Below are 144,179 nucleotides of genomic sequence, written 5' to 3' on the forward strand. Positions count from 1 at the left end.
AGCTATCAGGTATTTCAGGGTGGAGCATCACAACTAAACATTTCTTCCCTCTTCCTCACCTCCCACTTCGGTTGATTCTTACTTCATATCCTAAAAAGAAAGAAAATATCCTTTCTTTCTCATGTGTTTATCTAGCTTCCCATTAAATGCATCTATGCTATTCACCTCAGTCACTCCATGTGGTAGCAAGTTCCAGACTCTCACCTTTAAATCATCCGAAGGCACTCCATAGGAGCAGAAACAAAAGTTGAGACCAAAACAGGTGAAGAGATATTAGGACAGGCAACCAAAAGCTTGCTAAAAGAGTTTATTTTTAAGAAGCGTCTTAAAGGAGGAGGCAGAGATAGAGAGGTGGGGAGATTGTGCCAATTGGGGTCAGAAAGAGGATACCTCACCTCACTACCACTGAACTAGGGGCATCTATCCGCCTGCTATATGCTGTAGGAATCTCTAGTGGACTGTCTGTCATCCAGGGCACCCTATCAAGCCCCTGCCACCCATGAGACCTCAATATATCACCCCTTCAATCCCCTGTGAAAGTTGTCTAATAAATTTGGGGTTGAAGCAATGCATGCCTGCCTCTGCGAATCATAATTCTGGATCCTGGTATATTTCATTCCACTGGGTATACTATCAAACTCATTGTGGGAAGCTGGAACTTCTAGCATGGGGGATGGGGATGACATTCATGAATCTACAGCCCCATTTTACGGTGCACCCAATTTTCCTTTCCAGTGGCTTCAATAACCAAATAAACAATGACAGAATGACTTGCATTTATAAAGTGCCTTTCACGATCTCAGGATGTCCCACAGGCAATTAAGTACTTTTTGAAGTGTATTCACTGTTGGAATAAGGAAACAGCAGCAACTAATTTGCACACAGCAAGCTCTCTCAACCCACAATGTGATAATGACCAGATAAGCTGCTATAGGTGTTGATTGAGAGATAAATGTTGGCCATGACATCACAGAGAACTTTCCTGCTCTTCTTTAAATAGAGCCATGGGATCTTTTACAACCACTTGCGAGGGCAGACAGGGCAATGGTTTAGCATCTCATCCAAAAGATAACGCCTTCAACTGAGGGAGTACTGCACTGGAGTCTCAACCTAGATTGTGCGCTTAAATCTCTGAAGTAGGAATTTCAACCCATGACCTCCTGACTCAGAAGCAAAAGTGCTAGCCCACTGAACCATGGCTCACTTATAGGAGAAAAGGAAATCGTGGTGAATAAGGTGGTCACAGTTTTGACACATTGAGAAATAATGAGTTAGCCTAAAAGACAGTGAAATATGTGAAAATTGTGTGATTTTCTGTAGATGAAGTATAGCGCTCTAACTCAATCTGTCTCTTACAGCAACACTATTTGATTCGAGATATGTTGTAAATAAAGGATCTGCTCTAGTAAGGTAAGGAAAGAAACAAAGTGTTAAAGATTTAAGATCTGAAGCGTAGATGAGGGCAGTCATCTCCACAAATTGCCTGGTGCTTTGAGATCCTTGGCCATCTATCCTAATGGGCTACAAGTGGCGCACATACTTAAATAATTATTACAAATTGGCAATTCAGTGCACCTTGATTAATGTTTTACAAGGAATATGAATATTTTGCACTGCTTTGAGCTTTATTAAATCCAAGTCCTTGACACTCAAAGACACCAAGGTCACTCTGGCAGTCTGGTCCATTTACTCACCTTTTTGATCAAGAAGAATTTCACTTGCACATCATGGGGCTGGATAGCTGACCCCAACGATATGCCTCAGCAGCCCACATAGAATGTTCCGACATAGCCACAGGCCATCCACCTATCAAATCTGCACTGGTGTTTTTCTCCTTTCTAATCCCACTCTCCTGGTTGCTTCCTGTATCCTTCAACATTCTTCTTTTTCAAGCAACTACCTAACTCCCTTTTGAAAGAACCATAGAATGGCAGAATTTTACAGCACAGAAGGAGGACATTCAATCTATCATGCCTATGCTGGCTCTTTTATAGAACTATCCAATTAGTCCGACTCTCTTGCTCTTTCCCCATAGCCCTGCAATTGTTTTCTCTTTGGTCAGGTGCCCATAATGAGGGGGCCAGATGCATGTTCAATATGCCACCTGCTGTCTAACTAAGGTTTTGTGCATATTACCTTCTCGTCTTTATATTCTATATCCTCTAGATGCAAAACCAAGTATTCTAATTTGAACCGCCTTATGTACTTGCACTGCTGCCTTTAACAAGCTTCATATCCGCACACCAAGGTCACTTTGCCCCTCTACTGCGTTTAAAGCATACCACACTGAGACCCATCTGGCTCTCCATCTACACAAGGGAGTAATGTCAGCATTTGGCAAATCTTTCTGTTTGTGAGTCACCTTGAAACGTGTCATTGTGTCGTTTAGAAGAACAGAAGGAAAATCAAAAGGCCATTCGGCCCATTGAGTTCAGGGTGTGCGTAAAATGTATTTGGTCTCAAGACGTGCCCGCGTGTGTCAATTGGACTTTGCAGCCTTAAAGGGAGAGACCAGTTCAAATAATACATTACATGGCATCATGCATCATCATGTGCAAAACAATCTGCATTCCCTGATTTACTATGAATAATGTCACAGGATATTCACTAATCTATTTTTACACTATTTTCACTCTCTGAAATTGATATATCCTGCATCTTAATTTTATTAAAATAGTATTCAGACTTTGCTATATTACATTGGTTATATTACTGGACTAGTAAAAACCAGAGGCCTGATCTAACAATACAGACAATGCAAGTTCAAATCTAATTAGAGAATTTGATTTTGTTTTTAAATCAGGAAGGAAAAATCTGGTATCAGTCAAAATGGCCATGAAACTGACAGATTGTTGTAAAAACTCAACTGGATCACTAATTTAGTTTAGTTTAGAGATACAGCACTGAAACAGGCCCTTCGGCCCACCGAATCTGTGCCGACCATCAACCACCCATTTATACTAATCCTACGCTAATTCCATATTCCTACCACATCCCCACCTGTCCCTATATTTCCCTACCACCTACCTATATTAGGGGCAATTGCTAATGGCCAATTTACCTATCAACCTGCAAGTCTTTGGCATGTGGGAGGAACCCGGAGCACCCGGAGGAAACCCACGCAGACACAGGGAGAACTTGCAAACTCCACACAGGCAGTACCCAGAATTGAACCCGGGTCGCTGGAGCTGTGAGGCTGTGGTGCTAACCACTGCGCCACTGTGCCGCCCCTAATGTTCTATGAGGAAAGAGTATCCCCTGCTTTTACTTTATCTCATCTGAAAGACGGTGCAGCACTCCCTCAGTACTGCACCAGGGTGTAAGCCTGGATTATGGGTTCAGGCCCCTGGAGTGAGGATTAAATGCACAACCTTCTTACAGAGAGGTGAGAATGCTACCCACTGAGCCTCAGGCAACACTTAAACAGAGGCTCACACATGGAGAATGGACATTTGAGTCCACGTTCCACACCAAAAACTTCCTCAGGGGGACAGTGGGGCTTTGTCTGCTGTAACCCCAGCGTAAGATCAGCAGAAACCCCGTTTACACGTATACCCGGGGTTCATGTTGAAGTGACGCCAGCTGATCAGGAGAAGTGCCGAAGAAGTTCCCAACATCTATATTCACTGCAGGTAGCTGGTCCAAGTAGTGCAATACAAAAGCAAAATACTGCAGATGCTAGAAATCTGAAACAAAAACAGAAAATGCCGGGAAGCTCAGCAGGCCAGGCAACAATTGTAGAGAGAAAAACAGAGTTAACGTTTCACGTCTGTGATCTTTGCCATATGGCAAAGTGGATGAGCTGTAAATGGCAGGATAGCAGCCATCTTGAGGAACAGCACCTCATCTTTCGACTGGCCACTCTACAGCTTTCTGGACTCAACATTGAATTCAACAATTTTAGATCATAGCCTCTGCCCCCATTTTTGTCTTTTTTCATTTTTTTTTGGCCGGTTCATTTTTTTTCCTTCCCCCCTCTTGTTTCTTTCTTAATACCTTTGCTTTATGCTCAGACGGCTGGTACCTCATCCAGGCACATCTTTTGTTTCTTTACTTGTCCGATTACCTCTTCCCTTGCCTTTGCACCATGAAACCTTCTGTCATTTAATCTCTCTTGCCCTCCACCCTATCACAGACCTTCCCTTTTGTTCTTCTCCTCCCCCCACCGCACCCCTTCACTTGCTCAAAATCTAATATATTTCTAACTTTTGCCAGTTCTGATGAAAGGTCACAGACCTGAAAAGTTAACTCTGTTTTTCTCTCCACAGATGCTGCCTGACCTGCTGAGTTTTTCCATCATTTTCTGTTTTTGTTCAAAGTAGTGTAATGGTTGCATGAGAAGACCCGCAAGCAGTGGAAATGCTGGCATCAAATCCCTTACTTTCATTGCGATGCAGCAGAAGTTTGAATATTATCATTTTAAGAGAACACTGAGCCTTTGTAAAATACTTAATTTGAAAATTAAGCAGCACTCCCCCTCACCACCCCCCCCCCCCCCCCACCAACTCCCCTCCACTCCCTACTTCTCCGACCAGCCTTACTGGTTTACAGTAGTGGAGTTCCAGCAACAGATGTAGAACATTACAGGACCTGCAGGAACCTCAAATTAATGCAGGAGACAGTTTCACTTAGAGAAGAACAGATGGTACAGACACAAGGATCAGTACTGCCCGCATTACTATACAAGCCATGTATTAATATGTCACTAATTATTATGCACCACCCATGGAGACTGACTCTTAATCCTTCCTTGGACTGCTCTGAGACAGCCGATCTTCTGAAAGGTCATGCTGATTCGAAATAACAAGAACAAATAGCTTTGGCCCAAAGGTTTGTTGAATTCCAAAAGTTTGTTTTGTTCTTAAAGTTTGTTGTATTCCAAAAGTTTTTTTCGTTTCAAAAGTTTGTTTCATTTCAAAAGGAGGTCTACATCCGATCCCCAACCATGTAGCTGACCTCAGAGGGACAGTAGTTGGGAGATTTCCGATTAGCATCAAAGCCTTTGGATAAGGTGGGGGAGAGTGTGTATGGAAGATCAGCCAGAGTTCTTTCTCCTGGATGCTTACCAGTGACTGCTGCTAGGAAGTGCATGTTAACTTCATGTTTAGGTTTAAAAAAAACATCAAAATGAGGGCCCCCCATTGGCACAAGCCGCCCCCATTGGAGCACATTCCCCATCCTCCCCCACAATTGACCCTCCCCTGCCTCGCCAGGGCCCAGCCGATTGTCTCCGGTGACGCCCCACATACCTTAATTCTGGGGCCTCCTCCATTGCAGCTCCTCTTGCTGGATGCAGTTTCAGCAATGGTCACCACTCCCGGTGGCGCTGCTGGGATGGAGAGCTGCTGGCTCGCTGTTTGGCTGGCAGCTCTTGGAGGCGGGACTTGCTGCTCAGAGGAGTGGAAGTCCCACCCAAGGCCAATTAAGGGCCTGGGCCATGTAAAATCATGATGTGGCTTCCAGGTCCACCGTGCTCAGCCCCGACTTTTTGGCCGGTGGGTAGGGCCTCCACCCCATCGTAAAATTCCGGCCATTAACTCTGTTTCTCTCTCCACAGATGCTGCCAGACCTGTTGTGTATTTTCAGCGCTTTCTGTTTTTATTATTACAGAGCAGATGCTTCTACTTAAGGGCGAGACTAGAACCAATGGTTATACTCACTAAAAATACAATCGGAAATTCAGGAGAAACTCTACCCAGACAGTGGAACTCATAACATGGAGTGGTTGAGGCGCATAGCATAGATGCATTTAAGGAAAAGCTAAGTACATGAGGGAGAAAGGAATAGAAGATGATGCTGATAGTATGAGATGAAGTAAGGTGAGAGGAGGTTCACTGTGGAATATGAACTCCAGCATAGACCAGTTGGGCTGAACAGCCTGTTACTGTGCTGGAAATTCTATGTAAAAACAAAAAGCCTTGCAAAGCCTTGTTCCGACTCAGCCTTGCTCCAGTTGGTTATTCATAGATTTATATTTATTGTGAAATGACACATTTGAAATAAGAAACACAAATATTTCCATAGACTGGCATAAATCTGTAGCATAACTGTAGGAACGTGACCATTTTATTGATACATGGGATAGGAAGCTTTTCTTGTAATGTTCAGTGTTGAATTAGTTATAAGCATTGCTTTGAAATGTTTTTCTCTCACTGTCCAAATGTAACAGGACTGAGACAAAAATTGATAGCAAAGCAAATGATTATCAATCACATGCAAACACTTTACCTCCCCTCTCTGACAGAGGGATGATAATCCGATCCAGGGAGCTTTGGAATGTAATTCATAATCATACAACACACATATTTCAACATGAATCTCATTTGGTGCAAGGCATAAATCTATGTTTATGAATTATAGATGTCCTACATCATTCCAAACCCTCGTACTTACTTTCTTTCTTTATTAAAACTCTCTTGATATGGATTTTATTTTCCTGTGCTGTTCTGAAAACTAAAATGGTAAACATTGAACAACACTTGCAGATGAGAAAATAGCCTCACCCTGCCAAAATAGGCTCCCTCATTTGCTCCTTTCCCACACCCTCCTTTCTTTCCCTGGGGTGTGTTACCCAGTTGTCACTTATTTACTCCTGCCCTTTTAGTATAAACATGTTACAACTGATGTCAAATATCGCCAGTCAGAAAATAGGAATTGCTGGACAATAAAAGACCAAAGTTCACCTAGTTAGCCTTCTATCATCCTGGCAGTCGCATGACACAAAGATCATGGAATTGTTTACTAATTGTAACAATCAACCTCATATCAATTAATCTGCAACAGATCCAGACATGAGGCAAGGAAAACCCCCAGTGGTGGAAAGTTTCAGAAACCATAGGTCCAATGTCACCTGTTCCTCCAAAGCATGCACCCACCAAAACATACATCCCATTCCATGCCCACCTTGGACTAATGATCAGCTTAAATATTTCTGCCAGCACCACTGCGACAACCTGTTGCTGAAAGGCCACTCCCCCCTACCTACTACCTACCCACCCTCTCCTCCTCCCATCGGGGGAAGCTCCCCCTCTGCCAGGGACAGTCTGCCTGAATTTTAATCCCTCTCCCACCTTCTTGGTCTCACTGACTCCCACAGCCGCATTGCCAAGATAAGGAACTCAGCTTGTGAAGGGGTCGCTTGTGAACAAATTTGACACTGCCACATGTGGCATCACAATAGTTTCTCGTCTAAATCTTCTGCACATTTACCCTTAATGTGAGCAGTATAAAGCCATTGGAGCATTGTGTTCAGGATGGGAACCTCATTATAGAATAGATAATTCTATCCAAACTATCTGAACATAAACAAATCCAGTTCACCCCTGTGCTCGCTAACCTACATTGGCTTCCATTTCAGTAGCACCTCGGTTTTAAAATTCTTATCCTTGTGTTCAAATCCCTCCTCTGTCTTGGCCTCCCTATCTCTGTAACCTCCTCCAGTCCTACAACCCTCCGAGATCTCTGTGCTCCGCCAATTCTGGCCTCTTGCACATCCCCCATTTCCTTTGTTCCATGATTGGCAGCCATACTGTTAACTGTCTCGGCCCTAACCACTGGAATTCCCTTCCTAAACCTCTCTGCCTCTCCACCTCTCTTACCTTCTTTCAGATGCTCCTTAACACCTACCTCTAACCAAGCTTTTGGTCATCAGTGTCAAATTTTATTTGAAAACTCTCCTGTGTTGTGCCTTGGGGCATTTTACTATGTTAAAGGTACTATAGAAATGCAAGTTATTGTTGTTGTAGATGTCAAAACCAACGAGAGGGTACAGTAGAAATTAACTCGGATGATGCCAGGATAAACTACAGTAACGAAGAGAGATTTGAAACACTGGGACTATTTCCACTGGAGTGGTGATTTAAAGGATAGTTTTACTAAGCTACGAAGTCAATAAGGAATGAAACCAGACGGACCACCTGGCATCGATCTAGGCACCGGAAACGACAATGGCAAACCCAGCCCTGTCGACCCTGCAAAGTCCTCCTTACTAACATCAGGGGGCTTATACCAAAGTTGGGAGAGCTGTCCCACAGACTAGTCAAGCAACAGCCTGACATAGTCATACTCACGGAATCGTACCTTACAGAAAATGTTCCAGACACTGCCATCACTATCCCCGGGTATGTCCTGTCCACCAGCAGGACAGACTCAGCAGTGGTGGTGGCACAGTCGTATACAGTCGGGAGGGAGTTACCCTGGGAGGCCTCAACATTGATTCCAGACCACATGAAGTCTCATGGCATCAAGTCAAACATGAGCAAGGAAACCTCCTGCTGATTACCACCTACCATTCCCCCCTCAGCTGATGAATCAGTACTGCTCCATGTTGAACATCACTTGGAGGAAGCACTAAAGGTGGCAAGGATGCAGAATGTACTCCAGGTGGGGTCCATCACCAAGAGTGGCCCGGTAGCACCAAGCTGGCCGAGTCCCAATGGACAAAGCTGCTAGACTGGGCCTGAGGCAGGTGGTAAGGGAACCAACAAGAGGGAAAAATATACTTGATCTTGTCCTCGCCAATCTGCCTGCCGCAGATGCATCTGTCCATGACAGTATTGGTAGGAGTGACCATCGCACAGTCCTTGTGGAGACAAAGTCCCGTCTTCACATTGAGGATACTCTCCATTGTGTTGTGTGGCATGACCACCGTGCTAAATAGGATAGATTTCGAACAGATCTAGCAATGAAAAACTGGGCATCCATGAGGCACTGTGGACCATCAGCAGCAGCAGTATTGTACTCAACCACAATCTGTAACCTCATGGCCCGGCATATCCCCCACTCTAACATTACCATAAAGCTGGGGGACCAACCCTGGTTCAATGAAGAGTGCAGGAGGGCATGCTAGGAGCTGCATCAGGCATACCTCAAAATGAGGTGTCAACCTGGTGAAACTACAACGCAGGACTACTTGCATGCCAAACAGCGTAAGAAGCATGCTATAGACAGAGCTAAGCAATCCCATAACCAATGGATCAGATCTATGCTCTGCAATCCTGCCACATCCAGTCGTGAAAGGTGGTGGACAATTAAAAACTAACTGGAGGAGTGACTCCAGAAATATCCCCATCCTCAATGACGGGAGAGCCAAGCACAACAGTGCAAAAGATAAGGCTGAAGCATTTGCAACAATCCTCAGCCAGAAGTGCCGAGTGGATGATCCATCTCAGCCTCCTCCTGACGTCCCCAGCATCACAGATACCAGTCTTCAGCCAATTCGATTCACTCCACGTGATAGCAAGAAATGACTGAAGGCACTGGATACTGCAAAGGCTATGGATCCTGACAATATTCCAGCAATAGTACAGAAGACCTGTGTTCCAGAACTTGCCGCGCCCCTAGCCAAGCTGTTCCAGTACAGCTACAACACTGGCATTTACTCGGCAATGTGGAAAATTGCCCAGGTATGGCCTGTACACAAAAAGCAGGACAGGTCCAACCCAGCCAATTACCGCCCCATCAATCTACTCTCGATCATCAGTAAAGTGATGGAAGGTGTCATCAACAGTGCCATCAAGCGGCACTTGTATAGCAATAACCTGCTCCGAATACGCTCAGTTTGGGTTCTGCCAGGGCCACTCAGCTCCTGACCTCATTACAGTCTTGGTTCAAACATGGACAAAAGTGCTGAACTCAACAGGTGAGGTGAGAGTAACTGCCCTTGACATCAAGGCAGCATTTGACTGAGTGTGGCATCAGGAGCCATAGCAAAACTGGAGTCAATGGGAATCAGGGGGAAAACCCTCTGCTGGTTGAAGTCATACCTAGCGTAAAGGAAGATGGTTGTGGTTGTTGGAGGTCAATTATCTCAGCTCCAGGACGTCACTGCAGGAGATCCTCAGGGTAGTGTCCTAGGCCCAACCATCTTCATCTGCTTCATCAATGACCTTTCTTCAATCGTAAGGTCGGAAGTGGGGATGTTCGCTGATGATTGCACAATGTTCAGTACCATTCGTAACTCCTCAGATACTGAAGCAGTCCGTGTAGAAATGCAGCAAGAGTTGGACAATATCCAAGCTTGGGCTGATATGTGGCAAGTAACATTCGTGCCACACAAGTGCCAGGCAATGACCATCTCCAACAAGAGAGAATCTAACCATGTCCCCTTGACATTTAGTGGCATTACCATCGCTGACTCCCCCACTATCAACATCCTAGGGGTTACCATTGATCAGAAACTGAACTGGAGTAGCCATATAAATACTGTGGCTACAAGAGCAGGTCAGAGGCTAGGAATCCTGCGGCGAGTAACTCACCTCATGACTCCCCAAAGCCTGTCCACCATCTACAAGGCACAAGTCAGGAGTGTGATGGAATACTCTCCACTTGCCTGGATGGGTGCAGCTCCAACAACACTCAAGAAGCTCGACACCATCCAGGACAAAGCAGCCCACTTGATTGGCACCCCATCTACAAACATTCACTCTCTCCTCCACCAATGCACAATGGCAGCAGTGTGTACCATCTACGAGATGCATTGCAGCAAAGTTCCGAGGCTCCTTAGACAGCACCTTCCAAACCCACGACTTCTTCCAACTTAGAAGGACAAGGGCAGCAGATGCATGGGAACACCACCACCTGCAAGTTCCCCTCCAAGCCACACACCATCCTGACTTGGAACTATATCATTGTTCCTTCATTGTTGCTAGATCAAAATCCTGGAACTCACTTCCTAACAGCACTGTGTGTGTACCTACCCGACATGGACTGCAGCGGTTCAAGAAGGCAGCTCACCATCACCTTCTCAGGGCAATTAGGGATGGACAATAAATGCTGGTCTAGCCAGTGACAACCACATCCGAGGAATGAATAAGAAAAAAATCATGTGGAGCAGGGTTGTCCAACATACAGCCCAAGGACCAGCATCCGGCCCGCTGAAGGTTTCCATCCGGCCTGCCAATCTACCCGTGGCTCAGCTCTGATTGATGACTCCCATGTACAGCAGGCGGAGGGTGTAGGCAGGACCTGTGTCTGACAGGCAGGGGGACCCCTGTCTGTGATTGGTCACTCCCTGCGACTGTCAGATGCTGCCCAGGCGCCGTTAGTGCTGATTGGTGGAATGCGGCACAGGCACTGGGATCGGCTGCCCCCGTTGCTTTCATGCAATTCAGTAAATGTCCTGTATCCTGCATAGTGGGCAGGGTCCTGCCTCCACTCGCCCCAACAGGCATGGTAAGTATTCGGTTGTGGGAATGGCTGCTGCAGGGACCACTGAACGGGGAGTTGGGAAGACTGAGCAGGGAGCAGGGATGACTGAGTGGGGAAGACTGAGTGGGTAGCGGAGAAGACTGAGTGGGAAACACTGAGCAGGGAACACTGAGCGGGGGAGCAGGGAAGACTTAGCGGGAAACACTGAGCGGGGAAGACTGAGCAGGGAACCAGGAAGACAGAGGGGGGAACACTGAGCGGGGAACATTGAGCGGGGAGCGGGTAACACTGAGTGGGGAGTGGGGAACATGAAGTAGGGAACACAGGAGGTACAGGCAGGGGGAGTGGAGAGAGAGAGAAACAGGGAGAGAGAGAGACAGAGAGAGGTGGGACAGAGAGAGACAGAGAGAGAGGGAAGAGAGTGACAAAACTGCATTGCCAACTGACTCCATTTTCTCCATTCACCAATAGCACTGCTCCCTTCAAGTTGTCCTGTGTGGCGGACCTTTCCTGATTTCTTTGACTTTGTCTTATGGACTCACTGGCATGAAGTATGGGCAGAAAACGCTCCCATAAATTAGCATTGCACCTCCAATCCTACAGACCATCAACCAGGATTCAATTAACTACGTCATAGTTGGTCGCTTCTCAACTGCTGTTGAACTGGACATGGGCAATGAGCCTCAAATCTTCACCGACAGGGACAACAAGCCTCAAAATCCTACCCGGCAGGGACAGTGAGCCTTGATTCTTCATCGACAGGGACAATGAGCATCGAATCTTCACAAACAGGGACAGTGAGACTCAAATCTTCACTGACAGGGACAGTGAAGCTTGAATCTTTATCAACAGGGACAGTGAGACTCAAACCTTCACAAACGGGGACAGTGAGACTCAAATCTTCATCGACAGGGACAGTGAACCTCAAATTTTCACAAATGGGGACAATGAGCCTTGTATCTTCATCGAGAGGGACAGTAAGCCTCAAATCTTCATCGATAGGGACAATGAGCCTCAAATCTTCATCGATAGGGACAATGAGCCTCAAATCTTCATCGAGAGGGACAGTAAGCCTCAAATCTTCATCGAGAGGGACAGTAAGCCTCAAATCTTCATCGACAGGGACAGTAAGCCTCAAATCTTCATCGACAGGGACAATGAGCCTCAAACCTTCATCGAGAGGGACAGTAAGCCTCAAATCTTCATCAATAGGGACAATAAGCCTCAAATCTTCATCGAGAGGGACGGTAAGCCTCAAATCTTCATCGACAGGGACAATGAGCCTCAAATCTTCATCGAGAGGGACAGTAAGCCTCAAATCTTCATCAATAGGGACAATAAGCCTCAAATCTTCATCGAGAGAGACATTAAGCCTCAAATCTTCATCGACAGGGACAGTGAGCCTCATATCTTCCCTGACAGTGATACCATTTTAGGAGTTACTGTCCAAGACCAATTTTCCAAATTGAGCAAAAAAGATTTGCAGGACAATGGAAAAAGAGCAGGGGAGTGGATGTAATTGGATAACTCTTTCAAAGAGCTGACACAGCTGTGCTGGGCCAAATGGTCTCCTTTGGTGCTGTATGGTTCTATGATCGTATGAAAAACACAGTGGGGAAAATTTGTAAAAAATACATTAAATCTATAAAACAGTTATAACAAAGAATATATAGGATGGATGAGATTTTAAACTGAGACCCTGTCTGGCCTCTTGTGTGAGCGATAAAGATCTCATGGCACTATTTGAAGAAGAGCTGAGGTGTTCTCTCTGGTGTCCTGTCCAATATTTCTCCCTCAATCAACATCACCAAAACAGATTCTCTGGTCTGTCATTTCATGGCTGTTTGCAAGAACTTGCTGTTCACAGATTGGCTGCCATATTTCCTACATTACAATGGTAACAGAATTTCAAAAATATTTAATTGCTTGTAAAGCGCTTTGGGACATCCAGACATTGTGAAAGGTGCTGTACGAATATAAGATCTTTCTTTTAATAGGACTCCCTATTTGTCATTGTAAAGAGGTGTTACATTCACATACATATTAGTGTAGTATTATATCTCCATAAAAATGCACAAATTCAGAATCAAATTCATCCCCAGAACAGTAGTTTAGACCCAGGAAAGCTGTGAGTGGATCTGGGGTTGCAGACAATCCCTCCAACTGCAATTGGGCAGAGCCACACAGACACAGAATCTGTTTCACTCATTTTCATCTCATTATAAAGTGTGATTAAGCGAGTAATGGAGAGAATTGCTGAAATCTGTTCCTGCTGTAAAGTGACTGCAATTGCCAAGGGTGGAAAACAGAAACAAAACTAACTGTTTGTGAAATTATTCTAATTAGCAATGAATCTTAGCAGGAGTTCCTTCTGCAGGTTTATAGATACAAGGAATTAGGCTGAGCACAGATAGTCTCAAATTCCTCGAGGGGAAGTTATCTTGAAGTGCTTAGTAAACCCTTCCTCTATTTTTGAATTGAGAAACCACAAAGGTTCAGATTAGCAGAACGGAGGATGAGATCAATCAAGGGATACTGATTAAGTGTACCAAACTTGGGTATTAACAGCTTAGAATCATAGAAATAGGTTATTCAGCCCATCATGCCTGTACCAGCTTTTGGAAAGAGTTATCTAATTAATCAGATTGCCCTTGCTTTTCTCCCATAGCCCTGAAATGTTTTCCTTTTCAAGTGTATACCCCATTCCCTTTTGAAAGTTACTGTTGAATCAGCTTCTGCCACCATTTTGTGCATTACTGATCATAACAACCCACTACATAAAAACATTTCCCATCATCTCCCATCTGTTTTTTTGTCCAATTTTCTTAAATCTGTGATCTCTGGTTAATGACCCACCTGCCAGTGGAAACTGTTTCACTCTATTCTATTCTAACAAAACCCTTGATAATTTTGAACATCTCTGTTAAATCTCCCCTTAACCTCCTTTGCTCTAAGGAGAAAAATCCCAACTTCTCTCACCTTTCCACATAACTGAAGTCCCTCATCTGTTGTAGATTGAAGGAGGAAAGGAAGAGTAGGGAAGATGAACAGTCCCATGATTTTGAGCTCCTGAGGAAGAAAAAGTTGGAATGAGCTGTTTACAGATGAGTGACACGATAGAATGCTTGAATGCACATTCTTACGCACTCTGCTCTTAATGCTACCACAGGATAATCATCATAACTCCTCTGGCTATTCTCTCTCCTGTAAAAAAAATGGGGTTTGTCAGACATCAATTCCTCATTAAGGATCTTTAATACCTAGGAGAAATTGGAGGCATTTAACAGTTATGTTAATAGGATTGAGACACAGGTCCTAATGGTAAAAGGCTAGGCTTGTTAACTCGTTCCCTGAAACTCATTTATTAGTAATAAATCCCTTTTCCCACAATGAAAACCACAGAAGATGTAGCAATAAGACATATGTTAGCAATTCCAATCAGTGAAGTGCAACTACAAAAGCTTAATGAACTCAGAATAAATATCCTCTAGCAATATTTCTTTTAAACCCAGTGCTTGTTTTAAATGAGTCGAGGCATATCAAAACAGCACACACAGGAATATTGGTGTCACACTGGAATATAAGGGCCACACACGGGATTATAGGGGTCACATTGGAATATAAATGTCACACGTCAGACTATAGGAGTTACACTGGAATACAGGAATCTTCTTCTTCTTTGGCCTCCTTGTCTTGAGAGACAATGGGTATGCGCCTAGAGGTGGTCAGTGGTTTGTGAAGCAGTGCCTGGAGTGGCTATAAAGGCCAATACTAGAGTGACAGGCTCTTCCACAGGTGCTGCAGATAAAATTGGTTGTCGGGGCTGTTACACAGTTGACTCTCTCCTTGACCTTCTGTCTTTTTTCCTGCCAACTGCTGAGTCTCTTCAACTCGCCACTCTTTAGCCCTGCCTTTATGGCTGTCCGCCAGCTCTGGCGATCATTGGCTATTGACTCCCACGACTTGTGGTCAATGTCACGGGACTTCATGTCGCATTTGCAAACGTCTCTAAAGCGGAGACATGGGCGGCCGGTGGGTCTGATACCAGTGACGAGCTCGCTGTACAATGTGTCCTTGGGGATCCTGCCAACTTCCATGCGGCTTACACGGCCAAGCCATCTCAAGTGCCGCTGGCTTAGTAGGGTGTATATGCTGAGGATGTTGGCTGTCTTGAGGACTACTGCGTTGGAGATACGGTCCTGCCACCTAATGCCAAGGATTCTCCGGAGACAGCAAAGATGAAATGAGTTGAGACGTTGCACTTGGCTGACATACGTTGTCCAGGCCTCGCTGCCATAGAGCAACTGAGGACACAGGCTTGATACACTCGGACTTTTGTGTTCCATGTCAGTGCGCCATTTTCCCACACCCTCTTGGCCAGTCTGGACATAGCAGCGGATGCCATTCCCACGCGCTTGTTGATTTTTGCTTCGAGAGACAGGTTACTGGTGATAGTTGAGCCTAGGTAGGCAAACTTTTGAACCACTTCCAGAGTGTGGTCACCGATATTGATGGACGGAGCATTTCTGGTGTCCTGTCCCATGATGTTCGTTTTCTTGAGGCTGATGGTTAGGCCAAATTCGTTGCAGGGAGCTGCAATCCTGTCGATGAGTCTCTGCAGACACTCTTCTGTGTGGGATGTTAATGCAGCATCGTCAGCAAAGAGGAGTTCCCTGATGAGGATCTTCCGTACTTTGGTCTTCGTTCTTAGACAGGCAAGGTAGAACAACCTGCCATCTGATCTTGTGTGGAGGAAAATTACTTCTTCTGAAGACTTGAACGCATGTGAGAGCAGCAGGGAGAAGAAGATCCCAAACAATGTAGGTACGAGAACACAGCCCAGTTTCACACCACTCAGGATAGGAAAGGGGTCTGATGAGGCACCGCTATGCTGAATTGTGCCTTTCATATTGTCATGGAATGAGGTAATGATACTTAGTAGCTTTGGTGAACATCCGATCTTTGCTAGCAGTCTGAAGAGACCACGACTGCTGACAAGATCAAAGGCTTTGGTGAGATCTATGAAAGCAGCGTCGAGGGGCATCTGTTGTTCACGGCATTTCTCCTGTAGCTGGCGAAGGGAGAACAGCATGCCAATGGTGGATCTCTCTGCTCGAAAGCCACACTGTGCCTCAGGGTAGAAGCGCTCAGCCAGCTTCTGGAGTCTGTTTAAAACAACTCAAGCGAAGACTTTACCCACTATGCTGAGCAGGGAGATTCCACGGTAGTTGTTGCAGTCACCGCGGTCACCTTTGTTCTTATAGAGGGTGATGATATTGGCATCGCGCATGTCCTGTGGTACTGCTCCCTCATCCCAGCACAGGTAACGCAGTTAATGGAGTGCTGAGAGTATAACAGGCTTGGCACTCTTGATTATTTCAGGGGTAATGCCGTCTTTTCCAGGGGCTTTTCCACTGGCTAGAAAATCACTGAGTTCCGATTTTGTTGACTGTACGTCCAGCTCATCCATGACTGGCAGAGACTGAGCTGCATTGAGGGCGGTATTGGTGACAACATTTTCCCTGGAGTAGTTCTAGGTAGTGCTCCACCCAACGGTCCATTTGCTTGCGTTGGTCAGTGATCATGTCCCCTGATTTAGACTTGAGGGCGGGCGGTCTTCTTGATGGTTAGCCGAAAAGTTCTCTTAATTCCATCATACATTCCTCTGATGTTTCCGGTGTCGGAAGCCAGCTGAATATGACTGCATAGGTATTGCCAGTAGTCATTTGCACGGCGCCTGGCTGATGTTTGTGCAGCGCTTCTGGCTACTTTAAGTGTTACGGATGTTAACTCGCTGGGGGCTTTCTTGTAGTTCAGCAGTGCAATGCGCTTAGCGGCTATGACAGGTTCCAGCTCTTCAAAGTGAGATTGAAACCAGTCTGCATTCTGCTTCTCATGTTTGCCAAAGGTGGTCATTGCTGAGTCATAGATGGCGTCTCTGATGTGGGCCCACTTGGTCTCTGCATCCCCTGTAGTACACACTGTAATATAGAGGGTCACACACAGAAGTATAGAGGTCATTCTGATATATAGGGGTCACATATGAGAGTATAGGAGTTACACTGGAATACTGGAATCACGCACTGTAATATAACGAGCGGGTCACACACAGGAGTATAGGGGTCATACTGAAATATCAGCATCCTCCTGCGATCTTTACTATCACAGAAGCCAGTCTTCAACCAATTTGGTTCACCCCACATGATATCAATAAACGCTGAGTGCAATGGATACAGCAAAGGATATGTGCCCCAACAACATCCTGGCTGTAGTGCTGAAGATTTGTGCTCCAGAACTAGTCACTAGCCAAGCTGTTCCAGTACAGCTACAGCACTGACATCTACCCGACAAAGTGAAAAATTGTCCAGGTATGTCCTACCCACAAAAAGTAGTACACATCCAATCAGCCCACCCCATCAGTCTACTCTCAATCATCATCAAAGTAATGAAAGGTGTCATCAACAGTGCTACCAAGCAGCACTTACTCACCAATAGGCTGGTCACCCATGCTCAGTTTGGGTTCCATCAGGACCACCCAACTCATTACACCTTGGTTCAAACATGGACAATAGAGCTAAATTCCAGAGGTGAGGTGAGAGTGACTGTCCTTGATATCAAGACAGCATTTGACTGTGTGTGGCATCAAGAAGCTCCAGTAAAATTGAAGTCAATGGGAATCAGGGGGAAAACTCTCCACTGGCTGGAGTCATACCTAACACAAAGGAAGATGGTTGTGCTTGTTAAAGGCCAATCTTCCCAGCTCTAGAACATCGTTGCAGGAGTTCTTCAGGGTCGTGACCTAGGGCCAACTATCTTCAGCTGCTTCATCAATGATCGTTCCTCTGTCGTAAGGTCAGAAGAGGGGATGTTCACTCACAATTGCGCAGTATTTGTAACTCCTCAGGCAATGAAGCAGTCCATAACCACCTGCAGCAAGACTGGACAACATTCAGACTTGTCTGATAAGTGGTAAGCAACATTCATGCCACACAAGTGCCAGACAATGATCATCCCCAACAAGGGAGTCTAACCACCTCCCCTTGACATTCAACGGAATTACCATTACTGAATCCCCCACCATCAACAGCCTGGTAGTCAGCATTGACTAGAAACTTAACTGGACCAGCCACATAAATACTGTAGCTACATGAGGCTGAGAATTCTGCAGTGAGTAACTCACCTTCTTCATCTCCAAAGCCTGTCCACCATCTACATGGCACAAGTCAGGAGTGATGGAATGTTTTTCACTTGTCTGGATGAGTACATCTCTAAAATACTCAAGAAGGTCAACACCATCCAGGACAAAGCAGCCTCTTGACTGGCACCCCATCCACCACTTGGCTGCAGTGTATACCATCTGCAGCAATTCACCAAGGCTTCCTCAACAGTAATCCCCAAATCCATGACCTCTACTGCCTAGAAGGACAAGGGTAGCAGGCACATAGGAACTCCACCACTTGCAAGTTCCCCTCCAATTCACACACTATCCTGACTTGGAAATATATCTCCATTCCTTCATTGTTGTTGGGTCAAAATCCTGGAACGTCTTACCTAACAGCACTATGGGAGTACCTTCATCACACAGGCTTCAGCAAGAGAATAGCTCATCACCACCTTCTCAAGGGCGTGGGATGGACAATAAATGCTGACTTTGCCAGTGATGCCCACATCACATGAATGAATAAAAAAAAGGAGTCTCATATTAGAATATAGGGGTCACACTAGAATATAGGGGTCACACTGGAATACAGGGGTCATACACTGGAATATGGGGAGTCACACACTGGAATATAGGGGATCACACTGGAATATAGAAGAAGATTTTAAAATCAATAGACAGAAAAATCATGTGTCTTTCAAAACCAAATTCCTGATTTCCACTCCTGGAGTTGGATTTTCCTGCCCCACCATCGCTCACGGCGGCAGGTGCAGAAAATGGCAGCCACCCCGCGCGGGAGCTGTGCCGTCGCACAGCTGCGATTTTGTGGTGGGCAGCCTCTTAACATAATGACAGCGGCTGCCCCATCCCCCCCAATCATGTGGCAGGGGCAGCATTGACGAAGCCATTCACGGTTCATCTGATGCAGGAGCAGGTGCTGGCGCCATTTTTAAAAGAGTGCCAGCCCTGCAAACAGTTCAACACAATGCAGAATTGACCTCTTCCTGCTCTTCCCCATACAAATCATGCAGAGCTGACCCCTTCCCCACCTCAGTGGCGCCAGCCTCTCATAGATGGGAAAGTGAAGGCGCGTGAATGCCGCATGACGAGCTCAAGATTGGGAACTGAAGAATGCAGTGAATTACATTTAAATTTATGCAGAGAGGTATTTTAAATATTTAAAGCAGGGTCCTTTTGCAGAGCGGCGAAGGAGCTGCCACAGAGCCTTGCCGCCGCCGGGAAGACCAAGCCCGGCAATTCCGGCGTTGGGATCCATAGCAGTCGCTGCTGCTCTGATTCTCCGGCCCTACCCCGCCACAAAACCTGACATGGGGCTGAGAACAAAATTCAGGGCCTAGTCTGTAAAGCTCTGCACCAGGAGTACTTCTTAAAATCTACTCTGTATAACCAGTGTGTTAAAGATTCTTAGCCAACTAGAATGTCTACCACTGTCGTCTACCTTGTGAATAATTTCTGTAGCTTTGTGCGTTCCTTTCATTTAAAGAGCCTGAAACCCATGCTGCACTTTCAGCTTCTATTACAATTAGTAATACTTGTGCTAAGGACGAGCTGTTTGTCTTGTCAACGCCATGTTGTGAGGAGGAGCTTGCCTGTATGGCAACAGATGGCATTTTCTACAACCTGCCAATTAACTGCCCCTGGGAAGGAATGAATCAGCTGAGCTCAGCCCTGTGAAACTCTCTTAAAGTCATATTCTGTCCCCTTTTGTATGCTGCTCCGAACATCTTTGAAACACCATCAGCACTGTGAAAGAAAGGAAGGAGCTTGCATTATATAGCACCTTTCACAGCCTTAGAACTTTACAAAGCAATTAAGCCAAACAAACCAAAAGAGCCAATTAAGTATTTTAGGAGTGTAGTTACTGTTATAATGTAGAAAATACATTAGCCAATTTGCACACAGCAAGGAAATTAGGGCATCATCTCTTATGCTTCTAATGTGAAATATGCCTTCCAACACAGCTAAGATTCTTCTGTATATTTTATTATGCAATAGAGATTTGGAATGTAACATCTGCAGCACAATGCATTAGCTTTACTACATCCCACTTTTTTTGAAAAATGTGTCAAACCTATCTCCTTTCCGAGACAGTGCAGCTCATGGTTGCGTATAGAATGAAATGTTTAAACAGATCAAATCAACTTTCATTCATTGCCATCATTTCTGATGCAAGTATGTTCTTAAGTACACAGTGCTCATCCAAGCATTAAACTAATTCCCATTCATCATGTTTCCATTGCTGAGCACACTGCATTTTGGCATTTTCGTGATCTTCACCTAAAGGCAACCCGATGTTAGAAAATAAATCCTTTGTGCAATAAAAGAAGACTTACATTTATGTAACAACTTTCACAAATTCTAGATGTCCCAAAGCACTTTACAGCCAATGGAGTACCTTTTGAAGTGCAGTCACTTTTCTAAGGTAGGGAAACACAGCAGCCTATATGCACACAGCTGAGAATTCGAATTCAGCTTAAGAAAAATCTGGAAATATAGAACTCATATCAGTAAAAGTGACCTTGAAGCTGTAGGATTGTTGTAAGTATCCAACTGGTTCACTAATGCCCTTTTGTGAGGTAAACCTCCTGTCTTTACCTGTTGTGGACCTATACGTGACTCCAGTCCCCACACCAACGTCATTGACTCCCTACTGCCTTCTGAAGTAGCCAATCACATCACCCAATTGCATCAAACTGCTACAAATGTACACTGCAGGGATTCAAGAAGGTGGCCGACCACCCAACTTCACAGGAAAATTAGGGATAGGCAATAAATTCCAGCCTTGCCAGTGATGCCCATGTCCCGAGAATGACTTTGTTTTAAGAATGTGATATAACATACTTGCCCTTATAAATAAAGTATTAAAGGACTCACCATAAACAAAGCTGTTCCCTTTAAAAGAATTTCAGAATAAAGTCATGCAAAACCCTATCCAGGCTGTTCTCTTCACCTCTTTCTGTTAGCATTAGATGCATTTGTACATCTTTATGTGCGAGAAAATTTTCCCCTCTATCAGTCTATCTTGGGTATAAACCTGAATATTATTGCAGAAACAAAATACTGCAGATGATGGAAATCTGAAATAAAAACAGAAAATGCTGGAAATACTCTGCCGGTCTGGCAGCATCTGTGGAGAGAGAAGCAGAGTTAACATTTCAGGTTCTAAAGAAAGGTCAACGACCTGAATGTTATCTCTGTTTCTCTCTCCACAGATGCTGTCAGAGCTGCTGAGTATTTCCAGCATTTTCTGTTTTTATTAACCTGAATATTATGTTTGCCTCGTGGAAATAACTCACTGTTTTAGCTGGAGTTTGAAACATAGCAGGACTTGGTTTCAAGTCTTGTCAACAGCATTTCCATGTCATTACCTTCAGCCTTTCCTGAACAGATGGTGGTATGGACCTGGCTTTTCACGATACCAAATTTATCTAAATGTTCTGAGGAAGGAGTTCAGTTTGGCCAAAGCACAGCTACTTTTGTGGTGAAAGCAAAGCCAATTTGGCAAACACACCTTAGTTTTTGCACATCGATTCCAACGTAGTTGAAACTGGCCAAGAAGCATTGAGAGGGAGGAGGCAAAATGTTTCTTTTGGCTTCTAACTTTGCACTGTTATCCCTATTCACTTCAGCAGAAAAGACATTAGCTGCAAGCATGCATGCAACAACCTAAACAACTCAAGTAATGAGCTCATTCTTTATCACATTGAAGACCCTAACTGAACAGATGGTTAAGACTGTTCTGGGAGTCTTGATGATTTTAGAACCAAGCTTTATGTTAGAAATCAGGGCTGCAGAGCCTCACAGTAACACACAGATGGACAAGTCCAATGCTATAGCTTATGTTATAACTCAACAACAACTTACAATTATATAGCACCTTTAATGGAGTAAAACATCCCAAGGCACTTCACAGGAGGGTTATCAAACAAAAATTGAAGCTGGGCCATCTAAGAGTTGGAAAGTGGTATTAGGCTGTATAGCTCTTTCCCGACTAGTACATACATGATGGGCTGAATGGCCTCCTTCCATAGAGTTGTAGAGTTATACAGCACAGAAGCAGGCCCTTCAGCCCATCGTGTCTATGCTGGCCATCAAGCACCTATCTATTCTAATCCCATTTTCCAGCACTTGGCCCGTAGCCTTGTATGCCATGCCTCAAATTTTCTATGTTTCTATAAGGAGATATTCGGACAGGTGACCAATGCCATTTTGTCCACGGCATGCACTGTGGCGGATGGGAGGCCAATTAAGGGCTGCCCCTGCCTCTGCTGCCATTTAAACAGAGTCGGAGGGACCCGCCGCCGCATAGTGACACCATCAGGTGAAATCGGGTGGTCTGCTAGCGAGTTCGTCTGGGTCCCTCTTCTAGGTGCAATCCGTGGCCCATGGGGGCCATCCACCGGCAGCAATTGCTACTACACAGCAAAATCGCAACCCCTCCCACCCCTGCCCTCACCAACCCCCCTCCAGGTGACCCTGACCCCACTTACGTCAGTCTCAGGGCCTGCTGCATCTTCACTGCTCCGGGATTCCTGCAATACCAGCAGCAGCCACCACTCCTGGTGGTGCTGCTGGGACTGCCAAGCTGCTGGCCCTCTGATTGGATGGCAGCTCTTAGGGCGGGATATCGTCTCTTAAGGGGGGCGACATCCCCGATGGCGGGCAGTTAATTGCCTGCCTGCTGTTGAGCTCGGCCTGGGGTCCAATAAAGGGTGAGGCAGGTTTGCCCCTCCCCCGCCTTCCGGCCCGTTGCCGAAACTATGGTCGTCGAAATAAAATCCTGCCTTATGTCTACGCTATCGAATTGCTTCCTAATTTGAAAGATCACCTATCAGCCTTCATTTTTCCAGAGAAAAGAGAGTTAGTGGGCTGAATTTTATAGGGGCCTGGACGTCGGGATCTGTGGCGGGGGGGGAGGGGGGCATGAAGATTGCCCCAGATAAGGTCCACCATCGACGTTGATGCCGGCAGGGACCGTCCCGATCTTGACGGCGGCAGCGAGGCCTTGTGGTGGCACCCCCACCACTCGGCGACGGGACCTCAATTTAAATATTAAAATAAATTAACTTACCTGCATTCATGAAGTTCCCATCACCACCTTTTGAGCCACTGCAATCTTCATCCTGACAGCCGGCACTGCTGTGCCTTCGAATCCGGGGAAACAAGGCGCGACACCTTTGGGGAGGGGGGAGGAGGTAATTTTCTCAGTGCGGGAGGAGGGAAGCAGGGTCAAACTCTTTGGATTGGTTGTGGGGATGGTGGGAAGGGGTTGAGGGTTCAAGTTATGAACTTTGGGGGGAGGAAGGTCACATACTCAAGATAAGTATTTTGGGGAGTGAGTGAGAAAGGAATTAAATGTAAGGCTATGGGGGGGGTGGGGTGTGGGAGAGGGAGTGGAAAGATTTATTTAATGATTTGTTACACTTTTAAATGCAATTTGCTTTTAAGATTTCAAACTGTCATTTAGGGCTCTAAGCCCTTTAAGAATAGGGCGGCACAGTGGCGCAGTGGTTAGCACTGCAGCCTCACAGCTCCAGCGACCCGGGTTCAATTCTGGGTACTGCCTGTGTGGAGTTTGCAAGTTCTCCCTGTGTCTGCGTGGGTTTCCTCCGGGTGCTCTGGTTTCCTCCCACAAGCCAAAAGACTTGCAGGTTGATAGGTAAATTGGCCATTATAAATTGCCCCTAGTATAGGTAGGTGGTAGGGAAATGTAGGGACAGGTGGGGATGTGGTAGGAATATGGGATTAGTGTAGGATTAGTATAAGTGGGTGGTTGATGGTCGGCACAGACTCGGTGGGCCGAAGGGCCTGTTTCAGTGCTGTATCTCTAAACTAAATAGCACCTGCACAATAGCGCCTCATGCTGTTGCCGGGACAGCTCGCCCGCCCCCTCCACATCAGCGGTGGGGGGGGGTACGCCTGAGGCATATTAATTCACTTGCGGAGTGAAAGTTGCGTGTGCGGGCCGCCATCTTTTATGGTCGCTGCTGCACTCACCAACAGCCATATAAAATCCAGCCCAGTGTGTTCAGTCTTTCCTGATAGCTAGAATTTCTCAGTTCTGGTATCATCCTTATAAATCTTTTTTGAACTTTCTCCAGTGCCTTGAAATCCATTTTGTAATATGGATACCAGAAATGAGCATGATATGCCAAGTATGGTGTAACCAAGGCCATATATAAGTTTAACATGACTTGTCTGATTTTGAATTCTATTCCTCTCGAAATGGACCACATCTTCCCTTGCCATTCATACACAATGGCACACACGTGTGTGCATGCACAAAAACATTGGCACATCAAGCCTATGAATTTCTATTGATTAATGAGTAAAGAATTATGGGCTACTCATGCACCATGTGTGCAACCAGCAGACAAGGTTCCAGGACAGGTTTACACAATGGAGAAAAATTTATCCTTAAATCTCTAGAATTGTAACAGAACACAAAAGGCAAAGTAGAAGCGTATTATATCCATTTACTTCAGTATTTCCTTCTGAACAGATGTTAGTTATTAAAGCTTTCAGTGAATTTTCACTATCAGCAAGAATATATCTCCACAATTTGCTACAGGATGCACAATTAAATATGTGACACAGAAGTGCTGAATGTTGCTTTTGCCTGCATTATCATCACAGAGAGACAGCCACAATCCTGCAAGTTTATTGTTATTTTCTTCCTACTTCATGACTCATTGCTTACTTGCATCTGGTGCTGACCATTTAATGCTGACTGCTGAATGCTAACTAAAGATTCAAACTATTGCTTTCATTTTTGTTGGTGTTTCTCTTTAATAAAGAGCCCTGCAGCACTAATTTGAAGAAGAGCAGTGGAGTCCAGACATCTCACACAAGGAGCGAGTGTCAGTGAAGCACCAAGGAAAGATAGAAAGAAGGAAATTTGTGCACAGCAAGCTCCCACAAACAGCAATGGGCAGATAATTTTTTTTTTTAGAAATGTTGGTTGAGGGATAAATATTGGCCAGAACTTTCCTGCTGTTCTTCAAAATAGTGCCACAGGATCCTTTACTTCCACCTCAGACGCCAGATAGGGACTCACTGCTCGACTGAATCCTGCAAGACAAAGTGCTGAACTCGGGAATTTGCTAAGTGTGGGAATTTTGTGCAGTGAGGGAGGAGGTGCTGTTCTGGTCTTTTACAGAACAAGCAGTGATCCAAGAGAGGGAGCCGGAGACAGTGAGACCTGAGAGCTGAAGCCCAGAGGCATTAATTAGAGAGCAGGTAGGTGATTGGTTGGTGAGTTTTAAGTTTTTTTGGTCCCTTTCTAAACTGGTCAGTAGTTTAAACTGGTACTGGTGAGATATAAGCATTTTATTAAATTTGTATGTTAACTAGTTAAACTACTTAATATAACTACAAATTATCAGCCAAATAAAACACTATAGGGATGGCAGGCCAGGTGAGTGTTGCAGCTGTAGCATGTAGGAGCTGGTGGATACCAGTTTGATCCACTGCAACCACAGCTGCAGTAAGTGTCTGCAGCTCGAGGAACTTTAGCTCAGAGTTAATGAGCTAAAGTCTGAGATTCAAACACTGCGATGCATCAGCAAGGGGGAAAGTCACCTCGACGCTTTGTTCCAGGAGGCAGTCACACCCTTAGACTAGGTACTTCAGATTTGGTCCATGGTCAGGGACAGGAGGATGTGGCTGTGAGTGAGGCAGGTATGGGGATCCAGAAGGTAGCACTGGAGGAGCCTCAGTCCCTGCAATTGTCCAACAGATTTGAGGTTCTTGCAGCTTGTGTGGATAAGAGCAGGGACTGCAGGGAGGATGAGCAAACTGACCAGGGCACTGTGGTACAGGGGGCCAATCAAGTGGGGAGAGTAAAAGGGAATGTAGTTGTACTGGGGGACTAGATACTGCTGTGTACAGCCGAGAGCTTGAGTCCCAAAGGCTGTGTTGCCTGCCCGGTGCCAGGGTTAAGGACATCTTCTTGGGACTGGAAAGGAACTTGGAGTGGGAGGGGACAGATCCAGTTATTGTGTTGCATGTGGATACCAAAGACATAAGCAGGACTAAGAAAGAGGTTCTGCTGAGGGAGTATGAGCAACTAGGGTCTAAATTAAAAAAGCAAAATCACAAAGGTAACAATCTCTGGATCACTACCTGCGCCACAAGCAAATTGCCTTAGGATAAATAAGATCAGAGAGTTGAATGCATGGCTCAAAGATTGGTGTGGGAGAAAATGGGTTTCGATTGATGGGTCAGGGGCACCAGTACTGAGGAAAGGGACCTTGGTGTACTTGTCCATAGATCGCTGAAGGCAGCAGCACAGATAGATAAGGTGATTAGGAAGGCATATGGGATGCTTGCCTTTACTGGCCGAGCGTAGAGTGTAGGAGCGGGCAGATTGTGATGGAGCTGTATGAAACGCTAGTTAGGCCACAGCTGGAGTACTGTGTACAATTCTGGGCACCACACTGTAAAAGGGATGTGACTGCACTGGAGAGGGTGCAGAGAAGATTCACCAGGATGTTGCCTGGGCTGGAGCATTTCAGCTATGAGGAGAGACTGAGGGGGCTGGGGTTGTTTTCCTTGGAGCAGAGAAGGCTGAGGGGAGACATGATTGGGGTATACAAAGTTGTGAGGGGCATTGTTAGATTAGATAGGAAGAAACTTTTTCCTTGGCGGAGAGGTCAATAACCAGGGGGCGTAGATTTAGGGTAGGGGGCAGGAGGTTTAGAGGGGTTTTGAGGAGAAATGTTGTCACCCAGAGGGTGATTGGAATCTGGAACGCACTGCCTGCAGAGGTGGTAGAGGCAGGAACCATCACAACATTTAAGAAGTATTTACATGAGCACTTGAAATGCCATAGCATACAAGGCTACGGGAAAAGTGCTGGAAAATGGGATTAGAATAGATAGGTGCTTGATGACCGGCACAGACACGATGGGCCGAAGGGCCTGTTTCTGTGCTGTATGACTCTATGACTTTAATAGCTCATCTAAAAGACGGCACCTCTGACAGTGCAGTGCTCCTTCAGCGGTCCATCCTGACCATGCCTCTTGCCCCCAAGTTGGAACAGGGCCAGCAGCCAAGCATGTAGGCAGACTAGGGGTTCCACTCAATACTCTAGCACTGACAGTGCAGCCCCTGTGGACTTTCCAGGCTAATGCGTCCAATATTTTCTGAGGTGAAGGGAATGCCCTCAGATTCCATAGAAAATGCATTTTGTGCGGCACAGTGGCGCAGTGCTTAGCACTGCAGCCTCACAGCTCCAGGGACCCGGGTTCAATTCTGGGTACTGCCTGTGCGGAGTTTGCAAGTTCTCCCTGTGACTGCGTGGGTCTTCACCGGGTGCTCTGGTTTCCTCCCATTGGCAAAGACTTGCAGGAGATAGGTAAATTGGCCGTTGTAAATTGCCCCTAGTGTCGGTAGGTGGTAGGGAATATGGGATTACTGTAGGGTTAGTATAAATGGGTGGTTGTTGGTAGGCACAGACTCAGTGGGCCGAAGGGCCTGTTTCAGTGCTGTATCTCTAAATAAATAAATAAAATCATTTGTATTTCCACTCCATAGAAACATACAGCAACAGAAGTAGACCATTCAGCCCATTATGCCTTTGAAAGCTACCCAATTAGTTGCCCTGCTCTTTCCCCTTAGCCCTGCTAATTTCTTTTCTTTTCAGGTCTATATCCAATTCCCTTTTGAAAGTTGCTATTAAATTTGCTTCAACCGCTCTTTTAAGCAGTGCACTCCAGATCATAACAACTCATTGTGTTCAAAAAAGCTTATCATCTCCCCTCTGATTCTTTTGCCAATAATGTTAAATCTGTGTTCTCTGGTTAATGACCTCACTGCCAGTGGGAACACATTCTTCTCATTTATTCTATCAAAATGTTGCATAATTTTGATCCACTTTTAGTAAATCTCATTATAACGTTCACTGCTCGAAGGACAACACCCCAGACCTCAAGATTTCATGTCATTTTTTTCAATCCAATGTTGGCTACGCAGACATTTTAAGCCACAAGGTTCATGTCATAGAATTATAGACCAAGGTCACTTTTCTGTTTTTTGGAATGTGTTCCAGCTTCTGTTTGTGTTCTGGGTTGTCCAGTATACCTCAGTCTTCTTTGAGCTTCTGAGACTGAAGTAAAGGAGCCAAATTTCCTTTTCAAACAGTGGCACAGTGGTTAGCACCGCAGCCTCACAGCTCCAGCGACCCGGGTTCAATTCTGGGTACTGCCTGTGTGGAGTTTGCAAGTTCTCCCTGTGTCTGCGTGGGTTTCCTCCGGGTGTTCCGGTTTCCTCCCACATGCCAAAGACTTGCAGGTTGATAGGTTAATTGGCCATTATAAATTGCCCCTAGTATAGTTAGGTGGTAGGGAAATATAGGGACAGGTGGGGATGTGGTAGGAATATGGGATTAGTGTAGGGTTAGTCTAAATGGGTGGTTGATGGTCGGCACAGACTCGGTGGGCCGAAGGGCCTGTTTCAGTGCTGTATCTCTAAACTAAGATGCATGTTGTTGCTGTTATAAACTGATTGCATCCCTGTATTATTGGTCTGGATAGTCATCACCTGCGTCATTGGAAGAAGATCTGTTTAAACACTTGCAGTCTGGGCTTTGGGAGAATGATCTTACTGAATTGCTTGCCAGCATTTACTCAAAAGATATCGGATCCAGTCATCTTGAAAGCCAGCTGTACCTTGGAAGCTCTGTTACTTCACCCATGTGAAGATTAACTGCAACCAGTTGCCTGCGGTGCAGGAGCAAAGTGTGCTCCTCATGACTTTCTCTCATGTTGACATTGCCATGGTCTTTCCAGCGGCCTTCAATAATCCAGCAAGTTTATTTTCATATTGATACTGTCTGATGAAGGGAGCCAATGGCTGAAGCAGCTAAGGACATGTTAAGATAGAATCATAGACTGATGCAGCACAGAAGGAGACCATTTGCTCCATCATTCCTATGCTCACTCTTTGAAAGAGCTATCCCATTAGTCCCACTTCCCTGCTTTTTCCCTATAGCCCTGCCATTTTTTTCCTTTTTGTTTCCTTTTTGAAAGTTACTATTGAATCTTACTTCTTTAAGGCTAGATCTTAACAACTCACTGTGTTAAAAAAACTTACTCCATATCAACTCTGATTGGTTACAAATGGTTACTGTGTACATGCACTTAGGAAATATAAGAAAAAAGAAACACTTTGAGTCATATGGTGCCTCATCACATCTCAAAGCATGTTATATAGACAAGTGAACAGCAAAACCCCACCACAGTGATAAGGAGGGATTTTGTCAAGGATACCAGGAGAATTTCCTGTTCTTCAATTAGCGCAGCCTGTTAAACCACTGGAACAGGCAGACAGGACCCTCAGTTTAACATGGTAATCAAAGGACGGCCCCTCCAACAGTGCAGCGTTCTCTCAGTACTGCACTAATGAGTCAGCCTGGATTATGTGCTCAAGTCTTGGAGTGGGTCTTGAACCTATGGTTTTCTAACTCACAGGCAAGAATGCTACTGAATGAACCCCAGCTGACAATTAATAACCAGTATTGACAGAGTTGTCATTTTGGCACTTTTTAGAAATTGAACTTTGTGAAGCCAGTTCACAATCTTCATGTATTGTCACAAATCCATTTACAGTCAGAACTAAGCAAAATCCAATTCAGCCAGTGTTGGAGTCTCCTCTTGTCTCTCAGACATTAACACAACTTTTCCAGTTGGATGATTTATCTGTACTCTTGTTGGTGTATCTCAGCCAAGATCCTTTGTGCCTGTTTCCATTGTTCAGTTGGATATCAAAGATCCTGTGGCGCTATTCAAAGAAGAACAAGGGATTCTCCCTGGTGTCCTCTTTAAGAAAAAAACTCCCTCAACTAACACCAAAGACAGATTAACTAGTTATTTATCTCACTACTTTTGATGGGATTGTGCTTTATGCAAAATGCCACTGTATTTTCTAGATAACAACAGTAACTGCACTTCCAAGTAATTCATTGAATGTGAAATGCTTTGCGTTAGCCTGATAATGCACAATATAAATGCAAGTTCATCCTTTTATGACAGAATCAATGCTGTTTCACATCTAGAAAACTGTAACCAATATCTTGGTATCTGCTGCACATGTTTTGTGAGTTTGTCATGTCCAGGTATGTACACTAGGGTCCCTTCTTTTCTAAATTAAAGGTGCAAGTCCAGAATAAGGAAAAATTTGATTGGACTCCAAGTTCCCTGACAGAATTACAGGTACCACTGATGCAGAAATGTTCTCTCCATTGGCTCCAAACACTACATATCAGCTATTTCCATGGGATGTATCACAGTCGAGCCTGATATCCAAGCATACACCCTTTTAAATTTTCTCTTGGGATGTGAGCAACATGGGCAAAGTCACATTTATTACCCAGCCTTTGTTGCCTCGAGAAGATGCTGGTTGGTCCTTCTCCTTGAACTGCTACAGTCTTTTTGGTGATGGTGATCCAGGATTCTGACCCCCAAGTGACAATGAAAGAACGGCGATGTATTTCCAGGTTAGGAGTTTATGACTTGACTGGGAAGTTGGAAGTGCTGCTGTCCAAACAGCATTGTTTATCTAGGTGGTAGAGGGAAGTGCTGTGCAAATAACCTTGGTGTGTTGCTAAAGTGTATCCTGTAGATCCTATACACTGCAGCCACAGTGCGCTGGTTGTGGAGAAGAGTATTGGGCTGAATTTTGAGGTCCCACTGGGGGCAGGAACAAAGGTGGGCAGGGGATGAAAATACTGGCGCCAGCCATCATGCTGGTTTCCCATCACTGTTCCCGGCTTTCATCAGGGCAAGGGAGGGTGGCCCCGAGAACTCTCAGTTAAAGAGCTCATTGAGAGCCATGTTCAGATTTTCGTGCGGGCGTATGGACTGCATGCGCTGTCTGGGGCAGAACAAATGCATGGAGGTGGCTACACAGCAGGGAGCCAATCACAGCCACCCCAGTAAATTGGGTGGGCCTTATGAAAGGGAGAATGGCACAGAGGAGGACTCAGCCATCGGCATACAAGTGCCATTGGATCACTGGAGGTTTTGGGGAGAGCAGTCAATAAATGCACGGGTAGCGCAGGGGGTTGTCACCCTCCTGGCATCATGGGGGCAAAGCCTTCTAAACACAATTGGGATTCCACCTGAGCATAAGGAAGACAGCAGCTGGCAATAGGAGCATGACTCTCAGATTTTGGGTCCAGTGGTGATAAGGAGCAACATCCTCCATAGGAAGGGGAGAGCCTGAGCATCAGGAGGGCAAAGGAAAGGGACAAGGGGGAGGAAGGCAATGGAAGCCATACTCTCAGCACAGGAAGACAGAGCTAACTTGAGATGACCAAGAACCAGAGCCGGACGAGACTGCAACTATTCAGGCAGATGGTCACTGAGATCTGTGCCCTCATCGTAAAAGACCTCACACCTCGCAGCACTGCTCTCCATGCCCTACCAATAGCCTTCAAAGTCACTGTGTCCTTGAACATCTATGCCTCTGCATCCTTCCAGGGATCCGCTGCGGACCTCCATGGCACCTTGCAAGCCTCTGCGCAACACTGCATCTCACAGATTACTGATGCCCTCTTTGCGAAACCTGGGCACTACATACAATTCCTGACAGATGTTGACTCACAGGCACAGAAGGCAGTGGATTTTGCCTCCATCGCTGGATTCTGCCAGGCGCAGGGCATCATCGATCATACCCACGTGGCCATCAAGGCACTGACCGACCAGCCAGTGAGATTAATCAAAGGGCTTCCACTCCTTCAAATGGTTTGCAACCACAAGAGCTTCCTCCATATGTGCGCTCCCTTTCCTGGCAGCTGCCATGTTTCCTTCATCCTCCAACAGTCCAGGCTTCCGCACCTCTTCACTCCACCCCCCAAATTGCCTAGATAGATTCTAGGGGACAAGGGTTATCCATTGAAAAGAGGTTACTCACCTCTTTACAAAACCCTGAGATGGAGGCACAGAGGTGCTACAACCACAGCCATCTGCTCACTAGGGCCATCATTGAGCAAGCCATCAGGCTTCTGAAGATACAGTTCTGGTGTATGGACCTTTTGGGTGGAGTCCTGTGGTACATTCCTGCAAGGGTCGCGCACATGCTGGTGGTCTGCTGCACTCTCCATAACATGGCCCTCCAGAGAGGTGCAGCTCTTGAAGACAGTGAAGCGCTGGCAGAACACAGTTCATCAGAGGAAGAGGATGAGCAGGACATGGAAGAGGAGGAGGAAGAGGAAGATACAGAGCACAGAGGTGCCCTGGCTGCACAGGGAGGTGACCAGGGCCAGCGCAGGGCTCGAGGATCACGTCAGATGCCATTAACGTCAGGGATCATCTGATCCAGGCTTGTTGCAGCTGGGCCCTTCCGACCCAAGGGACGGTATGGTCTGGAACTCACTTTCATCTGCCTATGAGAACACTTCCATTGATGATGCAGCCACCCTGGAATAGATCCACTCTTACCGCAATGAAGGATGCACACAGATTTCACCATCAAGGTTCACGGACGCTTGTTCCCCTTCATCTCTTCATCCATCTTCTCTCGTATTGTCATTAAGAAAAGGAGGCTCAGACATCTGGCTTCATGCATCAATATTTACATGGTGCTCCAAAAAAACAAAAAGTGGACATTTACAAGTGAAAGAGACCCCAGTGAACCACTCAGTTCTCTGCCTGACGCAATAGCCTCCACTCTCGGCCACTTCTATGCAATGCTCCCCTTGTGGCCTCAGAGGAGGTGCAGATAGCCTGCTCAGTTATTTCTGCTTACGGCTAAGATGCACACGGTGGTCATCCTCACTGTGGAGGTGCCAGTGGGGGCACCTCCAGAAGATGCTGTAACAGCGTTATTGCAGGGGAAGCCTGCATCACTGGGCCCTGCTGCACAGAAGCTCCCTCAGTTAGAGGGGCCAAGGAGGCTGAAGATGTTGATGGTGCTCGTGAGGGACAGCACCCTCATCTTCCTCAATCACTCCCTCAATCCTTGGCTGGCGCGCCAGCTGAGGCACAATTGCCCCAGACATCCCTGTGCCATCAGCACCACTGATTGATTACGGCAACGGAGTGTGGCATGCATCCTGCGAACGTCAGTGTGCAGTTCCTGCATGCACTCCAAATGCTGCTGCATATGGCTCTCTATGAGGTTGGCCACTCTTTCAATGGAGGAGCTCATGCGCTCAAAGCCCTGAGCCATGGTCATGCACATGAACTGGATGGACACCTTCATTCTCAACCCCTGATCCCACACTGCTTCAGGGAACTCTGACATGTGGGAGCACATCTGTTGCTGCTGTTCTAGGTAAAGCCTCCTGAGGCCCTGCATCTGTGCCCAGCTGAGCAGGGCTGTGTCTGTCCTCCCTCCTCCAAGGAGGGCTTCCTACTGCTGCCTCTGCCACCTCCTCCTGCACACTAGTGCCATGCTCATCACCTAATGCCACCCTATCTAGCCTTGGGCAAGGACCCACCAAGCTGACATTATCTCTGCTGGCAGAAGGTGCATTTCTAAGGTGTGACGGTGCTTGGTCTAAGCTCTGCTGTGGCTGCGCTTGGTCTGGTGATGGTGAGGCAGTTGACCTTATTGCCTTGATGTCTGCACCTGTGGGAGACACAAGAAGAGATCATGAGAACTAGCCTTGGAGACCAGAAGCCTCTGCATTTGCTGAGGCTTTCCAGTGCAGCTCAGTCTTCAGTATGCTGTCAGACAGGGTGGAGTACAATGCACCCCTTTAATTAATGCATTGCTCTTTCTAATCACCATCTACACCTGAAATGCCCACCTTGCCTTGTCTGACTTCCTCGTGGTCAGTGACCCTGGCCATGTCCAAGGCTCCCTCCACCATTGTGCCCTAACTGCCTCTCTGGCACACATCAGACTGAGTGAAGCAGCAAAGTTACACGAGCTGAAATAGTCTTTGGAGCTTAAAGACTGAGGAATTTATAGGAATAAGGAATGCTCATCAGCGACAACAGATCTTTACCTCACCTAACTACCTCCTCACCGTGTCCCTCAGTCTCTTCCCCCACCGAAATGCATCTTGAAGCTTATCCATGTTCCCCATTTCATTTGCCTTACATGATTACTGTTTCTACAGTTTTATTACCCTTTGAGTAAAATGGTTCCCTTCTTCTTCCTCACTCTCTAATTTTGAACTTGTATCCCCAGGTACGCGAACCCGTTTCAAGAAAGTGAATCACTTTCCTCAATTGCCCCTTGAAAATCCAATGAGATTAACTCAAAGTCTCCACTTTTCCACAGAGGAATAGGTGCTGCCTCTTTGGCCACTTGTCACCACATGAATTTTTTGTCCTTACATTTATCTTTAATGCTCCCCAGTGTAGTCTCTCAAAAACAATAGTATTTTATTAGGATTACACACATGGCACTAACACCTTGTTCACCAATAGTTCGGTTCTTTAGATTTGTGCAACAGCATGTGTTAACTTTTTTTTTTCACCCCCCTCACCAAACTAATTCTCAGATGAGCTTATTTGAGCTTGTTGTTGCACCCAAGATGCATGAAAGCCCAAAGACAGACAGAAATAAACAGTAGGGTATTCAAGCTTATGATAATTCTTCATAACTGATATTCTTAAATGGATGCAGTCTTGGCAAAGTTCAGTCTCCAACGATGGAAGTGAAATTACCTGTCAAAAAAAATCCTTCTGCAAAGGAAAAACCCATTCAGAATCTGCACACTGCCTAAAAATCTCTGCAGAACAAGAGCAAAAGGAAATCTAGAAGGAAATTGATGCAAAGGAATGCAGCAGACTGTAAGAGCATGTTTAATGATATTTCCAAATGCACAAAAGAGTAACTGCCTGGCAGGAAGCATACCTTGAAGGCGATTGAGTGTGAACTTGGCAAAGTCCAGCAACTCAGTCCAGCCAGCAGAGATGCATCTAAATGCCTGCCTTAGGGTACTGAGAGTGATGGAATGAAATTGTGTGACTCACTGGTAAATAATTGACAGAGAACATGGCTTTGCTTTTGAAGCAGACTTGACATTTTTTGTGCATAGTTGGAATTGAAGTTCAACATTCAGGAATTCATAGACTCTTTAAATTGAATCTAACCCCAGGTTAAAATGGGCATTGTGTTATTTCAGTTTTTACCATATTCAGTATTTGTAGTACCACTACAAATGTATTTGTAGTACTACTGGCAACACCTAAGCAGTCATATTCAGCTGGCCTCAGACACCGGAAACATCAGAGGAATGTATGGTGACATAAAGAGAGCTTTTGGGCCAACCATCAAGAAGATCGCCTGCCCTCAAGTCTAAATCAGGGGAAACGATCACTGGCCAACGCAAGCAAATGGACCGCTGGATGGAGCACTACCTAGAACTGTACTCCAGGGAGAATGTTGTCACCAATACCGCCCTCAATGCAGCCCAGTCTCTGCCAGTCATGTATGAGCTGGACGAACAGCCAACAAAATTGGAACACAGTGATGCCATTGATTCGCTAGCCAGTGGAAAAGCCCCTGGAAAGGATGGCATTACCCCTGAAATAATCAAGAGTGCCAAGCCTGCTATACCCTTAGCACTACATGAACTGCTTTGCCTGTGCCGGGATGAGGGAGCAGTACCACAGGACATGCGCGACGACACAAAGGTTGGTGGAGTTGCGGATAATGATGAGGATTGTCAGAGGATACAGCAGGATATAGATCGGTTGGAGACTTGGGCGGAGAAATGGCAGATGGAGTTTAATCCGGACAAATGTGAGGTAATGCATTTTGGAAGGTCTAATGCAGGTGGGAGGTATACAGTAAATGGCAGAACCCTTAGGAGTATTGACAGGCAGAGAGATCTGGGCGTACAGGTCCAAAGGTCACTGAAAGTGGCAACGCAGGTGGATAAGGTAGTCAAGAAGGCATACGGCATGTTTGCCTTCATCGGTCGGGGCACAGAGTATAAAAATTGGCAAGTCATGTTGCAGCTGTACAGAACCTTAGTTAGGCCACACTTAGAATATTGCGTGCAATTCTGGTCGCCACACTACCAGAAGGACGTGGAGGCTTTGGAGAGGGTACAGAGGAGGTTTACCAGGATGTTGCCTGGTCTGGAGGGCATTAGCTATGAGGAGAGGTTGGAAAAACTCGGATTGTTTTCACTGGAACGACGGAGGTGGAGGGGTGACATGATAGAGGTTTACAAAGTTATGCGCGGCATGGACAGAGTGGATAGTCAGAAGCTTTTTCCCAGGGTGGAAGAATCAGTTACTAGGGGACATAGGTTTAAGGTGCGAGGGGCAAAGTTTAGAGGGGATGTGCGAGGCACGTTTTTTACACAGAGGGTGGTGAGTGCCTGGAACTTGCTGCCAGGGGAGATGGTGGAAGCAGATACGATAGCGACGTTTAAGAGACATATTGACAAATATATGAATAGGAAGGAATAGAGGGATATGGGCCCCGGAAGTGCAGAAGGTGTTAGTTTAGGCAGGCATCAAGATCGGCGCAGGCTTGGAGGGCCGAATGGCCTGTTCCTGTGCTGGACTGTTCTTTGTTCTTTGTTTGTTCTATAAGAACAAGGGTGACCGCGGTGACTGCAACAACTACCATGGAATCTCCCTGCTCAGCATAGTGGGGAAAGTCTTCGCTCGAGTCATTTTAAACAGACTCCAGAAGCTGACTGAGCGTGTCTACCCTGAAGCACAGTGCAGCTTTCGAGCAGAGAGATCCACCATTGACACGCTGTTCTCCCTTCGCCAGCTACAGGAGAAATGCCGTGAACAACAGATGCTCCTCTACGTTGCTTTCATAGATCTCACCAAAACTTTTGACCTCGTCAGCAGACGTGGTGTCTTCAGGCTACTAGAAAAGATCGGATGTCCACCAAAACTACTAAGTATCATCACCTCATTCCATGACAATATGAAAGGCACAATTCAGCATAACGGTGCCTCATCAGACCCCTTTCCTATCCTGAGTGGCATGAAACAGGGCTGTGTTCTCGCAGCTACACTGTTTGGGATCTTCTTCTCACTGCTGCTCTCACATGCATTCAAGTCCTCAGAAGAACGAATTTTCCTCCACACAAGATCAGATGGCAGGTTGTTCTACCTTGCCCGTCTTAGACCGAAGACCAAAGTACGGAAAGCCCTTATCAGGGAACTCCTCTTTGCTGACGATGCTGCATTAACATCCCACACAGAAGAGTGCCTGCAGAGACTCATCGACAGGATTGCGGCTGCCTGCAACGAACTTGGCCTAACCATCAGCCTCAAGAAAACGAATATCATGGGACAGGATGTCAGAAATGCTCCATCCATTAATATCGGCGACCACGCTCTGGAAGTGGTTCAAGAGTTCACTTATCTAGGCTCAACTATCACCAGTAACCTGTCTCTCGATGCAGTAATCAACAAGCGCATGGGAAAGGCGTCCCCTGCCATGTCCAGACTGGCCAAGTGGGTGTGGGAAAATGGCGCACTGACACGGAACACAAAAGTCCGAGTTTTCAAGCCTGTGTCCTCAGTACCTTGCTCTATGGCAGCGAGGCCTGGACAACTTATGTCAGCCAAGTGTGACATCTCAACTCATTCCATCTTCGCTGCCTCCAGAGAATCTTTGGCATCAGGTGGCAGGACCGTATCTCCAATGCAGACAACATCCCCAGCATATCCACCCTACTGAGCCAGCGGCACTTGAGATGGCTTGGCCATGTGAGCCGCATGGAAGATGGCAGGATCCCCAAGGGCGCATTGTACAGCGAGTTCGTCACTGGTATCAGACCCACCGGCCGTCCATGTCTACGCTTTAAAGATGTGTGCAAATGCAACATGAAGTCCTGTGACATTGACCACAAGTCGTGGGAGTCAGTTGCCGGTGATCACCAGAGCTGGCGGACAGCCATAAAGGCGGGGCTAAAGAGTGGCAAGTCAAAGAGACTTAGAGGTTGGCAGGAAAAAAGACAGAAGTGTAAGGAGAGTGCCAGCTGTGTAACAGCCCCGACAACCAATTTTATCTGCAGCGCCTGTCACTCTAGAATTGGCCTTTATAGCCACTCCAGGCGCTGCTTCACAAACCACTGACCACCTCTCGGTGCTTACCCATTGTCTCTCGAGACAAGGAGGCCAAAGAGAGAAGTACCACTTCCTCTGGTTACACCATTCACTATCCCCATTGCAGGCTGGTGCAGCATTCCCATGCTATATGTAACCTGGGCCTACGCTCATTAACTCCTGGACCCTGGCTCAATTCTCACTGACTCCTGGAGCTGGACCTGCTCCTCAATGACTCCTGTATCCTGGCTCACTCCTCAATGACTCCTGTATTCTGACTCACTCCTCATTGACTCCTGTATTCTGACTCACTCCTCATTGACTCCTGTATGCTGATTCAATCCTCATTGAATCCTATATCTAGACTCACTCCTCAATGACTCCTGCATCCTAACTTACTCTGCATTGACTCCTTCCCCATTGACTCCTGTATCTTGACTGGCTCTTGATTGAATTCTGTAGCCTGACTCATTCCTCATTGACTCCAACAGCCTGGTCCCACTTAACCTGGCCCTGTTCTCTATTGCTCATCATACCTTGGTCTCATTACCCACTGCTGACCCAACAAGCACAGCCTGTGGCCCGGAAGAAGTGTGCAGCACCCAGCGCCCTGTGTCCTTCTTACCAATCCTGTAAGCACCTTCAATGTGACATATATCCTGGAGGAAGCAGTTATTGATCTTGAGGAGGTAGTACCTACTGAAGCAGAGTGTGTTGGTGAGCAGGAGCAAGTGGTGGTGGCAGATGATCAGAAATAACCTGTTGGCTTCATGGTCATATGGCTGCCATTAATGACCAAATATGCTATTCAGTGAGAAAGGGGAGGCAACTGCCGCTACGCAATGCCCATTGCCGCTGTCTTCTGTTTTATAAATGCTTGGTCAGCACATTACTTGTTACAGCTGTGCTATCCTGGAACAAGCTGGCAGCTTGTGCTATCTGCAAACGGCAGATTTAGAGCACTGGCAAAATTAGCTGCCACTGGGGAGTCATGCCAATGTTGCAGGTTGGTTAAAGGTGTCCTTGCAGTAGTTTGAATACTAATGAATAAAGGGAGTGAGCAGAAGAGTGGGATTGGATTGGGCAGGCCATTAAATGATATGGGAGTGAACAGGAGAATGGGATTAGACTGGGTGGGATATCAAAGTGTATGGATAGTGTACTGGAGAGGGGGATTAGACTGTGTGGGATATTAAAGGATATGGGGAGTGAGCAGGACAGTGGGATTGGACTGGATTGATATTACAGGGATATGGGAAGTGAGCAGGAGAATGGAATTGGCCTGGGTCATGTAGTAAGGGATATGGGGAGTGAGCAGGAGAATGGGATGAGGCCTCCATCACCTCATAACTCACCAACATTTCTTTAAGTTACATTTAAGGCAATATTTCAATCCGCAGTTATATATGGCAACTATTGATTGAAACTAATATTAAAATTAATTTTTCAGATAAAATCTGCAAATACTGGAAATCAGAAATAAAAACAGAAAATGCTGGAAATAGACAGCAGATCGATCGGCATCTCAAAGAGACGGAAAGGACACAGGCATTATATACAAGGAGTTCACCTGCCTTTTCACTTTCAGATACTAATTTATCTGTTGGCAGGAATTTTACGCCCCCCAAACGAGTGGGTTGGTGATGTGGGGGGGGGTGTAAAATTGATTGGGAGACCGGGAGAGGGGGAGCGGCCGCTCCTGACTCCCACTCCCGTTGCAATTTTACGTAAAGTAGCGGTGGTGTGAAAAGGCCTGCCTGCCCCAGGCCAATCAAGGCCCTTAAGTGGCCAATTAACTGGCACTTAAGGGCCTCTGCCTGCCACCGTGGGTATTTTACCACTGGCTGGATGGCCGCTGAGGCCTTAAAAAGCCTGCGTGGTGAAACCAGGTGGACTTCCTGTGGGCTGATGGGGACCCTCCTGATAGGGCACCCTGTGCGTCACAGAAGGCCACCCCCAAAGCCCCAACCATCCCCAATGCACAAAACTCCCCCACCCCAGCCAATCCCCCTTGTCTTGCTGGGCCCAAGCGATTGTCTCCGGCAAGGCCCTAAAAACATACATTTTTTCCAGGGCTGTCCTTCCTGTTGGTTCCGATGGCTGGATGTAGTCCCAGCAGTGGCCACCGGTCCCGGTGGTGCTGCTGGGACAAAGAGCTGCCAGCCCGCTGGCCGGCAGCTCCATTAAGCGGGACTTCCTGCCTCAAGGAGGTGGAAGTCCCACCCAAGACCAAGTAAGCGCCTGGGGAGCAAAAAATCCTGGTCTGGCTCCCCAAGCCCGGCAGAGGCAGCCTAGCCACCAACGTTTTGGCAGTTGGATGGGGCCTTCCACCCTACGAAAATTTCCAGCCGTTGTGTCTATCCTTATCTTCAATTTTTATAAACAATTATTTTGCTTAGTCTTATCTTCTGTCCTTGGGAGGAGCTGCCTCCCACACTGTCGCATCCTCATTAGGTATTTACAGGAAGCAATGAGAGCCTTTCTTAACCTGAGAAGTTGGAACTCCTCTCCGCAATTAATAACTCACTAAGTAGTAATAGGGTAAATATTCCAAATTGGCGGAGAACGAGGTGCCAAATCTCAAAGGTCCAGCTCGTGACTTCTCTCCAGCTTGCAAATGGCCAGCTGGTTGGTCAACCTCAGCAAAACTGGAGTCAGTGGGAAGCGGGGGGAAACTCTCCGCTGGTTGGAGTCATACATAGCACAAAGTAAGATGGTTGTGGTTGTTGGAGGCCAATTATCTCAGTCCCAGGACATCACTGCAGGAGTTCCACAGGGTAGTGTCCTAGGCTCAACCATCTTCAGCTGCTTCATCAATGACCTTCCTTCAATCATAAGGTCAGAAGTGCAGATGTTTGCTGATGATTGCACAATGTTCAGCATCATTCGCAACTCCTCAGATACTGAAGCAGTCCATGTCCATATGCAGCAAGACCTGGACAACATCCAGGCTTGGGCTGATAAGTGGCAAGTTACATTCGCACCACACAAGTGCCAGGCAATGACCATCTCCAACAAGAGAGAATCCAACCACCTCCCCTTGACATTCAATGGCATTACCATTGCTGAATCCCCAATTATCAACATCCAGGGGATTACCATTGATCAGAAACTGAGCTGGACCAGCCATATAAGTACTGTGGCTACAAGAAGCATGGAATCCTGCAGCGAATAACTCACCTCCTGACTTCCCAAAGCCTGTCTACAAGGCACAAGTCAGGAGTGCGATAGAATACTTTCCACTTGCCTGAATGAGTGCAGCTCCAACAACATTCAAGAAGCTTGACACCATCCAGGACAAAGCAGCCCGCTTGACTGGCGCCCCATCTACCACCTTCAACATTCACTCCCTCCGCCACCGACGCACAGTGGCAGCAGTGCGTAACATCTACAAGATGTACTGCAGCAACTCACCAAGGTTCCTTCGATAGCACCTCCCAAACCCGCAACCTCTACCACCTAGAAGGACAAGGGCAGCAGATGCATGGGAACACAACACCTGCAAGTTCCCCTCCAAGTCACACACCATCTTGACCTGGAATTATATCGCTGTTCCTTCACTGTCGCTGGGTCAAAATCCTAGAACTCCCTTCCTTACAGCACAATGGGTGTGCATGGACTGCAGTTCAAGAAGATGGTTCATCATCACCTTCTCGAGAGCAATTAGGGATGGGCAATAAATGCTGGTCCTTGCCAGCAACGCCCACATCCCATGAAAGAATTTTTAAAAAGCATCTGGCCAGATGTGCGAAGTATCACGGGCAAGCTGAAGCCCGTGACCATACAGTGAAAATGTTCGGAGAAAATTGGAGATGAGGTAGGGAGAAAACTGAGAGTAAATACAATTGGCAAGCAACAAAATTACCAGAAGCAAAAAAGCCAGAGAAGAGATAAGGAGATTTTTATTTGCTTTGCATTTTTATGATCTGGAATGCACTGCCTGAAAGGGTGGTGGAAGCAGATTCTATAGTAATTTTCAAAAGGGAATTGGATGTATACTTGAAAGGGAAAAAAAAAATGCAGTGCTATGAGGAAAGAGCAGAATAGTGGGACAAATTGGATAGTTCTCACAGAGATCAAGCACAGGCATGATAGGTCAAATGGCCTCCTTCTGTGCTGTGTGATTCTATTATCCTATGAAATAGAGCAAGTGCCATACTGTCACTTCATCGCAGCTATAGTGAACTGTTTGGTATTGAAAGGGTAATACAACACACCAAAAACATATCAATAATCTGTCACAGTAATATCAGAGTTCATAGGTGGTTATTAGCATGTAGTGCTAAAACACAATCCCCGTTGGTCATATTACTGTCATACCCATTATTAATGCGCTTGGTTATAGACTCTAGCAGTGAAAAATGTAGTAATTAGGACAACAGAATGGGAACCTTCTCTAGGGCTGGTATGCTTATCCAGATGACCGTGCTTTAGGTACTGTTCACAACTCCCTGACCACCTCCACCCTGCTCCCTACCCCTCCTTGCCCCTCTCCCCATCCTGACACAAATAGTCTTCCCGGTACCTCAATTGGTCTTGTGCATTGCACCTCATTGCGGTTTGATCTAAAACACACCAGAAGAGATGAGGGGAGGCAGTCAAAAACTTGGCCAAAGAGTGTGGGCTTCAAGGAGGGTCTAAAAAAGGAAAAGAGAGGTGGAGAGGAAAAGGGATTTAGGGAGGCAATTCCAGTACTTGGAGCCTAAGTGGCTGAAGGGACAGCTGCCAATGGCAGTATGAAGAGACGAGCGAAGGTGGTGGTTGGGGGGGCAGGGGGGCTGCGGTGTTTTTTTTAATTCATTCATGGGATATGGGCATCGCTGGCTAAGCCAGCATTTATTGCCCATCCCTAATTTCCCTTGAGAAGGTGGTGGTGAGCTGCCTTCTTGAACCGCTGCAGTCCATGTGAGGTAGGTCCACCCACAGTGCTGTTAGGAAGGGAGTTCCAGGATTTTGACCCAGCAACAGTGAAGGAACGGCGGTATAGTTCCAAGTCGGAATAATGTGTGGCTTGGAGGCGAATTTGCAGGTGATGGTGTTCCCATGCATCTGCTGCCTTTGTCCTTCTAGCTGGTAGAGGTCGCGGGTTTGGAAGGTGCTGTCGAAGGAGCCTTGGTGCGTTGCTGCAGTACATCTTGTAGATGGTACACACTGCTGCCACTGTGCGTTGGTGGTGGAGGGAGTGAATGTTGAAGGTGGTAGATGGGGCGCCAGTCAAGCGGGCTGCTTTGTCCTGGATGGTGTCAAGCTTCTTGAGTGTTGTTGGAGCTGCATCCATCCAGGCAAGAGGAGAGTGTTCCATCAAATTCCTGACTTGTGTCTTGTAGATGGTGGACAGGCTTTGGGGAGGTGGGGGCAGTGGGCAAAGGAACACAGAAAAGGCCAGAGTAGGGGAATGAAAAGTTTTGGGGTTGATGGGAGGAGGTTGCAGATTTAGGGAGGGATGAGGTTATGATGTGACTTGAAGGCATGGGAAATTTTAATTAATGAGTGGTCAATCTGATTGGGTTAGTGTCCTGTTGGGCAGGATAGGTAAAAATTACTCTAAGGTTGAGTTGTTTAAATTTGAGGCTTTTGGGGACCAGGAGGCATTATATGCTGGCAAGGGTAAAGATGATGGACAGACATGACTTGGTGCAGTATAGGATACAGACAGCAGAGCTTTAGTAAAGCTGTACTGTCTAAGGAGAATGGGATTGTTCTCCTTAGAGCAAAGTAGGTCAATAAAAGTGTTAACAATCATGAAGGGTTTTGATAGAGTAAATAAGGAGAAATTGTTTCCAGTGGCAGAAGGGTCAGTAACTAGAGGACACAGAAATAATATAACTGGCTAAAGAACCAGAAACAAGATGAGAATTTTTTTATGCAGCAGGGGTTGTTATGATCAGGAATCCGTTGTCTGAAAGGGTCGTGAATGCAGATTCAATAATAACTTTTGAAAGGGACTTGGGTAAATACTGCAGGGCTATGGAGTAAGAGCAAAGGAGTGGGACTAAATGGATAGTTCATTCAATGAGCTAGCACTGGCATGATGGGCTGAATAGCCTCCTTCTGTATTTTATCACTCAATTATTCTATAAATATACTGACAATTGCATCAAGGTGCTCACACTTAACATAGCCATTAACTTATTTAGAATAAAAACTTAATGCTTCTCCTAAAAGAGCAGAGGAAGGTATTTGATACCAAGCACATTATGGCTAATCCATTGATATCATTCACAGTGATGTCCAGAGGTAGATACTGAAAGAAATCATTAATAATGAGGCATTATACAGGTGAAATGTACAGTGAGACTCCAGTGCAGTACTGAAGGAGTGATGCATTGTCAAAGGTGCCATTCTACAGAAAAGGCATTAAACCGGGGAACTGTATATCTGTTCAGGTGGATGTTAAAGATCCCATGATGATATTGGAAGAAGGGATGGGCATTCTTCTGGTGTCCTGACCAACATTCCTTCCTCAACCACTAAAAACAGATGATCTGGTTAGTCATCACATTGTTGTTGTGGGATCTTGCTGTGTGGAAAGTGACTGCTGTGTTTTCCTAGATAACAGCAATAACTACAATTCAAAGTAATTCAGTGTACGTGAAGGAGCATTCAAGCGCAAAGCCCCTAAACATGGCGGAGTACAACTTGGAATTCCTTCCACCAGTTTTATGGGTATACAATGGGTGCGAAAGAGTTAATTTTGGGGACCAGCATTCTATGCCCCAAGGAAACCTGAAAGATATCCGACCTGAAAAGGGGTTGGATGATTTTTCAGGCTCTCCAGTGACCGCCTAAAGCAGGAGTTGGGCTTCTTACATATGTAAATAAGGGACCTAACACCTGTTTTAGGACTTGTTCACCAAATGAGGCAGTGCACAGCAGAACTAAATTCAGCCTGCTCCATGGATCAATTACCATCACCAAAAGATCAGTGAAAAAGATTTCAATTCCCATGGAGCCAGAAGGAACAGGTTTCTTTCCCCATTTCCACAAGTGTGTGTAACAGTATTTTTGCACAACCAAGAGAATAAAGGGTTGGGACCCTTTCGTGGAGTGATCCCTTTAAGGACCTCTGGTTGGGCTGTTTACTGCCTAGTACAAATCAGCAGAGCATAGGAGTTAGGGTTAGTGTTTGAGATTAGGTTGAGTTAGGGTTAAGGGTAGGTAAATTAGGGCTAGAGTTAGGATTAGGGTAGGGGTTAGATTAGAGTTGGGGTTAGAATAAGAGATAGAGTTAGATTTAGGATTAAAGATAGAGTTAGATTAAAGTTGATGTTGTAGTTAGGATAAAGGTTTATAGGTAGTGTTGGAGTTAGGATTGGGATTAGAGTTGGGGTTTGAGGTACAGTTACAATTTGGGTTATGTTTGGGGTTAGGTTTAGGATTAATGTTGGAATTAATGTTAGGCTTTTGAGATGTAGCTGTAAACCAGAAATACTACTATTTTCTAAAAAAAAGTATTTTTGTCTTGTTGCCTCTTTATTACTGAGACCCATTCAAAACCAAACCCTCAAGTTCAGTACTAACCAGGAGGTGATTCTTGCCACTCACCTCACCCCCTTACCCCCACATACACACACAAGCACAAGTCTAGGTGATCATGTACATACATATTATAGCAAATTCTTTCAGCATGATAGTGAGCCAAGGATGGTCCTTGTTCATTACAATTAACAGACCTCCCCTCTGTTACCTACCGATACTCAGGACTTTGCTGAAAGACATCTTGCATTTGAAGCATATTTAGTCCAATTTTTAACAACTGTCTGGTGGAGTATAAAAGTGTAATGCTTTACCTCCAATGAAAGGGTTACAGATGGTGCATATCAGAGGTGTCCAGTGACACTTTGCTACATTACAACAGTAGGGGTGTGGGACTAAACAGCTAGTACAGGGACGATAGGCCAAATGGCCTCCTTCTGTGCTGTATGATTCTATGAAAAACACATTAGGAATAATTTGCAAAAAATGCATTGAATACATGTACAGTAATAACAAAGAATATACATATAGGTCAGAAGAGAAGTTAAACCAAGGCCCCATCTGCCATCTCATGTGGATGTTAAAGTCCCCCCGGGACGATTTGAAGAAGAGCAGGGGAGTTCCCTCTGGTGTCCTGTCCAATATTTATCCCTCAGTCAACATTGTTGACCCTTTTTCTCTGTAGGGTATCAACTGACATGACGGACAAAGATACACTAAAACCAAAGTTTTTTAGTTTTAGAGATACAGCACTGAAACAGGCCCTTCGGCCCACCAAGTCTGTGCCAACCATCAACCACCCATTTATACTAATCCTACACTAATTCCATATTCCTACCACATCCCCACCTGTCCCTATATTTCCCTACCACCTACCTATACTAGGGGCAATTGCTAATGGCCAATTTACCTATCAACCTGCAAGTCTTTGGCATGTGGGAGGAAACTGGAGCACCCGGAGGAAACCCACACAGCCACAGGGAGAACTTGCAAACTCCGCACAGACAGTACCCAGAATTGAACCCGGGTCGCTGGAGCTGTGAGGCTGCGGTGCTAACCACTGCGCCACTGTGCCGCCCGGGTTTTGTATAATTTCACTTGACTAGTACTAAAATCACTTAAAGCATGCTTACAACAGTTTATTTAGACACCAAATAAGAACAAGTCTCATTTCTTGTACAAAATACTACCCGTCAACACAGAGGTGATCAGTCTCTTGTCACGGTTGATCACGGAGCCTCCAGACTCAGGGTCCTGCCTTCGAGAGTTGTTCCCGGGTTCTCCCCGAGATTACCCTCCAATGTTAACCCTTATATATTCTTTGAAGGCTCCTTGCTCAACCCATGATTCACATGATCTTGTTTTGCACAAATCTTCAAGCATTATCTCATCTTTGGCAAGAATTAGCCATTTAGCCACCTGGTCAGAAGTCCAGACTTGTTTACAATAACCGCCATTCGTTCCCCTATATCTGTTCCTCTTTTATCTATTCTTGTTCAACACTCTAATCTAATGGTCACATATCCCTAACCACAAGCTTCAACATGTTTATTAGCTTACTTCAGCAAGTTCTGCGCTTATCTTTAGTTGCCTTAGAGCATGCTGGGTATAAAGCTTTACTTGACCAACTTTTCAGGGCTGACAACATCACTAAAACAGATTATCTGGTCATTCATTTCATGGCTGTTTGTGGGAGCTTGCTGTGCACAAATTAGCTACTGCATTTCCTACATTACATCAGCGACTACATTTCAAACGTACTTCATTGGCTGTGAAGTGCTTTGTGACATCCTGATTTTCTGAAAGGTGCTATGTAAATGCACCTCTTTCTTTTATTCTACTTACATTTGAGATTATGGGAGGAGTATAATGACTATCACATCCTAAATGTGCCCAGAATGCACTGGATGCTGCACCAGTTTTGCCGAGGGTAACGCCCATGTTGCCACACAAGCTTATTAGCAAAAGCAAGAAAGAAAAACCTCCCATGAATCAATGCAATCGAGCAGCATAAACAAGCATAATTGATCTGTGACTGGAACCATGCATTCCACAGCATCACAAAGAGGAGTGGGATTGTTAGGAAATGAGCCATTCTTCAACTGTCTGATTTAATGCTCCTAATCTTTTTTTTTAATTGGATTCAATTGACTGCTGGTCACTGTTGTCTTCAATTAACTCATTACTGAGCAGAACACATCTTTGTAGATTCATTTGACTGCTGGTCATAGGCCTTACATACCAAGGGCAGATTAACTGACTGAATATAAAGTAAGTTAAAGTAATTGCAGCAGCAGAGAGAGAGACCTCAGTCAGGCTTCAATTGAATGCTGGTCACTGCAAGTACAGGTGATTAACACTGGATTCATGTGACCATGGGTGCCTGTGGGCCTGAGATTCTGGGCGCAATGTGATGGACACCCCAGAATGGGTGCAATTGACAGAAACTTGCCATTCCGACCTGGGCATAGCCAGTTTTGTGGGCAGCTGCTTTGGGTGAATGGACTTTTCAGTTGTTGTAAAAGATCGAGGATAGCATGGGGTGACAACAGGCACAACTCACTTACACTTAAAATTCCACAATCTTTAGTATTATTCCATTCGATTTTGACCAGATTACACTGATCTCTGGGCGGAAATAATACAGAAACTCCAAGCCCAAATTTTCAATGTGAGATAACCCACTAAGTGTGTTGGTGTTTCCACTGAACTGTACCAGAGCAGCAGAGCAGAGGCTTGAGACTTCAATTTCCCATGAAGTAGTTTCTATTCTCATCCAGGTCACTAAGGGGAGGTGATAAGTAAAGGTCAGAACTGGTCATTGACTTGAAATGTTAACTCTGTTTTTCTTGCCACAGATGCTGCCAGACCTGCTGTTTCCAGCATTTTTTGTTTTTATTCCAGATTTCCAGCATTCACTGTATTTTGCACTTGAAGAATTTAAGAATGGCATTTTTAACTAGTTTTTGAAGTTCAATAGATTATTATATGTTATGGGTGACAAATTGAGCTTTAATTTCTGAAGCTAAATGGTAAATGAAAGACTGTACAGTATAACAGAATATTAACAATGCTATTAATGTCCTTAATGACTTTAACTTCTGTAGTAAAAACTGGTAAAGGAGTGATTATTATGGTACAAAAGAATGATTATAATGTTGTAATTGTGTTTCATGTTGAATAAATCCAATATTTTTGTTTAATGCCCAACCTTGTTTGATTTTGAGAAGCTAAGCAGAGTCAGGCCCGTGAGTGCTTGGGAATATCAAGTGTAGTCAGCTTTTTCTTCCAGTAGAGGCTGCTCTCAGCTCTGTGCAGTCACACTGTCAGATCACTAAGTTATTTTGCTACTTTCTACTGCACCCTCTCTCTCCTTCTGTCTCCCTCTGTCTGTCTTTCTCCCTCTCCCTCCCTCTCCCTCCCTCTCTCTCTCTCTCTGTGCCCAACTGTCTCTCTCACTCTCCCTCTGCCTTCTCTCCCCCTCTGCCATCAGTCTGTTTGTCTCTCTCTCTCTCTCTCTCCCCTCCTCTGTCTGTCTGTCTGTCTCTGTTTCTGTTTCCCTCTCTCTGTGTCTCCCTCTGTTTCTCTCTCCAGCTCTCTCTCTTTCCCTTTGTTTGTCTGTCTCTATATGTCTGTCTGTTTGTTTGACTGTCTCTCTCCCTTTCCTTTGCTCATCTCTTTACTGCACATTCACCTGCTGCCAAACAAAGGTAAAAGGGTCAAGATAAAGAAAAACAAAGAAAATAAGCTACCAAAAAAGCAAGAAGCCTTTAATTAAAGAGAATCCAAGCAGGCTACTGCCCACTGGCATGACTGAAAATATTCCCATTCTGTCTGATCTCAGAAACTAAGCAGAGTTAGATCTGGTTACTATTTGTTTGGAAAACTGCCTGGGAATACCAGGTGCCATAGGCTTTTCTTGTCAACAGAGACTCTCTTGCTCTCTCTCATTCTGTCTCTCTCTGGTATTCTTTTGTTCTCTCTCTCACACACTATCTCTCTCACTCGCTCCATTCCTCTTTTATTTTTCTCTCACCCTGTCTCCCACCCTCACTCACTCTCTTGCTCTCTTTCACTCGCTTTCTCATCCTCACTCTTTTTCCCGCTCTCTCACTCCATCTCTCTCATACTCATTCTCGCACTCTCTGTATCTCGCTGTCTGTCTCTCTTGGTCTCCTTCTCTCACTCTCCTCTCCTTTCTCTCTTGTGCTCTCTCTCTTGTTCTCTGTTTCCCCTTCTCAATCTCTCTCTTTCTGTCTCCCTCAGTCTCTCGCTGTCTTTCTTTGTCTCTCTTGTTCTCTCTCTCTCACTGTCTTTCTCTCTCACACTCACTTTTCTCAAGCCACTTCCTTGCATGTTCTCCTGCCAAGTCTAGGCCCTCTGGCCAAATTGGGGCCTTTATCCGTGTCCAGAAAGACCGGCATCTTTTTTCAATAGTTAATTTTAGGGTCAGAATTCAACAGAAGTGTGAAACCTTCTGAAAAAATTCAATTCCACACAGGAGCATGGTTTAGGTTGCGGGATACCCTGTGCAAAGGTTCTGTTTGGTGCCCGTAATTTTACCAGACTACAATACTAAATACTGCTGGCTTAGTTTGGTGTCAAATCCATGACAGGTACGATCATGTTGAGAAACAGATATTCTAATTTTTGCTGAAGAAAATTTCTATTTATTTATATCATTAAATTTATATGATGAATATATGCAATGATTTATTTTTTATCTTTTCTCCAGAGTCTCCCGGCTTCTCTTCTCCACCACAAATCATCTTCTTAAATCACCCTTCCTGCCTCCTCCACCCTCACTTCCAGCAACAAGTGCAAGGATCAAGACTATTTGCTCAGCTGCCTCTGCTGCTTCCCTCCCTTCCCCTAACCCACCGGGCCAAAATTTCCCTAACGTTCCCCACAGCCCTAGCCCTGAACTCTCATCTTTCTCTACATTCTATCCCATCTTCTGCCTTGCCTTGCTCTCTCCGAGCTCAGCTTGTCCATGAGACCCATCTCCTGCACTGTCGATCCTATTCTGACCGAACTGTTGACCACTCAACTTCCCTTCCTGGGCCCCATATTAGCTGATACTGTTAACAGTTCTCTCTCCTCCAGTACTGTTGCCCCTCTCCTCCCCCACCACCCACCACCCACCACCCACCACCCACTATCCACTTCCAATCTGCTATCATCCCAGCTCTCCTCAAAAAATCTACCCTTGACTCCTCTGCCCTCGTCAACTACAGCTCATCCCCAAATTTCCTTTCCTCTCCATAGTCCTTGAAGGTGCTGTCACTTCCCAACTCTGTATCCATCTTTCCATGTTTGAATCCCTCCAATCAGGTTTCCAGCCCATCACAGTACTCAAATGGTCCCTATCAAAGTCATGTGACATTCTTTGTGATTGTAAACATGATAAACTATCCCTCGTCATCCTTTGTAAAGCTATTTGCAGCCTTTGACATTGTTGACCACACCATCAGCCTCCAACATCTCTCCTCCATCGCCCAGCTGGGTGAAACTGTCCTTGTTTGATTCCATTCTTATCTATTGAATCCTAGCCAGAGAATCATCTCCCATGGTTGCTCTTTCCATTCCTGTACTGTTATCTCTAGTGTTCCCCCAAGGATTTACCTTGGCCGCCTTCTGTTTCTCATCTACATGCTGTCCCTCGGTGACACGTGTGTTTCCACTTGTACTCTGACAGCATCCAGCTCTACCTCACCACCACCTCTCTCGACCCCTCCACTCTCTCTGAATTATCAGACTGCTTGTCCAACATCCAGTATTGGATTAGCAGAAATTTCCACCAACTAAATATTGGGAAGACCGAAGCTGTTGTCTTTAGTCCCCGGCACAACTCCATTCCCCAGCCCTCTCCCTGGCAGCTGTCTAAGGCTGAATCAGACTGTTCACAACCTTGGTGTCATATTTGATCCCAAAATGAGCTCTGAACACATATTTACACCATCACTAAGACTGCTTATTTCCACCTCTGTAATATTGCCCGATTCCGTGCTTAGTTCAACTCATCTGCTGCTGAAACACTCATTCATGCCTTTGTTATCTCTAGACTTGACTATTCCAACACACTTCTGGCTGGTCTCCCATGTTCTACCCTCCATAAATTTGAGGTCATCCAAAACTCTGCTGCCTGTGTCCTAACTCGCTCCATCCCATTCCCCCATCACCCCTGTGCTCGCTGACCGACATTGACACCAGGTTAAGCAATGTCTCATTTTAAAATTCTCATCCTTGTTTTCAAATCCTCCATGACATCGCCTCTTCTTAGCTCTGTAATCTCCTCCAGCCCTACAACCCTCCAAGGTATCTACACTCCTCCAATTCTGGCCTCCTGAGCATCCCTGATTTTAATCGCTCCACCATTGGCGGAAGTGCCTCCGGTTGCCTGGGTCCTAAGCTCCGGAATTTCCTCCATAAACCTCTCCATCTCTCTACCCTCCCTTAGAGACGCATCTTAAAACCTACCCCTGGCCAAGCTTTTGGTCATCTCCTAATATGGTTTGGTGTCAAATTTTGCTTTGATAACAGTCCTGTGATGTACCATGGGACCTTTTTATTACATTAAAGTGCTATATAATGCAAGTTGCTGTTTCTAATTTTCAATTTAAGAGTGACTGTATTATTAGACTGTAACATGGCCTTCTAGTTTTGATTATAGTTTATTTTTATCCAATTAAAGCAACAACTATTTTTATTTCAGGAGTTCAGTCACACTCTGTTAAGTATTTTCCTGCTTCTGGTACATAACTAAAAGGCCACATCTTAAACTTTTGCCAGTGACATTCTGATGCCAGGCACTCCTCTCCCCCAGTAGGCAAAATTCATATTTTTAAGCCTGAATATAAGGCAGGCTATGCTTATCCATACATTCTCATTTCTTGCCCTCGTCCATTTGCTCAAATCCAAATACATGGGAACATAAGGACCCAGGAGCAGGAGGAGGCCATTTAGCCCCTCGAGCCTGTTCTGCCATTCAATTAAATCATGGCTGATCTGCAACCTAACTCCATATACCCACCTTTGCCCCATATCCCTTAATACCTTTGGCTAACAAAAATCTATTAATCTCAGTTTTAAAATTAACAATTGATCGAGCATCAATTGCCCTTTGCAGAAGAGAGTTCCAAACTTTTACCACCCTTTCTGTGAAGAAGTGTTTGCTAATTTCACTCCTGACGGATCTGGCTTTAATTTTTTTGACTATGGCCCTTAGTCTTAGACTCCACAACAAATGGAAATAGTTTCTCCCAACCTATCCCATCTGTTCCCCTCAATAGTTTGAATACTTTGATCAAATTACCCTTAACCTTGTAAATTCCAGGGAGTACAACCCTGGTTTGTTTAATCTCTCCCTGTAGCTCAGCTCGGCAAGTGCATGGCCCCGTGCTGTTCTCCCAAATGATGCTTATCACATTGCCTCCCCCCCACCCCACCCCACCCCCGACCATTTGTCCTCTAGCCATCAGTTGGACAAGGGCACTTTGCCCTGGGTCCCATGCCATCTACAGATCTTGATTCATAAATCTTGCTTTGTGTTTGCTGTTTTCCCTTCACTTATCATAGAAATTGTACTCTCCACAGCTGGATTAACACACCAAGTGCTAGTTATCCCAATATAAGTGGCAGTTTAGCTAGTTCAGCAGCAACCTTCAGCACCTTTTCCATCGGTCAACCAGTTTTGCTTCCCTTGAGCGCACCCTAGCACATACAAACAACCAGAAAATGCAGAATGAAGTTAGGCATTTCCTGCAATCATTCTAAAAATGAACTCCTCTACCTCACCTTGAACACATCAACTGTGCATTGAGATTCATTTCACTCCTAAAGTACAGCTCACACAACCCAGTTCTGTTAAAAACAAAGTGCAGAATTGTTTATAAGGTGAAACTGTGCTGTGCAAAATTGGTACCATGTAAAGTTCCTTTATCTGCTACTTTAACCGGAGACCTATTACATTTATCCTAAATAGGCTAATTCCTTTGTTAAATAGGGAAGCAAAAAATATCATACAAATGCCTTTTTTTAATATTCATTCTCAAGCTGTGGGCAAGGCCGCCATTATTGCTCATCCCTAATTGCCCTTGCAACGGTGGTGGTAGGCCTGAACCACTCAGTCCATGTGGTGAAGGTGCTCTCACAGTTTGGTAGGGAGTTCCAGGATTTTGACCCAGCGACGATGAAGGAATGCAATATATATCCAAGTTGAGATGTGCAACTTGGAGGTGAAATAATAGGTGGTGGTGTTCCATGCATCTTCCACCTTCGTCATTATAGGTGGTGAAGTTCACAAGTGTACATAGAACATAGAACAGTACAGGCCCTTCGGCCCACGATGTTGTGCCAAACCTTTAACCTACTCTAGGATCAAACTACCTACATACCCTTCATACTACTATCATCCATGTACCTATCCAAGAGTCGCTTAAATGTCCCTAATGTATCTGCTTCGACTACCACCGCTGGCAGTGCATTCCACGCACCCACCACTCTCTGTGTAAAGAACCTACTTCTGACATCTCCCCGAAACCTTCCTCCAATCACCTTAAAATTATGCCCCCTGGTGATAGTCCTTTCCGCCCTGGGAAAAGGTCTCTGGCTATCCACTCTATCTATGCCTCTCATCATCTTGTACCCCTCTATCAAGTCACCTCTCATCCTTCTTCACTCCAATGAGAAAAGCCCTAGCTCCCTCAAGCTTTCTTCGTAGGACATGCCCTCCAGTCCAGGCAGCATCCTGGTAAATCTCCTCTGCACCCTCTCTAGAGCTTCCACATCCTTCCTATAATGAGGCGACCAGAACTGAACACAATATTCCAAGTGTGGTCTAACCAGGGCTTTATAGAGCTGCAGCATAACCTCGCGGCTCTTAAATGCAATCCCCCTGTTAATGAAATCCAACACACCATACGCTTTCTTAACAACCCTATCAACTTGGGTGGCAACTTTGAGCGATCTATGGACATGGACCCCAAGATCCCTCTGTTCCTCCACACTACCAAGAGACCTGTCTTTAAGCCTGTATTCTGCATTCAAATTCAACCTTCCAAAATGAATCACTCCACACTTTTCGAGGTTGAACTCCATCTGCCACTTCTCAGCCCAGCTCTGCATCCTGTCAATGTCCCGTTGCAACCTACAACAACCTTCCACACTATCCACAACTCCAGCAACCTTCGTGTCATCGGCAAACTTGCTAACCCAGCCTTCCACTTCCTCATCCAAGTCATTTATAAAAATCACAAAGAGCAGAGGTCCCAGAACAGATCCCTGCGGAACACCACTGGTCACCAAGCTCCATGCTGAATACTTTCCATCTACTACCACCCTCTGACTTCTATGGGCCAGCCAATTCTGTATCCAGACAGCCAACTTTCCCTGTATCCCATGCCTCCTTACTTTCTGAATGAGCCTACCATGGGGAACCTTATCAAACGCCTTGCTGAAATCCATATACACCACATCCACTGCTCTTCCTTCATCAACGTGTTTTGTCACATCTTCAAAGAATTCAATAAGGCTTGTGAGGCATGACCTGCCCCTCACAAAGCCATGCTGACTGTCTCTAATCAAACTATGCTTTTTCCAAATAATCATAAATCCTGTCTCTCAGAATCCTCTCCACTAATTTGCCCACTACCGACGTAAGACTGACTGGTCTATAATTCCCAGGGTTATCCCTATTCCCTTTCTTGAACAAGGGAATAACATTTGCCACCCTCCAATCATCTGGTACTACTCCAGTGGACAGTGAGGACGTAAAGATCATCGCCAAAGGCGCGGCAATCTCTTCCCTCGCTTCCCGTAATATCCTTGGGTATATCTCGTCTGGCCCCGGGGACTTATCTGTCCTCATGTCTTTCAAAATTTCCAGCACATCCTCCCTCTTAACATCAACCTGTTTGAGCATGTCAGCCTGTTTCACGCTGTCCTCACAAACGACCAGGTCCCTCTCACTAGTGAATACTGAAGCAAAGTATTCATTTAGGACCTCCCCTACCTCCTCCGACTCCAGGCACAAGTTCCCTCCACTGTCCCTGATCATCCCTACCCTCACTCTGGCCATCCTCTTGTTCCTCGCATAAGTGTAGAACGCCTTGGGATTTTCCTTAATCCTACCCGCCAAGACTTTTTCATGTCCCCTTCTAGCTCTCCGAAGTCCATTCTTCAGTTCCTTCCTGGCTACCTTGTAACCCTCTAGAGCCCTGTCTGATCCTTGCTTCCTCAACCTTAAGTAAGCTTCCTTCTTCCTCTTGACTAGCTGTTCCACATCTCTTGTCATCCAAGGTTCCTTCACCCTACCATCCCTTCCTTGCCTCATCGGGACAAACCTATCCAGCAGTCGCAGCAAGTGCTCCCTAAACAACCTCCACATTTCTGTCGTGCATTTCCCTGAGAACATCTATTCCCAATTTATGCTCCCCAGTTCCTGCCTAATAGCATTGTAATTTCCCCTCCCCCAATTAAATATTTTCCCATCCCGTCTGCTCCTGTCCCTCTCCATGACTATAGTAAAGGTCAGGGAGTTGTGATCACTATCACCAAAATGCTCTCCCACCGAGAGATCAGCCATCTGGCCTGATTTGTTGCCAAGCACCAAATCCAACATAGCCTCCCCTCTAGTCGGCCTATCTACATATTGAGTCAGGAAACCTTCCTGGGCACACCTGACAAAAACTGCTCCATCCAAACTATTTGCACTAAGGAGGTTCCAATCAATATTAGGGAAGTTGAAGTCACCCATGACAACAACCCTGTTACTTCTGCACCTTTCCAAAATCTGCCTCCCAATCTGTTCCTCCGTGTCTCTGTTGCTATTGGGGGGTCTGTAGAAAACTCCCAATAAAGTGACTGCTCCTTTCCTGTTTCTGACTTCCACCCATAATGACTCAGTAGACAAACCCTCCTCCACGACCTCCCTTTCTGCAGCTGTGATACTATCCCTGATTAGCAATGCCACTCCCCCACCTCTTTTACCTCCCTCCCTATTCCTTTTGAAACATCTAAACCCCGGAAAATCCAACATCCATTCCTGCCCCTGTGATATCCAAGTCTCCGTAATGGCCACAACATCGTAGCTCCAAGTACTGATCCATGCTCTAAGTTCATCACCCTTATTCCTGACACTTCTTGCGTTAAAATAGACACACTTCAACCCATCATACTGGCTGCAACTTTGCCCTGTCAACTGTCTAATCTTCCTCACAGACTCTCTGCACTCTGTATCTGCCTGTTCAACAGCTACCCCATCCACTGATCCGTCGCTCCGGTTCCCATCCCCCTGCCAAACTAGTTTAAACCCTCCCGAAGAGCGCTAGCAGTGTAGGAGGTACTTTCAAAGAAACCCGGGCAATTTGCTGCAGTTCATCATGTGAACAGTGTACATTTTAATCACGGTGCACCAATGGTGGAAGGAGTGGATGTTTAAGGTGGTAGATGTGGGCGGCACAGTGGCGCAGTGGTTAGCACCGCAGCCTCACAGCTCCAGGGACCCGGGTTCGATTCCGGGTACTGCCTGTGTGGAGTTTGCAAGTTCTCCCTGTGTCTGCGTGGGTTTCCTCCGGGTGCTCCGGTTTCCTCCCACAAGCCAAAAGACTTGCAGGTTGATAGGTAAATTGGCCATTATAAATTGTCACTAGTATAGGTAGGTGGTAGGGAAATATAGGGACAGGTGGGGATGTTTGGTAGGAATATGGGATTAGTGTAGGATTAGTATAAATGGGTGGTTGATGTTCGGCACAGACTCGGTGGGCCGAAGGGCCTGTTTCAGTGCTGTATCTCTAATCTAATCTAATCATGTCCTGGCGATCAAGGGTACTCCTTTGGCCTGGATGGTGTCAACCTTCTTAAGTATTGCTTCAGCTGCACCCATCCAGGCAAGTGAAGAGTATTCCATCACACTCCTGATTTTTGACTTGTGGATGGTGGAGAGGCTTTGCTGAATTCTTCCTTGGCCTCTCACCCCTCCCTCAGCTGACTTTTGTGCCCATGGCAAGGCTCCCAGCGCTGGCCGAAAAGGCGGGGGAGAATCCCGCCTCGGCCAGCTGGAGCCCCCCCCCAAGAGCGATTCCACAGTGCTGGTTCAATTAACACCCCAATGCGAGAATCCCTATCCATTTAAAGACAGTGATCCCGCCTCCAAGAGCTGCCAGCCAATCACAGGGCTGGCAGCTCAGCAGAATCGGCAGCAACACTGGGAGTGGTGGCCACATGCCAGTATAACAAGAGGCCTTCGGCACAGGGCCAGTGCTGGAGCCTGGATCCAATGTGAGTGCAGCGGGGTCGCCGGGGCCAGACCGACCTACCATGGCAAGGGGGAGTGAGAGGGTTGGCGTGAAGTCCAGGGGGAGAGAGGGTCCATGGTGGTGGAGGTTTTGCCGGCAGGGATCCTCCGTGGGCTACAGTTTAACCAAGAAGGAGGAACTCCCCCCACCAACAAGCCTGCAGGGAGGGCGCCTCATTTTACAAGCTACCTCCCCACATGGCAGAGGCACCTCCCGCCGCTGGTTAAATCCCAACGGTGGCAGTAAGAGGCTGTTACGTGGTCATTAATAGGCCACATAAGGGCCTCAATTGGCATCTGGGTGGGAAGGCTGTCTTCGGTCTATCCCGCCCCTGACAAAACTGCTTGCGATAGGGAGGCGATGGGCCCTCTGCCCCCTCCCCGCCTCCTGTTGCAATTCTATGGGCCCCCCCCCCTGCCCACCTCCGAATCCGTCTCCGGGGGGTGCCCATAAAATTCAGCCCACTATGTCTGTAACCTCCTCCAGCCCTATGGCCCTCTGAGATCTCTGCGCTCCGCCAACACTAGCCTTTTGTGCAACACTGATTTCCATCTCCCCACTACTGGGGGGGCCATGCCTTCAACCTCTTCAGCTCCAAGCTCTGGAATTCCCTCAGCATTTTCTCCTCTGTACCTCTCTCTCCTCTTTTAAGACACTGCTTAAAACCTACCTACCTCTTTGACCAAACTTTTGGTCACTTTTCCTAATGCTTCCTTCTTTGGCCAGATCTGAATTTCTGTCTGTCTACACCCCTTGGGATATTTTACTACATTAAAGACCCTTTATAAATGTAAGTTGCTGTAATTGTCCTACTACAATGATTTAACTCCTAGTCATGTTCCAGAGCACAGAAATTCACCAAAACATTGCTCGAGTCTATTTTAACCTGGCTGTACTTTGAACTCTTAACTGTCCTTTCCTCTCCTCCCTCAGTCTGCAGGTTTATAACCACATCAACTCATCGCTGCTTCTTGTTTTTAATCTCAGCAATTCTGAGCCTTGTGCCTTGACGTTTTCACCTCGGTCACTCAATATTAGTTGGGGAAAAGACTTCTGCTTCTTTAAATGAAGACAAAAATTAATGGCTGCATGCATGAAAATATTCTAATCTTTCATCATCTAAGAAGCTCTGGATTTATTTGCCCTACCCATCCCCCTCATGGGAATGTAGCTTGATTGTACCCAAACTATCTTCACTTTAAAGGCAGCCCATTGTCCCATTATAGTTTTGCCTGCCAAATTTTGATTCCATTTTACCTGCGCCAGATCCATTATCTCCCCACTGAAGTTGACCCTCCCCCAATAATTATTTTTACTCTAGATTGATCCTTGTCCTTTTCCATAGTCAACCTAAACCTTACAATACTATGATCGTTGTCCCCTAAATGTTCCCCTACTGACACTTGACCTACTTGACCCAGTTCATTCCCCCAGAACCTGATTCAGCAAGGCCTCCTTCCTCATTGGACTGGAGACTGATGTAGAAAATTCTCCTGAACATATACTAGAAACTCCTGCTTGTCTCTGCCCTTTACACTATTACTATTCCAGTCTATATTAGGATAATTAAAGTCTCCCATTATAACTACTCTATAATTCTTGCACCTAACTGTAATTTCCTTGCAGATTTGTTCCTTTATATTTCTCCCACTAGTTGGCGGCCTATAGAATACACACAGAACTGTAAGGGTACCTCTATTGTTCCTTAGCTCTAACCAAATAGTTTCTGTCCTTGAACCCTCTAAGACATCCTCTCTCTCCAGCACTATAATGTTCTCCTTAATCAATACTGCTACCCATCCTCCTTTCTTTCCTTCGCTATTTTTCCTGAACACCTTGTATCAGGAATATTTAGTACCCAGTCCTGCCCTTTTTTGAGCCGGGTCTCTATTATCACCACAACATCATATTTCCACGTGGCTATCTGCCCCTACAGCTCACCAACCTTATTTACCAGACTCCGTACATTCACATACATACACAATAAACCTAATTTAGATCTTACTACATTCCCCCTTACTCTGACCCCACCTAATTCCTTACTATTTTCTACACTAGTGCTATCTGTCTTTACCAATTCTCTATGCACCTCTATAATATTATCTCCTGGTTCTCACACCCCTGTCAACTTAGTTTAAACGCTCCCCAATGGCACTAAAAAAATCGCTCTGCAATGGCATTGGTCCTGGCTCTGTTCAGGTACAACCCGTCCAGACTGTACAGATCCTATCTCCCCCAGAGCCGGAGCCAATGCCCCAGGAATCTAAAACCCTCCCTCCTGCACCATTTCTCCAGCTACACATTCATCTGCTCTATCCACCTCTTTCTATACTCAATTGTGCATGGTACCAGAAATAATCTGGAGATTATTACCTTTGAGTCCTACATTCTGGTATCTTTCCTTGCTCACTAAACTCTGCCTACAGGACCACATTGCTCTTTCTACTTATGTCATTAGTATCGATATGGACCATGACCGCTGGCTTTCCACTGTCTCCCCACAGAGTGCTCTACAGCCACTCAGTGACATCCTTGACCCTGGTACCAGGGAGGCAAAATATCTGTGGCCACAGAAATGTCTGTCTGTTCCCCTGATTGTCGAGTCCCCTATCACTATTGCTTTTCCAAACTTCCTCCTGCCCCCTGTACAGCTAAGCTCGACACGGTGCTGTGGACTAGGTTGTGGCTGCACATGCCAAAGGAATCATCACTCTCACTAGTATTCAGAATGGAATACTGGTTGGAGCGTGAGATGCACTCAGGGGACTGCTGCACTACCTGTTTGGTCTTCCTTGACTGGCTGGCGGTCACCCATTTCTTCTTTGCCTGCATACCCTTAAGCTGCAGGGTGACCACATCCATAAACGTGTTATCCACAAAACTCTCAGTCATGCGAATGTACCGCAGTGACTCCACCTGTCGCCAAGCTCCAAAACCCGGAGCGCAAGCTGCTGCAGCTGACAACACTTCCTGCACATGTGGTTATCCAGGACACAGGAAGCAACCTGGAGTTGCCACATGGCACAGGATGCGCATTCCACAGGACTAAGCTGCGATACCTCTATTTAATTTATGAGACTATTAAACTTACAGCTTAAATAACTAAAGATTCACCAATAAGCTGCTTTTCTTGTGCTGACGTCACTTTATTTTATTGGGAGGTTAATACGTCTCCAAAACCTGCTTTTATGATATTAATTGTGTTTTTCTTTCCCTGAAAAAAGTAAACTTTAAATTGCAAAGTGAGAAAGCAGGCAGTTCCAGTAAGGTGCCTATGGATGGCGCCGTTCAGAGACCAGGCCCCTGAGGCGATAGGCGGGGCAAGCGTGCCGCGATGCATTGTGGGAGTTGTAGTCCCCTGCCCACAAGCAGCTGGAGCAAGACGACAGCTTGGGAAAGTACAACTCCCGGCGTGCCCCGGGCTCGATCGGAGGGAGGAAGAGCTGCGTTTATAATGACCGGTTTGCAGAGTGCTGTATGCAGGGGAGTGAGACACAGGCAGGTTGCAGGTAAGTTTAGGGTAAAAGTGGGAGTCAATTAGGGAGGAGAGGATTTCCGAGCAACTACTTCCAAAAAGTTCATTTTGGGAAAAGTTGGCTGAGGTTTTATGGAGTTGGATGAAACTTTCAGTTTCTCCCTTCTAGGGGAACTTGAACGAGGAAGGGAAAGCAGGGAGAGGAGAAGGAGGAAGGCAGGAGAAGGGGAGGAAGGAGAAAGGGGCGAGGAGGGTGGAGGGAAAGTAAGAGAAGGGAAGAGTGAGGGCGGAGAAAGTGGAAAGAAGGAAGGGGACAGGGAGCACACAGTCCAGGCTCGGAGATGTGGAAAGAATATTTGCTGTAAGGATATACTGCTTAAACGCATCATTGCCTTATATATACGTTGCTCATTGTGACAAGAATTAAGCAATGGGTCTTTGTACCCAAGCCCAAAAAAATTGCTTTGTCGACTGTTTCGTATTGATGATGCACTTTATAGCCAGAGAAGTCGTACACAGAAGTTATAATATGGGGACAGACCATTCAGTCTACCTTTGCTGGCGCTTTACCTTTCGCTCATTGGTTCTGTGATTCACTCAAATCAATCGTTTTAAGTATTGGGCATTTTTCTTTTATCGCCGTTGATTTGAAACAGTTTATTTTGAAAGCGTATTTTTGTGTTACGAGAATGTTACATGTTGCGCTATTGTGGTGATGCCTTTAAAGGGAATGCAAGTGAGAAGCTGACTGCCCACACTCGTATCTCCTGATCTTGACTTAAAAAAAAATCGAATATATTATCGGTTAAAAATATCGCTTCAGTATCAGGCGCTGGTTGCGGAATGCCGCTGTTTCATTGGCTGCAGCCAATCGTGAAACATAGTTGCAACTAACTGAAAACTCGCTGGAAAATTTCTCTGCCAATTTACTGGTACGTCAACAGCCCACCTGTTGGGATTTTGTTCAGCATTTTTATTGTGATATAGAGAACCAAAGAAACTGTGAAATTCGCCCATGTGCAGTGCAAGGCTTTGCCCTGGAAAGTTCTGTGTAACTGATGGGAAATCCACACCAAGGATAGAAGAATATCTGCTCTGTGACTGAAGGTGTGCCTTCCATTGTATTCAACCTTGATCCCGTGATCCTTTGAACCCCGCTAGAAAAGCCCCAAGTTTGGATCCAGGTTTCTGTTAAGTTAGCTGATCTGAATGCTGGAGTTGCTGCATTTTGTTTCAGAATCACTGGGATAGAGAAGGGAAAAGTTGATCACGGTTCTCACACCTCGCGATCCGATGATCACTGCTGGAAGGTGAGTGGGGATTGGGCTCAGTATTGATTTCTCCCATGGACGAATATCCTACTGGTCTTTGCTGTGTAGTCTGGCATGTTAAACGCGATACCAGTGGCTGAGCAGTGCCTTGGGGAGTCTATTTCTTTGGCCTCCTTATCTCGAGAGACAATGGGTAAGCGCCTGGGGATGGTCAGTGGTGTGTGGAGCAGCGCCTGGAGTGGCTATAAAGGAACCCCGTAGGCGGTCATGTGTCACCTTTGGCATGTTTCCGGCAGTTCCTGCAGCCATACCGGTGCCAAACGACGTGCTCTGCACTCCTTTGGACCCCACCAGAAAGGCCGAGAGGAGGGCTTTGACAATTGGGCAACTCTCAACCTCCATACATTTGCCCAGGCATGCACCATGGAGAGGTCACTCCATAGTTGCCTCACAGCAACTGAAACAACACGAGGAGTCTACTAACGCAAGAGATTCAGTGTCTCAGGGAAGAGGAGAGCACCTCTGTATCCAAAGATTTGGAGGAATTAGAGAGGAAGATTTAGAGCAGCAGTGACCATGGCTGTGAGTTAAGGAAAAAAGTAAAGGCATGTCTGGAAGGGTGGGTTGGGGGGGTGGGGGGGGGGTGGTGGGAGGAGGTGTAAGTGTTTGGAGAATAAAAAGGAACCCTTTCTACTGCTGCACTTCAGGAGTGCAGGGGAGCTATTGGAAGCTGCACTCCAATCCTTCAGGTGATTGTTCACAAGGGCCTTTAAAACCTTTTGTAGCTGGAAGGAGTAAAATTAAATGTTGCAGCAGTCACAGAATAGGATAAAGCTTAGTGTATGTGGCTGGAATCGTTCAATCTCTCTATAGAAGTTATTCACAACACTTGAGCAAGGTGGCAAAAGAGTAAAACTTATTTTTGTTCAGTGCTTACTAGGGAGTGGATCTCACATTACTGGACCATGGGGAGTGGGCAATCACTGGGACTACCGACCGCAAAAGGACCCCATAAAGTGGGTTGCACAGACATCATGGCTGATCACACAAGGCAGGTAAGGTGGAGCCATGTATTTTGGCAGGGGATTAAATTTAATAAATCTTTGTGGGAATTGTGTTTTTGTTATCTAGTAAATGAATCATCAACCAAGATGCTGGTCTTTCACTGCCCTTGAGGCTTTCAGTGCGTACTCTGGCAGTAACGTCTGTGCACAAATGTAGAAATTCATGGAATTCATTGTTTATTCATTCTTGGGATGTGTGTCGCTGCCAAGGCTGACATTTGTTGTCCATCCCGAGTTGTTAAGCTGGTAGTGAGCTGCTCCCTTCTTCTGCAGTCTGTGTGGTGAAGGCACTCCAATAGTGCTGTAAGGTAGGGGGTTCCAGGATGTTGACCCAGCGATAATGAAGGAATGGCCAGTATATGTCCATCTGGATGGTGGGTGACTTGGAGGTTGTGGTGTTCCCGTGCACCTTGTCTTTCTAGGTGGTAGAGGTCACGAGTTTAGGAGGTGCTGTCAAAGAAACCTTGCCGAGTTGCTGCAGTGCATCTTGTAAATGGTGGAAGGAGTGGAAGTTTAAGGTGGTGGATGGGATGCCAATCAAGTGGGCTGCTTTGTCCTGGATGATGAGCTGCTTGAGTGTTGTAGCTGCACCCATCCAGGCAAGTGGAGAGTATTCCATCACACGCCTAACTTTGTGCCTGGTAGGTGAAGGAGTGGCTTTGGAGAGTCATGAGGTGAGTCACTTGCCACAGAATACCCAGTCTCTTGCCTGATCCAGTATCCATGGTGTTTGTGGCTGGTCCAGTTAAGTTTGTGGTCAGTGGTGACCCCAAGGATCTTGGAATTTGTTGCGCTATGTGAAATTGCTTGTAGTTTCTGTACTGGGGGACTAGCTACCCAATGGGAGCCCCAACCTGTGCCTGATTGTAGGGATGTCAAGGATAATTATGTACTGGAAACAAATGCTGGCCTTGCCAGCCACACCCACATCCCATGAAAGAATGAAAACAAACTTGTATTGAGATAATGCCTTTTACAACCTCGGCACGTCCCAAAGCACTTGCAGCCATTGATGCACTTTTTGAAGTGAGGTCACTGTTGTAGGGAAACGCACAACCAGGTCCCACAAACAATGTCCAATCCAAAAGACGGCACCGCCAACTGAGCCGCACTCCCTCGCTGCCCTGGAAATATCAACTGGATTATATGCTGAAGTCCCTAATTTACTTAAAGCACCCCAATACAGGAATTTTTTTATTATTTCATAGGATGTGGGTGTCACTGGCAATGCCAGCATTTGTTGCCCATCCCTAATTGCCCTTAATGACTGGCTTGCTAGGCCATTGAAGAGGGCAGTTAAGAGTCAACAACATTGCTATGGGTCTGAAGTCGCATGTAGGCCAGACTAGGTATAGAATGGCAGATTTCCTTCCCTGAAGGACATTAGTGAACCAGATGGGTTTTTACAACAAGTGATAGTTTCATGGTACCATTACAAAGATTAGTTTTCAATTCCAGATCTTTTAATTAATTGAGTTTATTAAATTTAAATTCCACCAGCTGCCATGATGGGATTTGAAACCATGTCCCCAGGCAATTAGCCTGGGCCTCTGGATTACTCATCCAGTGACATTACCATTACACTACCACCTCCCCCATGCAGTAAACATAATGTAAAAGTTGATCTGCCACCGCTCAAAATGGGCAGATGGCATTGCCCAAACCATTAAAAAGGTTCCTTGTATACAGTGAGCTTGCATATGTTGGTTTGAGCCACTAGGACACCAAGTGGAACAAAGATGATTGTGGGATATATTTTTCTGGAACAAAAAAACTAAATTGTGCACCAGTGATCCCTTGGAACAAGGTGGTGGGACTGAGATGACATCACCTTGTTGCTTTAAGGTTTGTGAACTCACTCTCTTGGCTACTTTGGCTGAACAGGCTATTTTGTGCTGGCTGACTCAGTGCATTCTATGTAAATGAAATCGCTGAGTTTCGTTGCTAAATGCATTGTCCGTTCTGGTACCAGACGTACAAGCTGAGAAGGTCCCAGCTTCCATTCCAGTCCATGCCTGGTTGCCTGATCTCAGCTGGGTGTTGCATTTGAATGGGGAGAAATGTGAAATTATATATTTTAGGAGAAAAAATTATAGAAAACATGCACTATATAGGAAAGCTTCAAAAGTAGAGAAGCAGAGAAAGATCTAAGGGCTATTGTACCCAAATGCTCAAAAGTGGAAGGAAGTGTTGATCTGTTGGTTCAGAAAAGTATGATGGTAACTAGGTTTATTAAGATTGTATTGTACAACATCAAAAATTGCATACTTCCTGATTAACTGAATAAATAATTGAAAAGGAAAAGGATATGGGAAAAGAGCAGAGAACTGGAACTAAGTAGATAGTTCTTTCAGAATGATAGAATAGACTCGATGGGTGGATTGGACTCTTTCTGTGCTGTAAAATTCTGTGATTCCAGAGAGGCATAAAGTTGGTCTCAGTTCCCTGGATTAGCAATGGGAAAATCAGCCAAGGCTTCCAATCACTATCCAGTAACCCCTGCTGGAAAGGATGTGTGGAGGAGAGGGGAGTGTTAAATAATCTGCTAACGCTCGTTGCCTAGATTCTCACATGAAATGTGGCCAAGTGGTTGAGGTACTGGACAGCATTTGAAGCTGATGGACAAGTCAGCACCTCGAGGTTGGAAGAGAAACTTGAGGAGGGAAGTGAAACATACTTTGTCAAAAAATTTCATTTTGACGGGCACTTACAAGGTTGGAGTGGGTTTGTGGGCTGTGTAAGCAGATTCAGGCTACACTCTTGCAATACCTGTGGGAAGAGTTGACTCACCCAAACTTGATGTCTTGCTAAACCAGATCCACAACTTCGCTTCCCACACGTGCCACATGATGTTCAACTTGGGCCTCAGACCTCAAACTGTGCTCCTTCCAGTATATAACCCGTGTTTGATCTGTCTTGGGAGTGTTTGGGGCAGTGTAGAGGCAGCTTTATTCTGTATCTAATCTGTGTTGTGCTTGCCCTGGGATTGTTTGATGGGACAGTTTAGAGAGTGTTTTACACACTGTACCTAGTGCTATATCTGACTCTTTTAAGCTGATATTTGGTGCTTAAAATAGACATCGGCATTGCACAGCTTGATGAGAACAAAATTTATCAAAGAATAGTGAAGAATCGTAAAAGACAAATCTTTGTAAAAGGGAGCTGCCCCTCAGATCTCTATCTGTCTTGGATCGTTACTTACATTGCATGATCTTAACATAACTTATTGAGAAATCATTCTCTACTTGCTGAAGGTTTCAACAGAGCATTTGAGAAAAACATGAAGGAAGTTGCTGGCTTTGACTTTTATCAGTCTGAAGAGAGTTGTGCTGTATCTTAAAGGGTTGGTTGTTTTGTCACCAGTTGGAAGAAATCAGGCACACAAACATCTTGTACTTGTGAAATGGTAAAAACACACTACAGAATAATAGTGAAGCACACTGGGTGAGATCAAAGTCAGATGTCGAACCAACACAAGACCTGATGTAAGGCTATGTAAGGGGGAGATTCCTCTGGGCCCATTTTCATAACCTGATTAGAAGTAATATTAAACTGAGGCCCCGTCTCCCCCCCTCAGTTAGAGGTATGAGATCCTCTGGCACCATTTCGAAGAACAGCAGGGGAGATCTAACAGAATCCTGGACAATATCCCTCAGCCAGTATCACAAGAAACAGATCATATGACCATTATCATGCTGCTGTTTGTGGTAGCTTGCTGCGCACAAAGTTGCTGCTGCATTTCCTACATTGCAACAGCCACTGCACTTCAAAAGTACTTTATTGGTTGTAAAATGTTTTGGGGCATCCTGAGGTCGTGAGAGATGCTTGTATAAACACAAGGTTTTTCTTTGTCTTTTACTTGCCTTACAATCAATTCTTTTTTTAAAGTGGGAAATAATTTAATTTATTTCAGGGAAGTTTCTTCCGTTTATATTATCCCTGTGAGGCCTGTGGGCTTTCCAAGCAGCCGCTGTGGATTCCCCGATACGAGTACTGCGGGGGCCTCGCGGAATTCCTGGAAAAGAGCAAGAAGTGGTGCGCCCCTCTACTTAATTTGGCATTCGGTGAGTGAGACTCAACAAAGTGACTGGGATGGTGGGCTAAACAACCAAAAGAGTTGAGCAAACGTTCCCAAACAGGAGGATGTGGCATGTACAGGGGGTATATCGGGTGTGGGGCGGCGTGCAAGAAGGTTGGATTGCCCAAGAACGAGAGCCACCAATGCATCCATGGGTAACCAGAGAAGGGTGCATTATAAGACACACTCCATGTTCTAGAAGTGACCATTGGACCAAGTGGAGCCACTTAAGGTGCAGCATTCATCAGTTACTATGCACCTCTAATGGGTCCAGTGGGTCAGCGTGGATTCAAGCGTGCTTGTGCAGGACTGAGGCTGCACTATTTAAGATGTTAACTGTGATAATACTGTCGCCTCTGAGACAGAAGGTTGTACGTTTGAGTCCCACTTCAGAGGCTTGAGAGCAAAATTCAGGCCAATACCCCCAGTGCCAGCACTGAGGGAGTGCGGGACTGTCAGATGTCTTTTGGATAAGACATTAAACTGAGGCTCAGTCTGCTCTCAGGTGGATGTAAAAGATCCCATGGCACAGTTTGAAGCAGAGCAGGAGAGTTCTCCTTGGTATTCTGGTCAATATGTATCCCTCAACCAACATCATTAAAGCAGATTATCTGGTCATTATCTTATTGCTGTTTGTGGGAGTTTGCTGTGTACAAATTGACTGTCACATTTCCTACATTACAGCAGTGACTACACTTCCAAAGTCTTTCACTGCTGGTGAAGCATGTTTGAATGTCCAGAGGATTTTTTTTTGTGTTGCAATGTAGAATAATGGAACTTGGGTCTGTATAATTAAAACATATATAAAAGGTTTACAAGTTAAGTATTGTCCACATGATCTCCTGGAATTGTTTCAAAGGCCTGAGCGAGGTCAAAGAAATTTTCCCAACTTTTATTTTTTTTTCTTTCTCTTGGCCCTGGGTTTTTGTAGTGTCTTTAACATAGAAAAATGTTCCAAGGTAGTTCACAGGAGTGATTATCAAAAAAACTTCCACACCGAGCGACATGAGATATTATGACAGGTGATCAAAAGCTCGGTCAAGGAGACAGGTTTTAAGGAGCTTCTTAAAGGAGGAGAGGTAGAGGTTTAGGGAGGGAATTCCAAATCATGGGGCATGGAAACTGAAGGCACTGCCACCAATGGTGGAGCAACAAAAATCGAATGCAGAAGAGGCCAGAATTAGAGCAGCTGAGATATCTTGGAGGAGTTGTAGGGCTGGACGAGATTACGGAGATAGAGAGGGGCGAGGCCATGGAGGGATTTGAACATGGGGATGAGAATATTAAAATAGCAATGTTGCCGGTCCAGGAGCCAATGAGGGTCGGCAAGTGCAGGGGTGATGAGTGAATGCTGACTTGTGCCTTGTAGATGAAGAGGCTTTGGGGAGTCAGGAGGTGAGTTACTCGCCGCAGGATTGTTAGCCTCTGACCTGCTCTTGTAGCCACAGTATTTATATGGCTACTCCAGTTCAGTGTCTGGTTAATGGTAGCCCCTAGGAAGTTGATAGTGGGGGATTCAGCGATGGTAATGCCATTGAATGTCAAGGGGAGATGGTTAGATTCTCTCTTGTTGGATATGGTCATTGCCTGGCACTTGTGAGTAACATTTGTGCCACACATAAGGTCTAGGCGGCTGAAGAAAGACGAAGCTTTGAAAGAATATCGGGATTGTAGGCGCAATCTGAAATGAGGAATTAAGAGGGGTCATGAAATATCTTTAGCAAACAGGGTTAAGGAAAATCCCAAAGCCTTTTATTCATATATAAGGAGCAAGAGGGTAACTAGAGAAAGGATTGGCCCACTCAAGGACAAAGGAGGAAAGTTATGCGTGGAGTCAGAGAAAATGGGTGAGATTCTAAACGAGTACTTTGCATCGGTATTCACCGAGGAGAGGGACATGACGGATGTTTGATTACTCTCGGTCAAGTCGGCATAAGGAGGGAGGAAGTGTTGGGTATTCTAAAAGGCATTAAGGTGGACAAGTCCCCAGGTCCGGATGGGATCTATCCCAGGTTACTGTGGGAAGCGAGAGAGGAAATAGCTGGGGCCTTAACAGATATTTTTGCAACATCCTTAAACACGGGTGAGGTCCCGGAAGACTGGAGAATTGCTAATGTCCCCTTGTTTAAGAAGGGTAGCAGGGATAATCCAGGTAATTATAGACCGGTGAGCCTGACGTCAGTGGTAGGGAAGCTGCTGAAGAAGATACTGAGGGATAGGATCTATTCCCATTTGGAAGAAAATGGGCTTATCAGTGATAGGCAACATGGTTTTGTGCAGGGAAGGTCATGTCTTACCAACTTAATAGAATTCTTTGAGGAAGTGACAAAGTTGATTGATGAGGGAAGTGCTGTAGATGTCATATACATGGACTTCAGTAAGGCGTTCGATAAGGTTCCCCATGGTAGGCTGATGGAGAAAGTGAAGGCGCATGGGGTCCAAGGTGTACTAGCTAGATGGATAAAGAACTGGCTGGGAGACAGAGTAGTAGTGGAAGGGAGTTTCTCAAAATGGAGACGTGTGACCAGTGGTGTTCCACAGGGATCCGTGCTGGGACCACTGTTGTTTGTGATATACATAAATGATTTGGAGGAAAGTATAGGTGGTCTGATTAGCAAGTTTGCAGACGACACTAAGATTGGTGGAGTAGCAGATAGTGAAGGGGACTGTCCGAGAATACAGCAGACTATAGATCGATTGGAGAGTTGGGCAGAGAAATGGCAGATGGAGTTCAATCAGGGCAAATGCGAGGTGATGCATTTTGGAAGATCCAATTCAAGAGTGAACTATACAGTAAATGGAAAAGTCCTGGGGAAAATTGATGTCCAGAGAGATTTGGGTGTTCAGGTCCATTGTTCCCTGAAGGTGGCAACGCAGGTAAATAGAGTGGTCAAGAAGGCATACGGCATGCTTTGCTTCATCGGACGGGGTATTGAGTACAAGAGTTGGCAGGTCATGTTACAGTTGTATAGGACTTTGGTTCAGCCACATTTGGAATACTGCGTGTAGTTCTGGTCGCCACATTACCAAAAGGATGTGGATGCTTTGGAGAGGGTGCAGGGGAGGTTCACCAGGATGTTGCCTGGTATGGAGAGTGCCAGCTATGAAGAAAGGTTGAGTAGATTAGGATTATTTTCATTAGAAAGACGGAGGTTGAGGGGGGAACTGATTGAGGTGTACAAAATCATGAGAGGTATAGACAGGTTGGATAGCAAGAAGCTTTTTCCCAGAGTGGGGGATTCAATTACTAGGGGACACGAGTTCAAAGTGAAAGAGGAAAAGTTTAGGGGGGATATGCGTGGAAAGTTCTTTATGCAGAGGGTGGTGGGTGCCTGGAACGCGTTGCCAGCGGAGGTGGTAGACGCGGGCACAATAGCGTCTTTTAAGATGTATCTAGACCGATACATGAATGGGCAGGAAGTAAAGAGATACAGACCCTTAGGAAATAGGCGACAGGTTTAGATAGAGGATCTGGATCGGCGTAGGCTTGGAGGGCCGAAGGGCCTGTTCCTGTGCTGTAATTTTCTTTGTTCTTTGTTCTTTATATAAATACCATGGCTACAAGAGCAGGTCAGAGGCTAGGAATCCTGCGGCGAGTAATTCACCTCCTGACTCCCCAAAGCCTGCCCGCTATCTACAAGGCACGTGTCAGGAGTGTGATGGAATACTCTCCACTTGCCTGGATAGGTGCAGCTCCAACAGCACTCAAGAAGCTCAACACCATCCAGGACAAAGCAGCCCGCTTGATTGGCACCTCATCTACAAACATTCACTCCCTCCATCACCGACGCACAGTGGCAGTCGTGTGTACCATCTACAAGATGCACTGCAGCAACGCACCAAGGCTCCTTAGACAGCACCTTCCAAACCCGTGACCTCTACCAACTAGAAGGACAAGGGCAGCAAATGCATGGGAACACCACCACCTGCAAGTTCCCCTCCAAGTCTCACACCATCCTGACTTGGAACTATATTGCCGTTCCTTCACTGTCGCTGGGTCAAAATCCTGGCACTCCCTTCCTAACAGCACTGTGGGTATACCTACCCCACATAGACTGCAGCGGTTCAAGAAGGCAGCTCACCACCACCTTCTCGAGCAATTGGGGATGGGCACATCCCATGAACGAATTTTGAAAAAAATGGGACCTGGTGTGACTTAGGATACAGGCAGCAGAGTTTTGGATGAGCTCACAGTTGTGGAGGGTGGAAAGTGGGAGAGCATTGAAATAGCCAAGTATCAAGGTAACATAGGCATGGGTAAGGGTTTCAGAAACAGATGAGCTGAGGCAGCTAACCTCAGGCAGGGAAGGGGAAAAAGACTGCAGGATTGATAATCTCTGTGCTGCAGCTTTGTACCTAGAATAGAACTGAGGTAGGGCAGTTTTTTCTCACTGGACAGCAAGAGGTGGAGAGAAAGAGAGATAATCATGATTTGGAAAATTTGAACAGTTGGGTCGGCCATGACTAGAGAGCTGCAGATCTTGCCTAGGGCTGAGGGAGAAAGGGGCCTAGGCTATATATTACAAGAGCTGCTCATGTGTGTTGTCTGAACATGGCTTTGAAGCCTCATTATAATCATATAAATTATTGCCAATTAGGCTCAAAACATCATCCATCCTAAATCTTTGTGATTTTAAGATGGAATTGTAATATGGACCCAAGTATTCATCCCACTGTCCATCGGATATTTTGGAAAACTAGGATAGACTCACGTAAACAATGAAATGCTATATCTTGATGACCAGCATAAACTCTTCATGCACCATTTTTTAATTCTTTAGGTTATTATGAAGTTCCGGTTGGATGGAACGCTCCTTTCAGAGCTGTGGAGAAGTACCCGTTGATCATATTTTCCCACGGCCTTGGGGCTTTCAGGTAGAGTGCCAATCGTGGTGGCCACTGGTTTTCCTATCCGAACTTTAACCTCTGTCAGTTTCCCTCCGTTCCACAAAAGGGTTTCATCAGCCTGTGTTCCAGGACTGATGAGTGATCCAACCGTTAGTCTGTCATCTCATTATCCATCTTTGTTTTCTTTTCTCACTCTTTTTTTTAAAATTACTCTCTCGATTATATTCTTACCTCCTTGCACTCTTTTCTCTCCAATGAAATATCAACATAATACTGTGCCTCTTCCCCATCCCCCTCAAACCCCACCCACTAGTTTTTCATACCCTGGGCACCTGGCATCCAGTAGCCATTATTCATCATAAAACTTCAACTTGCGAATCAATGGAATTTTCAAAAGTGTAGGGCATCTGAGCCCATTTCCTTCTCCCCACACTCTAATACCATTGTATCATCTTTACTGCCACCCTCGCTGAGATCAGTCGGCAACAAAACCTGGGACCTCGCTTACAAAGTATTTATTGCACTGAAATAGGCCGTTCAGCCTAACAGATCCATGCTGGTGTTTATGCTCCACAGGGGCCTCCTCCCACCCCTGTTCATCTAACCCTTCAACATATCCTTCCTCCCTCGTTTATCTAGATTCCCCTTTAAATGCATCTATGTTATTCACCGTATGTACTTCCTGTGGTAGTGAGTTCCACATTCTTAACTGCTCCCTGGGTAACGAGATTTTGCTTGATTTCCTTATTGGTTTTATTAGCGACTATCTTGTATTTGTGGCCCCTAGTTCTGGCTTTGTCTGCAAGTAGAAACACCTCTACGTCTACCTATCAAACCCTTTCATAACCTTGAAGCCCTCTATTGGGTTACTCCTTGGTCTTTTTTCTAGAGAGCAGGAGGTTTAGAGGGGATTTGAGGAAAAAGTTTTTCACCCAGAGGGTGGTTGGAATCTGGAACGCACTGCCTGAAGGGGTGGTAGAGGCAGGAACCATCACAACATTTAAGAAGTATTTAGATGAGCACTTGAAATGCCAAAGCATACAAGGCTATGGGCCAAGTGCTGGAAAATGGGATTAGAATAGGTAGGTGCTTGATGGGCGGCACAGACACGATGGGCCGAAGGGCCTGTTCCTGTGCTGTATGACTCTATGGCTCTAGAGGAAAAAGCCCCAACCTGTTCAGTTCTTGATAAATTATAACCTTGCAGTTCTGGTATTCTAATAAATCTTTCTTACGCCTGCTCCAGTGCCTCTGCATTCTTTTTATAATATGGAGACCAGGACTGTGCACAGTACTCCAGGTAATATCCTTGCATTCCTTTCTCTGTCATGTACTCACTTAGCTTCCCTTTAAATGCACCTATCCCATTTACCTCAACTGCTGCATGTGGTAGTGAGTTCCTGTTCTGTAGGCCTCAATCACTCACATCCTGAATCAAGGGCACTGCATTCACTCACTCCTCACGTGTATATGATAGAAGCTGTCCCTGTACTCCCCTTTTTTTTATATTACTGTCCTCAAGAGCCCCCACTGACAGGAAGAGGGCGCCCAGTACTGATGTGATGGGATCTCGGCGGAGGATTGCAGTGCTGAAGTATCACTGTTCCATTCTTTTTCTTGTCACAGGACCGTGTACTCTGCTGTCTGCATCGAGATGGCATCTCAGGGGTTTGTTGTCGCTGCTGTCGAGCACAGGTTAGTGTCTAGGAGGAGGCCACAGCATTTTAGCAATATTCACAATACATTCAAGGGCCTCACCACCGTTCCAGAGAGGCTGTCAAAGGATTGTTCTAGTGGTGGGCCACGCATTATGTGATGCCCCCCTGGGGTGTGTGCCATGTGACACCCCCTGCGACAATATGGATAGCAAAGCTTTACTCTATATCTAACCTGTGCTGTACCTGCCCTGGGAGTGTTTGGAACAGTGTAACATGCTGTTTGCCTATCGAATGGAAATTTTGAACACTAAAGGCTGGAGTGGGTTCATGGCATGTTTAATTGGATTCGGGCTATGCTATTGCTATACTTGTGGCTGGCTTTGACTAGCACAAACATGATGCCTTCTAAACCAGATCCACAACTTTTTCCACCTGTTCCACATGATCTTCAACTCAGGCCTCAGACTTCAAGCTGTGCTTCTTCCAGTGGAGGGAATTTTACTTGTATCTAACCCATGCTGTACCTGCCCTGGGGTTGTCTGGACAGTGTAGAGGTAGCTTTACAATGTATGTAAGAGATTGCGATTATTTCCAAGGCCCTTTCACTTTTTCCCATTTTGTTTTTAATCAGGGATGAATCGGCTTGCACTACCTTTTTTTTCAAGTCTCCTGTTGAAGATTTGGAGCAGTCGATTGGGTTAACAGCTCCAATAGAACAAACCGTCAAGGGTCCTGGGTCACCCCCAGCCTCCCCACCTGAGCTAGAGGAAGAATGGCTCCCGTACAGGAAATTGGAGACAGCCGAGGAAGATTTCTCTCTCCGGAATAAGCAGGTGTTTTTAAAATCCAGGAATGTTCCTGTTTCAATTTTGGTGTTGGGAAGGGGCACTGAATGCATCAGGGAATTTGTTGCACAATTCCTTGGTTGTTTTCACACAGGAATATGACTCTTGGTCCAGTGACCAACTGATTTTGTGGGCTAATCTTAATCTTTGGGGGGGGGGGGGGGCAAAAAAAACTGTCAAAGCCAGAGTGTGTGCAGCCTTTCAGTTGGCATGTGTAAGATCTCAACCTTTGTTTTAATTAACAACAAATTAGACTTTTGGAGCCTAGACTTTAGCAGAAGAACTATTTATTGTGTTTAATTGCTGCTTATAAAACTGTTCCCTTTGACGTATTGGCAGAGGTTTGGAAAAAGACAGACGTGCATTTATATAGCACGTTTCACAACCTCAGGATGTCCCAAAGTGCTTCACTGTCAATGAAGTTTTTTTTTAAAGTATAGTAACGTAGGAAATATAGCACTCAATTTGCACATAGTGACATCCTGCAAGCAGCAATGTGATTTGATCTGATTGTAATGGTGGTTGAGGAATAATTATTGGCTCAGGACACCAGGGAGAACTCACCTACACTTCTTTGAAATAGTGCCCTGTGATCATTTGCAAACCAGCCTCTGTTTAATGTCTTATCCAAAAGACGGCACATCCAGCCGTGTAGCACTCCCTCAGTGAAGTATCGAGCTGGACCTTGTGCTCCAGTCTCTGGAGTGAGAGTTGAACCCATGACCTTCTGGTTCAAAAGTAAGTGCAACCCACTGAGCCACAGATGGCATGGGTTTGCTAATGCCCCATTCCCCCATCAGCCTTGTGCTCGTGGATCTACACTGGCTCCTGGTTAAGCAACACCTCGATTTTTAAAATTCTCATCCTTCAAAACCCTCCATGGCCTCACAACAACCCCCCCCCCCCCCCTCCCCCTTCTATCTCTCTCATCTCCTCCAGCCCCACAACCCTCTGAGATAACTGTGCTCTGCTAATTCTGCCCTCTTGAGCATCCCTGATTTTTAATTGTTGCACCATTGGTGGTTGTGCCTTCAGCTTCCAAGGCCCTAAGCTCTCAATATGTCCTGCTACCTTCAAAGATTGATACATGTGTACCCCCCAGGTCCCTCTGTTCCTACACACTCTTTAGAACTGTGCCATTAAGTATAATTTAATACTGACAAGTGTGAGGTGATGCATTTTGGCAGAAGGACTAGGGAGAGGCAATATATACTCATTGTGTGCAGGAACAGAAGCACCTTGGGGGGTGGGGGGTGGTGGTGATGCAATGATCTTTGAAGGTGGCAGGACATATTGAGAGATTGGTTAGTAAAGCATATAGGATCTAGGACTTCATAAAGAGGCATTGAGAACAAAAGCAGGGAAGTTATGCTAAACATTTATAAAGCTCTGGTAAGGTCCCAGTGGAGTATTGCAACCAGTTCTGGTCACCACACTTTAGGAAGGACGTGAGGCTCCTTGAGAGGGTGCAGAGATGATTTACCAGAATGGTTTCAAGAATGGGGGATTTTAGTTACAAGATTAGGTTAGGAAAGCTGGGGAGGTTCTCCTTCGAACAAAGGAGATTGAGGGGATAAGTGCACAAGATTATGACTGGCTTAAATTAGTTAGACAAGGATAAACTGTTCCGATTAACTAACGGTGCAAGGATTAGGGGACACAGATTGAAGGTTTTGGGTAAGAGACGCAGGGGGAATATGAGGAACTTTTTTATGTAGCGCGTGGTAATGACCTGGAACTTGCTGCCCGCAAGAGTAGTGGAATTGGAGACAATCAATGACTTCAAAAGGAAATTGGATGGCCACTTGAAGGAAATAGACTTGCAGTGCTATGGGGATTGAACGGGGGAGTGGAACTGACTGGATTGCTCTTTGGCGAGCTGGTATGGACTTGATGGGCCAATTGGCCTCCTTCTGTGCTGCAAATGACTGACTCTGGAATTTCCTCCCTAAACCCCCCCTCCCTTCCTCTCTCTTTCATCTCTCTCTCTGTCGCTCTCTTTTTTTTTGCTTTCGTTCGCTCTTTTTCGCGCTCGCTCGCTCTTTTTCGCTCTCGCCCTCTCCGCTGCTTAAAACCTACCTCTTTGACCAAGCTTTGGGTCATCTGCCCTAACATCTCCTTACGTGGTTCAGTGTTGAATTTTGTTTTATAACGTTCTTGTGAAGCACCTTGGAACATTTTACTCCTTGAAAGATGCTATATAAATACAGGTTGTTGTACTCCAAATTGGGGAGGAAATGGAAAAATATTGTTAGCTACCAAACAATCTTTAAAAGAAGTATTAAAACCTGCTAAATGGGTTGGCCATTTAGGACTGAGATGAGGAGAAATTTCTTCACTGAAAAGGTTGTGAATCTTTGGAATTTCCTATGCCAGAGGGCATTTGGATGCTCAGTCATTGAGTATATTCAAGACTGAAATCCATACACTTTGGACGTTAAGGGATTCAGGGGATATGAGGATAGGGCAGAAAAGTGGAGTTGAAGTCGAAGATTACCCATTATTTAATGGCAGAGCAGGCTCGAGGGTCCATATAACCAACGCCTGCTGCTCCTATTTCTTATTGTCTTAGTTCAAGTTACTGTGAGTTATTTCCCAGGAGGTTTGCTAACTTCCCCTTTCTTTACTTCCTCTGTATCGTAGATATAGGCACTAATAAAACCAATTGGGATAGCTTCAAAAACCAGGGCATGGGTGTTAAAGATTAGGAAGTTGGGAGTAAGAAGTGTGCAGTCAGGTGAAATGGTTTCACAAGGATTAATCGAGAAGTGGAATACACTACTCTAGATCATTGAAGCTAACAATATAAATGGGTTTGAGACAATTTGACATGTTTCTGAAAGAAGAGATTGAAGTATATGATATGGCATTGATCTGAAGAAATGACAAGCTTATTGGAACATAGGGACAACAGTCGGCCATTCAGCCCCTCAAGCCTGTTCCGCCATTCAACTTTACCTGCCCTTGCTCCATATCCCTTGGTACCTTTACCTCATAATCCATTGATTTGTGTCTTGAAAAGTAATCCCCAGCATCAACAGCATTTTTTGGGGGTGGGTGGGGGGTGCGAGGTAGTGGAGTTTGAGTTTTCCATAACCCTTTGGAGAAAAATTTCTTGATTTTAAAATTGTCCCTTGATCGAATTTCCCTCACCAAAGGAAATAGTTTCTCTGTATTTAACCTAACGAATCCTTTAAGCATTTTAAACGCGTCCGTTAGATCATCCCTCAATCTGAACTTGAGGGAATACAAACCAAGTTTATGCAACCTGTCGTTTATAATTTAACCTTTTAACCCCTGGTATCATTCCAGTGAATCCTGTCTATCTGTGATGTAAATTCAATGAATCTTAAGTACCATACAGCTAGGAAAGAAAGCTAGGAGCTTGAACATTTCCCTGAGGTGAGTCATACATGATCCAAAGGCTGAAAGTTCCAATTGTCTGAGGTCAGGAGATCGACAGAGATTGGAGTCTGCAGGAAATGCAGCACTCCTGACCTCTGGTGACAGATTCCAGTACTGCAGCACTGTATAGCAATGCGGAGCAGATGTGGAATATTGCAGGATGGAAAGTAGCCATTTGGTCCATCAAATCTGCATTAGCATATTTTTCAAAGTCACCCAGTCTAATCCCACTGTCTTCATTCTCCAGACACTTTAATATTTTTCAAAGAAAATATCTTCACTAAGGGCAATATATCCTTCCTGAGGTGCGATGCCCAAACTGAACGCGGTACTCCAGATGAGGTTTGACCAAGAATATGTACAACTGAAGCATAATGTATTCCTCTTTGTATTCCAGCCCCCTCGAGCTAAAAGCCAAAATCCATCAGTATTTTTGATTACTTTTTGCACCAATGCACTAGCTTTTAGGGATCTGTAGACATAGACCCTTAAATTGCTTTGTTTCTTCACTGTCAAAATATTAAGGTGCAGCATCAAAATCAGTTGGGTCTCATTCTAGGACAATTTATATATTTGTTTTGCTGCCCCTTTCCCCTCCCAGGTGTGTCAGCGAGTGAAGGAGTGCAGCCAGGCCTTGAGCCTTCTTGCAGCTGTCAATGAAGGGATACTCATCAAAAATGCCCTTCCTAGTGACTGGGACCACTGCATTATGAAGGTGGGTATGTCGACCACCAGACCCTTCTATCTTAACTAAATGCTGACCTTGGCGCTGTCGGCTCAGCCCACAAACAGGGATGTGCATTTCCTCATGTACAGGGAGGTGTCATTAGTTGGACAAAGCAGAGGCTGTCATGGGTGTTGGGGGAGGAACATAAAGAAAAGAATGACCTCAGGATGTTCCAAAGCACTTTACAACCAATAAAGTACTTATTTGAAACGTGAGGAAACTCATAGCAAGTTGTGTTGTGGAATGCACTGCTGAAAACATGGTGAAAATAGATTCAGTAATAATTTTCAAAAAGTTATTGGAAAAATGCTTCTTAAATACCTGGAGACAAAAAGATTGCAGGGGTGTGGAATTAATTGAATAGCTCTACAAAAGACCCAGCACAGGCATGATGGGCTGAATGGCTTCCTTCTGTGCTACAGTTGTATGATTCTATACTAACAGCTTGCATCATCACCACAGTTATTTTTTTTCCAGCAAGATCTGGCACCATTGTGCAGCAGGGTATGGACCTTAGAAGGGAACAATAGATTACAAATTAATTTGGATTGACTGTGGAAGTAAGCCCAAGATTAGCCAATGGCTTTCAGTGCAAACAAGTGTGCAGGATGGGTGCCCATAATAAAGACCCTGGCATCCCATAGCTGCTGGTCAACCCTTCTGGCTGAGACCAGCTACTTCAGTTGGTCTTGGGGATTGAATAAGTGTCTCACAGGGTTGGTGGGGGTGGGGTGCGATGCCCAGCCATGGGTGAGAGCCAATCAGGATGGAAAGGAATCTGAGATGATGGTCCTCATCCCTACAGGGCTGCATCGATCTGGAGAGGGTTGCAGTGATGGGCCATTCGTTTGGAGGCTGCACGTCGATTTTGGCAGTCGCAAGTGACCCGCGGTTCAGGTGCGTTCACTACTTCAGTTTCACGCACCGTGTCGGGGGAAATGTAATTGAGGAAAGCTCCCACAAGGAATACTTTATTCTGATAATGCAGCAAAATGATGAGGCATGTCGGCTTAATGCCGTGGAGTGATTCAAATGCGAACCTGTGATTTTACACCACGTGAGATTGTGATCTCCATACTGCCGTTTGTCTCATGAGGTATATAATCTTAAGGGCCAAGAGGTAAAGATGAGCCTATATAAAATCTGAGTACTTAGTGTTCTATTGGACATAATACTCAATAGTAACTCACCTCCTGACTCCCCAGAACTGCTCCACCGCCTACAAGGCGGAAGTTAGGGGTGCGATGGAATATTCCTCGCTTGCCTGTATGGGTTTTCTGCAACAGTCAAGAAACTCAACACCATCCAGGACTAAGTTGCTTGAACGGCAAGCCATCTGTCGCCTTAAATATTTGCTTCCTCCACCACTGGTGCATCGTGGCTGCAGTGTGTACCATCTACAGGATCACTGCAGCCACTCACCAAGGCTGCTTTGGCAGTACCTTCTAAACCCATTTTCTCTTCCACCTAGAAGGACAAGGGGAACAGGCACAAGGGAACACCACCTTCAGGTTTCCCCTCCAAGTCGTACTGCCAACCTGACTGGGTACACAACACTCGTTCCATCTTCATCGCTGGGGAAATCCCATGATGTAGTTTGGGTTTGGGGAAGCCAATGAAGAGAAAGTTGGAGAAATTGCCTCTGGTGGTGACAAGTGGGAGTACATCAAATCGGTGGTGTTTGTAAAGCACATTCAGTGGATGCATTAGAAGTGAATATGCTGCTCCTTCAGCATCCCTGCAGAATGGACATTCATTTAAACCATAGAAAAATTACAGCACAGAAGGAGGCCATTCATCCTTTCGTGTCCGTGCCAGTGGAAAAAACTAGCTGCCCAATCTAATCCCACCTTCCAGCACCTGATCCATAGCCTTGCCAGTTACAGCATTTCAGGTGCATGTCTAGGTATCTTTTAAAAGAATTGAGAGTTTCTGCCTCCACCCCCATTCCTGGCAGTGAATTCCAGACATCCCCCACCCTCTGGATGAAAAAGATTTTCCTCATGTCCCCTCAAATCCTTGTACTAATCACCTTAAATCTGTGCCCCTTAGTGATTGACCACTCTGCTAGGGGAAACAGGTCCCTCATGACTATCTACGCCCCTCAATTTTGTACACCTCTATTCAGCTTTCTCTGTTCTAAGGAAAATAACCCTAGCCTATCCAATCTTTCCTCATAGCTGCAACTTTCAAGCCCTGCCAACATTCTTGTAAATCTTCTCTGTACTCTCTCCAGAGCAATTATGTCCTTTCTGTAATGTGTTGATCAGAACTGTGCGCAATGCTCCAACTGTGGCCTAATCAGCATTTTATACAGTTCCAGCATTACATCCCTGCTTTTGAATTCTATACCTCGGCCAATAAAGGAAGGCATTCCATATGTCTCCTTCACTCTGTCTACCTGTCCTGCCACCTTCAGGGACCTGTGGACATGCACTCCAAGATCTATCACTTCTTCTACCCCTCTCAATGTCCTCCCATTTATTCTGTATTCCCTCGCTTTATTTGCCCTCCCCAAATGCATTACCTCTCGCTTATCTGGATTGAATTCCATTTGCCACTTTTCTGCCCACTCAACCAACCATTGATATCTTTCTGGAGTCTACAGCTATCCTCGTCGCTGTCAACTACACAGCCAATTTTTGTCATCAGCAAATTTCCCAATCATTCCTCCCACATTTAAGTCCAAATCATTAATATATACCACAAACCGCAAGGGACCCAACACAGCCCTGTGGAACACCACTGGAAACGGCTTTCCATTTGCAAAAACATCTATCAACTACTACCCTTTGTTTCCGGTCCCTTAGCCAATTCGGATCCAACCTGCCACGTTCCCCTGTATCCCATGGGCTTTCATTTTACTGACCAGTCTGCCATGTGGGACCTTGTCAAATGCCTCACTAAAATCCATGTAGACCCCATCAATCCTTCATGTTACTTCCTCAAAAAACTCAATCAAGTTAGTAAGACCTGGCCTTCCCTTAACAAATCCATGCTGACTATCCCTGATTAATCCATGCCTTGCTAAGTGGCAATTTATCCTGCCTCAGAATAGATTCTAACAATTTACCCACCACCGAGGTCAGACTGACTGGCCTATAATTATTTGGCCTGTCCTTCGAACCTTTTTAAACAATGGTACAACATTCGCAGACCTCCAATCGTCTGGTACCTCTCCTGTATCTAGTTAGGATTTGAAGATGGTCCTCAGCGCATCTGCTATTTCCTCCCTGGCTTTCTTTAACAACCTGGGATGCAATCCATCCGGCCCTGGTGATTTATCCACCTTCGAGGATGTCAGACCCTCTAGTACTTCCTCTCTCATGCTTATCGTATCTAATATTTCACACGCCTCCTCTTTAGCTACAATGTTTGCATCAACCTTCCTTTGTGAAGACAGACAAAAAACTCATTAAGAACCCTGCCCACATCATCTGCATCCACGCATAAGTTATCTTATACATCTCTGATAGGCCCTACCCTTTCCTTAGTTATCCTCTTGTTCTTAATGTACTGATAAAACATCTGGGTTTTCTTTGATTTTACCTGCCAATTAATTTTTCATGTCCTCTCTTTGCTTTTCTAATTTCCTTTTTTACTTCACCCCTGCACTTTCTATACTCCTCTAGGCTTTCTAAAGAGTTAAGATTTTTGTGATCGTCATAAGCTTTTTCTGCTTTAACTTGCCCTGTAAGCTTCTAGGTAACCAGGGGGGCTCCAGATTTGGCAGTACCACCCTTTATCTTTGTGGGGACTTGCCTACACTGTGCCCACAGTATATCTCTTTTGAATGCCTCCTACTGGTTTGCCACTGATTTTCCTTCAAGTAGCTATATCCAGTCCACTTTCGCCAGGTCAACTCTCAGTTTCTTAAAATTTGCCTTCCCTCAATTTAGAATTTTTACTCCTGTTTTATATTCTTTTCCATAATTATGCTAAAATTTACTGTATCATGGTCACTATCTCCAAAGTGGTCACCCACTTTTACTTCCTCCACTTGCCCAGCTTCATTACTAAATCTAGAATTGCCCCCCCCCCCCCCCCACCCCGGCCCTCGTTGGGCTTGTTACGTGCTGGCTAAAAAAGTTCTGTTGAATGCAGTTCAAGAATTCTGTCCACTCCGTGCTCTTCGCACTGTTGGTATCCCAGTTGATATTGGGGTAGTTGAAATCCCAAACTATTATTGCCCTATAATTTTTGCACTCAGAAATTTGTCTGCAGATTCTTCCTCCCTCTCTCTATTTGGGGGTCTATTGTACACTCCTAGTAATGTGGCTGACCCTTTTTCATTTCTGAGCTCCACCCATATTGCCTCATTTGATTCATTTAGTATATTATTTCTCCTCAAAGCTGTTTGTTCACGTCCAACCAATGGAAGCATTTAGAAATCGGTTCAGAACTAGTGTTTTGAGATCCTTGAATAATCCTCCCTTATTTTTGGGATGTCTGTTGCCTGTCTCTTGCTCGTTGGCTTTGCTTGCTGCCTATAAGTGTACTGTTGCCCTGCAGGTGTGCGGTGGCCCTGGATAGCTGGATGTTCCCGCTGACGGATGACGTTTATTCCAAGGTGCTGCGTCCTGTGCTTTTCATGAACTCTGAGAAATTCCAGACAGAGGAAAGCATCAATAAGATGAAGAGGCTGCACTCCACTGGCAGTGAGATCAAGATTGTCACCATAGTGTAAGTACAGAGAGGAAAGGTCTAATGGGATTGCATGCTATCAAATGAGTGTTGAGGCTTTAGAGAGGATCCAATACAGATTCTCTGGTATGTTGTCTGGTGTGAGGAAATACAAATACTTCAGACAAAAATTGGCTTTTTTTTCCAATGGAACTACACCAATTGCAGGGCAATTTAATAAGTGTTTAAAGTTATGAAAGGATGGGACAGGGTAGAGAACAAAGGGCAGGTGAAACCTCTTCATACAGAGTTGTGAGGTGTCCGTGTGTGGGGGAGTGAAGTGGGTGTGCTTGGACTGCAGTGGGCTGGGAGAGCCAAGGACTGGGAGCACTGGTACCCGTCGGTGACCCCTGGGTGTGTATGTGTGTCTCTGCAGGCTAGGAGTATGGGTGTCCACTTGGAGGGGCATGGGGGATGGTGGTGGCGGAGGAGGGGAGACTGTCGGTGTCCGCATAGGCTGGGAACTTGGGTACCCTAGGGGAGGGATGAGGGGACACGTGTCCAGATAAAAAGCAATGTTTAGAAACACCAGCCAATCTTTATTCCTCAACTAACACCAAAAATAGATTAAATGGTCTTTATCACATTACTGTTTGTGGGAGCTTGCTGTGTGCAAATTGGCTGCCATGTTGAATACATTTCAAAAAGTACTTTGTTGACTGACTGTAAAATGCTTTGGAGGATGTCCTGAGGTCATGAAAGGCACTATAGAAATGCAAGTTCATTCTTTTCTATACACACCTCTTGGAACATCCTCGCTCTTTTTTTTTTAAAAAAAATAGCACAAAGGTGTACCGGAGGTCAAATCCCTGCTCAAAAGACTGTCATTATTTCTTTTTTGTAAAACCTGAAGACATGTCGCCCTATTTTGGAGGAACAGTAACTGGTCACTCTCTGGACAAAAATTGACTGGGTGAGCCTTCCTCTGATGGTTTTAGATGCATTTGCAATGTTAAAAGGATGCAAAATGATAGATCTAGAGAAACTAATTGCTGTGGTGGGGCAATCAGGGATAAGGGAACATTACCTTAACGTTAGAGCTAGGCCATTTAAAAGCAAAATCAGGAAGCACTTGTTCACACAATGGACAGTAGAAATCTGGAACACTCTCGCACAAAGGTATGTGGATGCTGAGGGACACTTGGAGCTTTTGAAACCAAGATTAATGTTTTTTTTGGGGTTAGGGTATCGAGGGATATGGATATAAAGCTGGTTAATGGAGTTGAGGTGCCAAACAGCCATAATCTAATTGAATGGCAAACAGGCTCAAGGGGCTGAATGGCCTACTCTTTCTTCTAATGTTCCTGCTTTACTATGATTCACTGCCTCCGCTACACCCTGCAGCCCCCACCCACCTCAAGCATCTGGCCCCTGCTTGATCCCTTCCCTGACTTTCTTGATCCTTATTTTCAGCCTCATCCCTGAGTGAAGATTTCTTACACAGTGGAAAAGGGAAGTGTGTTGCAATTAATAGCTTTATTCGGAACTTGATAACTGTACCAAAGACTGCATTGTACCCCTTCAGAGAATGAAAATGGGTCAGCTTCAAACAACTCCATTTTAAAATTCTTATTCTCATTCTTGTTTTCAAATCGCTCTATGGCCTTGCCCCTCCCTATCTCTGTAACCACCTCCAGCCTTACAACCCTCCAAGATCTCTGCGCTCCTCAGATTCTGGCATCTTGTACTTGGAGTGATTAAAATCAGCAATCACTGGTGACTGGAATTCCCTACCTAAACCTCCCCTCCTTTCAGGTGCTCCTTAAAACCTACCTCTGACCAAACTTTTGGGCACCTGTCCTAATATCTCCTTATATGGCTTGGTGTCACATTTTTTGATAACACTCCTGTGAAGCACCTTGGAATGTTTTGCGACATTAAAGGTGCTATAGAAATGCAAGTTGTTCTTCGTTCCATGACAACAGGAATTTGGGTTTTAAGGAAAGATTCAAGGAATAGGCCACCTTTACTTTGGGTAAGGAACTTATTGAAGATTTTCAGGATTGGGGAGAGGATTAATCTCGTCAAATTATTCACCATGGGGAAGAGTTCCAGGTACCAGGGATGCAAGTTGAAAGTTAGGAGTTGGAAGCAGCATTTCTTCTAAGCTGTGTGGGTGCACAGCCATACAGCAGTCCAAAACTTACCGCGTAGGGGACAAACAGACCACGCACAAAAAAGTGGTCCCTTTAAGGTGTGCGTGCGTGTAGCAATCTTAAGGGGACTGTGCAATTCAACAAACAGGCCACGCACAGTGAAGGGAAATTGGAGGGAGCATTGAAAATGCCTCATTAGTGCTTCTTTGACTGTAAAGTGCTTTGGGACATCTTGTGATGAAAGGAGCTATATAAATGCAAGTTTTTTTTTAAGGGTACTTCTATGATTGAGTTGTTGAATAAGGAAAGAGTGATAGACTTCCATTAATACAGCACCACCTCACATCTCTGAGAAATAGCTCGAGTTGCAGCATAAGCAGTACTTTATGTGAGTAAATGCAACAGCTATTTTTGTGCATAGCAAGATCTCATAAACAGCAGTGAGATGAGTGGCCAGCTGATCGATACCAGGCAAGGCCACTGAAATGGGCAGTTTGAATTGGCGATGAGGCATATGCTTTTGAAGAGGGAGCGAGGGGATTGTTGGAATGTGATGAGAAATTTGGGTTTGGCATTGGTCAAAAAGAGGGGATTGTAGGCCTCTTGGCCTCATACTGCTCCCAAAGGCTCTTCTGTTTAGTTTATTCTGTTTATGCTTTGTTTCAGAGGGTCAGTACATCAGAGCCAGACGGATTTCACACTATTGACTGGTCAGTTGCTCAGCATGGCATTCGGAACAAGGGGAACCATAGATCCCGTAGTGGGTCTTGACATCACCAACAAGGCTGCTCTGGCCTTCCTACAGAGACACCTGGGTAGGACAGCCCTAAAATACTACCTCTCAGCATCTTACAGCACAGAAAGAGTCCGTTCAGCTCATCGTGCCTGTGCCAACTCTATGAAAGAGCTATCCAATTAGTCTACTCCCCTGCTCTTTTCCCATGTCCCTGTAATTCTTTTTTTCCTTAAATATTTATCCAGTTCTCTTTTGAAAGCTACTATTGAATCTGCTTCCATCACCCTTTCAGGCTGTGCATTCCTGATCATCATAACTCACTGCATAAAAATGTTCTTCGCATCACCCCTCTGATCCTTTTGCCGGTTAGCTTAAATCTGTCTCTTCTGGTTACTGACCCTCCTGCCAGTGGAAACAATTTCTGCTTGTTTGCTCAATCAAAACCCCGTCTTTGACTGCACCTCCAGAGATCCCAACTTCTGCCACCTAGAAGGACAAAGGCAGTGGGTGCAATGGGAAAAACATTCCCTCCTGCGCACATTCCAAGTCTCTCTCCATCTTGACTTGGACGTATATCGGCTGTACCATCAACGTCAAACTCCTGGAACTCCCTACCTTTTACAAAGACTGCGGTGATATTAAGAAGGCAGCTCACCACCTCCCCAAGGGCAATAAAGGCCAGACTTGCCAGTGAAAGCCACATACCAAGAATTAATTAACCCTCACAACATATCCCACAATTGAATAATGTAATTTAAGTCTGATGACGCTGGTAACTGCAGTGTATGGAGTATGGCTCTGAGCCATGGGTGCACAGTCAGTTGATCTTGGCCTGGTTGGAGTGCTACATTTGACCACATCAGCTTTGGATTAGTTGGGGGGATCTGACACTAATCTCTCAAAGTTGGAGGTGGGGCAGGACTTGCAGCAGTCTATTTCACAGCAAAGTCTATTCAATCAGCAAATTGTCTATTTAAAAAGTGTCTATGATCTAAAGCAAACAGGACTGATGACTGAAACTACAGCAGTCTCTCATGCTCATAGGGTTATTTCTCCAGCAAAATGCAGTGAGTAGAGGATAGTTGCATAATGCAAATTATGTGCATAAAACCAGTCTCAGTCACTTGCAGGAGTGTGGTTTTCAGGTGTGATTTGACAGGTGAAATTACCCAGTCATGTCCATTCTGGGCAGGTGTAGTGGTGCCACTTCATGCAGCCAAAACAAATTTGACCCGAATTTCCTGCTTTGGGTTTCTGTCAAGTGATGTCCAGTGGACAGTACCTGGAAATGGATGTCAGGGTAAGCACTGGGTGGGGCGAAGCCATGATATACCAGTTGGTGCCAGATAATCTGTTCAAAAATACTTGGGCAAAAGTTAAACACATTCCACCTTTTCTGTCTTTTTTTTTTTTAGATCTACAAAAGGACTTTGACCAGTGGGACGCCCTTTTGGAAGGGCATGGAGATCATGTCGTTGCTGATACTACTGTGATGTGACTACCATCTTCAGGCTTAAACTGTGCAGATGTTGGACTTGGAATCCAACTGATGCTTAATGTGAAGGCTGATGAGATTGTGCACCAGTGACTGGTTTTCTAAGAGTTAAATACTTGTACCTTGTGCCAAGGATACTAAATGATGCCTCATGCAACATTGCTGCCATCAATGTGACACAGCAGTCAGCCTGCATCTAAACCAATGCACTTGTTTCCCTGCTGTAGGTCTCTGCTATAATGCCTTCTGTGGTCGAATAGTCTGCCAACAGTTACTGACTGAGCTCACTCACAAAGCCACTTGGATTGGGCACTATAGAATAATCAAATCATTCTCTTTATGCTACCGTCCTTCCCTGCGCTCTGGCATATGCTTGAGCTAGCACTAACTAGACTAGGTTGACACTGGCACTGGAGGGAACTTGGCACTCATGGATCTGAGCTGGCCCAGACCAGGTTGATAAAGGCACTAGTTGGGAGTTGGCATTCATGTCAGTGCTTTGGGGGCTAGTGAAGAACATAATTTTCCTGTGCTTCTATTGGCCCGTGATTACAGTAGAAAACTGTATTTATGGAGAGGATATCCGATCAGTCCTGGGAAATGGAAACATTTGAAGATTACGAAGCTTCCCAATGGACAATGGCAGCACTTGCTGCTTTTGGGGAATGTGGGGAGATAGTCAGTATTGTGTTTGAGTTTCTTTTGTAGATTTCTCCAGTAGAATTGGGATTTTACTGCTCCCTCCAGCAGTAACTGGGACAGGGTTGTGCAGCATGTTGTTCGTATAAGAATTGCAAGTGTTTCCTAAGATTTGATTATAACTTTTAATGTTAGAATTTGAGATTGGATTTCTGTATTTTTATTTGCTTATCTTGGGATGGATGTCTGGGATGGAGAAGAGGAGAGGACTTGACTCTGTTACTCTGAGGAGGTGGAGGCCCACTGTCTTCAGTGAGTGTCTAACTCAGTGGCTTCAGAAAGCATTAAAAGTCAATTACATAGTGTGGGACTAGAGTCACATGAAAGAAAGAAATGCAACTTTGTTCTATATCACAACCTCAGGATATCCCAAAGTGCTTCACAGCCAATGAAGTACTTTTTGACATCCAGTTAGTATTAATGTAGCTAATTTGCACACAGCAAGATTCCACAAATGGCAATGACCAGATAATCTGTTTTGGTGATGAAGACTTCCCCTGCTCCTCTTCGAGTAATGTCATGGGATCTTTTAAACCCAGACTGGGTAAGGACAGCAGGTTTCCTCCCTAAAGTAATTAATGAATTAGTTGAGCTTTTATTATGATCTGACAGCTTCATGGTTACTTTTACTGATACCAGTTTCTTCTTTTCAGATTTTTAAAATCTGAAATCCAATTCATTTGGTAGGTGATCAAAAGCTTAGTCAAAGATCTAAGTTGTAAGTAGTGTCTCAGGAGAGAAATGTAGAGAGGCACTGAAGTTTCGGGAGGGAATTCCAGAGTTTGGGATCAAGGCATCTGAAGGTACTGGGCCAGTGCTGGAGTGAAAATCAACTATACGCTTGAGGAGCACAGAGGTCTGAGAAGTCGGGCTGGAGGAGGTTAGAGAAGGGCAAGGCTGTGTAGAGATTTGAAACCAGGTTGAGAATTTTAAAATTGAGGTGCTGCTGTACTGGAATACAATGTAGTTCAGCGAGCACAGGGGTGATGAGTGAATGGGACTTTGTGAGTTAGGATAAGTGGTCTAAGTGTCCCATGTTGATCTGAAACACTCTGCCAAGGGATGCGCAAGGCAGCTCAATTAAGTATGCAGACATTCCCCTTGACAACATATGTGGCCCTGCCAATGTGACAGTTCAGTATAATTCCCTTCCCGCTTTAATTTAATCCTGTAGAATAATACAAGGTGGCTTGTACACTACTGGTTAAAAAGAACAGTGGCCCTTAGACGGTTCAGTAAATTTCTTCAATCAAGTTAGCTCCTTGCTTATGTTTCTTTGTGCCTCCTTATCTCGAGAGACAATGGCTACGCGCCTGGAGGTGGTCAGTGGTTTGTGAAGCAGCGCCTGGAGTGGCTATAAAGGCCAATTCTAGAGTGACAGACTCTTCCACAGGTGCTGCAGAGAAATTTGTTTGTCGGGGCTGTTGCACAGTTGGCTCTCCCCTTGCGCCTCTGTCTTTTTTCCTGCCAACTACTAAGTCTCTTCGACTCGCCACATTTTAGCCCTGTCTTTATGGCTGCCCGCCAGCTCTGGCGAACACTGGCAATTGACTCCCACGACTTGTGATCAATGTCACAGGATTTCATGTCGCGTTTGCAGACGTCTTTAAAGCGGAGACATGGACGGCCGGTGGGTCTGATAACAGTGGCGAGCTCGCTGTACAATGTGTCTTTGGGGACCCTGCCATCTTCCATGCGGCTCACATGGCCAAGCCATCTCAAACGCCGCTGACTCAGTAGTGTGTACAAGCTGGGGATGTTGGCCGCCTCGAGGACTTCTGTGTTGGAGATACGGTCCTGCCACCTGATGCCAAGTATTCTCCGGAGGCAAGATGGAATGAATTGAGACGTCGTTCTTGGCTGACATACGTTGTCCAGGCCTCGCTGCCATAGAGCAAGGTACTGAGGATGTAGCGATTACATAATCTAAGGTTCTAGCCCCTGGAATTTAGAAGGTTAAGGGGTGATTCGATTAAAGTTTTCAAGACATTAAAGGAAACAGATAAGGTAGATGGAGAGAAACTATTTTCACTAGTAGGCGAGTCTAGGACTTAGGAGGCATGATCCAAAAATTAGAGCCGGACCTTTCAGGAATGAAATTAGGAAATACGTCTGCACGCAAAATGTGGTAAAAGTTTGGAAATCCTTTCTGCAAACGGTTGATGCTAGCTCAATTCATTTTAAATCTGACGTTGATAGATTTTTGTTTACTGAAGGTATTGAGAGATATGAGACAAAGGTAGGTATGTGGAGTTAGGTCACAGATCAGCTGTGATCTCATTAAATAGCAGAACAGGCTTAAGGGGCTAAAATGGCCTATTCCTGTTATGTTCAACAGTAACCTGGGAGTGAGGGTTGGCTGTTCATAATTACTCGGCAGGGTCATTTTCTGTTTGTCTCCCGTCCCTGTCACCTCCTGATAGCTCACATGCTGTGGACCTGTAAATTGAACCTGGGGAATAAGAAACAGCAGTGAATAAGCTGGTTATTTGACAGCTGTTTTTCTGCTTCCTGAGCTCTGCTGGAATTTATTGCAAACCTGCCATAAATATGGAATAACAAGTAACCAGGTGACGATTACAGGCTGGAATCTAATCAAAGACTTTGGGTGGTTTATATATTAAAATTACAGATTGCCCTGCCAGTGACACCCACATCTGAGAATGAATTTTTTTCACAAAAAAAGCAAAATGCTCAATCTGAAATACTCAGCAGGTCTGGCAGACATTTCAGGTCAATGACCCTTCATCAGAGTTCTGATGAAAGCTCGTCAACCTGAAATGTTAATTCTGTTTCTCTCTCCACAGATGCTGCCAGACCTGAATATTTCCAGCACTTTGTTTTTATTTTTTAAATGTTTAAAATGCAAGCAGTTGGGTAACAGTGGTAGACTGTCAGGTCCTTTTACCTCTTGACCTGGTTACCAATCCATCCCAGACTGATGGAGGAAGTTACAGCCCATTCAAGATGGGTGTCAGAAAAGCAGCCTGAGAACATAGAGTCTAAGGAGGAGTTGGAATAGGTGGTAGAGAGTTGGAGTTGCATGTTGCCTGTGGAATCTGATCCCATGGCTTCAATGTTGCTAAGGGGCAGTATGTAGATAAGGAAGTGGGAGCAGTAGTGCAAGGAGAGATCTTTGGGGGTATTCTGGGGCAGGGCTAGGAAGAGAAACCATTGCAGGAGATGCTTTGACTACAATTGGAAAGGCAAGAGTGGAACTGAGTGAGCACCGAACTGTGGAGCTCAACAATAGAGGAGACACCTTTCAAGAGAAGAATGAGATATGAGATAATGCACCACAATTGCTGTTAGAATGTCATGTGACTAGTTCAAGCACTAAGTTGGTACAGATTATCTGGTCATTGTCACATGCTGTTTGTGAGCGCTTGGTCTGCACAGATAAGCTGCCATGTTTCCTACTTACAGCAGTGACTACACTTCAAGAGTACTTCATTGGCTGTAATGTGTTTTGGGACGTCCTGAGGTGGTGAAGTGCTGTATAAATGCAAGTTTTGTTTTTTTTTTTGTTCTTTTCCTTGCTCTGTTTAATGGGAGAGGGGCAAATGTACCTGGGGTTCTTACTACTGCATGATGCTGAGTTACCCTTGCTGGAAAGTACTTTAGTTGTGGATGGGGGTGAGGTCAGGCTTGGAGGTGATTCTATCCATGGTTGAATCACCTGCAGAGACTTGAGGTCTAGGTTCACATCTGAAAAACAGCCATTTTTGGGTGAGCTACCAAAGGATACCCATGGAATAGTACTCAAGCAAGGTGCCAGCATCTTCAAGAGATGAAGGGAGCTAACAAGAAGTGAAAATGGAGCATCATTTTTACTTAACAACAGATGTTAAACCCTTTACTTTGCAACTGCAAGCTGTGTGTCAGGTAACGCTTCTCTTTTTCCCCCCCACCACCTGCCAAGACTGAGGCACGCATTATTTCACCACATGAACATTAAAGCTTAAAGGAAGGACATCTGCATAGTACCAGACAATGTTGAAACAATGGGGACCCAGCAGTTGCTTCCCCAATACACCGAAGTGGTCAGACCACTTTGTCACCAACAAAGGATGTTGACGAGACTGTTCCATATAAGGAGCTAGTCACAAGACTGCTTTTAAAAAAATATATATATTTGAACTTCCAACAGAGGCATTTGAACAGAAATGCCCTGTGCTCATGGACTGAGAATATCTCTCCTGCCTGCTCATCTCTCGGAGCTAAAACCATTGAAGACACACAAACTCAGAGAAAAGGTTTCCTACTTGAGCAAGGTTTTGAGAAGACTGCTGGGCCCCAACAAAATGCAAGACCATATCTTCAATCAAGGACTACAGTGAGTTCAAGAAAGAGTCAGATATTATCTCAAACTGGTCTACTTATCTTTTCCTCTGCTCTTTTCTGTCCCTATCTGCATGTTTATATTGTATGTGCATGCTAGCATAGGCATGTTGTATATCCGTAGGCGTGAACCGTATTAGAGTTTAAGGTTTAATAAATTTTATCTTTTAAACCAAAGAAAGCCAGTTTGTGCTTATTTCTTTGCCTTTATAATTGGAAAGTTGTGAAAAAGGATTCACAAAAAGGGGGCTCAAAACTGTGTGTTTAAAATAAAACCCTCTTATAATAAGACCATTTGAATATATACAAGATGGCTCCTGGGCTGGAAGCTCCCTAGGAAGCTCCCTTGCTGTTCAACTCTATCCATGGCCATCTGCTCCCATCCCTAACGTTTTCTCCCCCAATCTGCCCTCTTAAACTGTTTAAATTCCCCTGGCTCTTTAAATCAGTTCATTTTAGCCCTATCTAAAAGTTAACAGTTAGTTTAGTGTATTTTACCTGGGCCCACTGCCCTCCCCCAGCCACACCTGCTCTTTGTTTTCTCAATGAAATTGATCCGGATGAAACTGACGAGCACAGCTGCCGATACTTCAATCTCCGATCCTGCTGTCTTCACAGTCCAGAGTGTCTGCAGCCACGGCATGCGGTAAGTCCATTGAGGTGAAGAAGGAGCTGCGGGACCCGAGAGAAGTCCTGTGAAAAGGTGCCCCGAACACCCAAAACATCCACGAACGGCCCCCCCGGCCGCAACTTCAAAGCGCCCGCGGGAGATGGCTCGGAGAGCATCTGCAGCGCACTGTCGGCAATGCTGCATGCCTTTATTTAAACCACTGCAAAAAAAAACCCTTAGCAAATGTAATCACCTCTAAGTCTGCCAAATGATGCTTCACCTCCCGAAGGATGTGGATGAGCTTTCCGGACGTCGATGGTGGGCACTGAGGAAATGGCTTATTACCTGCACCAGATTCCACCCCCCCTCCCCCCCCCTTTACCCCCCTTCCACCCCCCCCACCCCCGTCCCCTTCCCTGCTCCACCCTCTCAGCTCACCCCCTCACAACCCCGTCCCAGCCCGCCCCCCCCTCGCACCATCTTCACCCCGCACCCCCTTCCCCTGCACCCCCCCCCCACCCCCTCCCTCTACCCCTCCCCCTTGCATCCCCTCCTCCCACCGGCACCATCCTACACCTGTGTGGGGGCCCCAACAACCCCACTGTCTTGTGGGCGTCTTGGGAGAGACCAAGGCTAAGGGAGTAAACCCTAACAGAAAATCCGGAGCGGAACCCCGTAGGCGGTCATGTGTCACCTTTGGCATGTTTCCGGCAGTTCCTGCAGCCATACTGGTGCCAAACGTCGTGTCCTGCACTCCTTTGGAGCCACCAGAAAGGCCGAGAGGGGGGTTTTGACGACTGGGCAACTCTCAACCTCCATAAATTTGCCCAGGCATGCGCCATGGAGAGGTCACTCCATAGTTGCCTCACAGCGACTAAAACAACACGGAAGGCAGCAGTTACGGGTTATAAGTCCAGATAAATTGGCGTAGAAACTGGGCGCCACGGGTTGCCTTTGTCGGTGGGAGAGGTCATTGCACCTCACTGGACAGCTACCGCCCGCCTCAAACCGGGCAGCCCCCGGTCAATAAGGTTCTGTCCCGCCACAGTCTGCCTGCTTCAATGGGTGCTTGGAGCTCAGGGTCATTGCCCGAAAGGTGGACTGATACACCGCACCAAACAACATGAAAAAAGGAAAGAAGGTACCAGCCCTTCGCTTTGCAAGCTGGAACGTCAGAACTATGTGTCCTGGCCTGTCGGAAGACCTTACACAAATCAACGATTCTCGGAAGACCGCCATCATTAACAACGAGCTCAGTAGATTCAATGTGGACATTGCAGCACTTCAGGAGACTCGCCTCCCCGCGAGTGGCTCTCTAGCAGAGCAAGACTACACCTTCTTCTGGCAGGGCAGGGATCCTGAAGAACCAAGACAGCATGGAGTGGGCTTCGCCATCAGAAACTCCTTGCTCAGCATGATAGAGCCTCCCTCAAATGGCTCGGAACGCATACTGTCCATCCGACTGCTCACCACCTCTGGTCCAGTACACCTACTCAGCATCTATGCTCCAACACTCTGCTCCGCACCTGAAGCTAAAGACCAGTTCTATGAACAACTCCATAACATCATTAGCAGCATCCCCAACACCGAACACCTATTCCTGCTGGGGGACTTTAATGCCAGGGTTGGGGCCGACCATGACTCATGGCCCTCCTGCCTTGGGCGCTATGGCGTTGGAAGGATGAATGAGAACGGGCAGAGACTGCTTGAGTTGTGTACCTATCATAACCTCTGCATCACCAACTCGTTCTTTCACACTAAACCCTGTCACCAGGTTTCATGGAGGCACCCAAGATCACGTCGTTGGCACCAGCTAGACCTCATTGTCACAAGGCGAGCCGCCTTAAACAGTGTTCAAATCACACGCAGCTTCCACAGTGCGGACTGCGACACCGACCACTCCCTGGTGTGCAGCAAGGTTAGACTCAGACCAAAGAAGTTGCATCATTCCAAGCAGAAGGGCCACCCGCGCATCAACACGAGCAGAATTTCTCACCCACAGCTGTTACAAAAATTTCTAAATTCACTTGTAACAGCCCTTCAAAACACTCCCACAGGGGATGCTGAGACCAAGTGGGCCCACATCAGAGACGCCATCTATGAGTCAGCTTTGACCACCTACGGCAAAAGTGCGAAGAGAAATGCAGACTGGTTTCAATCTCATAATGAAGAGCTGGAACCTGTCATAGCCGCTAAGCGCATTGCACTTTTGAACTACAAGAAAGCCCCCAGCGATTTAACATCTGCAGCACTTAAAGCAGCCAGAAGTACTGCACAAAGAACAGCTAGGCGTTGCGCAAACGACTACTGGCAACACCTATGCAGTCATATTCAGCTGGCCTCAGACACCGGAAACATCAGAGGAATGTATGATGGCATGAAGAGAGCTCTTGGGCCAACTATCAAGAAGATCACCCCCCTCAAATCTAAATCGGGGGACATAATCACTGACCAACGCAAACAGATGGACCGCTGGGTTGAGCACTACCTAGAACTGTACTCCAGGGAGAATGCTGTCACTGAGACTGCCCTCAATGCAGCCCAGCCTCTACCAGTCACGGATGAGCTGGACATACAGCCAACCAAATCGGAACTCAGTGATGCCATTGATTCCCTAGCCAGCGGAAAAGCCCCTGGGAAGGACAGCATTACCCCTGAAATAATCAAGAGTGCCAAGCCTGCTATACTCTCAGCACTACATGAACTGCTATGCCTGTGCTGGGACGAGGGAGCAGTACCCCAGGACATGCGCGATGCCAACATAAAAACAAAGGTGACCGCGGTGACTGCAACAACTACCGTGGAATCTCCCTGCTCAGCATAGTGGGGAAAGTCTTTGCTCGAGTTGCTCTGAACAGGCTCCAGAAGCTGGCCGAGCGCGTCTACCCTGAGGCACAGTGTGGCTTTCGTGCAGAGAGATCGACTATTGACATGCTGTTCTCCCTTCGTCAGATACAGGAGAAATGCCGTGAACAACAGATGCCCCTCTACATTGCTTTCATTGATCTCACCAAAGCCTTTGACCTCGTCAGCAGACGTGGTCTCTTCAGACTACTAGAAAAGATCGGATGTCCACCAAAGCTACTAAGTATCATCACCTCATTCCATGACAATATGAAAGGCACAATTCAACATGGTGGCTCCTCATCAGAGCCCTTTCCTATCCTGAGTGGTGTGAAACAAGGCTGTGTTCTCGCACCCACACTTTTTGGGATTTTCTTCTCCCTGCTGCTTTCACATGCGTTCAAATCCTCTGAAGAAGGAATTTTCCTCCACACAAGATCAGGGGGCAGGTTGTTCAACCTTGCCCGTCTAAGAGCGAAGTCCAAAGTACGGAAAGTCCTCATCAGAGAACTCCTCTTTGCTGACGATGCTGCTTTAACATCTCACACTGAAGAATGCCTGCAGAGTCTCATCGACAGGTTTGCGTCTGCCTGCAATGAATTTGGCCTAACCATCAGCCTCAAGAAAACGAACATCATGGGGTAGGATGTCAGAAATGCTCCATCCATCAATATTGGCGACCACGCTCTGGAAGTGGTTCAAGAGTTCACCTACCTAGGCTCAACTATCACCAGTAACCTGTCTCTAGATGCAGAAATCAACAAGCGCATGGGTAAGGCTTCCACTGCTATGTCCAGACTGGCCAAGAGAGTGTGGGAAAATGGCGCACTGACACGGAACACAAAAGTCCGAGTGTATCAGGCCTGTGTCCTCAGTACCTTGCTCTACGGCAGCGAGGCCTGGACAACGTATGCCAGCCAAGAGCGACGTCTCAATTCATTCCATCTTCGCTGCCTTCGGAGAATACTTGGCATCAGGTGGCAGGACTATATCTCCAACACAGAAGTCCTTGAAGCGGCCAACACCCCCAGCTTATACACACTACTGAGTCAGCGGCGCTTGAGATGGCTTGGCCATGTGAGCCGCATGGAAGATGGCAGGATCCCCAAAGACACATTGTACAGCGAGCTCGCCACTGGTATCAGACCCACCGGCCGTCCATGTCTCCGTTATAAAGACGTCTGCAAACGCGACATGAAATCGTGTGACATTGATCACAAGTCGTGGGAGTCAGTTGCCAGCATTCGCCAGAGCTGGCGGGCAGCCATAAAGACAGGGCTAAATTGTGGCGAGTCGAAGAGACTTAGTAGTTGGCAGGAAAAAAGACAGAGGCGCAAGGGGAGAGCCAACTGTGCAACAGCCCCAACAAACAAATTTCTCTGCAGCACCTGTGGAAGAGCCTGTCACTCCAGAATTGGCCTTTATAGCCACTCCAGGCGCTGCTTCACAAACCACTGACCACCTCCAGGCGCGTATCCATTGTCTCTCGAGATAAGGAGGCCCAAAAGAAAGAAAGAAAGAAATTTGAAGATAGTAACAGACCCCTAGACATTGCTCACCTGGTCTTAACACTGTAACACTAGTCCTATTTTGATTTGAGATTTATTGCACGTCTTTACTCTTTGCATTTTTGTAATTTGCATTTTTAATTGCCATTTTAGGAAAACAAAATGAAAGTATTAATACCATAGTAACTGCTGCTGTCATCAGAAAGCTAATTGGCTTTTAAGTTCCCAAAAGGTTAAAAGTGTAGAACATAACAGTTCCCCAGATCAGTGCTGTCGCTCTGGGCTGGATCTGTCAAACAAGAATACAACACGTTTGATCTCTGATGCCTGACAGTCCTGTCCATTCATGAGCTATTGTCTGTGACAAACCCTCTCTGGAATATTGTACAGTCGTTCGCTTTTCAACAGCCACAAACTCAGACATATACACAAGAGAGGATAATAAACTCAGACATAGCAAGACCCAAGACAGGAGAGCCATGCACACACAAAGACACAAACTGACATAAACAGAGGCACACAGTTACATAAAAAGAGACATACACAGGAAAGCGACATACTAATGATACAAACTCAGGCACATACACAGGAGAGAGAGACACTGACTATTCACAGAAGAGGCATTCACTAAGCCACATATACTGAGAGAGAGAGACAGAGTGTCACGCACAACCATACAGAGAGATGAGACAGGATTTTCAACGTTGAGACCAAATGGAGATCTCAAGCCTACACTTACTGGTAGCAAGACCGTTGGAGCAATCTTCCTGGAGCCGGCTTCCTAATTGGCTGCCTCTGTGTTTGCCATCCTATTGAGGACTGTGGAGGGCCCTTGATACTGTTGGTACAATCAAAGGGCTGGCAGCTCTCGAGCCCTGGCAGCCCCACTAGGACAGGTGGGTGCTGCTGAGGCAGGTCGGAGACCGCGAGGGAGCCTCAACACGAAGGTGCTCTAGAAGGCATAAATTAAATAAATAATTGGCCATGGCCATTAGGTGCCTCGGAGTGGAGGAGAAAGACCTACAGATGGATCGTTTGGGCCATGGCTGTGCCCTTTCCTGCCCACAGCCCCGTCAATAGGGCATGGAGCCTCCAGCTCTAATGGCCCCTCGGTCTGCCGGAGGGAGGCTGTCTCCATTGAGCTAACACTAAATGGCTGCATGCAGTAGGCATCCCTGTGGTGCCATGATGGACAGTGAGACAGCCACCAAAATAGGCCTAGTGTTTATGATGGACAAGTGACAATGTTAATTTATGTGCTTGAGGGAGAAGAGAACTTGAGAATGCACATGAGAGAAGGAATAGAAACAGCATACCATACCTTGTGGTCCTGATGGCAATGCAAGAGGAGGCCTGGAGGCAGGGCAGCCTGTCACTGATGGTGAGGCAGGTGTGGAGTCACCAGACACTCAGTGCCCTAATGGATGAGGACAATACATTCCTGGTGAGCAATAATCATAGTGCGCATGTGGTCATCACTGTGTACAAGGAGCTCCAGAAAATGAGTAGTCAGAAGGACGTGTTGGAACATGTAGGGCCCTCTCATCGCTCTTCTCCCACTCGCAGGTCAAGTAGAAGAGAAGGCAGCTGTTGAGCCTCTGGAACAGCTTTCCACCTCTGAGGAGAAGGAGGCCTCAGAGAATGCAGCGTCATATCATTCCTGTTCACACTCCACCAGTGCAGATACACTCATGTTGGTGGGCAGTCATGCACATGTCGCAACAGGAGCATGATCTGGTGAGCACAGCACAGATGCATCTAAGCAGCTGACGGAGGCAGTGACAATTGTGGCCAATCTCACTTGGACAACTATGGGAGGGCATAACGATGCTCAGCTTCAGGCTAATGATATGCATCTTCAGTCAACAACAAGGCAGCAGATGCTGGAGCTGTAGTGTGAGGTGCATGAATATCTGGCGGAGCGTCCAAAAGTTTTGTGCACCCTTGCACGAACAATGGAGGAGTCTATCCAAGCCATGAGTCCAGCCATATTGAGAGAGGGCAACTCTCATGGAGAGCCACATCAGCATACCACACAGTGGATGCTGAAAATGTATGCAGACCTGCATGCCATCGCCTTTTCCATTGTGGAGCAATGGCTGGACGAGAGGGGTACGAGACACCTGGAGCCATCAGGTGCTAATGCTCCTCGGGTGAGCAGGACGGACAACTGTGTTCTAAAAGGGTAGAGGAGCAGCCACCTGAAACATCTTTGGCTCCTCTCAAGCTGCTGCTGGAATGGACGACAGGTCCTCATCCCGTCTGATGGTGACAACAACGCCTCATGAAGCCACGAGCACAGATGTGGCTCGAGCACAGATGTGGCTCCTGCACAGGTACAGGAGGCCCCCCCCACCCCCATATACCAGTGCCCTCTAGACCTCAGTTAACCTGCCTCTCCACCTCAAGCGCAAGGGGAGCACCATGTAGGACTACCCACAAGCATGCAAGAAAGTCCATCTAGCTGCACTTGGTTTCACTGGGTGATAATGCGTAGTTAGGCAATAGAAGGTAGAAGATTTATTTGTTTACGTGGGTGTCTAAGGAAGGCTCATGAAAAATGTGTCTGCATTAGTGCCTCTTGAGCCTCCATATTTCATTGTGCCTTGCCTGCAGTTCCTGTGGTCCACCTGGTCAGCAGCCCCCTCCAAATCTTCATCCTCGGAGGATGCATCGCACTCTATGATGTCCAAAGCTTCTCCCCTCTGTAGTGCCAGGTTGTGCAGGGCACAGCACACCCCAACAATACGTGAAACTCTGGGGCATAATGAAGGACTCCACCAGATGTATTAAGGCATCTGAACCACACTTTCAGAAGTCGTGTGGCCTGCTCAATGGTCGCACATGTTGTCGGGTGGCAGCTGTTGTATGTCTCCTCTGCATCTGTACTGGGGTTCAAACGTAAGGAGCCATGTCTTTAGTGGGTAGCCCTTGTCACCTAGTATCCATCCTTGAAAGCGTGTGGGGGCCCTAAAAAGCTTGGGCACCTGGGACTGCCTTAGAATGAAGGCATCATGACCGCTTCCCAGGAATCTTGCACAGACCTAAAGGAAGCATTTGCAATGGTCGTAAACCATTTGATGAAGGCTGCTGTCTGGTCTGTGGCAGCCTTGATGACCACATGTATGCAGTTGATTACACCCTACACCTGGGGGAATCCAGTGATGGCCCCAAACCTTACAGCCCTCTCAACCTGACTCGCTGGAACGGTGCGAAAGCACACATATTGGCCGGCCTTCTTGAACATGATATTTGTGACCATCTTGACTGGGAAATCCTCAGATATCTCCAGAGGATCCCTGGAATGATCCTGAGGCGTATAAATTCAGCATCACTGTGACCTTCACTGCCACAGGCAATAGGTGCCCACCACTTGCAAATGGGCTCAGATCCAACTCCATCATGGTGCACAGCCAGTGATCACCTCCCTGGGGAGGCATAGGCTTCGGCAATACTACTGCTCTGACATTTGCAGACCCTCTCTGGTGGGTGGCATCTACTGCGCACAACAGGTTGCTTGCCTGCCCTTCTGTGCCCTCCACCTCCGCGCCGCCTTTCAGCCTCATAATCCTTGTGCCCCCTCTGAATGATTAGATTAGATTAGATTAGATTAGAGATACAGCACTGAAACAGGCCCTTCGGCCCACCGAGTCTGTGCCGAACATCAACCACCCATTTATACTAATCCTACATTCCTGCCAAACATCCCCACCTGTCTCTATATTTCCCTACCACCTACCTATACTAGTGACAATTTATAATGGCCAATTTACCTATCAACCTGCAAGTCTTTTGGCTTGTGGGAGGAAACCGGAGCTCCCGGAGAAAACCCACGCAGACACAGGGAGAACTTGCAAACTCCACACAGGCAGTACCCGGAATCGAACCCGGGTCCCTAGAGCTGTGAGGCTGCGGTGCTAACCACTGCGCCACTGTGCCGCCCACAACCCTGCTCCCGGTGGCTGCAGCTCTCTGCCCCTCTATGCTCCTCTGCACTGGAGGTCTCAAAACCAGTTGAATAAGACCCATTGTAAATTTCTGCACTCACTTCTCAAGCCCTGTCACTCCCCTTACTCTATACATAAGTTGAATGTCAGAGAGGATACTCAATCTGAATCCCTCTCACCAAGTTTAGCAAGCCTCCAGATTGCCAATACTGTGGTTTACTCTCCCTCACCATCCCTATCAGAGCATGGCTACCCGACCCGAACCCGACGACGTTTGGGACGGGTCGGGTCGCTCTTCCAGGTCCGGCATTCGGGCTCGGGTCGGACACACTCTATCACCACCTCCGGCATATGGCTCCAATCTTAATGTACTTTTTAAACAATCTTTCAAGTCCAGTTACAGTTTTTGTTGCTTATCTGCACAAGCTTAAAAAGTGAAAGAGGGAAGCCAGGTTAACTGAACATTCCGGTGGTTGGGTCAGTGGGGAAAAAAATGAAAGGACTCTGGCCGGGTTGGGCTCAGGTCAGATGTGGTTCTGTCGGGCTCGGGTCAGGTTTCATTTGCAGACACGAGCAGGCTTTTATTCCCTTTGCCAACTGCAGCCAAATCTGACCTTCCGCCTCTTCATAGATGGCGAGGCTCTGAAGCTCCATTGTTCTTGTGTGCCCTTTGCAAAATTTTGAATACCACATAAAATTGCTGTTAATTGCCTGTTTAACAGGCTCAATTGCCTGCCCAGCCGCCTCTGGGAATATCCCCTAGTGGCGTAAAGACATCAGGCTTCTGTCCTAACGCTTTCCATCGGCATTTTGCTGCCTCCCAGCCTGTCGGCACTACTGTGATTCCGCCCAAAGATACAGATGCAAACATGCAGTTGATTAACATGCAACAGACACACGCGAGCACAGGCTTACACGTGCCGTTTTCTCTCTGTGAAGTCTTCAGAGTTGTGACTGACCCCTCAGTCACCATGGCAACATGCTGTTGGTTCTGTAATTGGTGTGAATGTACAGCACCAGGAGACAGCTGCAAGCCAGCAGAGAGACAAAGACAAGCAGTTCCTTTGTGTGTTCTCTCTGTATGCTGTGTAAAAAGACAGATCATAAAATTAGCACAAGCGACATTTCACCAGGGGAGAGTGAGGGGGCAATTTGGTATTATGGTTTGTTTCTAATGGAAATTCATTGAAAATCTTAAATAGCTAAAATCTCCACATAATGAGATGAGGAAATAAAGAGGAAAAATAAATTACTTTTGTTATAAAAATCAATGTTAAAATCTAGAGAATGGCTTTCATTCCAGAAATTTCCAGGAGGTGGGAACAGGCTGGGGAGAGAGCATGAGAAGGCTGGGAGCAGGAAGAAGCTTGGTAAGGCCCTGTGTGTGATGGATTGAATATTTGAACTGAGTGTGTTTAGGACATAAAAGAGTGCCAGGGACTGATGGGACCCGTGAGGAAGCCTAAATAACACCAACTCTTGTTCAAGTTACATTGAAATTATTAGTCTTTTTTATCACTTCAAATACAAGAGCAAAGAACTCATTTCCACACAACACACACATTGAGTAATTATATTTACATGGAGATTGGTACAAGCGATGGAGCTAATAATGGTTTTATTACATTAAAAAGGGTCTCCTGGACAATATTCCAGGGGGGAAACTGAGTGTAAAGTGAAGGATGGCAGAAAGCTGAACTAATTATAAAAGATTATTTTACGCCTGGAGTCTGCCCTCCCTTGCTGAACAATGTCCTTGAAATAACTCTACACAGATGGCCCTTTTTTAATAAAGAAAGACATCACATCAACAGGAATCCTGTTCTGAGGAAAACATTTAAACCAAAATGAGACTCCAATGGGTTTCAGAACAGAAAGTCCAATTTTCCCTCCTCACAAGGAATAGAATCATAGAAAGTTTAAGGCACAGAAAGAGGCCCATCGTGTCTGTGCCGGCTGAGAAACGATTCACCTGTTCTAATCTCACCTTCCAGCACTTGGTCCGTAGCCCTGCAGGTTCTGACACTTGGGGTTAAAGGCCTGCTACCCGACCCGAAGCCGATGGGACCCGACAACATGTGTCGGGCCCCTCTTACGGGTCCACCTTTCGGGATCGGGTCGGGCCAAGTCCGGGTCGGGTCGGGCCACACACACACGGTAAGTGCTCTGCCGGTAAGTACTAAAAATAAAAAATTTAGCTGAGCTGGGAGTCCAGGATGAAACTCAGTCTGTGCAGTGAGTGAGTGATGTCACTATGACGTCATCGCGCATGCGCTGCAGCTTCGTGGAGCTTCCCAGATGGAAGGCAAGTAAGGGGTGGTTAGGTCAGGCTCTGGTTGGGTCGGGCTCGGGGCGAAATTAGAGGGGCTCGGGTGCGCTGTGGACCAGTTGGGTTCGGGTCGGGTTCTTTTTCCTGACCTGAGCAGGCCTTTAGTGGAGACACTAAATCAGTATTTTGCCTCAGTTTTCACGGTAGAGGACATTAGTACCATCCCAATAGTAACAGGTAATGCAGAGGTTATACAAAGGGAGGAGCTTAGAACAATCATCATCACTAGGGAAAAAGTACTGAGCAAACTATTGGGATTGAAGGCAGACAAGTCCCCAGGGCTTGATGGCCTACATCCTAGGGTCTTAAAGGAAGTGACAGCGGAGATAGTGGATCCATTGGTTATAATATTCCAAAATTCCCTGGATGCGGAGAAGGCTCCAGTGGATTGGAAAATTGCTAAAATAACGCCCTTATTCAAAAGGGGAGAGAGGCAGAAAGTAGGAAACTGTAGACCAGTTTAACATCTGTGGTTGGGAAATTGTTAGAATCCATTATTAGGGAAGTAATAACAGAACATTTAGAAAGTCAAAACGCAATCCATCAGAGTCAGCATGGTTTTATGAAGGGTAAATCGTGTTTGATTAATTTGCTAGAGTTCTTCAAAGATGTAACAAGTAAAGTGGATCATGGGGATCCTGTAGTTTTAGTATATCTGGACTTCCAGAAGGTATTTGATAAGGTGCCGCACAAAAGGTTAATACACGACGTAAGATCACATGGGGTTGGGGCAATTTATTAGCTTGGATAGAGGATTGGCTAACCAACAGAATTTAGAGAGTCGGGATGAATGGGCCCTTTTCTGGTTAGCAAGATGTAACTAGTGGGGTGCCACAGGGTTCAGTCCTTGGGCCCCAACTATTTACAATCTATATTAATGACTTGGATCTAGGAGATAGAAGGTACTATAGCCAAATTTGCAATTGACACTAAAATAGGTAGGATAGTAAGTTGCAATAAAGAAATAAGAAATTTACAAATGGATATGGATAGGTTAGGTGAATGGGCCAAAATTTGGCAGATGGAGTTTAACGTGGATAAGTGTGAGGTTATCCCTTTTGGTCAGAAGAATAAAAAGGCAAATTATATCTAAATGGAGAGAAACTTCAAAGTGCTTCGGTGCAGAGGGATCTGGGTGTCCTTGTGTATGAATCGCAGAAAACTAGTATGCAGGTGCAGCAGGTAATAAGGAAGGCAAATGGAATTTTGGCATTTATTGCTAAAGGAATAGAGTATAAAAGTAGGGAAGTGTTGCTGAAACTGTACAAGACATAAGTGAGACCGCACCTAGAGTATTGCGTACAGTTTTGCTCCCCTGACTTAGGAATGATGTAGTTGCATTGGAGGCAGTTCAGAGGAGGTTCACTAGACTGATTCCAGAGATGAGGGGTTTGTCTTATGAAGAGAGGTTAAGCAGTTTAGGCCTTTACTCTCTAGAGTTTAGAAGAATGAGAGGAGATCTAATTGAGGTCTATGATTAAGGGGATTGACAAAGTAGACATAGAGAGGATGTTTCCTCTGGTGGGGCAATCTAGAATGAGAGGTCATAGTTTTAGGATAAGGGGTAGCAGATTTAAAACAGAGATGAGGAGAAATTACTTCTCTCAAAGGGTTGTGAGTCTGTGGAATTCACTACCTCAGAGTGCGGTGGATGCCAGGACATAGAGTAAATTTAAGGAGGAGATAGACAGATTTTTAATTAGTAATGGATTGAAGGGTTATGGAGAACGGGCAGGGAAGTGGAGTTGAGGCCAAGATGAGATCAGCCATGATCGTATTGAATGGCGGGCAGGTTCCAGGGGCTGAATTGCCTACTCCTGCTCCTAGTTCTTATGTTCTTATGTAAATGTTTTCCTTCAAGCATTTATCTAATTCTCTTTTGAATGTTGCTATTGAATCTGCTTCCACCACCCTTTCAGGCAGTGCATTCCAGACCATAACTTGCTGGGAAACTAGATAAATACATGAGGGATGAATTAATCGAAGGATATTCAGATAGGGATAGATTAAGAGTGGTGCGAGGAGGCTCATGTGGAGCATAAACACCAACATGATTCAGTCATGCTGAATGGCCTGTGTCTGTGCTTTAAATTCCATGAAATTTTGTGTAAAGTGTGACAAAGGTACTAAATGAAGGTTCAATGCCTGTAGTGCAGGGCACCATCAAGGTAGAAAATAGTCAGAATGAAACAGGGTAAATCAATAATTAGTGATTAAATGAAGACAAGCTTGGGTTTTAAAAGCCTGAGGATCTAAGGAGAAAGGGGAGACTGAGGGAAGTGCTGTAGGTGCCTATGTGAGCATTACTGACCAAGACTGCTACAGTTCAGGGTTCAACACTGGTGCTGTTGATCCTTCATTTGCATTAACTGGCCAAGAAACATTTTGATGACATGATTGACTTAAATTAAGCCAATTGCAAAGTGCAACAAGTAAAAGTAGTTCATGGATTCAGAGGCTGGGACAAAAAAAAAGAGGCGCCAGGGGCCTTGGGCCCTTGGTAGGACTGGAACATTAGGGCGGTGCAGTGGTTAGCACCGCAGCCTCACAGCTCCAGTGATCCGGGTTCGATTCTAAGTTCTGCCTGTGCGGAGTTTGCAGGTTCGCCCTGTGACCGCGTGGGTTTTCGCCGGGTGCTTCGGTTTCCTCCCACAGCCAAAGACTTGCAGGTTGATAGGTAAATTGGCCATTATAAATTGCCCCTAGTATAGGTAGGTGGTAGGGGAATTGAGGGAAGGTGGGGATGTGGTAGGAATATGGGATTAATGTAGGATTAGTATAAATGGGTGGTTGATGGTCAGCACAGACTCGGTGGGCCGAAGGGCCTGTTTCAGTGCTGTATCTCTAAATAAATAAAATAAAAATAAAAAATACATTAAACCTTGACTGGTTGTATTTAATCAGTGAGAAGCTGTCAAATCAGCAGTGAGTCTATCAGCTTGCTGCAGTTGTTTGTGGATATGTAGTGTGTGTAAGTGCCTATGTGTGTGTGTTGTATTTATGTGTATTGTGTGTGTAAGGGTTTGACTGCTACAGTTATTTAACTTTGATGAGGTTCCAATTTACTAATTCCCTAGCAAAATGTTACACATATTATGAAAGGCTAGAAGGGTGAACAGAAATCTAAATGTCAGTGCAAACCCAACGGGGAGTCTCTGCCATTTAACCCTGCATGCAAACGCCTCCTGCTTCCTTCACATTCTGCCTTTACAGCTACAGATTTGTATTTTCAGCCACTACCCTCTCTCCTTTTCAGTGTCTATCTTCTCTGTCTCACTAACCCTCTGTTGCTCTCATTCCTTCCTTCTCTGTCTCTCTTGCTCCTTTTTCTCAGTGTTTCACTCCTTCTCTCCGTCTCTCTCTCTCGTTCCTTCCTTCTTTGTCTCTCATTCCTTTCTTTCTCTGTGTGTCTCTCTTTCACATGCCTTTATTCTCTATGCTTTGAATTAGTTGTTCTCACCTGGCGTGATGCATGCTACAACTGACCTCAGCTCCCTTTGATTATGGAGGTGGGTTAATTTCAGCCAGGCTCCCAGTTCCCTTTCGTTATATGGTGACTTTGGCTGGAAGGTGATTCCACATGGGCTTGGCTGTGATAACTGCTGTAGTTGAATAGCCTGACAACACATTGTCGAGGCAATGTTGAGCACAAAAACTATGCTGACACTCCAGTGCAGCTCTGAGGGAATGCTGCACTATAGGAGGTGTCGTCTTTCAGTTGAAACATTAAACCAAGGCCCCAACGGCCCTCTCAGGAGGAAACGATCCCATGGCTCTGTTTTGAAGAAGAGCAGGGGAGTTATCCTCAGTGTCCTGGCCAATATTTATCTCTCAATAAACATCACAATGACAGATTATCTGGTCATCACATTTTTTTTATTATTTTTTCATGGGATATGGGCGTCGCTGGCAAGGCCAGCAGTTGTTGCCCATCCCTAATTGCCCTTGACAACTGCATGGCTTGCTAGGCCATAAGCCATTTCAGAGGGCAGTTAAGAGTCAACCACATTGCTGTGGGTCTGGAGTCACATGTAGGCCAGACCAGGTAAGGATGGCATATTTCCTTCCCTAAATTACATTGGTGAACCAGATGCATTTTGACAATAAACGATGATAGTAATAGTGTCATGAAACTGAGACTAGCTTTCAATTCCAGATTTTTCATTAATGAATTGAATTTTTAAAATTAATTAATTGAATTTAATTCCACCAGCTGCCGTGGTGGGATCTGAACCCTTTTCCCCAGGGCATTAGCCCGGGCCTCTGGATTACTAGTTCAGTGACATTACCACTACGCACCATCTCCCCACATTGCTATTTGTGGGAGTTGCTGTGTGCAAATTGGCTACCGTGTTTCCGCATTGCAACAGTGACTACACTTCAAGAAGTACATCATTGGCTGTAAAGTGCTTTGGGATATTTTGAGGTCATGAACCACAGTGGCGCAGTGGTTAGCACCGCAGCCTCACAGCTCCAGGGACCCGGGTTCAATTCTGGGTACTGCTTGTGTGGAGTTTGCAAGTTCTCCCTGTGTCTGCGTGGATTTCCTCCGGGTGCTCCGGTTTCCTCTCACAGCCAAAAGACTTTCAGGTTGATAGGTAAATTGGCCATTATAAATTTCCCCTAGTATAGGTAGGTGGTAGGGGAATATAGGGACGGATGTGGTAGGAATATGGGATTAGTGTAGGATTAGTATAAATGGGTGGTTAATGGTCGGCACAGACTCGGTGGACCGAAGGGCCTGTTTCAGTGCTGTATCTCTAAATAAAAAAAAAATCAAAATAAATGCATGTTCTTTCTTTGGACTCCACGGATGAAGAATGTCGACTTGGGTTGACTGGCACCCGTGTGACTGGGTTCCTGGTGACTGTCAGGGACAGGAGGGGAGAAAAATGATCAGAAAAAAAAAATCACAGGATTCAGATGGTGAGAACTTGATAAAATTTTCCTGTGATTACTTGCCCTCTCTCTTGTATATCTGTACAGATTGGCCCTAATTCCCCTCTCTATCTGAACACATATTCTAGCTGTTAGCCAAGTGTTTATAAGATCACAGAGCTCAAAGCCTGGTCATATTTGGTGATACACAATTAGAGGAACTGGCTCCATTTCCTGCTGGAACTAGTCCAGGCTCTACCTTCAAACCGTTTCTGAGGCATGGTTGGGGGATGGGGAGAGACTTCCGGCTGCACAAAGCCTTTGTACAAGCAGCTTTAGAAATCTCCACTGGTAGTGACACAAATAGAGTGCTCCCCTGTCAGATGGATTTGAATCCTATGCCGCCTATCACCTGAGCTGTGAGGAACTTCATTACTTGGCCGGTTGGAATTTGGTTCAGTTGTCACTCCAATCCCCAAAACTTTTCACCTTATTGCCTCTCTCGCCACTTTCCAAGGCCCTGTCAACCACAGCTAGAGTTGCCTCCCCTAATCCTTCTAAACTTCACACGATGTCCAGTCTGGCAATGCCTCTATTGTAAAAATTCTCATCCTCATGTTCAAATCCCTCCATGGCCTCCCCATCTTTGTCACCCCCTCCAGTCCTACAACCTTCCATGATCTCTGCCTTTCTCCAACTCGGACCTCTTGCAATCCTGGATTTTCACTGCCCCACCATTGGTGGACATGCCTTTAGCCACCTTGTCCGTGAGCTCTGGAATTCCTTCTCTAAACCTCTCCACCTCTCTTGCCTCCTTTAAGAGCCTCCTTAAAATCTACCTCTTTGACTAAGCTTTGATCACTTGTCCTAATAACTCCTTCTTTACCTCGGAAATAAGTTCTATTTGATAATGTTCCTGTGAAGTGCCTTGAGATGTTTCAGTAGGTTAAAGGCACTATATAAATTCAATTTATTGTTGATTCTTCTTTGCAAAGCTCCTTGACCTGTTTCGATATGTTAACGATTCTGTGTCAGTCAACGTTGTTAGTGCATTGAGGAACCTTGAACAGGAGGAGGACTTCCCAGAAAGAAGGTGGCATTGCCCAGCATGAGTGCACCTTCTATCCCTGGTTACATCGCAGGCCAGTGATACTCAGAGTAAGACTGAGGGGCTGATTGTCACCCACCTTGCCTTCACCGGTGATACAGGGTAGAATTGATGTTCTCCATACTTGCGCAGCTCTGGGGTGTTGGCTGAACTGGAACTCAAGTCTCTACTTTTGTTGCTCTCCAGTAAAAGAAGACAGGAAAATACTATTAGGAGGTAGGGCTCTCTCACCTTCCATGCAACTGGTGAACAAGACAATTATTATCATAGAATCTTACAGAACAGAAACAGGCCACTCAGCCCATCCTGCTTGTGCCAGATCTTTAAAAGAGCTCTCCAATTAGTCCCACTCCCTCTGCACTTTCCCTGCAGCCCTGCAAAGTTTTCCTTTGAGTATTTATCCAATTGCCTTTTGAATATTGCTATTAAATCTCCTTCCACCATCCTTTCAGGCACTGCATTTATGATCATAACTCGCTGAGTGAAAAAATGTTTACTCATCTTCTTTCTGACTCATTTGTCAATTATCTTCAATCTATGTCCACTGGTTACTGATCTTCCTGATAGTGAAAACATTTTCTCCTTATTTACTGTAAAAAAAAAAGCCTGAATGTTTTGAGCACAATAGTTTGAAAAATTATTGGCCTGTTTATTCTCCTCCCCTCCCCACCCCACCCTTCCCATGTGCCCAGCCTCCGATTGGCATGTTTGTTTATTAGTTATAAAAACTAGCGGAGATGGAGAAAGAAAGGCTGTTTGACTGTCAAGAATTATCCAAGCGGATAACCAAGAGTGTGTCCGCTGTCCAATTTGCTGTGGGAATGTGTGCTTTGTGAGGATGGAGGTGTCGAGCAAACAATGGTGTGTGTGTGGGGGCGGACAGTTGGATGCAGGAGATCCAGTGATGACACCTCCTGGAATATCTCCAACCAGAGTTTGCAACCCTAATGGTGGGGGCTTAGGGCAGAGTGTAACCCATGAGCAGAATTCCTTCCCTGACAGAACTTTGAGTCAAACAGTAGAATCCATTTCAACTTTTCCACTCCAGTTCTTTTCTTAGTAAGACTTACTGTCTGTCTCAGCTCTTCTAACACTGATGATCTGCACATAACACCTTCCACTACTGCACCATTGGAGCTAGAACGTTTACTCGTCTTGCTCCACACTGTGGAATTCCCTCATTAACCCCTTCTCTCTCACTACTTCAATAGTTTCTAATGGGTCTATCAGTTCAGTCGCATCTTTGGTCTTCTCCCCTTGTGTCACTCCTATTCCTGCTGGAGTTTGACCCTCCCCTTCACCCCCCACTGCTTGAGGTGCCGTCTTTCGGATGAGACATTAAACCGAGGTTCCCTCTCCCCTCCGAGGTGGACATAAAATATCCCATGGCACTATTTTGAAGAAGAGCAGGGGAGTTGACGCTGATGTCCTAGCCAATATTTATCCCTCAACCAACATCACTAAAACAGATGATCTGGTCATTATCGCAGTTTATGAGAGATTGCTGTGCACACATTAGCTGCTGCGTTTCCTGCATTGCCCCAGTCACTACATGTCAAAAAGTCCTTCATTGGTTGCAAGCGTTTTGGGACATCCTGAGGTTGTAAAAGACGCTATATAAATACAATTCTTTCTTTTCCTTCCTTTCCCTCTCTTTTTTTCTTTCTTTCCATTCGATTCCCTGTCTCGCACAGGTCACTATGGGAAGGTGCTGAGCCTAATTGAAAAATTGGATCAGCATCAGTCGAGACAGTCACTCACACAAGATGCTGTGGGGAGGCATTACTAGGTGACAGTGAAGGAGCTGGATTAACATTATTAATGATAAAATCACTAACATAGGGTGCTTGGGGGATGGGCTACTGGGTGACAATGCAAGGGAGCTGGTTTAACATCAGTCGATACTGTAAGTTATAGTGAAGTACTGGCTGTATCATTTGATTCTATGAGTTTCAACCCTGTCTACTCCATTTAAAACTTTACAATTTGTGCCTGCAGCACTCAAAGGGTTAATATAGATTCTGTTGTGCACCACTTACATCATTCACAGATCAGTTATTTGCTGAAATGTTTGTATTTCTTGCATACATATTATACACGTCTCTCTGTGCTGAGGGTGTGGTTACCAAACACAGAAACCTGTCAATAAATACATTGGCTCTGCACTGATTAGCAGCGGATGTCTGCTTGTGGCGTTGGTAGCTTTGTTTCTGGTCTCAAAAGGTGGATGTTTTCCTTGAAATATGTCTGCAGCATAGGGGTAGGGAGTTGAGGGCCAATGGGCCCTGTTATCACCTGGCACTCGTGCACTCTCACTTCATAGCAGGATGCACTGGACTAGCACTGAGGCCAAAAGTAGCACGCTCTCTCATGTCTTGGCTGAGATTAGCGAGAAACTCGCATCCATGCTTTTGTTACTTCTAGACTCAACTATTCCAGTGCTCCTCTAGACGGCCTCCCATCTTGCACCCACTGTAAAACTTGAGCTAATCCAAAGCACTGCTGCACATATCCTAACTCGCACCAAGTCCTGTTCATCCATCAATCCCTGTGCTTGCTGACCTACATTGGTCCACTTGCAGCAACACCTTCTTTTCAAATCCCTCCATGGCCTCCTAACCACCACTCCCCCCACCCTCCCCATCTTTGAAACCACCTCCAGCCCTACAACCTTCTGAGATATCTACACTCCTGTTATCTCCTATTCTGGTCTCTTGCGCATCCTCAATTTCCTTTGCTCCAGCATTGATGGCTATGCCTTCAGCTGCCTAGGCCCCAAACTCTGGAATTCATTCCCTAAACCTCTGTGCTTCTCTCCCCTTCTTCAAGATGCTCCTTAAAACGTAACTGTTTTTAGTTCTGGTCACCTGTGCTACTATCTCCTTATGTGGCTCAATGTCAGATTTTGAGTGATTGTGCTCCTAAGAGGTTTTACTACGTTAACGGTGCTTTATCAATGCAAGCTGTTGTTCAATTGCAAATTGGTGAGAGCTTTTTGACTACATGCCCTGCAAACTGGAAAACAGCAGAGCAGATGGTGTTATTAGTTGGACATAAGCTGAAGTGGATGAAGAATTAAAGATTCCCATGAAGTGTGGGCCTGGTTTTGGGTCAATGTAGTTGGAAGTCTGGCAGCCATCTGGTACCTTTATTGGGAGGAGGTATTGTGGGGGGCTGTGAGGGGGCATTGACCTGGATGAATGGCAATACCAAGACTGAGAAAAGTGGCCTTGAAAGCCAGTAAATTACAGGAAAAGAAACAGAGAATCTGCATTTATACAGCACCTTTCACATACTTGAGACACACAAAAGCATTCTACAGCCAATGAAATACATTTTTTTGAAGTGTAGTCATGGTTGTTTTGCAGCTAAAAGGAATTACTGAGAAATCTTAGGTGTTGAACAGTTTTAAGGTCCTGGGTACTTCAACAATTCAGAAACCTCCCTGACCCCTAATCAGCTCAAGTCAATTCAAGTTTTAGCTTGAAACAGGGTCTGTATAAGGTCTAAAAACTAAAAACCAAGGTCCGTCCTGTGAAGATATCAGATTGCTGTGGGATGATTCAACCTGATGGGGTCTTTGTACACAATCAGCGTTTACTGTGAGTATGTTATCAGATCTATTATTAAATCGTTAGTAGACACACAGAGCAGTCCATCAATATGTGTTGGCTGAATGCATCTTTAAATAGAAACATAACGCACTTGTCTAAATAATTAATATGAATAAATGAGTCTGAGACTGCACAACAGGATCCTAGAGCTTATTGCATTTTTCTTTCTTCAGAATCTGGTAGGTATTTTCTGGGTCAGTATAAAATCATAGAATCATACAATGATAGTGTCCCTGTGCTGGCTCTTTGAAAGACCTAGGGGGGGATTTTGTGCTCTCCCCTGCCACATTCCTGTCTTCACCGAAATTAAGTCTAGGGCGGGAAGGCCTGTGAATGACCTTCCTGCCCCACTGCCAATTGAGGCCTTTAAGTGGGCAATGAATGCCCAATCAAGGGACCCATCCCGCCACTGTCACAATTAGCCGATCAGCGGGTGGACCTGTTGCTGCACAGGAAGTATGGCAAGAAAAACTTTGCGGGTTGCTTGCTGGCTCCTGGGGCATGGGGCCCTCGTTAAAAGGCACAGTGCCTGAACAAGGGACCTGGCATCGGGAAGGGGGGCCTACTGAGAGCCACCCCACCTCCCTTGCTTACACCCCCCCACAAACTCCTCCCTGGTGATCCCCACCCGCGAGACCCCTCCTGCCCTGACCCACCTGTGGCCTGGGTCCAACACACTCCTCAGCCTTGGGTGGGTGCTCCACCGGCAGTAGCCACTGCCTCCGCAGTGTCGCTGCTCAGTTAAAGAGCTGCCATCCTCTGATTGGCTGGTGGCTCTCAGAGGGTGGGACCTCCGTCGCCGGAGTCCTTGATCCAGTGGAAGCCCGCTGCTATTTGGCACTTGATTCGGTGGGCCTCCCACAGAAGGGGCGATGCAGGGTTCTCGGCGGTGCTTTTGCTGGAGGTCAAGACCCCGGTCACCTGGATAAAATCCCTGCCCTAGTCAATTAGTCCCATTGCCCCATAATCTTTCCTCATAGCCCTGCAAGTTTTTCCCCTTCAAGTATTTATCCAATTCCCTTTTGAAAGTTACTATTGCAACTGCTTGCACCACCCTTTCAAGCAGTGCATTCCAGATCATAACAACTTGTTAGGTAAAAAAAAATTCTCCTCATCTGCCCTCTGATCGCTTAATTGGGAATTTGTAGGAGCACATACTGGGGTACATCTTGACTTTATGCAATTGTGTAAAATGGGTGATAGTGAATTGGCAGCCTATTCTCTGCTCATTTTATTTTCCATTGTCTTCAACGGCAAAATAAATCAGGAGAGATGTAAAACTGGGTGCCAATTCACAATCACCCATTTTATACTATCACACAAAGTCAAAATCTAGCCCCCTGAGTCTGGTGGCTCAGTCATGAGTGAGGGAAGCCAGATGTGTGCCAGCTGCAAAAGCTGCTGCAGTTTATAACCAGAGTCACAAAGAGTGCTGGGAGCAATGGAAGTTTCAGAACTTTGAAAAGACAGTATTACAGGTTACGTTATTGGACTAGCAATCCAGGGAATGTCAGTTAAACCCCACCATCGCAGTTTGAGAATTGAAACTCAGTTTTTAAAAAAAATGGAAATAAAAAGCCCACATCTGTAAAAATGTTTTGTGGATGCCAGAATAATATTATAATTGACTTTAGAGTTTCTCTTTGCTTTGTTCAAAGTTCTTGAAGAAAAGTGACCATGAAGTTGTCAGAGTGTGGTAACAATCCAATTGGTTCACTAATGTGCTTTGGGGGAAAGAAAACTGTTGTTTTTACCTAGTCTGGCCTACATGTGGCTCCAGTCCCACACCAAACGTGATAATTGACTTCTAATTTCCCATTTGCCTAGCAAGACACTCAATTGCATCAAAATGCTACAAAGAATATCTTCAGAACAACTAGGGATGGGCAATAAATGCCGGCCTTGAATGATTTTTAAAGCAGACTAATGTGCCTCATTAAAACACAGCAGCTCGCAGACATCAGGCACAGCTGGGAAAGGAGGCATTCACTCAAGCAAAGCCTCCGACAATTCAATCTGTGTCAAAACACACAGACGTCTGCAACATTAGGCCAGCGCACTTGTGTATAGAATTCAGCCTGTCACGATGTAATAGGAGAAAATAACTTTCAAACCCTATTCATTCCACCCCACCCCCGTCCCCTCTTGAAGGTGATAGCTCTTGCAAGGATACTAGGCACAGTGAAGAGACTGACCTGAAGGTCATTATGAAGAAAAGAACAAACACCTGCCATCTTTCAACAGAATGCTCTCAGTGCCAAGTCAGGGACCCACCGGCAGATGGAGGCCTTTCAGACTAATCGACCGTGTTGCAGACAGGAGCTTGTGATTGGCATCGGTGTAAGCTGCTTTTGGCTCGTGGCTGACAAAGAAAGGAAATGTCAAGCAATGAATGAATGTGCTAGGGATTAAAGACACTCAGCAAGGAACCAGGAAAAGGGATAGAGCCTGACATGGACGGCATGAAGGGAGGCCTAACTAATAGCTGTGCCATGGCAACATTGCAGAGCTGCAGATACACTTGATGCTGGTCTTGTCAGCTATGTGTGAGCTGCCACCTCCTCAGTTTGACAGAAATTGAAGCTTTTCTCCCTGGAGGCCTTCGCAGGTGAAGCCACACCCAGTGTGAACTGAACCACACAGATCAAAAGGCTCCATTCTTTATTATCAGTCACAAACACATAAGCTTCTGGATTTCAGATTTGGATACTACAATGGGCCAGAGTACATTGATCTGATACACCTGGAGCACTGTGCCATTCTGGGCACCACACCTCAGCAAGGAGAGGGGTGTACTGCCTTCGTACTACATTTGGACTGTCAGTCTTGTTTTTGTGCTCAAGAGTGGGACTTGAACCCATTCTGACTTAGAGGTGAGATTGCTACCCACTAAGTAACAGCCGACACCTCAAACCAGCTCTTAACAGAAATCATGAGCCGAACTCAGGGCAAACACTACAATTACAAAGTTTTACTATTCTCAAAATGTCAGAACAACAAAAGCATCTTTCCTGTATTAAGGCTTCGCCGAAGACTAGCCGTAAGTTAAACAGCAATGGCTTGCTTCTAATATAGTTCCGTACCACCACAGAGTCTTAACCTTGATGATTTCAGATTGTCAGCCACAAGTATATCATTTACAATCCTTTGAAGACATCTAGGCCATTGAAAATGATTATTTATAATTATATTGTCAGGGTGGAGTGGTCAGCTATTTATGGTTCATCAATTATATAAGAAGTACAGCTGCCATTTAGGGTAAAGTTCCAAGATGTCTCTCAATCTGTTTGTCCATACACGACCATATTGTCAAGCTGACCAAGCTGAACTGAATGGCAACTAAGCCTAAAGACAGTAAGGTATTCTTTCCAGATTGTAATGTACATTGCTCTGCACCTTGCAGAAACATCTAGCTGTAACTGCATGTAACCTTGTCTGTGCTGGGACCAGCAAGAGACTAATCTGACATGGTCAAAAATCCTTTGTTTTTGTTGTGGGGGAAAAGATAGAGTTCAGCTGCAATGCCCCACATAGTGAAATAACCTGCTGATACACAGGGTCCAGACTCGAGTGTGAAGATTGGTCACTCGGAAGAACAGTGACCTGCGGAGCCATCATCCAGAAAGAGTCAGTGCCTTCAGGAAAGAAGGGAAAATCGATCAGCAAATAGCAATTAAATTACTCTCTGAGGTGTCCTGCACTCAAACCCTTCTTCAGGAAGTATGTATCTGGTTTCAAAGAGAAATATGTTTAAATAGTAAGTTTAAAAAAAAAACTCATTCTCAGGATATTGAAGTCACTGGCAAGGTCAGCATTTATGACCCAATCCTAGTTGCTCTGAAAGTGTGGTGATAGAACTTCTTCTTGATCCACTGCTAGCAGTTTGATACAGCTGACTGGCTTGTTAGGCCCTTTCAGAGGGCAGTGAAGAGTCAGCCACATTGGTATGGAATTGGAGTTACAAGCAGGCCCAGACTGGGTAAGAACAGCAGGTTTCCTTCCCTAAGGGACAATTAATCTACCATCTGTTGAGCTTTGAGATAACGGCACATTTCCTGTTATTCACTGCTTGCTGTGCATAATGCTGCTGTGTTGTCACTTTGATAACCACAGGTCCCTTTACTAACTTCAGCAGGGTTGTCAGAAAGCCAGTTATTCTCATTTTATTTAGTGTCTAGTTCCTTTATCTGGGCAATCTGGTCCTTCATCAAACCCCCACCCCCAGCCCCAGCAATGGTGCTGGTTCTTGCTGGGGTAACTTCCCACTGGTGCTGCCCACTATCAGTATCTTGCCCAAATGGTCTGTCTTTCATGCGTGAGCTTATATAGTTAGTATCAGCAGACTATTTTACTATGGTGGGCATCACAGCAGAACCTGATCCTATCCGCACACATGCTTTTTGTAACGAGACAGACTGAAAGCCAGAATCCCAGCTGACTTTTCCCCTCCCAAATATCTTGTTTTCTTTCATTTCACTTTCTCTCACCCTTAAATAAGGGTCTGTAAGAACAAGGCAAATCCATTGGGCTCAGCAGGCCAGGCTCTTTCTGTCAGATTTAAAAATTCTGTAGTGACTAACCCCTTTGCAGTCTGCCTGGGCACATAACAACAACAACTTGCATTTATGTAGCATTTTTAACATAGTAAAACGTCCTAAAGCGCTTCACAGGAGCATAAATCACACAAAACCTGGCACTGAGCCTCATAAGGAAATATTAGGAGGTAGGTTTTCAGGAATGTCTTGAAGGAGGGGAGAGAGGCAGAGAGGTTTTAGAAGGAAATTGCAGAGATTAGGGCCGAGGCAGCTGAAGGTATGGTCACCAATGGAGGAGTGATGAAAACCAGGGATGTGCAAGAGGCCAGAATTGGAGGACCACAGAGATCTCAGAGGGTTGTCTGGCTGGAGGAGTTTACAGAGCTTTTTTATTCTTTCGTGGAATGTGGGCATCGCTGGCAAAGCCAGCATTTATTGCCCATCCCTAATTGCCCTTGATAGGGAGGGGTGTGACCATGGAGGAATTTGAAAACAATTTTTAAATTGTGGCATTGGCAGACCAGGATCCAATGTAAGTCAGCGAGCACAGGGATGATGGATGAATGAATGGGGCTCTGTGCGAACTAGGTTACGCTACAATTATTATAAACGGGAGGCACATCTAGGCTACAGTAGGTAAGTCAGGCTGCTGTCTAAAGATTCTGATTTTGCAATAATCTTCCTCAATTTTGGAACAATAATGAGGTGACCTGAAGAAATATATGCCTGGTACACACAAATGAAACACATACTAACGATCAGCAGCTTCCTGTTTAGGTTTATTAAACCAGCAGGGAATGACTTGAGTTAAAATGCTGCTGGATTAATGGAAGTGAACACACAGCATTACCATTCATTATTAGTTTAAAAGATGAAATCACATAAACATCTCAATCCCAACCAGATGGCTGTAGTTTAAAGTCTCAGGGACTGCGTGCCATTCTAGGGTTGCCAACTCTCCAGGATTGCCCTGGAGTCTCCAGAAATTAAAGATTAATCCCCTGGACACGGATGTGAGCAATCCTAGGAAGAAAAATGAAGGGACATTGAAACAATGGTGTGCTTGCTTCATTTTCTTTGAACACTTTAATTTATTCATTATAAAATGATTGGAGGGGTAGAGGGAGGCTGTTTTATTGGATGGGGTGGTTAGTGACAGGAGGTTGTGTGATGTAACCTCCAGGAATATGTACCAAAACAGTTGGCAACACTACTGCAGAGACTTTTTAAAAATTCAGTTTCAATTTTTAGTTGGCCCTCATTGAGAGGAATCAACATAATCCATGGCGGGGGCGGGTTGGTGGGTGGTCCACGGATGGTGAAATATTGGTAATAGCCCCTTCTCGATGATCAAAGAACAGGGCTGGCATCTTTGTTGGCCTGGGCCATCTCAAATCACTCACTAAGCTGGCTGACGGAGGTCAGGGGAAAACGTTGCGGAAAGGAGAAAGAAAGAGAAAGGAAAACCCAGCACATGCAGGTCTTAGTAAACTTCAATCAATTGTACTTCAGGTGTTGATAAACACCGTTCTTGGTAGACTTCTCTAAATTAATGTTTGTCTATGAATCATTTTATTGATGTTTTCATCCAGAGTTGTGTTTCTCACTCAACAACAATTTGCACTTACATAACGCTTTTGACCTAGTAAAAACATCCCAAGATGCTCCATAGGTGTCAAAGTTTGACAGTGAGCCACATAAGGAGATGTTCGGACAGGTGATTGAAAGCTTGGTCAAAGAGATAGATTTTAAGAAGCAAGTGAAAGGAGGAGGGAGAGATAAAGAAGCTGAGAGGTTTAGGGAGGGATTTTACAGAGCGCTCTGTTCTCATCATTCACTTCTGGTTAACCCTCAACTGACTCCCACGACTTGTGATCAATGTCACAGGACTTCAGGTCGCATTTGCAGATGTCTTTGAAGCGGAGACATGGATGGCTGGTGGGTCTGATACCAGTGGCGAGCTCGCTGTACAATGTGTCTTTGGGGACCCTGCCATCTTCCATGCAGCTCACATGGCCAAGCCATCTCAAGCGCCGCTGACTCAGTAGTGTGTATAAGCTGGGGATGTTGGCCGCCTCGAGGACTTCTGTGTTGGAGATACGGTCCTGCCACCTGATGCCAAGTATTCTCCGGAGGCAGCGAAGATGGAATGAATTGAGACGTCGTTCTTGGCTGACATATGTTGTCCAGGCCTCGCTGTCATAGAGCAAGGTACTGAGGACAGGCTTGATACACTCGGACTTTTGTGTTCCGTGTCAGTGCGCCATTTTCCCACACTCTCTTGGCCAGTCTGGACATAGCAGTGGAAGCCTTTCCCATGTGCTTGTTGATTTCTGCATCTAGAGACAGGTTACTGGTGATAGTTGAGCCTAGGTAGGTGAACTCTTGACCCACTTCCAGAGCGTGGTCGCCAATATTGATGGATGGAGCATTTCTGACGTCCTGCCCCATGATATTAGTTTTCTTGAGGCTGATGGTTAGGCCAAATTCATTGCAGGCAGCCGCAAACCTGTCGATGAGACTCTGCAGGCACTCTTCAGTGTGAGATGTTAAAGCAGCATCGTCAGCAAAGAGGAGTTCCCTGATGAGGACTTTCCGTACTTTGGATTTCGCTCTTAGACGGGCAAGGTTGAACAACCTGCCCCTGATCTTGTGTGGAGGAAAATTCCTTCTTCAGAGGAATTGAATGCATGTGAAAGCAGCAGGGAGAAGAAAATCCCAAAAAGTGTGGGTGCGAGAACACAGCCCTGTTTCACGCCACTCAGGATAGGAAAGGGGTCTGATGAGGAGCCATGTTGAATTGTGCCTTTCATATTGTCATGGAATGAGGTGATGATACTTAGTAGCTTTGGTGGACATCCAATCTTTTCTAGTCGTCTGAAGAGACCACGTCTGCTGACGAGGTCAAAGGCTTTGGTGAGACCAATGAAAGCAATGTAGAGGGGCATCTGTTGTTCGCGGCATTTCTCCTGTATCTGACGAAGGGAGAACAGCATGTCAACGGTCGATCTCTCTGTACGAAAGCCACACTGTGCCTCAGGGTAGATGCACTCAGCCAGCTTCTGGAGCCTGTTTAGAGCGACTTGAGCAAAGACTTTCCCCACTATGCTGAGCAGGGAGATTCCACGGTAGTTGTTGCAGTCACCGCGGTCACCTTTGTTTTTATAGAGGGTGATGATATTGGCATCGCGCATGTCCTGCTCCCTCGTCCCAGCACAGGCAAAGCAGTTCATGTCATGCTGAGAGTATAGCAGGCTTGGCACTCTTGATTATTTCACGGGTAATGCTGTCCTTCCCAGGGGCTTTTCCGCTGGCTAGAGAATCAATGGCATCACTGAGTTCCGATTTTGTTGGCTGTATGTCCAGCTCATCCATGACTGGTAGAGGCTGGGCAGCATTGAGGGCAATCTCAGTGACAACATTCTCCCTGGAGTGCAGTTCTAGGTAGTGCTCAACCCAGCGGTCCATTTGTTTGCGTTGGTCAGTGATTATGTCCCCTGATTTAGATTTGAGGGGGGCGATCTTCTTGATGGTTGGCCCAAGAGCTCTCTTAATGCCATCACACATTCCTCTGATGTTTCCGGTGTCTGAGGCCAGCTGAATATGACTGCATAGGTGTTGCCAGTAGTCGTTTGCGCAGCGCCTGGCTGTTCTTTGTGCAGTGCTTCTGGCTGCTTTAAGTGCTACGGTTGTTAACTCGCTGGGGGCTTTCTTGTAGTTCAACAGTGCAATGCACTTAGCGGCTGTGACAGGTTCCAGCTCTTCATTATGAGATTGAAACCAGTCTGCATTTCTCTTCCCACTTTTGTCGTAGGTGGTCAAAGCTGACTCATAGATGGCATCTCTGATGTGGGCCTACTTGGTCTCAGCATCCCCTGTGGGAGTGTTTTGAAAGGCTGTTACAAGTGAATTTAGAAATTTTTGTAACAGCTGTGGGTGAGAAATTCTGCTTGTGTTGATGCGCGGGTGGCCCTTCTGCTTGGAATGATGCAACTTCTTTGGTCTGAGTCTAACCTTGCTGCACACCAGGGAGTGGTCGGTGTCGCAGTCCGCACTGTGGAAGCTGCATGTGATTTCAACACTGTTTAAGGCGGCTCGCCTTGTGACAATGAGGTCTAGCTGGTGCCAACGACGCGGTCTTGGGTGCCTCCATGAAACCTGGTGACAGGGTTTAGTGTCAATATTGAATTAAAACAATGTAAATCATACATCAAAGTGAGAATTTAGTGCTAAACATATGGAATTAACTTCAAATTAAGCAGAGTAGTTTGTTGTCTTTTTTTAGCATTTTGGTGATTTTTGTGCTCATCATATTCGGCCTCCTGCCTGTTCAGAAGTCAAGCGTTTGCCTCTCAGCCCAGCATGCTAGAGAGGCCCCAAGTTTGGTCGCTAGTCTGTACTGAGTTTCCTGATGTCAACTGGTGCAGCAGTCGGGGCCACAATGCCTACAGCATAGGTTCAATTCGGAGTAAAGCTCCCACTACACTGTCCCATCAAACACTTCCTGACCAGATATTGTAGAACTTTCTCAACACTGTCCAATCAAACATTCTCAGGGCAGGTACAGAACATAAGAGCATTAGAAATAGGAGCAGGAGTAGGCCATGTGGCCATTCAAACCAGTTTCACCTTTCAATAAGATCATGGTTGACCTTCTACCTCAACTCTGCTTTCTTGGCCCAACCCCATACCCCTTGATTCCCTTAGTGCTCAAAAATCTATCAATCTCATTCTTGAATGTACTCTACAACTCAGCATTCATACCCCTCTGGGGAAAGAATTCCAAAGATTCACAACCCTTTGAGTGAAGAAATTTCTCCTTATCTCAATCCTAAATGGCTAACCCCTTATCCTGAGACCATGACCCCTATTTCTGGACTGTCCAGCCAGGGAAAACAGTCTCTCAGCATCTACCCTGTCAACCCTCAAAGAATTTTATACATTTCAATGATATCACCTCTCATTCTTCTAAACTCCAGAGAACACAGATACATTCTACTCAATCTCGTCTCATAGGACAACCCTCTCATCCCAGGAATTACAGTGAAACTTTGTTGCACTACCTCCAAGGCATATCTTCTCTTAGGTAAGGAGACCAAAACAGTACAGAGTACTCCAGATGTGTAAGATATGGTGCAAAACTCCCTCTACACTGTCCCATCAAGCACTTGCTGACCAGGTACAGTAGAACTCTTTCTATTTTGCCTCACTAATTTACCTCAGTTTGGAGCTCAGAATAGTATCCTTGCTGCACCAATGTTTTCATTGCCCACACCAGCCATCCTATGACCACTCTCTGTCAGATTTCCAATTTAGTGCTGAATTGCTGTGCTCTGTTCCCAGAGGAGAGCTTACATCATTGTTACTCATTCAGTCTCAGCCAAGTCCCTGTCAAACATCACTCCATGACCCAGTGTGTGTGTGCAGACAAAGAGGAATGTTGTAATTTTAATATGTGAGGCTGCATGTTTTTAATTTTCTACTTTTCAACTCTGGTTTATAAAACAAGTCCATCAGTGGTGTTGCAGGTTACTTACTAACCTTTCACCTCTGGGACCTGGAGTCATATGTAACCTAGATTTATGGGACAAAAATGTTCTACATTTGAAAATCTCTAATATGAAATAAATTTGGGTCTTCCCAACCCAACTACTGGCCAGTGGGCACGCAATGCATAACATGCATCTAAATAGCACTAATTTAGACTTGAAGCTCAAATAGGGAAAAATTCACACAAAAACAATGATGAAGAAATGAACAGACCCACCAGCTTGCTAAGTAATCTGTTAGGTTGGTGACTAATACTCACAGAAAGAAGACATTCAATTCCCCAGATCCATGCCACAGAGTTAATTAGCACCACTCCCAAATAGCAAAATGATATCATGATTTCATGGTTGAGCTGAGGACTATGAGCACTTAGACCAAAGCAGGGGTGATGTAACTGAACTGTTGTATCATATTCCATCAATTTGTTTGACAATTTCATACTAATCAATATGTTACCCACAGACACTTTCCAGCAGGTTTCACCATACAGAAATCAAGTTGATTTCTCTCCCTTCCAACCCATGGATTGAGTATAATTGTAGTATCACCTATGCCAGGAATTCTCAACCAAGGTTCCGCTGTCCCCTAGAGGTCCTCACAAAGATTCCAAACGGTCTGAGAGTTAAAGGAGGAGAGAGAGGTAGAGATGTGGTGACATTTAGGCAGAGAATTCCAGATTTTAGAGCCTAGACAGCTGATGGGACAGCTACCAATGGTGGAGAGATGAAGATTGGTGTGCATAAAAGGCCAGAATTGTTGCTATGCAGGAATCTCACAGGTTTGCGGGCTTCTAACGCAAGTTAGCTTTAGCTTAGGGTTGGGGGGAGGGAGTTGTTATCCCGGAAAACAAGGTGTATAAATTTATTTTGGACATTAGCTCCACCGTGCAGACATTTTAAAGCAAATTTAATGTCGATCCTTGAAGGTTACATATCCAGGCCACAAAGTTGCACCTTCCAGCCTCAAGTCATTGATCGACACCCGCACAGTACCACTTTAGTCCCCGACCCAGCTAAGCACAGGACATAAAGGCAATGGTTCTCAAAGTGTAGTCTGAGGACCACTGATAGTCTGCAAGGTCCTCCAGGTGGTCTGCAGTCTGGTCTCAAATGCAAATCACTGGTACACAACGCCACAGCCGAGGGCATCCAAGAGAACAGGCCAGAACCCTCAGCCCCAACAATCACGTGATGTCACACAATCAGACCAGCTCCCACACACGCGACATGAGTTGTCATAAGTGCGAGCAACAACAATGTAGTTTTACAAGATTTGTTACTGTTGATTTTGTTTGATTAATATTGATGTCAGATAAGTATTAATTTCTCAGAAGATTGTGATGATTTTATAACATATATTAGAATGTAACAAATAAATGTGTTCTCTTATAGTATTAATGTTTATAATATGAAAATGACTATACTTTTGTTTCTGGCATGAATTAATAATTACTTATAAAAATAATGCACATAAATTTATTACATTTAGTAGCAAAAAGGCAGTGAAATATGTATAGTTTCCATTAGTTCCCATTAATTCTGATTTGTTTTTGTAGTGGCATGCAAAAGTGGGTGGGGTAGAACCAGTAGGTGGTCTGTAGGATCTTTTGCCCTGCTTAAGTAGTTTATGGGCAAAAAAAGTTTGAGAACCACTGATGTAAGGAACCAGAAATCACTGTTTGTCCCACGTGCTCACGGTCATCAGTCCAGCACCGTGTTGTCAAAAAAATAGTGCCCAGTCTCAGCAGGCATGTTCTGCTTTACTCATTAGTAACTCACAAGAGGAGATACAAGAACTGGTATGGCCGTCAACACCATCGGCCTCAATCAGCTTCAGTGACAGCCTACTTATCCCAAAGTGGCAGTTTACCCCCTCACAGTGGCAGTCTACCAATCTCAATGTGACAGACTGCCAACCCCAGTGTGACAGTTAATTCACCTCAATGTGACAACAAAACATATATGTTTAATTGTATAACTAATTTTTATCCAATAAAATTACTTGTGTTGAGTTACAGGGACTCTGTGGATTTGTTATAACACAGGAGGGGGCCTCAAAGCTAAAAAGTTGAGAACACATGCCCTATGCTACTCTGGATGAGACCAGCTAACTCATCACAGATTAAGGGCTGAGTGTAAGAACATCCTGGATGGTATGGGTCAGTATCACAGTATGTACCTGATGAAACATTGGGAATTCTTGCACTACTTTGAGCTAAAACTTGCTTTTTGGGGGTAGAAATTTGCTTTGGGCATTAAAGTAGAATCGACAATGGTGCATCGACAGCCCAGTTTACACTCTGCTTGACTTTCTTTCCCATTGTCTTCTTTCCATAGATGGACTGTCAATTCTCATTGCCTGCTTTGTGTTAATGCCCAAAATAAATTTATATCCCTAGTTTTCTGTGGTAACAACTGCTCCCTCCCCCGGAACCTAAGCTAACTTGTGTTAGAAGCCCACAAACCTTTAGATTCCTGCGCTCCAACAATTCTGACCTTTTGTGCACCCCGATTTTCATCACTCCACCATTGGCAGCCATCCCATCAGCTGTCTAGCCCCAAAATCTGGAATTCTCTCCCCAAAGCTCACCACATCTCTCCCTCTCTCTCCTCCTTTAACATGCTCCTTAAAACCTACCTCTTTGATCAAGCTTTCAGCCACCTGTGGCTCGGTGTTAAATATGGCCTGATAACACTCCTTGAAATGCCTTGGCACGTTTTACTACATTAAAGGTGTTATATAAATGTAGTCCTCAAGGCGGCCAACATCCCCAGCATATACACCCTACTGATCCAGTGGCGCTTGAGATGGCTTGGCCATGTGAGCTGCATGGAAGATGGCAGGATCCCCAAGGACGCATTGTACAGCGAGCTCGTCACTGGTATCAGACCCACTGGCCGTCCATGTCTCCGCTTTAAAGGCGTCTGTAAACGTGACATGAAGTCCTGTGACATTGACCACAAGTCATGGGAGTCAGTTGCCAGTGATCACCAGAGCTGGCGGATCGCCATAAAGGCGGGGCTAAAGAGTGGCGAGTCAAAGAGACTTAGCAGTTGGCAGGAAAAAAAGAGAGAAGTGCAAGGCGAGAGCCAACTGTGCAACTGCCCCGACAACCAATTTTATCTGCAGCGCCTGTGGAAGAGTCTGTCACTCTAGAATTGGCCTTTATAGCTTCTCTAGGCATTGCTCCACAAACCACTGACCACCTCTAGGCGCTTACCCATTGTCTCTCGAGACAAGGAGGCCAAGAAGAAGAAGAAGAAATGCAAATAGTTGTTTTTGAATGAAATTGGTCCTCAGGCGTAGCACTAAATGGCCTATCATGAATCAGCAGTCTGTTTTGACTTCAATGGAAAAGAAAATTGGGCTGGATTTAAAACAGGCTGTTGATTCACTATTGCCCATTTTACACGACTGACAGAGACCAATTTCACCCTCACTTATCTTTTTTGAGGTTAGCATCCTTCGGATAGGTGAACAATCATAACCCACTAATTTCCTGAGTGGTGTTTTACAAGCCCAGCTGGAATCCCTTTAAGTGTCTTTAATCAATAATATGTTGAAATTTACTTTTGTGTTAGTCATTCCTTCTATTCTCATTTTACCTCATGCTCCAAGACATGAGCAAGAAAGCCCACTGGAAATGCCATAGGACCCCACAAAAGAACATTGGCAGGAATTCACAACTAACTCCATTAGTTAATGCAGGAGAAACTAAATTACATCAATCAGCCATTGATAATTCATGACCACTCAACCCCAGGTTCAATTTGAGATGCCAAAGCTTCAGCCCTGTCAGCCTATGGCACAGACTGAGATGTTTGCGAAATGTAAGTCACATGGGTAGATTGATAATCATGGTAACTGTGGAAAGGAAGAACTCAATGAGTGATGGAATGATTTTTCATTAGGTCAAAAATGTCACAATGACTTGAAGGGTATTTATACTGTACAAGTAGAGATATTGACTTTTTATATTCATTCTTGAGGTGTGGGTGTTACTGGCAAAGCATGGATTTACTGCCCTTGAGAAGGTGGAAGGTGGTGGTGGATCTTCTTCTTGAACCATGCTATCCATTCAGTTAAGTAGGGAATTCCAGGATCTTGGCCCAGCAACAATGAATAAACGATGATATGTTTCCAAGTTAGGATGGTGTGCGACATGGAGGGGAACTTAGAAGTGATGGTGTTCCAATGCACCTGCTGCCCTCGTCCTTCTAAGTGATGGAGGTCACAGGTTTGGGAACGTGCTGTTGAAGAAGCCTTGCCAAGTTGTAAATTTCTAATTAGAGCTAATATGTACTTATAGCTTAATCCAAAAACACACTAGCCTCTATCACTGTGGAAAAATTACCCATCCAAACTTCTCGCTGGGAGATTTTGACTTTGTGCTTGATTATGTAGCTGGGTGCCATGTGACTTTCATATCTCATTCAAGCTGATGCTCTATATAAGAGCCTAAACAGTGGGCTGAATTTTACAGCCGCCCTGATGTTGGGGGTCATGGCAGAGGGGGCTGGAAAATGCCTCTGCCAGAGACCTGCTATGGGCCTCGACGCCGAGAAGGCCCAGCCCGATATTGCCAGCAGCATTGAGGCCTCGTCGTGGCCCCTCACTGCTCGGTGACGGGAGCCAAATCTAAATATTTAAATAAATGTAAATTAATGAATAAATGACCTATCTGCTCCCACCATCCATTCTTGACGGATATTGGTGCCGGTGGCCAGCACTCCTGTGCATTCGGGTCCCCATCCGTGGATCGGAGGCGGAACACAGGTGGGGCAGGGGGAGCAGTTAAGTTTTGCAGTGTAGGAGTGGGGGAGCGGGGTCAAACTCATCCAATTAGTTGAGGTTTTGGTGGGACGGGGTAAATATTAAAGTTTATGAACTTTGGGGAGGGGGCAGGTCAGGTGGGTAAGGGGTGTTTTGCAGAAGAGGGCAAGTAGTTAATTACATGCTTATTAGGGGGGTGGGAGAGGGGCAACTTAAATGTTTTAAAAAAAAATTCCAACTTTTCTCTTTAACAATTTAAATTCAGTGGAAGGGCTCGCAGCCCTTTAAAAATGGCGTCAGCACCTGCACAAAGGCTGCTGACGCTATTGCCAGGGATGGACCACCCACCCCCTCCACATTATTGTGGGGGGAGGTGGGGGGTGCGGTCCACCCCGGCCATTTAAATGAACCTCCGCATTTAATATATGCAGTCTGTGCGGGCAGAATGCCATTGTTCATATCCGCCACCGATTTCAGCAGCAAAAATGTAAAATCGAGCCCTTTGAATTGGAAGGCTATTGAACCAAGGTGGGGCAGCAGCAACACAACCAAGTCCGATGCTGTTTTCATCCGTCTTCCACATAAAGGAGTAACTGAATAGTGATCTGGGTGGAGACTCTGGCTGTTATTTCCTCCCCCCCCATCCCCAGTCCAGAGTCACCAAGCCCAATTGTAGCACCGCTACCATCACCCTGTCTGAAATGAACAAACCCGACCCAAATCAGGCATTGAACCTGGGGTCTGCCTGGTTTGTTTGGCTCAGCTCCATGCAGTGAATTAGCCAACAGAACTTAAAAAGTTGCCCCTATCCTAGAAGGAACCTCGAGGATCATCATGCTAAATGTAACATATCAATTAATAATCTCTTATAAATGCAAATTCAAATATTTATGAAATCAGATTCTATTAATTCAAAATATATAAATCTTAAAGTCAAGGAGTTTGAAGGTGGAAGTTATTCGATTTATTGATGTCTATCTTATATTTATAGTCTCTAGTTTTGGTCTCGCTCACAAGTGGAAACATTGGGCTCAATTTTATTCTGGCAACAGGAGTCCCAGTGGCAGGCTGACAGGTTGGGGAAGACCCCACCTTGGCCCTCCATCGGACCCCCATTGCAATTCCATGGCGGGCAGCCAATTAACTTCAAAAGGAAAGAGAGAGGAAAGAGAGTTTCAGAAGGAAAAAAAGGAAAGGGAGATGCAAAGAGAGGAAGTGGCAAGAAGGTTTGAGTTACAGAGACTGCAAACCCAAAATGAAATGCTGCTAGTCACTCAAAACTTATCCCCAATTCAGAGCAAACTTTGATGTGCTGAGACACTCAAGACTAGTGCCAAAATTTAATGAGGAGGAGGTTGAGTCATATTTTATCTCATTTGAGAAAATAGCTAGCAGGCTAAACTGGCTGAAAGAATTCTGGACTCTTCTCTTACAAGGCGAGTTTATGGGTAGGGCTCATGAAACTTTTTCCCTGTTATCAGAAGAAAGTTCCTCCAATGAACTAACTAAAATTGCAATTCTAAATGCATATGAGCTGGTACCGGAAGTATATAGACATAAATTCCGACACACCCAGAAAAGACACACAGACTTACATTGAATTTGCAGGAAGCAAACATATGGGTTTTGATCACTGGATACAGCTAGAACCCTCATATGAAAATTTGAGAGAAGTGATGTTGCTGGAAAAGTTTAAAAATAGCATTCCAAGTAGTATAAGAATGCACAAAGAAGAACAAAGAATTCACAGGGTGACAGAAGCCGCCGCCATGGCAGATAACTTTGATCTCACGCATAAACTCTTTACTCGGGGAAAAGCCTTTCATGATAATTTCCAGAGGTTCGGAAAGGGCAGAAAGTGGGAAAGTGATAAAAGATGGAGTTTTAACGACAGAGAAACAAAAGATGAGCACACAAGAAGCCCTCCAGCAGTAAGGAAAAAAAATGCAGGGCAGGAATGTACACCTGTCTGTTCCCATTGCAGCAAAACAGGGCATATCAAAGCTGACTGCTGGAAGATAAAGGGGAAGCCCATTAATCTTGTAGGGGTGCAAAGGTTAACTAAGAAATGGGTGCCCCTGCAGATCCAACTGTGACCCTAACCATGGGAAAGAACTCCACAAAGAACACTGCCATTGGTACGGGAGAAGGAGAGAAAATGCCTAAAGACGATCAGGATTTTGTTTGAAAAGGAACGGCGTGGCATCCCCGTGCCCCTTTAGTGAGGCAAGTAAACCCATTGTCCTGTTTCGGGACACTGGGGCCATTCAATCCTTTATGCTGGGTAAAGGAATTACCTTCCCACCAGAGAGCTCGCTAAAGGCAAAGGTTCCGGTAAAAGGAATTGAAGGATGATACATGTCTGTACCCCTGTATTGGGTTCACTTTCAATGCGACCTGGTTTCTGGGCCAGTTACTGTAGGGATTGTCCCTAGTCTACCTATGGCCGGCATAGACTTGCTACTCAGCAATGATTTGGCTGGAGGTAAGTTGGTTGCAGCCCCAGTGATATTATACCGGCCAAGGAGACAGAGCAAATACAGGAGGAAGTCCCTGGAATCTTTCCTGCCTGTACAGTAACAAGGGCCATGGCCAAGTAAGCTCCCGCAAAGAGAGCTGAACCAGAAAATCAGCCCAATGACTCAGAGGTCCGGCTGGCTGAAACTTTTTTCAGAGAATTAGGCGAAGTACATGACAGACTCTCCATAATTGAAGCCCAAAAGGCAGGCCCTGATTTAACAAAGATGGTACAGACAGTTTATTCCAAGGTAAACACAGAGAAGCTGCTTGAATGTTACTATATAAAAAAATGAAATTTTAATGAGGAAATGGAGACCCCCAAAGTGACCTGCAGAGGAGTGGACAGTAGTTCACCAAATTGTGGTTCCCCGCTAAATATCGCAGAGAGATTCTGCAAATTGCCCATGAAATCCTTATGGCTCGGCATGTGGATATCTGAAAGACTGAAGCCCGAATTAGCAGACACTTTTGCCGGCCACAACTCCACAAGGATGTGGTTAAATTCTGCCAGACCTGCCATAGCTGCCAGTTTATCAGGAAACCCCAACCTACGATTAAACCTGCGCCATTGATTCCCTTTACTGCTTTCAAAGAACCTTTCAGTAGATATCTTATCGATTGCATGGGACCCCTACCCAAAATTAAGACAGGTCATCAGTACCTGCTAGCTACCATGGATATGGCCACCAGATTCCCAGAACCCTGAGGAAAATTACTACTAAAACTGTAGTTGAGGGGTTAACCTAGTTCTTCACCAGATACTAACTCCCCAAACAAATTCAGTCCGATCAGGGAATCAGTTTCATGTCCTGAATGTTCCACGAGGTCATATAAAGCCTCGGTATTGACCAGTTGAAATCCTCAGTGTATCATCCCCTATCACAAGGGGCTCTGGAACGGCACCGCCAGACCCTAAAAACTATGGGCTGAGCATATTGGAGTGAATACCCCTACGACTGGGACAAAGAAGTAATTTTCTTGCTATTTGCTACCAGGAATTCCTCAATGAATCCACAGGCTTTACTCCCTTTGAATTGAGTTTCAGGCATGAGGTGAGAGGCCCCCTAAAATTGATCAAGGAAAAGTTCCTAGATCAACCAAAGGCATCCTCAATACTAAACTATGTGACCACATTCGAGCAGAGACTTTCCCAGGCCTTTCCCAGGCAAAGGAACACCTCAAAACCTCTCAGAAAAATGGCAGGCAGATAAGAAAGCTGCTGTCCGTGAGTTTAAACCAGGGGACCAAGTTCTGGTGTTGCTACCCCTGCAGGGCAAGCCTTTAAAGGCCAGGTTTAGTGGCCCATATAGTGTAGGGACAAAAGTGAATGAGGTAAACTACCTAAGTAACATTCCTGACAGAAGGAAAAAAGAGACTGTGTCATATTAACATCTTGAAAAGATACCACAGCCGGGAACTAGACCGATCAGTAAGTGTGTGCCAGGCAGTAAAAGTGATAGAGAAAGTGGGCAGTAGTGGGGGCGAACTGAATGAAGACGAGAACCCTGAAAACGCTATAATTGAACCTTCTACCGCTAAATTGAAAAACACCAAAATTTTAAAGGGATTGGACACAGTGCTGGACTACCTCTCTGAACAACAGAGACAGGACCTTATCACATTATTAAAGGATTTCAAAGAAGTCTGCAGGGACAAACAGGGTTGCACATCTTTTACAGTGTACCATGTGGAGGTAGGAGAGACCCCACCAATAAAACAGAATGCCTATAGACTGAACCCAAATAAGCCAGCTCAGATCTGCCAGGAAATCCAGTACATGCTGGAAAATGATTTAATTGAACCGTCAGAGTAGCTGGAGCTCTCCTATAGCATTAGTTTCAAAACCTGATGGTTCAACCAGGCTCTGTATTGATTACAGCAAGGCCAATGCAGTTACAAAAACAGATACATACCCAATTCCCCCGTATCGAAGACTGCATAGACCAGGTGGAACATTTCACCTGCATCAGCAAAATAGACTTATTGAAAGGATACTGGCAATTACCAATGATCCAGCAGACAAAGGAAATCTCCGCCTTTGTCACACCCGATAGCCTATTTCAATGTAAAGCAATGCCCTTCAGTCTGAAAAATGTCCCAGTCACATTCCAAAGGTTAATGAATCAAGTGATAGCTGGTCTAAATAACTGTGTTGTTTACCGCAACAACCTGCTAGTTTTCAGCAACACCTGGGAAGACCATTTAAATCATTTACAAGCACTCTTCAAAAGCCTACAGAATGCTCACCTAGTGTCCAACTTAGCAAAAAGCAAATTTGCCAAAGACAAAGTCACCTATTTAGGCTATATTGTGGGCCAAGGTTGAGCATAGCCAAGAACAGCAAAAGTGCAGGCCCTGGTGGATTTCCCCATTCCAAAAACCAAGAAGGAAATCATGCGCTTCCTAGGAATGTACGGATTCTTCTGCAAATTTGTTCCCAATTTCAGCACCTTACCTCCTCCCCTGACAGACCTGCTAAAGAAAAATGCAAAATCCATGTGGTCAGAGCCGTGCCAGGTAGCATTCGAAAAGTTGAAGGCTATTCTAACAAACAACCTGGTATTGGAAACCCCCGAATTTCAACAAACCTTTTAAAATGGCCATGATGCCAGTGATGTTGGAGTAGGCACCATCCTACTCCAGAATGATGATTCAGGTTTGGAAAGACCAATTGGCTATTTCTCAAACAAAAACTTACACCAAAAGAAATACTTGATTATAGAAAAGGAAGCACTAGAGCTCCTCTTAGCTCTTCAACATTTCGAAGCCGAGGCCAGTAACAGGCACAGAGATTCAAATTCATACGGCCCACAATCCACTAACCTTCCTGGAAAAATTCTAAGTAAAAAAAAAGCCAAGCTTTTTCAATGGAGTTTACTCCTCCAACCATTCAACCTACATTTTTCACACATGGCAGGAAAAGACAATGTCCTAGCTGATGCAGAATGTAAAGAACACTGTGTAAATCAAATTGATATCAGACTCAGGGCTGGAAGCTTGAGGAGTGAATTGTAGCCCTTCTCCCCATGCTAAAGTGAATGTGTAAAGTGATGTGACCCTAAACTGCCTTACTATTTCTTTTCCCTCTATCTAAACCCAAAAACAACACAAAAATGAAATCCAAAGAATTCAAATTTTTCCCTTTTGGGGGAGGTATCACAGACATCGGAGGTGTAATGATACAACATTCATGGAGTAACTCTGAAGAGTTATGAAAAAAAACAGATTTTGTCTTTAAAAAATGAACCTTTATTTTTAAAAAGTGAACAATGGTCCAAAATGGCCATCGAAGCGAAGGGGATTAACTTTTTTTATATTCAAATAGTCTGACAAAGACAAAGGACAAACCTTCAAAGCCAAAGGTGATAATGAAACCAATTTCACACCTATCATAGAAATATTCCAGAATTGAACATCTTCTTCTGAAACAAAGGAGGTGTAAAGTAGTTATGTCCTGGGCCATTGTGTGGTCACCATGGGAAGGAAACCAGAATGTCTCCTAACAGGAGATGAGAAGTGAGAATTATGCCTTAAAAAAAGACAGCCAGAAAGAGAGAGAGAGAGACTGACCCAGAAGGTGAAGCTACTTGTAACTGCTGGCATTCCAGAAAGCCAGAAAGCCAGAAAGCACAGGGCCTGCTGGAAAAAATCCAACATCTACATCATACAGCAGAGAGAGAGCTAGAAGTGACCCACCATCTTCAACAGAACCTTCAATCAAGAGAGAAATCTACAATCATCATAGGCCTGCAACCCTCTATAACTCGAGTCTCAAGAGAATTAAACAGGTTTATCGTAACCCTTCCCCCCACACTAAAACCCACCCACCTATTTTCCTTCTCTATCTATTTCCTCGTGTGTGTGTGTGAGCGAATGCATGAGTGTGAGCGAATGCATGAGTGAATGAGGTTGCAACAATTTCGGGATAAGATGTATTGATCAATAAACAATCGACTTTCTCTTTTTAAAAACCTACAAGAAAACCTGTTGCTGTCTGTTTATTTCAAAAATAAAACGCAAAGGGGCTAAACTCTTAATACAAATACACTTGCTGCAGTCAGGTGGGAGGTTGAACAGTGGGACACCCACATCACACCATGTGGCCATAACAAAGTCCTATGACAATCTTACTGAGAGGATGTCTATTAGAAAAGTACACAAATTTGCTTTCAAAGGATATATTTAAGATTTTGGTAGAAATAGCAAGTGGGGGAAATCCTCCTGCTATGTTTATGGTGCCATTAACACACAGTAGCCAGACAAAATCATTCCCCAAAGGATTTCTCGTTGGGAGAGAGGTAGTGGGGACAAGGAGAGAATCAGTTGGTTAGTTGAGGTATGATCCGTATCCCCACTTCATAAAGATGATGTAAAATTCCTTGCAGGCCAGGATTAGTAATAGACAGACTAACTGAACAGGTCCAAGGCACAATAATCTCATCCTGTGAAAGATTGGAAGTATTGATCAGAGTCTATTGAGTGAGCTGATGACTAATTACTTTGTAATTGCCGAGTGAGAAACATTCAGTCTGCAAAGGCACTACACTGTTAGAGCAAAGTGGGCAGACAGCGCCTTAGAGTTTCTCGTAAGGTTATCATTAGTGCAGGATTCCTGCTAAATTCACTAGCTCAGAGTAATGAGGTGACAGCTGCTGCTTTCAATCATATGTGATCATTGTGGAGTCACGCTGAGAAAGCCTTGCTTTGCTTTTTTTTTTAACCCTACTTAAAATAAACATGAGCACATAATCTAGGCTGGCGCTCCCAATACAGTACTGAGAGAGCGCTGCACTGTCAGACGTGCCGTCTTTCAGATGAGACATCAAACAAAGACCCCATCTGCCCTCTCAGTTGGAGGTTAACAATCCCTCGGCACTTTTTCGAATATGAGCAGTGGTATTCTCGTTGCTGTCCTGGTCCAATATATATCCCTCAACCAACATTGCTCAAAATACAGATTATCTGGTCATTATCATGTTGCTGTTTTTGGGACCTTGCTATGTTCAAATTTTCTACTGCACATCCTACATTTAAGTATCATTAGGGGTAACTTGAGGAGCCCCCACTGCTGACAAGAAGCCTTGCTTGGCCAATAGTACTAATCAGTAATTTTGGTGTGCACTGTCCCCAATTTTCTGATCATTGAAATAGGTAACATTTGGGGAACAGTCTGGTCTGCCACCTTTCCAAAAAATGCTGTTCTTCAATAAATGCTCTCCAAAGAGCACCCACTGCATCCATACCTTAGGGGTATCACGCATTCTCACTAATTCCCCACTGACAGGAGGGTAGGGCAACAATTTAAGGTGACTGGCAAAAGAACCATGGGTGAGATGAGGAAAATATTTTTTATGCAGCAATTTGTTATAATCTGGAATGCACTGCCAGGAAAGGTGGTGGAAGCAGATTCAATAGTAATTTCAAAAATACTTGAAAGGGAAGAATTTGCAGGGCTTTGGGGAAACAGCAGATGGGAGTGAGGCTAATTGGATAGTTCTTTCAAAGAACCAGCACAGGTAGGATGGGCTGAATGGCCTCCTTCTGTGCTCTATACTCCTATGATTCCTGGGTAACAGCAGGGTAACTGGGTGAATTCTTGAAGAAATGGGGTGTTCAATTGAATTTTGGGTTGTGACACAAAACTTGCATTGCTCATAAACACTACTGACAGTGGAGCACATGCAAGAGTCATCAGTCTCATCAAGAAGACACTTGTTATGCTGAAACTAAGGTCCCAATGTTTGCACTGCACTTGGGATGTCTGACAATGTCTTCCAAAAAAGTTGCATATTGAATGGCTTCTTGCTGTATTAACAATTTATGCCACAAATACTATGGTCAGGATTTTCCAGGCCCTTTGAGGATGGGGTTGGAGGTGGAAAGGCTGGCAAAATGGCATGGGAAGGCATAGGGTACCACTTTGCCAGTGTCAGGAAAGGTGGTAGACAGCTTCCCTGCCCGGAGCCCAATTGAGCCACTTATTGGCCAATCAAGGGCCTCTTCCCGCCACAGCTGGCATTTTACCCTGGTGGCTTCCCAGTGGCCTCCAATGGGGTGGGGAGATGCGGGGGTGGGGAGATGCGGGGGTGGGGAGATGCGGGGGTGGGTGGGTCCCTCTTTTTTGGGCACTCTTTGACCTGTGGCAGTGGTGCCGGCTGCTCTCAGAGACCCCCACCCCCCATCTTCACTGGGGCCTACCTGACTGGCCCCGTGCCCCCAGACTCCATTCACCTGGCTGTGAGGGCGTATGTCCACCACTGTATCCCGTTCCTCCAGGTGCAGCCTTAGCACTGGCCACCGATCCCAGTGGCACTGCTGAGGCTGCTGGCCCTCTGATTGGGCTGGCAGTTCTTGGGGGTGGGCCGCTGTCCTCAATTGGACAGTAGGCCCAGCGGCAGTCTCTTAGTTGGCTGCCGCCTACAAAATGCAGTCCCGGGTCCTGCGCCCGCCAAAGCGTAGTGACCCCCCTGCTTCCAGCCCTGGTGGCGGGTCCCCTGCTGCCTCGGAAAAATCCTGGCCTGTGTTTCTCAAGCAGTAACACTGGGACATTTTCTCAATTTAAAGGTACTCTATAAATACAAGTTGTTTCTGTTAGAAATCTATGCCTGTTCCAGATACCTTCCCAGGTTCAATGGCAGTCACTCTCTGTAACTACACTGGCCCAGATTTTGCTGTCAAAGTACCGGTGAGGTTTAAGGCTAATGGTACTCGCCATTATTGATGTACAAATGGTACAGTACCTTCAGAGAAGGGGCAGATGCATGGTTAAACTCAAATGTCCAATTTTCTGTACGAGTTGTGCTGCTTTGTCATTAGCTTCGCAAAAACGGCATCTCACTGACTGCCTCACTATTGAAAGGTATTGAATGATGTGCAATTGCTGTATTTGCGGGGTATATACGAACTAGACTCACCACAGTCTTGTCCATTCCAGTCTATGTACCCTTTTAATGACATAATAAGTGTTAATTACAGCCAATCAACCTCTCTGGCACTGAATATTAACTATTGCAAGTGTGGCTCTCATTCCATCATGTTTTAATTGTTGAGCAGCTTTTAAAAATGTCAAATTTAATTTAAAATTTTACTTTACCTATCTGTCTATTCTTTTCTCCCTCACTTTCCAATCTTCCTTTCTCTCTTTATTTCTCTTTCTGAACCCAATTTGGCGTTGAATGCGTCCACTCTAATTTAAACCTTTTTCTCAGTCTTTGCACTGTTAATTTCACAATCTTTCAATATGATTGATTAAGGAGATACCCAGTTACTTGTTCTGTTCACTTAGGTTCCAGATGTCCTGTTTTCCTGGCTGCTACATTATCAGCTCAAATTTAAAAACCTAAACTTGCAAGGGTAAGTCTAACTAACAGCAGATGTTGTTAGATGCCCTACTGCAGCAGAATTTGGCCTATCGTTTCTCTTCCCTTCTTTGTTTACTAACTGTATTAAGGGGCTTGGTAAAGGGTTATACTCAAAACATGAGCCTGTCTTTTCTTTTAACAGATGTTGACTGCCCTGCTATGTAATTTCAGCATTCAACATTATTTGTATTTTTATTCCTCTTCCTGTCAATCTCTCTCTGTCACTATCCATCTCGGTCCTGGTCTCTGTCTCTGACTTACAGTCTCTCTGTTTTATATTTCAAACTCTTTCTCTGTGCCTCTCACTCTGATTGTTTCTCTGTTTGGTACTGCCTCTTTCTCTGTTTCTATGGGCTGGATTTTGTATAGGCGACATGGGTCCCAGCAATGGGCCGGAAGATGGTTGGGGAGGGGTGGGGGGGGGGGGGGGGGGGCAGGGGGGGGGGGGAATGAAAGAAAGAGCAAACTTGCATTTACATAACATCTTTTGTGATCTTTGGACATCCGAAAGAGTTTTATAGCTGATGAAGCACTTTTGAAGTGCAGTTATTGTTGTGATGTAGGAAATGTGCTAGCCAATTTATGCATTTCCAGCAACGAAATAGATGACCAGATCATCTGTTTCTACATGTTTTCAAGTGTAAAACATTGTGTCAGATCTTAGCCAAGGCAGGGAAGGAACATAATTGCAGATGATCCAATTCACCTTTGTTCCTGGTCACCTGCCTTTTACTGATATGCATACACTTATCTCATAATCTAAGCAGCATTTATATTGTGGGCGACCTGTTCTCATTGTGCCAACTTCTGCTGCACAGTGAGGATGACCCAGAGTCACCACTGGCCTTAGTGAATTCTGTCCAGTTTACTTTCCAACAGAAAGTCAGTTGCACAAACCTCGCACATCAAAGTGCACATCAATGCACTGGCACAGATCTTAGTGCAATGTAACAGCCACTCAAGTATTAAACAGGATAAATTAACAGGTTTGTGACAGGCCAAAGGCTGTGGAGACAAAATCAATCCCTGGGTCCTTGCCCAATTTGCCTACACTTGCATGTCTGAGACATTGATAAAAATGTTCCTCCAATATCACTGTACCATGGGTTTGTTATGATATAAAAGGGACATTTTGTTGCAAGTAAGGGAGCTCAGTTTGGTGGTTTGGTCTCCGTACCCTCGGGTCTTTATTTGGAAAGTTGGAGCTGTTCTGACTTTATTAAGCAGACAAGCTTCATTGTCTCTTTGAGAGAAAACCTGAGCTGAAAGCAGCAGGTGCAAGGGAAGGATGGGGGTTGGAGGTGGTGGGGGGAGATTCTGGGTAATTATGGTGACAGTTTGCAAGCAGTTATCCCCCCCAGGGCAGGTCAGACCTTGTACAATGTGCACCAAGGCTAGAATTAATAAGGTCTCCCAGATATATTACACTCAGCAGTACTTCCAGTGGTATTTCTAGGCTGTTATTGACAATTCACAACATTGGAGAAATTTTTGTATAATTTCAGGGGACAAAGGCTTCATCCATCCCTAGATAAAATGTGATATTATAACTTTCATTTTGATCACCATGGCCTGAGGTGGATTTACTTTCTTTCTGGACAGTTGCCAGCAGCCTGGAGCCAAGGACTGCATTTTTTGATTCATTTAAGACTCAGGCGAGAATCTTTGCCTTTTTTTTCTATCAGGTTGTCTTTTTCCTTTTACTCCTCCTTCCACGTACGGCAGTTGTTCCTCTGGAAGTTTCTGGAAACTGAACAAAAGGGCGAACAAATAGTTTGTGTTTGATCTGCATCTGTAGAAGATAGGCCTGCAGGAGTACAACCAAAACAACTTGCATTTATATAGCACCTTTAACATTGTAAAATGTCCCAAGGCACTTCCCAAGAGCATTATCAAACAGCATTTGACACCTAGCCACATAACGTGATAATAGGAGAAGTGACCAAAAGCTTGGTCAGAGGTAGATTTTAAGGTGTGTCTTAAAGGAAGAAAGAGAGGTGGAGAGGTTTAGGAACGAAATTTCAGACCATAGGGCCTTGGCAGCTGAAGGCACAGACGCCAATCGTGATGCGATAAAAATCATGGACGTGCAAGAGGCCAGAATTAATGAAACTCAGAGATTTCAGAGGGTTGTAGGGCTGGTAGAGGTTACAGAAATAGGGAAGGGTGAATCCATGGAGGGATTTGAAAACAAAAATGAGAATTTTAAAATCAAGGCATTGCTGGACCACGGGCCAATGTAGGTCAGCGAGTACAGGGGTGATGGACGAATGGGACTTGGTGCAAGTTAGGATACAGGCAGCAGAGTTTTGGATGAGCTCAAATTTGCAGAGGGTGCAAGGTGGGAGGCCCGCCAGAAAGGCATTGGAATAATTGCGTCTAGCGATAACAAAATCATGAATGAGGATTTCAAAAGCAGATCAGCTGAGGCAGGACTGGAAATGGGCAATGTTATGCAGGTGGAAGTAGGTGGTCTTGGTGATGGAGAGGTCAGAAGCTCAGATCAGGGTCAAATGCCTTTGCCTAACAAAAAGCTACCAATCTTAGCTTTGACATATTCAATTGGTCCCCCAGCCTCAATAGCTATTAGGGGAGAGAGAGTTCCAAATTTCCACTACCCTTTGTGTGAAGAAGTGCTTCCTGACATCACTCCTGAACGACCTAGCTCTAATTTTAAAGTTATGCCCTCATGCTGAGACAGCACCTGACTGTGGGCAAGGTGGTGAGGAGACCAGTTTTGATGAAATCTATGTAATTTATTGAGGATGGATAACATGGAAATGAGATAATCAGGAGCTTGATTGTATTCTTAAACGCTCCCATCGCTGCAAGCACCTCACCACCCCCCCCACCCCCACATCCTGCACTCCCCCACCAGACCCCGCCCGCCCACATTACCATATTTTACAATGTACCAGGTCGGTATAACTGAATATGTCGCAGTGGAATGGAAGTCGTTATAATGAAATTCATTAGCAAAGCAGTCTTAGCTTACATCAATGCATAAAATTAACTAAAGAAATTTTAAAAATATAAGAGCATGAGAGCATAAAAAGCCATCAGTTTAGAAATTATTGTTTGCAATATTATCATGTGAATATGTTTAAATTTCAATGTGAAATTCCTTCGTCTGCTATTTTATTGAAGGTTTTAGCCCATTTAAAAAATAAAAGGTTTAACAGTTCTCTTGAAATAACAGAGAATACACAAAGGTGGAAGTCATACTACAGTTATATAAAGCGCTGGTTTGACGCCATTTAGAATAATGTGTTCAGTTCTGGGCACTGCACCTCAGAAAGGATATATTGGCTGTGGAGGGGGTACAGCAGAGTCAACAGAATGATACTGGAGCTAGAAGGGTTAAATTATGAGGATAGGTTTGCATAGACTAGGCTTGTATTGCCTTGAGCATAGAAGATTAAGGCTGATCTAATTGAGCTATTTAAGATGATTAAGAAGATAGGAGCTGAAAGGGTAGATACAGAGAAACTATTCCCTCTGGTGGGGGAGTACATTGATTTCATCAGAACCAGTCTCTTCACCACCCTGCCTGGAGCTCAGTTCTCAGCAGTCCCATCCCAGCATTAGGGCATAATCTTAAAATTAGAGCTAGGCTGTTCAAGGATGATGTCAGGAAGCACTTCTTCCCACAAAGGGTGATGAAAATCTGGAACTCTCATTCTCCAAAAAGCTGTTTAGGCTAGGAGTCAATTGAAAATTTCAAAACTAAAATTAATAGATTTTTGTTAGGCAAGGGTATGAAGGATTATGGAACCAAGACACATAGATGATGGTTGATATGTATCTTAACTCCATCTAATTGAATGGCAGATCAAGCTCAAAGGGCTCAATGGCTTCCTCCTGTTCTCGTGTTCCTAGAGAAGAAACATGGCATGTTAACATTAATATTACACAGCACAGTTTCAGAATTCTTGGAGTGAGCAAAAGTGTGTCCAATGTTCTCCCCTCCTGCAGACACTCATTTATGTTGGGAGGCGGTTCCATAGGAAGCAGCCACACTCAGTGCTTTACTCAATTGGCTATTCCTCATGTATCAATCTAGTCAGTCAGCAGGCACTTCTAACTGAGGGTGTCACCATAAAGCCTGATCGGCAGAACCTCCCAAACCCATGACATCCACTCCTTATAAGGACAAGGGCTGCAGATGCATAGGAACACCAACACCTCCAGGTTCTCCTCCAAAGCACACACCATCTCAACTAGGACATATATCTCTGTTCATTCGTTGTTGCTGGGTCAAAATCCTGGATCTCACTACCTAACAGCACTTCACCTTCACCACATGAACTGAAACAGTTCAAGAAGAAGGCTCACCACCACCTTCTTGGGGTAACTAAGGATAGGCCATAAATGATAGCCTTGGCAGCGATGCTTATATCCCCAAAAAAGTTACATCCAATGGCCAAACATGCGCGCTTTGCAGTAGAGATCAGTGGATAGTGATCAGGAGTGGGAAGTTTGGATGACTTTACTCCCTCCTATCCCAGCAGCACTAAAGCCAACTGTTACCCCCTATCAGTGCCTTGGTCAAGACCAGCAAACCAAACACTGACTGGGACATTCCAAGTTCATATAGCTCAGTAAAATACCAGGCAACCAATGACTCATTGTGGTAGCTAGTGGGGTAGGGGAGGCAGTGGCATAGTGGTAATATCACTGGATTAGTAATCCAGAGGCTCAGGCTAGTGATCTGGGGTCTGGGTTCGAATCCCACCATGGCAGATAGTGAAATTTGAATTCAATTAATAAATCTGGAAATAGAAAGCTAGTCTAACGGTCACCATGAAACCATTGTCAATTGTTGTAAAAACCCATCTAGTTCACTAATGTCCTTTAGGGAAGGAAATCTGCTCTCCTTACCTGGTCTGGCCTATATGTGACTCCAGACCCACAGCAGGTTGACTCTTAAATGTGCTCTGAAATGGCCTAGCAAGTCACTCAGTTCAAGGGCAAATAGGGATGGACAATAAATGCTGGCCTTGCCAGCAATGCCCACAAACAAATGATAAAAAAAATTTAGAGTCAGACCAAGTTCTTCCATTGCTAGCAATGCAGGTGGAAAGTCGAGGGCACTA

The 144,179-nt window shown here is 45.4% G+C and overlaps 1 protein-coding gene across 6 annotated transcripts; it reads left to right on the top strand.

Moving 5' to 3' along the window:
- Positions 1 to 61,485: 61,485 nt before the first annotated feature.
- On the top strand, positions 61,486 to 93,190 carry LOC137347228 (platelet-activating factor acetylhydrolase 2, cytoplasmic-like). Of its 6 annotated transcripts, none has more exons than XM_068011475.1 (12): positions 61,486 to 61,594; positions 63,762 to 63,886; positions 67,809 to 67,959; positions 72,755 to 72,848; positions 74,448 to 74,516; positions 75,111 to 75,312; positions 79,331 to 79,444; positions 80,262 to 80,353; positions 80,928 to 81,002; positions 83,969 to 84,139; positions 86,902 to 87,050; positions 88,387 to 93,190. In XM_068011475.1, the coding sequence occupies exons 1-12, from the start codon at positions 61,540 to 61,542 to the stop codon at positions 88,467 to 88,469; spliced, it is 1,380 nt and encodes a 459-aa protein (XP_067867576.1). In that variant the 5' UTR covers positions 61,486 to 61,539; the 3' UTR covers positions 88,470 to 93,190. The 6 variants fall into 6 exon arrangements, with proteins under 6 accessions (XP_067867576.1, XP_067867577.1, XP_067867580.1 ...); XM_068011479.1 differs by lacking the exon at positions 61,486 to 61,594 and adding an exon at positions 61,886 to 61,921; XM_068011477.1 differs by lacking the exon at positions 61,486 to 61,594 and adding an exon at positions 61,959 to 62,492.
- Positions 93,191 to 144,179: the final 50,989 nt, after the last annotated feature.

The sequence above is a fragment of the Heterodontus francisci genome, chromosome 31 (assembly GCF_036365525.1).
Source record: "Heterodontus francisci isolate sHetFra1 chromosome 31, sHetFra1.hap1, whole genome shotgun sequence".
Lineage (NCBI taxonomy): Eukaryota > Metazoa > Chordata > Chondrichthyes > Heterodontiformes > Heterodontidae > Heterodontus > Heterodontus francisci.

What these genes read in the sequence shown, in the direction of transcription:
- LOC137347228 (XM_068011475.1), top strand. Translation starts at nt 61,540, where the DNA reads ATGACCGGTTTGCAGAGTGCTGTATGCAGGGGAGTGAGACACAGGCAG. An exon ending in TCTACTTAATTTGGCATTCG is followed by an intron (nt 67,960 to 72,754) that starts GTGAGTGAGACT and finishes TTAATTCTTTAG; the next exon opens with GTTATTATGAAGTTCCGGTT. An exon ending in GCAAGTGACCCGCGGTTCAG is followed by an intron (nt 80,354 to 80,927) that starts GTGCGTTCACTA and finishes TCTTCCACCTAG; the next exon opens with AAGGACAAGGGGAACAGGCA.